The sequence below is a fragment of the Ipomoea nil genome, unplaced genomic scaffold (assembly GCF_001879475.1).
Source record: "Ipomoea nil cultivar Tokyo-kokei standard unplaced genomic scaffold, Asagao_1.1 scaffold1407, whole genome shotgun sequence".
In the NCBI taxonomy this organism is placed as follows: domain Eukaryota; kingdom Viridiplantae; phylum Streptophyta; class Magnoliopsida; order Solanales; family Convolvulaceae; genus Ipomoea; species Ipomoea nil.
Genome location: NW_017617835.1, coordinates 4,249,021 through 4,352,396, shown reverse-complemented (window position 1 = coordinate 4,352,396; position 103,376 = coordinate 4,249,021). Strand labels below are relative to the sequence as shown.

General features: G+C 35.8%; 13 protein-coding genes and 3 non-coding genes across 20 annotated transcripts; 6 read left to right on the top strand and 10 right to left on the bottom strand.

Moving 5' to 3' along the window:
* The first annotated feature begins 439 nt into the window (after positions 1-439).
* On the top strand, positions 440-4,315 carry LOC109186816 (ACT domain-containing protein ACR9). Its single transcript, XM_019336970.1, has 6 exons — positions 440-802; positions 1,679-1,897; positions 1,993-2,098; positions 2,732-3,065; positions 3,352-3,636; positions 3,758-4,315. Exons 1-6 carry the CDS (start codon positions 649-651, stop codon positions 3,902-3,904), a joined length of 1,245 nt encoding a protein of 414 aa, XP_019192515.1. The 5' UTR covers positions 440-648; the 3' UTR covers positions 3,905-4,315.
* A 3,059-nt stretch (positions 4,316-7,374) lies between these two features.
* Positions 7,375-21,262, top strand: LOC109186744. Of its 3 annotated transcripts, none has more exons than XR_002055169.1 (18): positions 7,375-7,808; positions 9,214-9,293; positions 9,629-9,679; positions 10,984-11,502; positions 11,595-11,852; positions 12,529-12,594; positions 13,356-13,517; positions 14,390-14,441; positions 14,537-14,803; positions 14,930-15,040; positions 15,314-15,505; positions 16,989-17,264; positions 17,851-18,507; positions 19,107-19,570; positions 19,662-19,722; positions 19,815-19,883; positions 20,094-20,475; positions 20,835-21,262. XR_002055169.1 is itself a non-coding variant. In XM_019336861.1 (17 exons), the coding sequence occupies exons 1-17, from the start codon at positions 7,593-7,595 to the stop codon at positions 20,163-20,165; spliced, it is 3,573 nt and encodes a 1,190-aa protein (XP_019192406.1). In that variant the 5' UTR covers positions 7,375-7,592; the 3' UTR covers positions 20,166-20,476. The 3 variants fall into 3 exon arrangements, 1 of the variants encoding a protein (XP_019192406.1); XR_002055170.1 differs by having other exon boundaries at positions 20,829-21,262; XM_019336861.1 differs by lacking the exon at positions 20,835-21,262 and having other exon boundaries at positions 20,094-20,476.
* Positions 21,263-22,096: 834 nt separating this feature from the next.
* Positions 22,097-22,967, bottom strand: LOC109186358 (THO complex subunit 4-B-like). 2 transcript variants are annotated; one of them, XM_019336304.1, is made up of 4 exons: positions 22,801-22,967; positions 22,633-22,725; positions 22,486-22,554; positions 22,097-22,414 (listed from the first exon to the last, which is right to left on the bottom strand). In XM_019336304.1, the coding sequence occupies exons 1-4, from the start codon at positions 22,924-22,926 to the stop codon at positions 22,232-22,234; spliced, it is 471 nt and encodes a 156-aa protein (XP_019191849.1). In that variant the 5' UTR covers positions 22,927-22,967; the 3' UTR covers positions 22,097-22,231. The 2 variants fall into 2 exon arrangements, with proteins under 2 accessions (XP_019191849.1, XP_019191850.1); XM_019336305.1 differs by lacking the exon at positions 22,486-22,554.
* A 1,284-nt stretch (positions 22,968-24,251) lies between these two features.
* Positions 24,252-24,323, bottom strand: TRNAC-GCA. The gene has a single exon. It is a non-coding gene; the product is annotated as a tRNA-Cys (tRNA).
* A 1,610-nt stretch (positions 24,324-25,933) lies between these two features.
* LOC109186354 (THO complex subunit 4A-like) lies at positions 25,934-27,868 on the bottom strand. Its single transcript, XM_019336302.1, has 5 exons — positions 27,570-27,868; positions 27,349-27,447; positions 26,997-27,065; positions 26,725-26,906; positions 25,934-26,384 (listed from the first exon to the last, which is right to left on the bottom strand). The coding sequence occupies exons 1-5, from the start codon at positions 27,786-27,788 to the stop codon at positions 26,165-26,167; spliced, it is 789 nt and encodes a 262-aa protein (XP_019191847.1). The 5' UTR covers positions 27,789-27,868; the 3' UTR covers positions 25,934-26,164.
* Positions 27,869-30,011: 2,143 nt separating this feature from the next.
* On the top strand, positions 30,012-31,428 carry LOC109186255 (THO complex subunit 4C-like). The gene is made up of 5 exons (XM_019336181.1): positions 30,012-30,128; positions 30,265-30,354; positions 30,447-30,515; positions 30,619-30,728; positions 31,110-31,428. Exons 1-5 carry the CDS (start codon positions 30,012-30,014, stop codon positions 31,297-31,299), a joined length of 576 nt encoding a protein of 191 aa, XP_019191726.1. The 3' UTR covers positions 31,300-31,428.
* A 689-nt stretch (positions 31,429-32,117) lies between these two features.
* On the bottom strand, positions 32,118-32,189 carry TRNAC-GCA. Its single transcript has one exon. It is a non-coding gene; the product is annotated as a tRNA-Cys (tRNA).
* A 1,002-nt stretch (positions 32,190-33,191) lies between these two features.
* Positions 33,192-35,195, bottom strand: LOC109186080 (actin-depolymerizing factor 2). Its single transcript, XM_019335977.1, has 3 exons — positions 35,061-35,195; positions 33,686-33,951; positions 33,192-33,583 (listed from the first exon to the last, which is right to left on the bottom strand). The coding sequence occupies exons 1-3, from the start codon at positions 35,061-35,063 to the stop codon at positions 33,427-33,429; spliced, it is 426 nt and encodes a 141-aa protein (XP_019191522.1). The 5' UTR covers positions 35,064-35,195; the 3' UTR covers positions 33,192-33,426.
* Positions 35,196-41,639: 6,444 nt separating this feature from the next.
* Positions 41,640-42,735, bottom strand: LOC109186730 (transcription factor bHLH112-like). The gene is made up of 5 exons (XM_019336843.1): positions 42,696-42,735; positions 42,365-42,509; positions 42,214-42,279; positions 42,079-42,114; positions 41,640-42,003 (listed from the first exon to the last, which is right to left on the bottom strand). Exons 2-5 carry the CDS (start codon positions 42,470-42,472, stop codon positions 41,869-41,871), a joined length of 345 nt encoding a protein of 114 aa, XP_019192388.1. The 5' UTR covers positions 42,473-42,509; positions 42,696-42,735; the 3' UTR covers positions 41,640-41,868.
* Positions 42,488-44,216, bottom strand: LOC109186254. Its single transcript, XM_019336180.1, has 6 exons — positions 43,986-44,216; positions 43,671-43,753; positions 43,529-43,583; positions 43,001-43,113; positions 42,702-42,886; positions 42,488-42,511 (listed from the first exon to the last, which is right to left on the bottom strand). The coding sequence occupies exons 2-6, from the start codon at positions 43,717-43,719 to the stop codon at positions 42,488-42,490; spliced, it is 426 nt and encodes a 141-aa protein (XP_019191725.1). The 5' UTR covers positions 43,720-43,753; positions 43,986-44,216.
* Positions 44,217-51,288: 7,072 nt separating this feature from the next.
* LOC109186729 (40S ribosomal protein S15a-1) lies at positions 51,289-53,910 on the top strand. Its single transcript, XM_019336842.1, has 4 exons — positions 51,289-51,416; positions 52,714-52,859; positions 52,940-53,100; positions 53,634-53,910. Exons 2-4 carry the CDS (start codon positions 52,727-52,729, stop codon positions 53,730-53,732), a joined length of 393 nt encoding a protein of 130 aa, XP_019192387.1. The 5' UTR covers positions 51,289-51,416; positions 52,714-52,726; the 3' UTR covers positions 53,733-53,910.
* Positions 53,911-54,582: 672 nt separating this feature from the next.
* Positions 54,583-57,680, top strand: LOC109186727 (ras-related protein RABE1c-like). Of its 2 annotated transcripts, none has more exons than XM_019336839.1 (9): positions 54,583-54,660; positions 54,832-54,958; positions 55,459-55,531; positions 55,904-56,004; positions 56,386-56,451; positions 56,577-56,674; positions 56,910-56,972; positions 57,057-57,149; positions 57,277-57,680. In XM_019336839.1, exons 2-9 carry the CDS (start codon positions 54,889-54,891, stop codon positions 57,352-57,354), a joined length of 642 nt encoding a protein of 213 aa, XP_019192384.1. In that variant the 5' UTR covers positions 54,583-54,660; positions 54,832-54,888; the 3' UTR covers positions 57,355-57,680. The 2 variants fall into 2 exon arrangements, with proteins under 2 accessions (XP_019192384.1, XP_019192385.1); XM_019336840.1 differs by having other exon boundaries at positions 54,608-54,662; positions 54,835-54,958.
* Positions 57,681-72,063: 14,383 nt separating this feature from the next.
* LOC109186726 (WAT1-related protein At2g39510-like) lies at positions 72,064-75,045 on the top strand. Its single transcript, XM_019336838.1, has 7 exons — positions 72,064-72,377; positions 72,522-72,584; positions 73,569-73,685; positions 73,917-74,157; positions 74,247-74,408; positions 74,490-74,641; positions 74,735-75,045. Exons 1-7 carry the CDS (start codon positions 72,187-72,189, stop codon positions 74,931-74,933), a joined length of 1,125 nt encoding a protein of 374 aa, XP_019192383.1. The 5' UTR covers positions 72,064-72,186; the 3' UTR covers positions 74,934-75,045.
* A 95-nt stretch (positions 75,046-75,140) lies between these two features.
* On the bottom strand, positions 75,141-78,332 carry LOC109186725. Its single transcript, XM_019336837.1, has 5 exons — positions 78,209-78,332; positions 75,945-76,928; positions 75,791-75,859; positions 75,528-75,726; positions 75,141-75,439 (listed from the first exon to the last, which is right to left on the bottom strand). The coding sequence occupies exons 2-5, from the start codon at positions 76,896-76,898 to the stop codon at positions 75,363-75,365; spliced, it is 1,299 nt and encodes a 432-aa protein (XP_019192382.1). The 5' UTR covers positions 76,899-76,928; positions 78,209-78,332; the 3' UTR covers positions 75,141-75,362.
* Positions 78,333-85,861: 7,529 nt separating this feature from the next.
* On the bottom strand, positions 85,862-90,984 carry LOC109186728 (zinc finger protein ZAT11-like). The gene is made up of 2 exons (XM_019336841.1): positions 90,974-90,984; positions 85,862-86,536 (listed from the first exon to the last, which is right to left on the bottom strand). Exon 2 carries the CDS (start codon positions 86,502-86,504, stop codon positions 85,935-85,937), a length of 570 nt encoding a protein of 189 aa, XP_019192386.1. The 5' UTR covers positions 86,505-86,536; positions 90,974-90,984; the 3' UTR covers positions 85,862-85,934.
* A 5,226-nt stretch (positions 90,985-96,210) lies between these two features.
* On the bottom strand, positions 96,211-96,283 carry TRNAE-UUC. The gene has a single exon. It is a non-coding gene; the product is annotated as a tRNA-Glu (tRNA).
* Positions 96,284-103,376: the final 7,093 nt, after the last annotated feature.

Below are 103,376 nucleotides of genomic sequence, written 5' to 3'. Positions count from 1 at the left end.
CAATCATTTAATGTACGATATTTAGCTATTGTACTCATCTTAATTATTTTACATGCCTTATACCCTTATTTATTAGATCAACATTTATTTATTTGTTTACTCCAGAGTATAATTTTATATTTAATACTCCGTAGTACTTTTGATATAACTTTTATATATTAACATTATACTAAATATTACGGAATATATAACATTAAATTATAAATACCTTTGAAATAGGGTCAATAAAGTACTATTTTTATATGAATTCATTCATTCATTATTTATTAAACTAAAATAAGAAGAAAGAAAGATTAGTGCCAAAATATAATTGGCAAACGTGCTTATTGTCTGGTAGCTGACAAAACTGACGTGGCCATTGCTTGGCGGTGGGCCCCACGTTTGTCCGCAGCCCTTACGACAGTGACAGCGACCACTCGCTGCATAAAAACCGTCTAAAATTAATCAACAGAGACTCGGACTAAAAGGAGGAGAGGGAACATGAAACGGTGAAATAAAGGGAAAAAAAAAGGGAGGGTTAGAGAGTTTACGAACTCGCCGGCGGCGGATTTCGGAGAGTTCTGGCATCCGGTGATGACTGTTCGGTAAAACCCTAAAAAGTTTTGACCTCGTAATTCGGGGGCATCTCGGGTTCGGGTCTCAGGTGAGATGGGGATTCATTGGGACGACGGAGTTATAATCGAGCATGGGAAGAAAACCGGCGACCCTACCGTCGTGACGGTGAATTGCCCTGACAAAGCTGGCCTCGGATGCGACCTCTGTCGAATCATTCTCGAATTCGGACTCTATGTTACTCGTGGAGGTTAGCAATCTTCACTTGCTATTTTTTTTTCTTTTCTTTTTTATTGCATCTGTGGTTTATTGGCAAAGGTTCAACTTTTATGCTCTCTTTTGGGGTTAACTTTGTTGAATTTTAAGAATTCTAATGGAAATTTATTCGTATAATTGAACAACTGGTTCACTAATGAACATAAATTGTTTGAAATCTGACTTGATTTTTCGGACTATTAAAGCCCAGCAGATATTTATTTATTTATTTTGGTTACACTCTTCTGATTTTGTTTATTTTATTATATTAACTGTAACGACTGGATTAAAACTGAGATGGGACATTGAAGAGATCTGAGTTCTTTGAGAAAAGGATTTGACTTAATGTCTTAATACTTGAATTGCCCAAATTTGATAAATATAATCTTGAGTCCACTCTCAACTGAAACAAGCTTTAGGAATCGGATGTATTATATCTAATGTAAAATATTTGTGTTTAGTTACCGCAGAAATTAGTCATTTATCTAGAAAAATAGAAAATTGGAGATATGAAACTTGTTTTCTAAAACCATTTTTCTATAACTTGGAGAATCCATTTAACTAATTCTCCAAATTTGGAGAGATGGAGAAAGCCACGGATGAACAGTAGATTTACACTTCAATCCCTTGCAGCAACATTTTTCTAACCTTTTATTTCCTAGAGAAATGGAAAATTGGAGAAACGGAAAAACTGAAAAATGGATAACAGAGATATGAAGTAAATGGCTTTGGGTCACGTCTTTCATTCCAAATTCCTATATGCATGACTGAAAGTGAATTTTATGGCTTTGTATTTGTAATTTCATCAGTTTATTATGTTCTGAAAGGTTTAGCATCTTGGTGATACACTGATACTATTTCTTGAATATAGATATCTCTACTGATGGAAAGTGGTGTTACATAGTACTGTGGGTTGTTCCACGGCCAAGCTCATTGAAAATTGATTGGGAAAGCTTGAAAAATCGGCTTGTATCTGCATGCCCTTCCTGTATGATTCCCTTTTTTGTAGAACAACAGTCCAGCAGTTGCTCACATTCTCCAATATATCTCCTAAAAGTATTTTGTGTGGACAGGAAAGGACTATTACATGGTAAGTACAAAGTCGTTTCTGCCTTTTTCGCATAATTATTTGCTTCATGACTTCATATACAGAGTAATTCTTATTTATGGCTATTGGATTTTTAGATGTTACCAAAGTCCTTTGTGAGCTTGAGCTATCAATACAAAGATTAAAAGTTATGACAACGCCAGATGGGAAAGTCTTGGATCTCTTCTTCATAACAGATGGCTTGTAAGTTGTTAGTTTGGAGTTTAGTATGTTTATGGATCCTTTTATTTGATTGGTTAATGATACTCTGCATTCCTTACCATTTCTTCCCATTGGATATTTATGTGAGAGCATGTTCTTCCTGCAATTGCTTGACATGAAATTTTGTATGAAGTGTTTGAAAACAAATTTAACTTGGGAATGGATCCCTAGAGCCAGTTATGTGGTGAAGTCTTAGCATTAATATTGGGGTGTACATAGTTTTGGCAAACAATTAATTAAGCAATCATGTTTTTTGTGTAGACTGATTGCATGCTTAGCTGCAGATTTTAAATGGAAGTTGAGAAGAAGAAACATAATGATTATTCATAGTATATTGAGTATTGTAAATCTTGTCGGCTTGTTAAAAAACCTCCTGTCTGCATTCTCAGTTTTGTCTTTTCTATGGAAAATAACCTTTCTGATTGATAAGAACTTGGACCTGGTTAATGCTATGGATCTCAATTTACATTTCTAACTTCTAGTAGTTTGATTTAGCTAATCAATTTTTTAGGGATCTGCACTTGTTTAACGAGATTCAAACTGTCTCTTATGCATCAGTAGAAGTTCTTTCTACAGAAAACTGTCTCTTATGCTGCTCTTTTTATACATTAATAGGGACTTATTACACACAAAGCAACGGCGTGATGACACATGTGAACATCTAAGCAAAATATTAGGAGAATATTGCATCAGTTGTGAGCTTCAGTTGGCAGGGCCTGAATATGAAGGTCAGCAGGCATTCACTTCTCTTCCTCAACCAGTTGCTGATGAATTGTTTAGATGTGAATTGCCTGAGAAGGAATCCTCAGATGCAACAAAAGATAAGAGGGCCGTTGTCACAGTGGATAATTTTCTGAGCCCAGCTCATACATTGCTTCAAATACAGTGCATTGATCAGAAGGGTCTCATCTATGACATTTTGAGGACTTCAAAGGACTGTGACATTCAGGTAACTTGTCTCTGTTTCTTTTGAAGCAATTTCAGTGTGAAGCCTGCTTGTTCTTGAAAGCTGAATTCTGTTTGAGGCTATAATGAAGGTCACTCGTAAAATTACCCAATGTATTTGTTGGAGCTATTTTGTTTAAATTTTTAAATGGACTGAGAAAAATTAGGTTTTGAGTCTCTTGAAGTATCCTTCCGGACCTTCTGGTTTCTCTGTCCTGCCTTCTATCTTATCATTGGCTTGACATTTTTTTACAAATCTAATGGATGTAGTCTTGATGTTTGCCATCTAGATTGCATTCGGAAGAATCTCTTCTACTGCCAAGGGCTACCGGACTATGGATTTATTCATACAAAAGACAGATGGGAAAAAGATTATAGATCCTGAGAGCCAGGAAGCATTGTGCTCTCGCTTGAAGGAAGAGATGCTCCATCCATTTCGAGTCATGATTGCCAGCCGTGGCCCTGATACAGAACTATTGGTTGCGAATCCTGTCGAATTATCTGGAAAGGGGAGACCTCGTGTGTTTCATGATGTCACAGTTGCCTTGAAAACTCTCGGGATTTGTGTATTCTCGGTAAGGAGCTCGAAAATTTGACTATTTTCCATTTACCTGTTACTGTTTTAGCTTCCTAGTGAAGTTATATTCACATCATTTGTGCACGTATCCATTATGTATACTTTTCACTGGTCTGTAGGCTGAAATCGGTAGGCATTCAACATCAGATCGGGAGTGGGAGGTGTATAGATTCCTTTTGGATGATACTCCGAAATTTCCATTAGCTAGCAAGCAAGCTCGAAGTGACATTGTAGATAGAGTAAAAAAGACGCTGATGGGCTGGTGAGAGTTCAGAATTTACTTCTTCATCATGAGCAAGTAACTATTCCTGAATATGATTTCTTTCCAAGCCTTCTGGTGAACTCTCTAAATTCAACTAGACAATGTTATCCAAGTGTACCTAGACAATAAATTTGTCTGTTGAAAGGGATATTAAACTTCAACGAGAACTCGAAGCCCGATGTGAACAGGAAGGCTTTATACTGAAAATGTTGGGGTTTGCAAAGCTGTATTGGTGATGTCTGATTTGGTTTCTATGCTATCTGTATAACTTGATGTAGGTTTCTGAAATTATTTCATTTCCAGTTATCATCTCCTTATGTGTTCTGTCAATTTGTGTTGTATATACTATTTCTTTGGTAGACAGCTAAAAGATTGTTCTTTCCATCTTTTAAAATGTGTGTTGACTTAATCCAAATTTAGATGCCTAACACCTACAATTTGCAGGATATGTAGTTAATTGCAATGTGTTAAGAAAATATGTATTTGCTTGGTTACCATAAAAGTTTAAGTTTGACTTTTTGTGGGAGCTATGTATTGACTTTTGCGATTTGAGCATGTTAGTTATGAGCAATAGCAAGTGTTTTGACAATATTATATTTGTTATGGAAATTCCAATATAACTACACATTATATAGTAATTATGGTAGAAAATTTATGTTTACAATTTGGTAGGTTCATAAGTCTAGACTCCGATTCGATACCTTACCCTATGGAAATTAAAAATCCTTTTAAGTGGAAGATATTTTTATGGAAAATTATAAGTGATATCTTTCTCACCACCAACAACTTGCTTATAAAGAGGGTGGAAATTAAAAATCCTCTTAAGTGGAAGATATTTTTATGGAAAACTATAAGTGATATCCTTCCCACCACCAACAACTTGCTTATAAAGAGGGTAGATGTGATCCGATTTGTGTATGTGTGGAATCAATCATGTGGATACTATGCACTCATTGGTATCGTGTGGCTATACAAATTCCATATGGGCTCAATCTAGCCTTCCACTTTCCAATATTATAACACATATTTTTTATGAATGGTTTAGTGCAATGTTAAATGTTCTAGACATAGATGGAATCATGTACACAGCTGCAATTCTATATCATATTTGGAGAGCACGGAACGGAGCGGTATGGGATGCCTATCTACCATTGCCCAGGAAGTTGATTGCCACAGCAACGGCCACGCTGCAGGCATGGCGGCGAGTACACCGCACCGCGGCCGATAGAGTAGCTGCTGCCACTACTGAGGGACCGCCTGCTGCCACCACTGCCAAAGGGCCAGCTACTGTCACCATCGCCGAGCCGTCAACGCTTCCTCCGCTGCCAAATACTGTTCCGGCACCTACCACTGCTGCACAACGGTGGAGATGCTACGTCGATGCCGGGTACCGTCACGCCACAAACACGGTCACCGATGGAGCGGTCATACTGGACGCCGATGGTGGCTATGTCTCGGCCTTCAGTGTCCCCCTACCGAGTTGCTTTTTCCCACTTATGGCCGAGGCATTCGCAGCCAAAGAGGTCCTATCATGGTTACAGGTTCGTGGAGAACAGTCTGTTCAACTGTATACGGATTGTCATATGCTTCAGTGCTACCTATCCTCGTCAGATGCTCCGCCCCGATCATATGCTGGTTATGCTATTGATGGTTGCAAAGTTTATATATCGGCGTTTAATGCCTGCTCAGTTGTTTTTATTCCTAGATCGCAAAACTACTTAGCTCACACTTTATCTTCTACTGCTTTTGATCATACTATGGCTATGTATTGGGACACTATTCTAACAGACTCTATTTCAACCTTTATCTAAATATAACCACATTGGTTGCTTTCAAAAAAAAAATAAAAAATTGAATTTTGGTGATGATAGTTGGTAAATTAACAATTCAATTGACATTTGCTAGTGATCACAAATGAGCCTTGCGACTTGTTTCCAGACTAGATCTGCTTAAGAAGACTGCGAGATTAATATGGGCAAATTATGCTGTGGAACTTTGTCGACCTTGTAAGAGGGACACGGTTTTTAAATTGTTCATAATTATGAATATATAATTCAAAAATTATGAACATATAGTTGTATAATTATGAACATAGAATTGTGAATATAATTATGAACTAGTCGTGGGCACGCGATTTGCGCGAAACGTCATGCCCAACAATCAATTAGTATGTTCTAATTTTTTATTTTTTATCTTTAATGTTCTAATTTTTAAATAATAATATATATAATTTTTAATAATTGTTATATGACAAAATAAATAAGAATACATAAATAAGTTATTTAGATACCAACATGATATACAAGAATTGAATTAGCTACATGTAGGAGGGGACATTAGATTTGGTTTTGAGGGAGAGAATGAAAATGTTAGCTAGAATATAGTGGTTTTTTAGAAAAAAAAATGTTAAAAAAAAAAAAGTGGGAGGGGACATTAGATTTGGTTTTGAGGGAGATAATGAAAATATTAGCTAGAATATAGTGATTTTTTAGAAAAAAAAATGTTAAAAAAAAATGGAGTGTTGGAATGATGGAGAAAAAAAGAAGACAAAGATCATATCAATGTAAAGAGGAATAAGTTAAAAAAATAATGATAAAGTTGTTATTTCTTTAAAAATTGAGGGCAATTAAAATGAAAAAATAAATTAAAAATTAAATAAAAAAAATTACATCCATTACATTTGAAATCAATGGTAAGTAAGGGTGCCATTTATACATTATTTTTTGAATTTGTAGGAGGCATGGTGTCCATGGGCCTATAACTTTTCTTATAAACCTTATATATTATTATTAAATATAATATTATAAAAATATGAATTTATAAATAATTTCAGTCAAATTATATTAATGGAACCAAAGTATAAAATGATACAAAGAGATTACCTTGAAATATTCAATAGCCAAGCATGGTTACAAATTATTTACTCATAAATATTTTATTTGTAACGTATTAAGTACTAAAAAAATATTAAAATTAGTGTCAAGTAGCTTGTAACTCAATATCGTAACACCTATGTGACTCTTCCAAATGAGAGGTCACATGTCCCAACTTTAATCGGGGTATCGACTTTTTGTGCTTCAATAAATTTAAAAAGTATGTATAGACAAATATTATATTGTAATAGAGTCAATAATGCTAAAAAAAAAACTAAAATTAGTATACCAATATTGATTAAACCCGTCGCCTATTAACAAAGAATTTTAAAAAACCATTTTAATAACAATTTAGAAACTAAAAAATAAAAATGTAAGGTGTATAAATGAAATCCACTATTTAGAGTACTATATATTTCAAAGGACCCAAGTGAAATTTGCCCAAAAAGAAAACTAAAAGGTAACCAAATTGGTACTTAGCGCATGCCAGCTAATAGAACCCCACCGATACGCACGAAAATAGTCAATCTCTCTACATACGAATATACGGATACGTATTGAGATTATAATACATACATACATCTTAAATACCATACGGTAATAACACATCTCACAGAGAAGAAGAAGAAGAAGAAGAAAAAGAAAGACAGTTGTTTGAGTTGTCTCCTTTTTTCCGTTATTCAAATGTAGTATTCGCAGAATCATCCACACTCTGTTTCAGTTAAATCTATGTCACATATAGATACGTATACGGTATATCTACGCATGTGTACCGGTGGATTGTAGACACAGACTGTGAGGTTAAACATCGGAGTTCCGATGACGACGAATTATAGCACGTCCCGGAGTCCGGGGAGCTCGAAGTTTCAGTTGGGCGGGAGTGCGAGTCTAGCATCCAGGCTGAGATCGTCGTCGTTGAAGAAGCCGCCGGAGCCGCTGCGCCGAGCTGTCGCGGATTCTCTCTCGGCTTCCACGCCGGCAAACCATGGGACCATCTCCTCGGCCGCTGCGACCGAAACGTCGCGGACTCTCCGGGTTAGAATTGGCACCGTTTCTGTTGCTTGATTTTTTTTTTTTTTTTTTTTTTTTGTCTGTGTTCGAATCTCGTTGATTGTTAGGGTATTTTAGTGTGAGATCTGGTCCTAATTTAGCTGTGAAGATTCAAATTTCTTGGCTTGTATAGCTCTAGTCCTAGATTGTTTAAGCTTTCGCCATTGGATTCGAAAAGATGGACGTAGAAATAAAAAGCTGAGCTTGGGGCAATTGTTTTAATTTTTTTTTAATAAAATGAAAACTTAAATAAATTAATGTCTTTAGGTGGAGGTTGCTCATTTTCTTATCTTGTTAGAATGTAGTGATTTTGTGTCTCTTCTGGGGGTGCAGAGATGTGTTCTGTTTCTATCTGGAGCAGGAAGAGAAGAGGGAAATAAATAAATAAAAACAAATGCTTTGTTGAACACTCCACCCTTTCTCCTCAATTTGTTAGGTTATTAGCTAATTGAAATCCTTGCTGTCTGCTTTCTCTTTAGTTATCTTATTTACATTATGGTTTGTTGAGCATTTTGTTGCTTTTATTTTTAAAGATTGTGTTTAGAAGTGCTAACTTAATAAATAGTCTCCATGTTAATGATTGAATTTTTATTGTCGCCGTAAACTCCACATTTTTACTTTTTTGCCCTAAGATCGTGACATTTGTTATCTAATGCCCAATACCTATTCATTATTTACGACGTTACAAGCAGAAGTGGTAGTTTGTGAGGTTGTCTCTTATGTGTCTATCCCGCAAAACTTATTAAGCTTAATGTGGTTGTCACATGCCATTTATGAGTTCTGATTGTTGTGTTTAATTGACCTTATAGGCTTATACTCCAATTGTTTTGCCTTGAGACCAAGGTTGAAAAAATCGCTAGGCACCTTGGGACCGCCTAGGGCGCCTAGAGCAATTAATCGGCGCCTAGGCGCCATTTTTGCAACACTGCTTGAGACTCAATGTAAGAGGTCTTAGGTTCAACCCCTCTCCCGACATGACGTAGAAAAAAAAAAGCAATCTGAATTAAAAAATAATTGAACCACAAATGGATTTTCGACTGTTCAGTAGGAAACATTCTGGAGTATATTTTAGAATGAAGTTCTGGAATGCAATTGAAACTTGGCCATACTAAAAAGATCATCTCATAGTTGGCTCCTTAATGTGAGCAATTTAAATGTTTTGGATTATTCTTGCCCTTGGATTGCACCATTTTGGCGTTTTCAATGAATTCTACATTTTTGCTTAAATAGTTATTTAAAGCAAATCTGAATGCTTTTTAAATATTAACTTCAGTTCTTAAAAAAATTTGATGGCTGATGGTCAGTAGACATGTTCTTTTAGCTTTAAGTCTGTAAAAAATGCAAACTAGCAAAATTACATTATTAATGATGTATATCTACTCTTCCACAGGATTACTTGGCAGCATATCAAACAACTGATTTGGCTTATGGTGTAATTTTAGATCATACCCTAGCCGAACGTGAACGCAGGTACATATCTTAATTAGTTAGTAACTTATTTTATATGCTTTAAATCACAATAAAAAACGAGGAAGGATTTAGTTTTATCTATAGCTTGGATTTAGTTGGTCAATTCACTTATTCTTGTCTCTTAGTTTTATTCCAGATCCCAGGTGGTTTTGTTATGAAGGTTTCTGTTTTCTTGTTCTATTAGTCTTATTTAGTACTCCATATGGGGGCTTATTGACAAAGTTCGTTAGCCAAGTAATTGAAATTCACAATATTTTTAATGCTTTTCTATTGACGAATTAATCATTTGGTTATTTTCTTTCTCCACTAATGCTTTTTTCCCCCCTTTAAACCAGCCCTGCGGTGGTAGCAAAATCTGTGGCACTTTTGAAACGATATCTTTTAAGGTACTTTCTTCCTATTACAGCATTTAAATGTGTAACATAAATAATTAATTATATGACACTACTAGCCTCTCGATTGATGTTGAACCTCCCTTTAGAACACATTGTATTTGTCCAGAGTATATTAATTTATCATTTTGCTATTCTGTAATTTTCTTTAAAGAATTAGAATTTTTTCATATTTGGTGAGTGCAATGTTTTTGGGTATCTTGAGGTGGCTTTAAAATTTAGGAGCTGTGGAGATAATGCAAAATGAGAGTTGTCATTGTAATGTACAAGGTGAAAATAATGGGCTCAAAGCATTGTTTAATTATATTATAATAATCAGAAATTGGAAACTGAATAATATTTCTGGTACTACGCAGTTCTGTGGTATCTGATGCCAGATCTTTTTTACTTTCAGCAAGAATTAGCTTGGGATTTGAAGTTAGTGTAAGAGTGGCATTGTAATGGTGAATTAGGCCGCAGATATGATAATAGAGTAGGAAATTGGGGCAACAAAGGGAAAGCTTAGATATATTCTCTAAAAACATTAGGTTTGTCTGTGGAAAATTAAAATAACAGCAATGATTGGAAACTTTTTCAGTTTTTCAAGGTTAAGTACATATTTGTATGTATGTGCATCTGTGTGTGTATACATATATTGTATATTTGTATATATGTCTATAGGTGTGTGTGTTTGTGTTTGTGTTTGTATATGTTTATATTAATTAATTAGTTAATTTTCTTTTGGGGGTGTGTTTACATTTGATGGGAGGGAGACTGAAGTGGTGAGGAGGCATACTCTTGGTCAGTTGAGCCAAGGGTCAATGATTTCTTTGAAGCTAAGAGCATCCATATCAGTTCAAACATTTTCACGGTTTTTAAAGCTCCATCTAGGAAAGAGAAAGAGGGCAAGAAAAAAGGAGAAGAAAAAAAAAGGAAATAAAGAAATAAATCTGACAGCCTCAGATGAAAAGTAAAAAAAAAAAAAAAAGCTTAAAACTGAAACAAAAACGCGCACAGTAGGCGCGTGCTGGCTGCGCTCCATGCGCAGCAACTCAATGCCTTTCCTCTTTTCTCTCAAATGGCGGGTCCCACAAAAATACTACATTTGCAGGGAAAAAAAAACCTTCTAAAAACCCATCTCCACATCAATAAAAAACCACCCTGATCAGTTAGTTTGGGTAAAATTGAAGATTGATCAAACAAGACTTTACTAGAATCATTCTTTTTCTATAGTCTTTATGAGAATCATTATCCTATTAAGTATTAACAATCTACACCTCTCACCATTATGACCATGTTATTTCTTCTGTTTACTGCAGGTATAAACCAAGTGAAGAGACACTGCTACAGATTGATCGGTTCTGTTTAAGCATAATTGCTGAATGTGATATGACTACAAATCGAAAACTGGCACCATTATCACGCCCATTAAGTCAACAAAGTGGTGCATCAGCAGCATCTACCACTGTATCTCCTTTACCAGTGTCAAGTTTTGCCTCAGCTGGACTTGTGAAGTCCTTAAGTTATGTCCGTTCTCTAGTGTCTCAAAATATCCCAAAGCGGTCATTTCAAACAGCAGCTTTTGCTGGAGCACCTTTGGCATCAAGGCAAGCACTTCCATCGCTGTCATCTTTATTGAGAAAATCCTTCAATTCCCAACTAAACCCTTCAAATGTTAAAGAATCTCCAAAGAATAAAGAAATTTCTACTGTATCTGCGTCTGATTCACCAATTCTCGAAGAAGTTGATACCCTGGAAGATCACGATTTCATGGCAGTTGATGTATTTAAGTGGCGCTGGTGCAGAGACCAACAACTGTCATCAACTTTGCCTAATAGGTAGTTAATTTGTTTGGTGGTGCTACTCTTGTTAAAGTTTTGATTACTCACTTTGTTTGGCATTTCATGATTTTGGAAACCTAAACTTTCAGTGACCAAATTTTGAATCCCAAAGATGTTGGTGCTCATAATTTCCTAGAAGTAGGCGCTGCAGCTCTGCTTGTAGGGGACATGGAAGCCAAAATGAAGGGTGAGCCTTGGAGAATCTTTGGCAGTGCTGAAATGCCTTACCTAGATCAACTATTGCAACCATCTTTGCTGACTACTGTCACAAATTCTGCCTCTGCTCGTGCACACTTAAGAGCAATTACAGCACTAAAGCGCTCTAAAGCAGGGCCTAATCAAATATGGTATATTCCTACTCAGTACCTCAAAAGACTATTGTATAAGTTTTTTTATTCTTGTTAGCTTGGCTTTATCATTGTTGTTGAAGTTGTCTTGCTTTATTTAATGTCACTACAAGAACAAGAAACTTCTATAATTTATATATTTTTGTCACTTATCTTCTGTCTCTTCTTTTAGTTTTTGAGGTTATTAATAAGATTGTAAATTCTACATCCAGGAGCCTTATGCACTGGGGCATTTCCAGCAATGGTTGTGAACTTTGTGACTACATGTCATTTATAGAATTAATTTTATACCACGTCCATCTATTTGTTCCAACCATGGTTAATGTTTAAGCCTGTGATCATTAGTTTTGGTTCTAGTTCGAGACACTGTTCTTAATTTAAATTGTTCATTGTATATCATGTAGTTGGTTATTATAGTTACGAATGGTTACTTTCTCACAAAGTATAGTTATTCTTATCTTCTTTTGTTATGCAATAGTTTTACTTAAAAATTTTTGGTTCCACACAAAATTTGTTTTTGATACATTTTACGACACCTCAAAAGAATATTCAGATTGAAGTGTTGGGACCAGCTTTATATGTCTTATTTCATCCTCTAACTTCTGCAAAATTAGTCTCAAACAAAAATCATGTGAAATCTAATTTTACCTGTTCTTTTCTTATTCTAAATAAATAGGGAGGATTCTCCAGTGAGCACCTTCCGTCCTCGTGCTAAGCCACTCTTCCAGTATCGACACTACAGGTATCAAAAAGAACATTTCCAGTATCGGCATATAATTACTTCCTGAAGTGTTTTTGCTTATACAGAAACAAGTGAGTGTTGTCCAAACAAGTATATTGGAGCTTTCTATATCTCAGTATATAATTCATAAATGCTTTCTATTATAGTAGCTTGCATCTGTAGTCTGTACTACCCAGGACAACATGCTATATTTTTCCTGCCTTCATTTGTTGCAAGGGGCATGTGTGCATTTTGGGTCAATACATTTGCAAGCATGTGTACCTCTTTCATACTTTCATAGTTGTATAATGAAAAAAAACCGAAACTTCTTATTTTTGAAGAGAACATAAAACCTCTCCTATTTCTTTATAATGTAGATCAAGAAAAAGCTTTTTGATAAAAAATAGTTTCAACTGAGAAATGCCTCTTTTGAGAGTGGAATGTACTTCCACAGTACCATCTATTCCACTACCATGTACCACTATTTTTGTTCCATAATATATATATGCCAATTTATTTCATGGTGCAAGATGTTTATTAACATTTTAGGGGATTACTGTATACATGCTAGATATGTGAAGTTTTGAATTTCTCTTCACTCGTGTTTGCAATTGAGTGTATATGTCATATATGATATACCATTGTATGGGGAATGCCCGGGAATGTGTGAAGCAATTGAGCTCCCTTTCAAATATGAAAATTTTCTGGCTTGATTTGTCATTTTCTGCCTATCTATCTCCTTCCCCCACTGTCTCTTACACTGAATGTTTGATCATTGCTAGTGAACAACAACCGTTGCGACTAAATCCTGCAGAGGTGTGTGAAGTTATAGCTGCTGTTTGCTCAGAGATTCCTGCTACCGGCTCATCTAAATTAAGTAACAACAGTGGGAAGCCATCAATAGATGTAGCTGCTAGTGTTCTTGTAAAACTTGTAATTGATATGTAAGTGTTGCTGTTTTATTTACACCTTGATTAGTACATATTTAAAGACATGCTATTTCTCAACTCTAGTTATGTTTCTCTCTCTCTTTTGTTCTCTCCCTGAATGGACTTTTCATACATATTGAAATTAATGATGGTTGTTTAATGAATTTGTCTATGTGCCACCAAAATGCCTTTTCCCCTCAAAGTGAATTTGTCAATGTGCAACCATATCAGGGACATGGCTTCTTAGAACATGTAACTCATTAGCTAGGGAAGGTATCATGTGCTTCTGGGATGGCATGTATGATTGTGTGAATGCTTCTGAATTTTGATGCTAAGTGTTGGCTTATTTTGTTTATTTCAAAATGTGAAAAGTGAATGAGTGGTCAGTGCCTTTCATTGATTCATATGCTTATATTATGCCAAGTTCGGTCTTTCTTCTGCTAAGGTCTTTTGGACTTAAGTCAGTCCTTTTACTCTTCTAAAAAATTATTGAAAGTTGAATGCTTTTTACTACCAATTCATACTCAGACACCATATGATGCGCTTGTTTGTGTTAGATGTAGCTGCCAATTGTCAAGCATCTTGAGAAAAAGAGCTTTTTGCTTCTTAATTGAGTTTAAAACCCTTTTTCTCTTTTTATTGTTTGGCCCAGCTTATGCTTTTTGGAGTATAATGCTCCCATAAGCTGTGGGCCAAAAAAACATATTATGTGATCATGTGAGACCTAAGATGCTGATAAGAAATGACTGTCAAAGTGAAATGTTTGTGTGCTTACTAAAATCTTGGGCTATGATTTTTACTGCATCCTCGAGTTGAAAATATCTAGTGCTGAAGTTAGTTCTGTTTTGTTTATAATATCTAAGGCAATCTTTTCTTACCTTTTGTAGGTATGTTTTAGATTCTGAGCTTGCTGCTCCTCTTACTCTATCAATGCTTGAGGTGCTGCTTTAGTTTTCCCTTTCTCTTCTTTTTTAACTACCCAACCCTCTTACAATCAACTATGATTTAAGATTTTTTGTTCTTTCAAAATGCAGGAAATGATCAATGCTCCTCGGTTGGCATCAAAAGCTAGGGCTTTTGATTTAATTCTTAATCTTGGAATTCATGCTCACTTATTGGAGCCTCCAGCAGCTGATGAGGCTTCCACAATTGCGGAAGAATATTCTGAAGAAGCATATTTTGACTGCGAAACTCAATTTTCTCCAGAAAGGAAAAAATCAACAGGAAATTCTTCGGCTATCGATAAATTTGAGTGTTGGATTTTAGGCATTCTTTATGAGGTTCTTCTTCATCTTGTTCAGGTAGATTTGATATCCATACATATAAAGGTGTTTTACCGTTGTTTTTAATGTTGAAGGAATTAATGCCCAATTTTAATTATTCATTGTCTTTCATGCGATAAAGCCTTTTTATATTACCATGTGCAGATGGAAGAGAGCGAAGAGTCTGTATGGGCTTCTGCCCTCAGTTGTTTACTTTATTTTGTGTGTGATAGAGGCAGAATACGGAGAAGTAGACTTAGAGGCCTTGACATAAGGGTGAGTCATTCCATCTGTAGCAAAAAAACAAATCTTGCATGAATTGCTTATAAAAAAAATAAAGAGGGAATTGCATGCAATTCCTTTTTCAGATCTGTATATTCACAAAATCTTCAGTGGTAAAGTAAAAGACACCTTGTTTTCATTGTATGACCTCAGCTTCCACATAATGTCTTTTTCCTAGTTGCAACATGCATCACTGCTTCATGACTGTTTACACTTTTGCAATTATATACTAGTCCATGTAGAAATTATTTCTACTTCTATTTGCAGGTTGTTAAGGTACTCATACAAGTTAGCACTAAAAACTCATGGGCAGAAGTAGTTCATTCCAAGCTTATTGGCATGTTAACAAATATGTTCTATGAAATTCACGAAGAGTCTGATAAAGCTCTTTCAGCTATACCTGTTTTTCTTGTTCAGCAAGTTGATCTGATTGGAGGAATGGAATTCATATTTGTGGAGGTAATTGCTCTAGCTATTCTTGCAACTACATACATATTTCCAATTAGAAAGCTTTCTTTCATTGTGCCTTGTAGGACTGTCTATAAAGTCTAATAGGTTATACTATATTTAAGAAGTTTTTTGTTGTTGGCAGAGGTGTATATATAAATTTGCAAAACTAGAGTAAGTTCATCTGAATATGCTGCTGAGTTTCATCAGAAAAAAAGTCCGCTTACCCTTTGGAGGAGTTATTTTTATTATTTATATACTGCTTTCTTTATCTGGTTAGTAGTCATCACGTATTAGTTCAATATATTTATCTTATGCAGTTCTGCCCTCTTCTTCTCTGTCAGTTCGAGGGAAGTCGCCGACGCAGTCATACCATTTTTTTTTTAAATAAAAAATAAAGTTAAAAATGGGTAGGTTTTATGGGTTTGGACGCCGAATCGGCGTCCTTGGCGTCGTCTGGGATGCCTAGGCAACGCCGGAACTCGCCTCACCAGTTTCAGGCGAGGCCTCCAGGCGTCGCCTAGGCGACGCCATGATAACTATTGTTAGGAACTTATACTGCAGTGACATAATCAGTGTTGCAAAAATCGCCCCTAGGCGGCGCCCGGCCGCATCAAGGAACGCCGGAATCGGCCTCCTCAGCGGCCGGGCGCCTAGACGGCCTAGTCGGCCGAATAACCCAAAAAAAAAAAACGCAAGTTGTGGTTCAGATCTGCTCACCAAGAAATTGTTGTCGTCGCCTGCCTTCGGTTCAGATCTGCTTGCGTCGCCGAAGGAATTGTTGCAGTAACCCTTTTCACCACGAGAAGCAGCAGATCGGCAGCAAGCTGTGGCGACGGCGGCGAAGCAGCAGTCTCCTCTTGGCCTTGAACCTTCGTCTCTCTCCTCGACCAGCAGCGATGGTGGTAGGCGACGGCGGTGGAGCCGTGGAGGGAGAGCAACGGCGACGGGATGAGCTCCGTCGAGGTTCTTCTCCTCTTCCCCTCCGTTCGGCGAAACAGCGTGGAGATCTACTCGCGTTGGATCAGATCTGGCGGTGTTTTGTATTTCCTTGATTAATAACTTAATACTTAGATATTATCTATAGCGGTGTTGTATTTCCTTAATTAATAATTTAATACTTAGATAGTATCTATCTACAGATTACGAACGAGTGAACTACAAGTCTACAACCTTGATTAATTATAGAGTAACACAACTCGGGCGCCTAGGCGGCTAGGCGCCCTAGGCGCTAGGCGCCCCAGGCGCTAGGCGCCCCAGGCGCTAGGCGCCCCAGGCGCTAGGCGCCCCCCAGGTGCCTAACGATTTTTGCAACCTTGGACATAATATATCTGGCATTAACCTTGACTATCTTCCTACTCCCTTAAGGTCAAGTTTGAACCTCTGGATGATGGGTATTGGTTTATGATTTTTCTTTTGACCATAATTTGCCTGAAATTCTTGTTGAACATATTTAAATGTCACACTTATATATCTTTCTGATTTATAACTGCAGTTAATGCTGTCAAACTCCAGGGAAGAGAGAAGGAACCTATACCTGGTTCTTTTTGATTACGTTGTGCATCAAATTAATGAGGCATGCATAGTGGCTGGAATTTCTGAATATAGTGATGATGAAGTTCAGCCTATTGCAACACTGCTTATGCTTGCAGATGCACCTGAAGCCTTACACATTTCAATCAAACTCGGGGTGGAAGGTATTTTGGAGCTTTTGCGAAGATCTATATATACTCCACTATCAAGATATCCTAGTAGTGATCGGCTTATTACGGTAATGCTCATATCATTTGTGTTTATCTACTTAGCCATTGACTTAGATGTGTTAATCTCATAGTGGAAGGATTTGGGGGCAAAGTTGTACTTCCTCAATGTTAAACCTGAATTACATATTTTACACTTCATTAACATGCTTTTGTTTTTGGGAGTAATTCATTTATGTTTTTTTTTTTTTTTTTTTTTTTAAATATTTAAATTAGATATCCATAAATTCTTTTTATGGGCATTGTAAAAGAGCTCTAGTGCTCCATTAATTGGCTTTTCCTATTGTGTCCACCCCCCCCCCCCCCCCCCCCCCCCATTTTGTAGTTTTGGGGAGAGGGTTAGAGTGCTAAAGGATGGGATTTTACAAATAAGGCCCTGAATTGTGTACATGATAATTGATCAGAAGCTAAGGCATAGATTGATCTATGTAATGACATTTAGCATTCCTCATTAATAATGAGTTATCTCCTACATACAAATCCCCTATAGAACCAAAGGTGCAAGTCAGGGAATTTTTGGAAATATGGTGATATTTGATTTATTTGCCTTCTTATATAATCTTGGGAGTTGTCATCTGACTGTGTTTTCATTGACAGTTCTTGGAAAAAATTGTTGAGAAACTTGAGGTGCTTATAAAGTCATTTACACATCTAGACAAAGAGTTTGCTCATTCAAGACAAATAACTAAATCTCTCAAAACTTTGAAAAGCATCGATGAAGTTTTACTTATCACAAAGGGCATTGATGGAGTTTCTGGAAACAGTATTCACATGAAGGCGAAGCTCTCTTGGGCTACTTTACATTCTCTTCTTCATTCAGAGAGACAAGCTTGTCGACATAATGGCTATCTATGGTTGGGTGATCTACTGATTGCAGAAATTACTGAGTCAAGGGATGCGAGCATATGGTCAAGCATCAGAAAGTTGCAGCAGAAAATTAATTCCCTTGCTAAAGTTAATGACTATTCACCAGATTTAGATATCCCCTTATCCATTTGGCTCATGTTTGGGATGCTAAAGTCAAAAAATAACCTTATTAGATTGGGATTCCTATTTGTTCTGGAGAGGCTTCTTATGCGATGTAAATTTTTGTTGGATGAGAGTGAAGTCCAACATGTGATTAGTGGTGAAGCTGTTGGAAATACACATGACAAGAGTCGCCTTGAGAAAGCAAATGCAGTTATAGATATTATGAGTAGTGCATTGTCCCTGATGGCCCAGTTAAATGAAACTGACTGCTTGAATATATTAAAGGTACTTTTCTCTGGAGCTATATTACTTTTGGAACACATTTCATTACCAGTGCTTTATGAGGACAGGAAAACTAATGCAATGGTATATAATGTTGTGCCAAGCATTATGCATGATTAAAATGTGTCATACTTTATCTACAGTCTGATAAAAAAAATATTGATTGTACAAAGTCATTTTCTGGTAAAATGTCTTTCTTTAGGTTAACTGTTGATGCAAAAATATCTTCAAGTATTGCGATTTTACCTGATTAAAAAAAATTCCTTGACATCTACTATGCTTACAAATGGTCTTTTTCCGTGAATTCTCTCGCTCTCTCTTTTGTTTTATTTATTTATTTATTTATTCCTATGTGTTTTGTGGTAAAATGTTTGCTTTCTTCTATCTGTCAGCAAATATAATTTGGTTATAAGAAATAATATTTGCTTCTATCTTTATTCTTTAAATTGATTGACAAGTTTTTCAATGCCATGTGAAGTCCACACAAATTGGAATTCCTGTTGCTGTAAATGATGCTCAACCTTTTGTACTTATGCTGTTGGTATTGTTGGTTAGTTTGTGATTTGATCATATTATTGCATTGGCGGGCTTTCATTGCACAGATGTGTGAAATCCTGCTGTCTCAATTGTGCCTTAAAGTTTCGTCAAATGCTACAACATCTGGTGCTAAAGACACTGGCTGGAACAAGAAGGGTGATACTGGGGAACTTCTGTCTCAGTATCTAGAGGAACCTTTCAGAGAAACAAGTACCAAACATGGCAAAAGTAAAGACCCTCCAATATGTGAAACTGCGTCCATGGCAGCACTGCTTCTTCATGGACAAGCAATTGCTCCTATGCAATTGGTTGCACGAGTTCCTACTGATTTGTTTTACTGGCCATTGATCCAACTAGCCGGTGCGGCAACAGACAATATTGCATTAGGGGTATCTGTTGGTAGCAAAGGAAGAGGAAATGTTCCTGGTGCCACTTCAGACATAAGAGCTACCCTGTTATTACTTTTAATCGGTAAATGCACTGATGATCCCGCAGCTTTTGAAGATGTTGGCGGGGAGCCATTCTTTAGGTAATTGTCTTGATGTATTCCTCTGATTAGATTCATCCTTGTTAAGTGATAGTAGCTTGTTTTAAACTTTTAATGCATGGGTACTTTTCAGGGCATTACTGGACGATATAGATTCAAGAGTTGCATATTACTCCTCTACTTTCCTTCTAAAGGCAAGTGCTTTTGTTGCTTTGCTGAAAATGAGCCTTTGCAATCAAATAACTATAACTGCAATGTTAATTGTCCTTTAAATGGCATTTTGCAGAGGAGGATGTCAGAAGAACCTGAAAGTTACCAGCGTTTGCTACATAATCTTGTTTCAAAGGCTCAGCAGGTAAGAACACATTCAATGATTCTGTTTAACCCGATATGTCTGAATTTGAAAACACAAGCTGTCATTCATCCTGTTCTTCCTTTTCCACTGATGTGATGCTTATTTATTCTTTTGTGACTATTGAAAAGATTATTTAAATTTATGTTGGAAAAAGAAGCAGTTTATGTGATTATTACTATGGTCAATCAATTTCTGCTGTTCCTTTTGCAGAGCAACAACGAAAAACTGTTAGAGAATCCTTACCTCCAGATGCGAGGCATACTGCAGCTATCAAGTGACTAATCCTATACTCTTTTCCCAACCTCAACAATCTGCCAACTGAAGAATCTCGATGTATTTCAGTCATAGTGATAGCAAAAGCATAACAGATCTCATGCTACACATGATTAAGCACAATGCAGCTTTTCTGGAAAAAATTTTAGAAATTCAACTTCTAACCCAATTGTGTGTACACCAAAGGACACAGTTAAGAAACTCCATATTCACCCCAAGTTCGAGGGCTTATGACATATTTCAAGAGTTTGTTGGCCAAAATTATGATAGAGATGTTGTTTGACCTTCCAATGGAAGCTTAACATCGAGGCATCTTCAGGTACTGATTATTTTCTCTAGTAGTTATAAAGTATAAACTTACGAATCTTCACTTTCATAATTTCTTTTCATCACTTCCTTCAATATCAACCTTAGAGAAATTCTACTGTACATATAGTATTGAAGAATATGTAGTATCAAGTACACCAACGAACATGCTTAGGTGGCTACATTTGATTAATCCGGGGAGCAATGTATATAAGTTATGAAACTATATTAGCGTGTTTAACTTTGTCTGCAAATGGCATTTTCATATCAAGACTGAAATGCCATGATAAGGAACAATTTTTCTACATTAGCGTCGTTTATGACCCTGCTCCTGATACCTATGGGTTTATTATGCTTTGAATGTAGGAGCAGGTAACTGTATACCAACTTTTAGGACGATAGTGAATCTTGTACAGGAAAAATCATCGGGCATCCATATTTTTCCCCGCAAAGGATGAAGGCGATGGTGTTTCTGGAACGTGCTTAGTAAGTCGCTTATGAAAGTTTTACTCATCAATCAATGCAACTAAAGTCTAAAGACAGCCATTAGAGTGTGTTTGTATGCTTTTGTATTTGTCGGTAGTTTTTTTTTTTTTTTTGTGGTGAAAATTTTGCAAGGGTCCATTACTAGTGTGGTAAATAGTCTTTTTTTCCCATATTTTTTAATGCGTGAAATTTTGTTTTCTGTGTTTGATGGGGATTCATCCCCCATAGGTATGTTGTAAATTTTTTGACATGTAAATTATTCAAGTAATTTATAAGTTACTAAATAGGCATCATGGGACTTGTGTTTTTATTAATCTATGTATGAGTATTTGGTTGATGTGCAAATTTGAATGGCAAATAATATCTTGCACATCAGGTTAACCTTGCAAAGCAGATCTGAATATCTGATACATAATATTTTTACTATATTGTAAATTTATTTTATTTTATTATATGTTTATATTTTTATAGGTTTATTATATTTTGATATAAATTTATTTTTAGTATATTGTAAATTTATTTTACTTTATTGTATATTTATATTTTAAAAGGTTTATTATAAGTTGATTGTTGATACCAGTTCATTTTTAGTGTATTGTATGTCAAAATAAACTTGTAATCTAAAAATGAGCTCACATTATTGTGATCAGATAGCATTTGAATATCTTATAGTTACATTAATTGAATTGAAATCAATATATACCTTTGATCTTCCACATTGGTCATAGTTAAAGCACTTGAAACCGATTATAGCCCGACCCAAAGCACTTGAAACCGAACCATAATGCTATTATTTCGGTTTGGACTTTGGATGGTAGAATACGGGACCCGAACATTTCGGGTACTCGAACTTTTAGTCGGTTCGAAACCAAACACAACCTGTGCCTACCCCTATCTATGATACTCGTTCCTAACATGAATATGTGAGACACGAGTTTTCGGTGATTTAAGTGTCACTTATCCATACTCGGTGCAATTAGACACGTTACCCATGCAAATCGATACAGTACCATTACAACTTAATGTTTTTCTATAAACCATGCATTTAATACAAGCCATTTATCTGTTAATATGTTATTTCTTTGTCCTCAATCAATCAAAAACAGAAATTAATGGACTAGCACAATAATAATATTGAGTAAGGCTGCAGCATGTGGAAGTATATTGGAAATGTAGACCAAAATTTGCAGTTTAGTAGTGCTACAACTAAAGATATGTCAAGAAACTAGCAAGGATGAACAAGGTCTTAATAATACCTATCTAAAAGATCTATTCAAATTGCACTAGTGTGTCCTTGGTGATTTTTCTTCCTCCTGCATTTCTGTTCTCTCCTCTTGGAGATCTGAATACTTCATCCCGATCTCCAGCTCCACTTTTTTCTCATACAAGTATATGTTGAATTTGTCCAATTCCTTCATAGCTGTCTTTGCGTCTGAGAGACTGGGGAAAACAACTTCTCCAGACCCCTGTGACAATTAGTGCAATTATTAGTCCAAAACAAATTAAAAATTAAGGAGTAATAAATATACTTATATACCAATGATCTGCCAATGCGATCATAGTGAATACTGCATTGTAAAACAGATTTAAACTTTGAAAAGAGTCCCTGCACACAACCACATAAACACGATTATTATATACTATAATTAGCACAATTTATATATTGCAAGAGTGAACTTTATACCATGATATCCTGCACGGATGTGGCATAGGCCAAATTAGATAAATAAATTTTCGTCCCTGTAACTCTTGACGGCATATATGATATTTCAAATCCCTGCAGACAATTTTGATTTCATGTATACATCTATAAACTAGCTTATAATAAACTTAAATTTAATAAAATTCAGACCTTATCAACTGAATACGGCCCATAAAAGTAAAGTTTACGTTTCTTGGAGAGTTCACTGGTATTTTGAATGGGATTTAGTCCCCCATCCTGAGGAGCACCAGTTTGATCGGGATTTGTTTCCGCCATTGGAGGGCGAGAGGGAGATTCTGAGAATTCACAAATCGCAAATTGGGACTTGGGAGGATTAGAAACAGGGTAACCATTTTTTATTTAGAATACTAATACTAATTACTACGGAGTATTAATTAGTATACCATTTTTTATTTAGAATACTAATTAGTATACCATTTTTATTTAGAAACAGAAAGGGCATTAGAGAGTTCTAGAGTTAGGGTTTACCATTTTTTATGGAAATTAAGATAAGATGCAAGATCTGGTTATATTCTTACAAATGCTTCCCACGGTTTTATTTCTTTCGGTTATTTTTTGTTTAGTTTAATGCCAATTAATTTTGGTTGAAATATAATTTAAATTCGATAAAGACGTATGGTTGAAATATAATATAATTTGACTGTAAAGAATTTAAAAAGTATTAAAATAAAAAATGTAAATTCAATCTTACCACCAAAAAAAAAAAAAAAAAAAAAAAACTTATTTTTTTTATTTGATGTGGAGACTGGAAGGGCACAACCGCATAAAGAAACACATAAAAAGGTAGTCTTTGCGGATATGAGGCAGCGTCATTTGGTTCCCAAAAATATGCTCAGCTATCTCTCCTGATGGGCAAGACGGAAACAAGGTTAAATCCCAACTAACGTCGCAATTCCTTGCAAGTTAATTAGTGACTTAGTTTTGTTCACGACGGATGTGGTAGCATTTGATAGTCTAGCTCTTTTTCATCTAGTACTTACATTCGATAATTAGATTAAACAAAGGACCGCCGCCCTCTGAAGAGAAACTCATATCATTTATACAGTGCACCAAGTTTGAGGAGTCCCTCTGTATAATCACTCTTTCAATGTTTTTGGTCCAAGCCCTCTTAAGACCGTATCTGATAGCCTTGACCTCAGCATTATTTTAGGGTTTTTTTTTTTTAAAAAAAATTTATTTTATTTAAAGTCTAGATAAGTGGAGGTCTAGTCTAGACTCAGTGACAAGGGTCGATTGCCTTGATCTCAGTGTCCAAAGGATAGCCATAGATGTTGTCTCATCATTTTTTTTTTTAAATAAAGAAACTATATATATTATTAAAGATTTTTCAATTGATCTACCAAATCAACGCCACATTTGAATAAAAGTATACATGAAGATAAGATTATGACTCAATTACACTTTTTACTAGTTTAAAGTGTCTGAATTTTTTCAGTTTTTTTTTTTTCTTTTCAGTTAAAGACTTAATTGTAATATTTACTTAACTTAGAAGACTTATTTAAATATTTTTCCAAAACAATTTATGATGTACTAGAAATTTGAAATTCTGGGACGGTGCACGGAACAAGTAATTTCTTCAAAGGGCCCAACCGGATTCGTAACGGTGACCTCTTGATCTGCAGTCAAATGCCCTACCACTGAGCTATGGACCCTTGTTGGTGACTGTTTTATTTAAAAGGCATTTATAAGATACGCTCTTCCATGGAGAATCCAGACTCCGATCCACGTAAACACTATTGTTTAACAATGTAGGCTACAAATGCATGGGAAAGAATAATGAGCAAAATGTATTCAGAAAAGTTTGTGTCTTCTACACTTTTAACATGAAAAGAATAAGACAATGTTGCAAAACACGTTTTGCGTTTTAAAATACGCGATTTGAAAAAAAAAATTGTCCAAAACAGACAATCGAGTCAAAAGTTATACATTCCCGAAGTTTTTGCAATTTTAAAATGCAAAAAATAATAATAATAATAATAATAATAATAATAAAGCGCCGGTTCAGCCGACTAGACCGCGGAAGAGGCCGATTCCGGCCTTCTTCGCAGCGGCGGCCGAGCGCCTAGCGCCTAGGCGCCGATTGCGCGATTTTTGCAACCTTGGAATAAGGTATGTAAACAAATAGATAAAAGTAATTCTTTTTTTTTTTTAAGGTAGATAAAAGTAATTCTTAATTATTAATTATAAAATTTTATCTAAATGACATCCTTTACCCTCTCAATTAAAAATCCTTTTGACATTTTTATTATTATTATTATTATTATTATTATTATTATTATTATTATTATTATTATTAATTCATCCTCATTTTGCGACTCCTTTACCACCAAACATATTCATTCATCTTCATTCGAACAACTCTTCAGCAACCTTGTAATCCCTGGTATGATTTTTCTTTATATTTTGTGTGTTGTTGATATATATGTTCTTTGGGTGTGTTTGTATGTGAGACACAAATTTGTCAGTGATTTTTTTTCTTTTTACATTGTATGTTAGTCGTAGGGAAGTGAAAATATTTATGTGTATTATGTTAGGCGACTTTGTTTTCAAATTCGGTGTCTTGCCCGCTTCTATTTTAGGCCGTTGTCGATTACTTGTTCGACTCTGAGTTTTTATTTAAAAATGTATTTTTTGCTTAAATTAATTCTAACACTATTGATGCATTTTTATATACCTAATGGTGCAGTCGCACCGACCGCATATTAAGGCAAGACTTCGATACATTAGTTTCTGAGTTCTGACCATGTTCCTGCTACCTTTTATGTGTATATGCTTTGGATGTAGAAACATGTTACTGTATACCAACTTTTAGGACAATAGTGACTCTTGTACAAGAAAAACCATCGGTCATTCATATTTTTTCCCGCGAAAGATGAAGATGATGGTTCGGGAGGAGTGGAAGCCAAAGAACATAAACCCAAGAAAAAATCAGGAATAAGAAGTGCAAGGAAGACAGCAAATTCACGTGTCAAATGTTTTTTAAAGAAAAAATTCATGTGGCAATTCTAGTAAGCATAAACTTGCAAGTTGCTAAAAATGTCAATTGCAACATTTTGCAGGTTTCGTGGATTTATTTGGAGTTTATTAGAGTTGAGTGGCTTAATTGCTATTTCTCAAATAATTGAATTGAATGGTTTATTTGTACCTTTTATATTAAGGCTGCAGCATGTATAAGTATATTGAAAATGTACACCAAAATTTGCAGTTTAGTAGTGCTACAAGTCTACAACTAAAGAAATGTCAAGAAACTATATCATGCCATTCTTGCATGAGAAATTGACAGTCATATAAACTATACTAATACAGTATCTGAGACCAACTTCCATACAATGCAAAATAGCCTATACCTGCAGTATATACCACACTATCCAAGTCATCTTAAACTCTGGTTTCTAACATAGCAGAAGAACTAGGAGCAGGGTCATGAACAAAACAACAGCAGTGCATCCATCATCATATCTGATAAGTGATAACACACACACACACATATATATCAGTCTTTTCTCTTAGCATCTGAACGATACCTATCCAAATCAGCATCTAGTTCTGCATTAGTGACATGTCTATGGTGGCTTCTATCCCTCCAGCCTTCATGTCCATGAGGCTTAAATTGTGGGTCTTGTGCTCTACTGCCAGAACCCCCAGCCCTTGGCAACCTACTAGACTCACCTTCTTCATATCCTGAAAGGTTTGGTGGTATACTTGGTGGTACACTGCTCAAGAATTCAAAATCTGACTGTTAAAACAATGATTTATTCAACAGTAATTAAGACCACATATGTCAACAGGCCCCTCTCTCCCAAAGCATATTAACAATATAATAGACAGGGGCAAGGTATGGAACTATGAATTTCAGTTTGTTGTCAAAGGGTAGAGGAGTAGAGAAATGCAACACTATCCCAACATTTTGCCATGCTTAGGGCAGGCATTTCAACAATGATATTCGCATCCAAGGTAGCACAGAAACATTACACAAAGAAACGGAACACTAGAAACATATAAAAGAAACACCAAATGTGGAAGATGAAAGATTAAAGATTAAACAAAGCTTACAACTGAAAAGGTGTGATTGGTAATGATCCCTGAAAAAGACCAGGCAAAGGCACAGGGGCAATTTCAACATGCACTCCAACCTCGGCAATCTTAATTGGTCTCCCATCAAGGGGTACATTGTTGTATGTCCTCATGGCTGCCATAGCATCTGAGTGGCGAAAGAAAACAACCTCTCCAGTTCCCTGTAACAATTATATTATATCAACCCCAGTATTCACAGAAATAGATTATTGAACAGCTTCAAAAAATCAGTTGATAAATCATCAATATACCATGGATCTGCCAGTCCTGTCATAGTGAACTCCAAAATTTTGCAAATGGCCAATTTCTGAAAACAGTGTCTGAACCACATAAACAATTGTTATATACTTCATCCATCCCATTTGATAGGTGGAAGCTTGATAGGTGGAAGCTTGACTAAAGTTATTTTTAATTCATTTTTTCATAATGTTAAGTTTAGTATTAGTATATAAAACTTATATAAGTATGAACATTTTAGGGGCAATGTACATATATAACAGTGATATAAGCCGTTTGAACAGTAGTGTGGAGTTTCACAAAGATTTTCACGGTGTGTATGAATAAATTGCAAAAGGAAATGAAAAAAATAGAGAGAGAATTTACTCTGATATCTTCGTCGGAAACGCTATATGCCAAGTTGGATATATACAGCTTCCTCCCACGTTCTCCACCTTGCCTAATTTCCAATGGATTTTGAAATCCCTGCAGTTTTAGTTTCACGTAAAGGTAATGTATAAGCTAGCTGATAAGCATACACGATACACGATATTCAAGGTGAGAAACTCGGATCGAAGTCGGAAAGAGAATGGAGAGAGAATACATACCACATGAACTGTGTAAGGCGACACTCTCGGAGAAGGATCATGGTGCCGTGACCGGCGAGTTGGATCCGGAGCATCTGACCTGGAACGATTGGGAATCTCTTGATCACCGGCGGCTGGGAGCTCCCTGGAACGGCGAGGGCCTCGGCGAACATGAACCTGCTCATCGGCGGCAGCTAGACTGGGATCAGGATCCTGCACGCCGGGGGAATAATACACCATTTTTGGAAAAATCTTAGAGAGAGAAAGGAAGAGAGAGAGATAGTTGCAGTTTTCCGAATTCTGAGGGAGTAGTGCTCCCAGTGCCAGTGTTGCAGTGCGCAGGAAGAAGGCAAGCCCGCGAGCTGAAGCTTTAAAGCATGGGAGTACTCAAATTACTAACTTGTCCTTCATGTGTATATTTAATTTCTTCAGTTATATTTTGTTTTGCATTCATTTATGAATTATGTTGTACTAGACTAGAAATTTAAAATATTAAAATCAAGTAAAAAAAATAAAGGGAAAATGGTCAAATAGGCCCTCGAATTTTAGCTTAAAAGTCAATTAGGCCCCTAAATTTTTTAAAGGTGCAATTACACCCATCAACAATTCATTTAGGTGCAATGAAGCCCAAAAATAAGTTAATGACCTGCGATCACAGGTCATTAGGGTTCAGGCCACCTTCCGGCGAATTTTCTGGCAAAAAAAAGTGACCAGCAACCGACCCAGACTTGTCGAAATTTTGCCGGTCATTTTTTTTGTCGGAAATTTCGTCGGCCACTTTTTTTTTTTTTTTGCTGGAAAATTCGCCGGAAGGTGGTCTGAACCCTAATGACCTGTGATAGCAGGTCATTAATTTATTTTTGGGCTTCATTGCACTTAAATGAATTGTTGATGGGTGTAATTGCACATTTAAAAAGTTTAGGGGCCTAATTGACTTTTAAGCTAAAGTTCGAGGGCCTATTTGACCCTTTTCCCAAAAATAAATCAATATAATGTTATTTGTTACGTAACTCATGTGTTTGCACGGGTGACGAGTTCTCCTTTTGTTTTTGGGGTGTGGGATTTATCCTTGCCTAATTGTATTTCGAATTTGTTTGGTGATTTAGTATAAGTTGATTGTTTGGTTAAAAAATAATAATAATTGCACCTTTTTTGTGGTTTAGTGTAGCACCACGGTCCATGGGGCACTTTGTTATACATTTCTAATGGTTGATACATCGTTTCTTACACTTTTACATAGTTTTTTATAGTTTGTATAGGATTTTATAGGGAGGGTTCTAGACAAAGACTAATAGGATAAGCAGTGTTACAAAAATCGCGCCTAGGAGCTCTAGGCGCCCACCTAGGTGGTCCCCAGACGCCTAGCAATTTTTTCAATCTTGAGGATAAGTAAATCTCCACCGGCCATTAAGTAGATGTAATTGCTATAAATGCCCCTTATGGAAGCTCATTTGTAACAACTCCAAGAATCCAAGTTATAGTAAAGTTTTGGAGTTGTTTCTTAAACTTTCTTGTAAGGTCTTGCTTTATTCAATTCCTTGAGTAATCCATCAATTAATTAGCATCGATCTTTAACTAAAAATGCAATTACTTCTAACTAAAAACATATGAAAGGTTCTAACATTTGTCAAACCATACACTTTAATTTGCATAGTATTTACTATAAAAATTTAGAAAAATTATAAGGTACCAATTTGCACGAAATACAATACAAAATATATTTTTCATTGTAAGACCAAATTTTACAATATAGTAAGAAATGTATGTTAAGAAACTATATCTGAACTATACTAATACAGTATCTGAGACCAACTTCTATACAATGCAAAATATCATATACCTTATATACCACATTAAAGTCTTATATTAAAACTAGGAGTACTCAAATTACAAACTTGCCCTTCATGTGTATATTTAATTACCACTAAAATTAAGAGAAACAGCTTGAAGTCTGAGTGGAATTTCCAACTTGCCCTTCATGTGTATATTTAATATTTATATTTTAAGAAATAATTAACATATAACCCCAATATATAATGTGTATATTATTATTATTATTATTATTATTATTATTATTGAAAATAAAAAATATATATGGTGAATGCATGTGCATGGTAGCAATAGTGGAAAAGATAACGGAAGTTATAACGGTAGGGGTATATTTGTCCTAAATATTGTATAGTACAACATCTATAGCATAATGTATCATAAAACTTAACGGAAAAAACGGACATAAATGAACGGTATAACCTTCATCCGCACTTATTATATTTATATATATATATATATATATATATATATATATATATATATATATATATATATATATAAATTTTTAAATTTGTATTCAATTAAAATAGATAATTAACCAAATATATGGAATTTCAAAAATAAATAGTGACATAAGTCATATATATATAACCACTTATTGTGTTTTGGGAAAAGATTATTGAGAACCCAAAAATGGTGGATATCAAAAAGGAACCCTATCGTGATTCCAGGGAACCCCGTGCCGCCGGCGAGCAGGATCATGGTACCATTAGAGATGGTAATCGACGTTTCTTGTTTGATTTTCCTGAGGTCTGTATTCTCTCTCCGTTTTCTTTCCGACTTAATTCTCAGTTTCTCACCCGGCCTGTATGTATGTATGTATATGCAATGCTTATCAGCTATATGCGTCTGATCGATCTTCTGTACCTATAAACCAAAACTGCAGGCATTTAGAGGCCGAGTGGGATATGCGGAAGCTGTGACGAAGGTGTATATATACAACTTGGCTGATAGCGTTTCCGAGGATGATCTCAAGGTAAATTTTCAATCTATTCATATCTACAAATAGAAGGGTTTTCTTTAACTATACATTCATACTTATATAACAATCAACAATGGTGCATGCAGACACTGTTTTTAGAAGTTGGCCTTTTGCAAAGTTGCTCCATCTACCGTGACATCAATGGCAGACCCATGGTATATTTATGATTATCTATTAACCGATCTGAAGCTTTTTTTTTTTTTGAAAACAAGTGATAATATAATATAATATTAAGAAATTGTATTGTAATAATCACAGGGATTGGGAGAAGTTGGTTTCTTTGAACACTCAGATGCTATGACAGCTATGAGAATATACAACGAGATAGTCCTTGATGGGAAACCATTGAAGATTGAGGTTGGAGAGAGGTTTGCAATTCCCCTACTGCTGTCTGCCTGTGCATTATATTAAATTTAACTTTCATTTTGCATATTTATAAAACTTAAAAATACCTTAATTTCCTAAAAAGAAAGTAATAAACTGTAAATGTTTTTGCTTATTTAAAGAAAAAAAATGTTCGCATACTTAAGTTTCTACCCACACAAATAACAAAATCTCCTTACTTCAAGCCCCCATAGATAATGGAAGGGTAAATTAAAGTAACTCAATAACCTAGGAGTAACAGTGCCCATAAGCAAGTTTTTTAAAAAATAAAAAAATTACATAATGTTTATAGCGTTTCATTTATAATATTTAGTTACAAATATAATTATATTGTTTTAACAAACAGATTTTGAATTCTTGAACAGGGTACAACCACCACGACGAGCAAACCTTTTTGGTTATTCAGGATATGAAGAAGAAAGTGAGCCTAGTTCTGGCAATAGACTACAAGACCCACAATTTAGGCCTCCTAGTCCTAGACATGAAGTCGGGAGGAATAAAAGAGTATCATATTCCGAAGGATCGAAGAAGAAGAGTAGAGGTGAATGGTTTTGAGCATGGTGTAGAGTATCATATATTCTTGGATAGCTAAGCTAGCTAGTTTTAAGTTTATGTTTTTGTTAAATAAGTTTTTGGTCGTTAGAGAAAAAATAGTTTCAGTTTTGCCACTTCTGTTTGACAAAATACGAAGGACGTTCCTCTTTTTCTTTTCTTTTAATTGCACTCTTTTCTAAATTTAATTTTGAGATTAAATATATCAATTTTTGCACGGAATAAATCTTGCTCATATAATCATATATATATATATATATATAAAAAGAAGTAAATCACACAAATAATAAAGAAACCAAACCATAGACGTTTATGACAAATTTTGTCATTTTCAGTTTGATTATAAAGTTATATATTCATAATTTTTGAATTTCATATTCATAATTATTGAACTTTATATTCACAATTACAGAATTCTATGTTCATAATTACTGAACTATATGTTCATAATTATAAAGCTATATTTTTATAATTTTTGAACTCCATACTCACAATAATTATATTCACAACTCTATGTTCATAATTTTTGAACTATATATTCATAATTATGAACAATTTTGAAACCGTGTCCACCTTACACGATTTCACAACATAATTTGGCATGCACTCATTATGCAATTAAGTCTAGCATACAATTATTCGAATTATTACTCTATGCAATCGTGGATAGTTTTTTTTTTTTTTTTTTTTTGCATGAGGCCTACAAAAGACATTAATGGGCATGTAGTCGGCCCAGAATGCCTCTGTTAAATCGGCCATGTTCTTATAAGAAGGCATAGATATATGAACCAGATAGAAACAAAATCTATCTAATAGTTCAAAGGGCCCAACCGGGTTCGAACCGGTGACCTCTTGATCTGCAATCAAATGCTCTACCACTGAGCTATGGACCCTTTTTATTTACAGTTCTATTTTAAAAGTTATGTATAGTTTAATTTTAACACTAAAGCAACATCCTACGGTCAAACACCTGGTGAACTTATATGTGTCTTCCACGGATTATTCAGAGTCCATATAAACACTGTTCATTTCCACAAGAGATGTTCATCTTCTTCTGAGCATCGTATCCCTTTGGAAAGTCAAACTGGAAATGACAAAATGATATGGATGGGGACCTGAAGTCTGAAGATGATGAAATATTTTCTGTTAAAACTTAAGCTGCTACAAAATTTTAAGTGGTGATCTTAGGGAAGAAGACAAGCAGCGGTAATCTGGCAAGTTTTTACTAATTAAAGTACCATGATACGCCCTTAATTGTAATTATATAACTTAATTAGAAAGAATTAACAGGGCGTTTGGTTGGAGGGGAGAAATTAAGTGGGAAAAGAATTGTAATTTCATGGGAGTTGAATTACTGGGAATAAAGTGGGAATTTAAATTCCAGTGTTTGGTTGACAGGAATAGAATTACTGGGAATTTCAATTCCAATGTTTGGTATACATGGAAATTGAAAGGGAATAAGTATTATAAAGCCAAAAAGTCCATTATTATTGTTAGACATTAATTTTAAGTTAAAAAGGAAAGGATAATTTTGACTCATCACTATCTTTTTTTCTCAAGAAATACCGGGGGGACATGGGATTTTAATTCCATGAAAATGGAGGAATTGCAATTCCATGGAATTGCAATTTCCTCCAACCAAACTACGGAATTTAATGGCCTTTAGAATTAGGTGGGAATTAAGTGAGAAGGGAATTTAAAATCCCTCTAACCAAACGCCCTGTAATTGTATTTATACTGTACCAAGTTAACATAAGGAAATTATGTATGTATATCATAATATATCATTACCTTGTATAGTTAGTATAGTTTTGGAGGGGAAGGAGTGGGATGGGTAATATAGAAGGGTATTGTCAGTCAGTTGTGCAAATTAAAGTAAAAACTAACATCAAAGTTGATGCACATAATCTCCTAAGAAGAAAACACATCACAAATGAAGAAATCTCAAGACCACATGAATAGCAATTAGTGTATGCTTAAAAATCATTTAAGTTTCTCATCGGAGATGAAGCTTTAAAAGGTTTGACCGAACAGCATATCTTAACCAATTCTACTTCCCAGCATAATATAAACATTAGACATAACCAAAGAAAACTTTATGGATAGCTCTCCATTCCAGTGCACAGCAATTCAACTGCAGCCGGCTCGGCTTCTGATGACATCAAGGCCCATTTCAGTAGGGTCAGTGGCTTGCAACTCTATCTGGATGCCATCAAGCTCTCTCTTGAACCTATCTTTGGAGCTTGCATAGATCATCTTGCTTCTCACCCTAGCTGTATCGGGTGACCTTCAATCATTGGAAGGGTAGAGGTCAAATCCCAAAGAACTGACAACGAGATAGTATGATAAAAATTTAAGCAATGTGGACCCTAAAGAATTTATATATTACCAAGCAATGAAGAAAATTCTGCTCTTCTGGCAATTTTCCTTGGTTACAAAATCAAAGTCGTAGACAGCATAGCGACACTCATCTGCAGGAAGGCTGGCAGCGAAGTCCTCATAGCTTTGTGCGGGCTCACCAAGTTTTTCTACAATCACCTGCTTCTGCTTCTCTTCAATCTTGAAAACTACGAAGCGGAAACTTCTTTTTGCCTTCAGTTCTAAAAACTTCAGCTTGCAGTCATCATGAACAGCCATCCCAGATGCTGCATTAGCCTACAGTTTTGTAGATTAAATCCATCATTAATGGTAAATCAACACAAAAAGATTGGGGAACACAAGGAAACTGGCGAATAAGAAGATGAGAAATAGCATCTAACAGTATTAACAGTTGCCTCTTGCCAGCTGGGGATCATCTCACAGATATAACTTTGTTTATACCATAAATCCATAACAAGATCATTCATGTTAAACAATGCTAGATTGTAAGCCTGAGGCGTTCCTACTTCATACTCATTCAACCAACAAAAACATTATCTGCTCTAGATGTGAACAAAAACTAATTAGTTAATACAAACATTTTATATAAGAAAGAGTTGTGATTGATCCAAATCACTTCATACATTCATAGGCACGCTGTTAATCATGAACTTATAATTGGAATTATGATATTATCTTTTGAAATGTAATGTTTGTAATTTGTTGTGTGAAGAATCTACACCTATTTTTAAACATTTTATGGAACTTAGTGAACTATCATCTATAACTGAGATCAGAAGAGAGCTTCTTGCTCTAATTCTCAACTGGCAGGCAAATCTGCTGGTTGCAATTTAAGGTCATAAGTAGTCATCAGAGTGGATACCAAGCATCTATGATTGAAGATCCAGTGAAGGGGGCTCAATATGTAAGAATTCTAGTTCAAAAGCATGCTTAGTTCAAGAGGGCAATATGAGAACCCAATTACTTTATATTCTGATTCAATTCCTTCACTTCAGCTCAACTTCTACCTGGAAACCTTAACACTATCCTTACATACACATATAACAAATTTCAAGAACCCTGTTAAAGTTTCCAAGGATAATTTTAGACTTTACGATCTAACTATAACATGTAATGCTTAGCCGCAAACAAGCTTAACCTTGAATAGTCCGCTGAGCACATCAACAACTACAAATCGAATCTAATCCAGGGAACACGAAATCAATCCAATCCACAATTAATAAACTTGACAAAATTTCCACTCCAAAACTAATTCGATCGTGCATATTATTAGCAGATTCAATAAAATAGAATGAAAAACTCGCCAAATTAATCTATCAAATATTGAATTAAAATAAATGAATAAATTTCATAGGGTGTAATGTGTGTATGTAACGATTACTCACCATGACTTCAGAAGGAGCAGAGAGATCGATCGATCGATTGAGGAAATCTAGGGTTGAGATAAAGGCGTGGAGAAGATTGCAATTCCGATGACGAGACCAGAGATATAGAGATAAATGACTAAATGAGGACTCTCGCTTTTCTTTATTTATTTAATAATTGTTACTCCGTATTTCTGATCTATATTCCTTTCAATTTTTTTTTTTTTTTTTTTTTGCCGTTTACTGTTTTGCCCCCCACCCCACCCCCCCCCCTCCTTTTTTTTTTCCTTCTTTCTTTTCATATATGAGAGAAATGAAAACAAGAGAGATAGGATGCTTGGTTGGAATGAGGAAATTGTGGACGAAACTAATTGTAATTTGATTTAAAAAAAAAAAGAATAATGTGAAAATAAAATATGAACTTAAATTACATTATTTTATATGGAGAAATAAAATTATTTTAAATGAGAAGGGAATAAGTGGTATATCATTATGTAATAATAATAATTATAATTGATACTGCTAACTCTGTGTAAGCAATATAAAATAACACGAGACCAATTAAAGCAAGTAAAATCTTTATTGATCCCGGTAAAGGCCCTAAGTACAATCTACTTGGCTGTTCTGATTACCGACTGACTGCGGTCGGGATTCTCTAACAACAACCTATCGATCGTCCAAAAGTCCCTTACACTGTAGCTACTGTGGGTATTTATAGCCGCTATGCCGGGGACAGGATTCCAGCCGTTCGGCATGTCCTCCACGTAGCCACCACGTGTCATCCTCCCGGGTGCCCTGCCTGTCGATGTAAAGAGCCGCCACGTGTCCGTCGTCAGCTCGTTCGCCAAAGGGCTACCGCTCGGTGGTCGACACCGCCGCTCGGGCAACTCCCGGTCGGTCTACGACCGAGTTCTTCTCGTGGAGCCCGACCTGTTACCTGCAAAGACAAGGAGAAAAGGACAAAGGCTTCTCGGTCGTGGTGAAGCTATGTCGGTCGGGATATTCCCTACCAAGAGCCCCCCAGCCCGGGCCTTTTTGATCAGTCGGGAAAAAACGGGACGGGATGAAGAAGCCCAACCGTCGGCCATCAAGCCGACCCGCCAGCTGTCATTCCCTCCTACGCCACGTGTCGGCCTCTACCAGCCTCGGCGATCCCATCCGTCGCCTCGGAGGGTCGAGTATCCCGGGCGGTGCACTCGACTAAGAAGTCAGCAAGGGCCTGACCTTTGATAGCAGGTCTTGGTCGGTATTCGATCGCGTACTGGGTCAGCATTAACGCCCATTTGACTAGGCGACCGGATGAAGAGGCGGTGCGGAGGACTGGTCCGATCGGCTGATCGGTCAACACGCGAATCGCTCGACCCTGGAAGTAGGGAGCCAACTTCTTCGCGGCAATGTAAAGGGCGTAGACGACCTTCTCGAGCCGGGAGTACCGGAGCTCGGGACCATGTAGCGCGTGGCTTACATAGTACACCGGTCGCTGGACCCCTTCCGGATCGGTTCGGCACAGAACTGCGCTTACTGCACGATCGGAGACGGCGAGGTACACGTCTAGCTCTTCTCCGAGCTCGGGCTTTGAGAGCACAATTGGTGACATGAGATACTCCTTCAGCTCGTCAAAAGCCGCTCGGCATTCCTCGTCCCAGACGAATCCATTAACTTTTCGCAATACCTTGAAGAAAGGTAAAGCGCGCTCGGCTAGCTTGGAGAGGAACCGGTTGAGGGCTGCCAACCGACCGGTCAATTGCTGGACTTCCCGAACGGTGGAAGGTGGCTGCATGTCCAGAATCGCTTTTACTTTGGCCGGGTTAGGTTCGATTCCTCTCTTAGTCATCATATAGCCGAGGAATTTGCCGGTCTGAACCGCGAATGTACACTTGGTCGGGTTCAGCCGTAACTGGTACTTCCTCATGATCTGGAAGCACTCCCGAAGGTCCCGAGTGTGGTCGGATCGGTCCCGACTCTTGACCAACATATCGTCGATGTAAGCTTCCATCGTTCGGCCCAGCAGATCAGCAAAGAGCATGTTGACCATCCTCTGGTAGGTGGCTCCTGCGTTCCGCAGACCGAACGGCATCACTCGGTAGCAATACAGCCCGTCCGGGGTCACGAAGGCTGTCTTGCTCTCGTCTTCATGGTGCATCATGATCTGATGGTACCCCTTGAAGGCATCCATGAAGCTCATTAACTCGGCCCCGGCCGTCTCGTCGACCATCTGGTGAATGCTCGGTAAAGGATACGGGTCGAGCGGACAGGCTTTGTTGAGGTCCGTGAAATCGATGCACATCCTCCATGCTGGGGGCTTCGGGACAAGAACGATATTTGCCACCCACTCAGGATAGACCACCGGACGGATGTGCTCGATCGCCGCCATCTTTTTGACTTCTTCTCTTACAAACTCGCGGCGATCGGAGGAGAGGTGTCGTGTTTTCTGCACGACCGGCTTAGCTGCGGGATCGACGGTCAATTTGTGACAAATGAACGACCGATCGATCCCGGGCATATCTTCGGGCCCCATGCAAAAATATCGGCATACTCCCGGAGCACGGCCAGAACTTCCGCTCGGAGCTCGGGAGTGAGGGCTCGGCCAATCTTAATCTTCCTGTCAGGGCGGCCCTCGGACAGGGGAACTTCCTCTATCTCTTCGGAAGGCTCAGGCTGCTCCTTCCGTTCCTTAGCCTCCTCCTTGGCTATGGTGTTCACCCGGGAAGATGGACCGGAATCACGTCGATTAACCGCTCGGGTGTAACACTTCCGGGCGGATTGGACATCGCCACGGACCACGCCGACCCCGTTGGGGGTGGGGAATTTCATGCATAGGTGAGGCATAGAAATTATCCCACCGATCTTCATAATGGCGGGTCGGCCCAAGATAATGTTGTGGACGCAATGAAGGTTGACCACAACAAATTCCAGCTCCGTTTGGATCGACTTTGGAGGCGTGCTGATCTCGACCGGGAGCGTTATTTTTCCCTCAGGGTAGATAAGAGCCCCGGTAAATCCTGACAGTGGTACACCGACCGGAGTCAGCTCCTTCCTGTCAAGGCCAAGCTTCTCAAACACGTCCAAGTATAGGACGTTCACGCTACTGCCCGTGTCAACCATAACCCTTTGGACATCCGTCCCCTTAACGTCAATCGTGACCACGAGCGCCTCCATGCCGTGATCACTGCTGGTAGGTTGGTCCTCGAGGGTGAAGGTTATGGGCTCCATCTTCTGCCTCTTCCCGGTCTCCCGGGAATCCACTACTGCGACCGGGCAATTTGTCCGCGGTCGGGAAGCATCTTCCAGCCCACCAAAAATGACGTGGATGGTAGGTTTTCCGGACGGGCGGCTACCGGACGGAGGGTCAGGGTCCCGTTGGTCATCATGACGATCGTCCCTTCGATCGTCTCTTCGGTCCTGGCCCGACCGATCAGAGCGGTGATGAGATCGTCTGTGATCCCTCCGATCGGTATTTCTCTTGCTGTCTTCTCTCTTTCCCACACACTTGTCCAATTTTCCCAAATTGAGCAAATCTTCCAATAATTGGCGCAAGTGGGTACACTCCTCGGTGTCATGCCCGGCGCATCGATGGTAAGCACAATGCTTACTCTTGTCAGGGCCGTCTCGATCGGGATGGGGAAGTTTGATGAGATTGCAGGACTGGGCGTATTGCATGGCCTCCGCTGCGGATCGGTTCAAGGCCGTAAACTCGCCATGCCTGGTGCGGGGTCGGGGATTGTCATCTCCCGATCGATGTTCTGCCCGGCTGGCCGGTTTACGAGACGAAGAGCCGACCTCCTGCGAGCGCTTGACGGCATTCGCCTCACCTGCGTTGGCGTAATCAGTGACCCTTCGGAGGGCCTCCTCATATGTGGTCGGGGGGTGGAGGATAAAATCCTGGTATAGATACCCCGCCCGGAGGGAGATGTGAAGTATGTGCGTGGCGGTCGCATCATCCATGGGCTCGACCTCCCCGACCGCCGCCTTCCACTTGATGAGGAAGTCGGTCAAGCTTTCCCCTTCGAGCTGCTTGGCCTTTTCGAGGTACATATAGGACTTCCTCACCACTTTGGAAGTAATGAACTTCTGTACAAACTTGATCGCCAGGGTCTCAAATTTGTCGATTGACCCCGGCTGCAGGGTTCGGAACCATTCTGCCGCCCGACCGGTCAGCGTTGAGTAGAAGGCCCTGCACATCACGGCGTCTGAAACGCCCTTCAACATCATATTGCTGAAGAAATCATTCACGTGAGCCTCAGGGTCTGTCCGACCGTCGTAACTCTTCTCTCCCGAGACCTTTAAGTCGAGCGGGTAAGGCTGAGCCATTACCGCTGCTGTGAAAGGCGTCTGGTGTAGGGTCGATCGGTCGGCCGGGGTGCTGTAGGATACGCACTCCTGAGCTGCGCAACTTCCGCCTGGAGGTTGTAGAGCAATCCTCGGGTTTCGTTGAGCTCGGCGGCTTGAGCGGCTTGGGCTGTATCCCGAGCGCGTCGCCGTCGGTGAGATCTCGACCCGCTATATCCGGATGAAGCCTCGTGGCTAGCTTCCTGCATTTGTACGTCTTCTTGCCCGCGATTCGGGTCTTGGGGTCCCAAACGCTGGCGCATCTCCGGTCGAAGACGATCAAAAGCTACCGCTCGGGCAACTTCTTCAGGGTCCTCTGCTTGAACGGCCTGAGCTGGTGCGTCCATCGCATCAGCACCCCCCGACCCCAACCGCGAATGAGCCGAGCGTCGAGCCCGGGATGTGGACTGACGCTGCGGCTCTACTTGTGCGGTCGGTTGTACTGGAGGGGCGGCGGCTGGAGCTGTATAGGCAGGCGTATATGGTGGATAACCAACCGGGGAAGTGTAGCACATCGGTTGGCCTGGCCAATACCCGTACGGTGGAGGTGGGACCGGGTACGGATACTGGGCGGGATACATCATCGGCTGCTGCTGGTATGGCAGACCGGGTGGTGGGTATCCCGGTTGTATGTAATTCACCGGCTGCTGGGCGGCCGGGTATGTATTCGACGGATGTGGTGGTGAGAGATTGAGGTTGAGGTCCATTGTCTGACCCTGCTGTTGGGTAGCGTAGTGGTCGGAGGAGCTCGCCGCATCCGCCTGGTCGTCGGCGAAGTTGTTGTGTGCCCACGGATACATGTCGATATGGTGATCGGGTGCTCGTCAAGACGTTGGTTTCTTGCACGGGTCCCCACGGACGGCGCCAAAATGATACTGCTAACTCTGTGTAAGCAATATAAAATAACACGAGACCAATTAAAGCAAGTAAAATCTTTATTGATCCCGGTAAAGGCCCTAAGTACAATCTACTTGGCTGTTCTGAGTACCGACTGACTGCGGTCGGGATTCTCTAACAACAACCTATCGATCGTCCAAAAGTCCCTTACACTGTAGCTACTGTGGGTATTTATAGCCGCTATGCCGGGGACAGGATTCCAGCCGTTCGGCATGTCCTCCACGTAGCCACCACGTGTCATCCTCCCGGGTGCCCTGCCTGTCGATGTAAAGAGCCGCCACGTGTCCGTCGTCAGCTCGTTCGCCAAAGGGCTACCGCTCGGTGGTCGACACCGCCGCTCGGGCAACTCCCGGTCGGTCTACGACCGAGTTCTTCTCGTGGAGCCCGACCTGTTACCTGCAAAGACAAGGAGAAAAGGACAAAGGCTTCTCGGTCGTGGTGAAGCTATGTCGGTCGGGATATTGCCTACCAATAATAATAATAATAATAATAATAATAATAATAATAAGGGCAATATAGTAATTTTTTATTTTTTTCTTTTCTAGTAGCCACCGAATTGGAAATCCTATGGAGATGTATGAATTTTGATTTCACAAAAGCAGAGAATTACAATTTCATCTAACCAAACAATGTAATTTTGATGAATGTTTAATTACATGGAAAAAGAATTTTAATTACACCCAATCAAACATCCCATTAGTGATGGCTATGCGCTGAGAGTATATTCCCTGTCCCCACGTTCCTACCTTGACTGCCCTATATCCATGTCCTTATTTCCATACCCTTCCATGTTGAAGAATATATATTTGAATTCATATTTTAAGAATAAGGTGAGAATGTTAAGCCAATTTATTTATCTCTATATAACTCTTTATCAGCTACGAAAAAGCACATTCAGATAACAGTTACAATTGAACAGATACTACAATGTAATAGAGTCAGTAACATTAAAAAAAAAAAAAAAGATAACAGTTGCAAATTTTATCATAAATTAAAATATATTTCTTTTTTTTTTGAAAATTACTGACTCTATTACATTGTAGTATCTGTTCATATACTTTCTCAACCTACTGAAACACAAAGAACCAATAACGCCTTCATTAAGGCTCAAACTCATAATCTTCCAAATAGAAATCCAACCCGGGTACCATTAAACCACATAGTCTTGGTAAATTAAAATATATTTGTTACTTGTGAATAATTTACATACTAAATCAATAAAATAGTGCAAGTTATATCATATACCTATTATGTTAAAGAAAAAGAAAAAGAAAAAAAAAAAAAAGATGCCGAACTCATAAAGTATAACTCTCACTACACGCTCTATTTAAACCGAATGCAAAAAAAAAAAAAAAAAAAAAACTTTGTTAAATGTGGTACCTCAAAAATAACTAATAAAATGGCATAAACTTTTAATCCAATGGATAAAGTTCCTTAGGGGAAATTGGTTTTTGTCATTTGTCTCTGCACATAAAACTCAATTTCCATATGATATCAGATGGCAACATTTCACTCCCATTTGGAGATCATGAAAAAAACAACAAAAAGGCCCTTAACAGCCTTCTACCATATTCTATTTACTGCTACAAACAAGCAAGCATTCCTATGCTGAGAAACAACTCATGCTGGCCAACATTTGACTGAACAAATCCTGGTCTGCAACTGTCTGGGACAATGAAACTGGAACCAGGCAGAGCCCTTTATTCCGCAGCCCGGCTTCATTTTCGTCCCTCGTTTTCTGCAGACACAACACAAGCAATTTCGTTAAGAAATCGGGCATTCAATGTCTGAAATGATGAACCATAATACTGACCTGATCTGAGTGGCCATGGGAGGCAATGCACAAGTTCTGCAGACAAAAACCAGGCAGGAAACTGGAAAAGTTAGCTTTGTTATGAGAGATTTAAACGAAACTATGATCGGTTTAAGTACTGTGAGTAATCTGAACCTGAATCTGATCTTGCAGAGCTTTAATGGAAATGCAAGCCTCTTGAAGAACAGAAGCTGTGTCAGTCTGCAATATAAGATTAAAACATTCGGTTTAATTATGTGCATAAATTAGTATATATGACTCGCGAAAATCATACAAAATTGGCAACCTTTCCATAAGGGGAAACCAGCTTTTGAAGAGCTGTGATCTTGTCAGTCAGCTTCTGGCTTCTCCTTGCAGGCACCTGCCATTTACAGAAGCCTTTCAGTTTATCCATTTTCAAGAATGAATGTCAGTTAGTAAACTTCTGAACATTCTGTGTTGAGCATATAACCATTAATGTGCAATCCAACTATTAGCTTAAGCTTTTAGTTGAGATAGAGTACATGCTTCAATTTGGTATCAGAGCATATAACCATTAATGTGCAATCCAACTATCAGCTTAGTCTTTTAGTTGAGATGGAGCACATGCTTCAATTTTCTGAACAACACAAATGCATACATACTCTTCCCCTTCGAATCCGAGGAGTGGTTTCCTCAGCCCTTTCTGCTACAGACTCAGCACTGTCGGGCGAAGAACGCTTTCTTGTCTTCTTGCCATGAAACAGCCCCTCTCGAGAAACATTTCCATAAGCGGGATCAAAACCGAGAGGGCATCCTAGTCTTTTCGCACCCATTGACGAGGGAGGTTCTGAAATTCAGACACATAAAATATAGTTAGGCAGCAGTAGGTAAGGTCTGATGATCTGCTGAGGATAAAATCATGGTCCAAATGGATTAATAAAACTCGAAAACGACAGGCTACCAGACTGATAGATGATTTGTGATTCAGAACAGAAAGCCAGCACCCCTCCAAGGTTGTCTTGATTAGTATACAAGTTTGAATCGATACAGAAGCCGTCGCCACTGAAGACGTTTCTGTTGACAAAAATTGCAGACTACTTATTAAACAATTGCCTCATCTCCATCATCAATCTTTATCTTAATACTTCTGTTCCTGTCTCAATTATTTGAAATTTTGACCAGTTTTTTTATTCGGTTTAGCAGAAAATGACAACAATAATCTAATCTTAAAACAAACACAAGTCAAGCATGGGCCATTTGTGTTTTTGTAATCATTAAGCCTTGCTGATTACCAGAAGTTAAGCCAAAGTACAAGACAGCTTGTACTACTGTAAAATGCTCTCAGGAATTAGTTTATATTCCCTTGCAGAATCAAACCCAGATTCCATTTCCACTCATTAAACTCCGAAAAAAAACAAAAAACAACATTAAACCATTATTTTAGGCAAACCGAAGAGTTGCAGGAAAGAAAACATCAAAACAGACTCACAATTCGCTTTCTATCTGTGAAGGGATATCGGAGAAACCTGCAGCCTCACTGCAGCCTGGAATGTTAAGAACATATACATAGCAGAATGTAAGAATGAGATTTTCCCACTTCAATAGTGGCTAACTTTTCAAGAACACATTACCAAAACTGTAAATCTGGGATGAAACTTGTGGCAGAATAGCATTCTTCATCTTTTTCAGATTCTAAATATGCCCGCAGAGAAATCTGTTTCACAAAATGATTCAAAAAAAAAATGCAGACATCATCATCTTGAAGAAATCAGAGAACACCCATGAATGCAAACAAGTCCTAAACAATTCCTAGGACACAAACAGCATATGATACGACAGCCAAAATGCAGAAAAAATTAAAAATCAAGATGGCAGTGATAGTTGCAGGAACAGATTAGTAGTGGCACAGTAACAGTCCTTAGTTTTTACAGGCAAGAAAGAGATACCTTGATGGTCCTATGATCCTATGGCTTCTGGAGATTCAAGATTTTGCTGATGATGATATATGAAGCACAAGTGTAACGACTGCAGGGAGATGCAAGGTTTCCAACTGCTCTCTTTGTTTGTTAAAGAAGTTGTGAAGTCACAGGTTTATTTAATGCAGGGAAGAAAACCAGACAGACAGACAGACAGACAGACATCCAGCCAAAAGAGAGCAAGGAAGAAAAGCCAAAAAAAAAAAAAAAGTTTTTTTTTTTTTTCTTTTTTGACAAAAAAAAGATTGTACTTCTACTATGTTCTTACTTCTCCCTATTCTTTTAATTTACAAAAAAGACTTGCAGTTACTATATGTGAACTCTAAATGAAGCTTACCTTGTAACTCTATTTGACAAAAGATCATAAAAAGATAAACTAGACTATCCAAAATTGACGGTTTGAAATCGAACAGCTCCGGAAGGGAGTCCAACTTCCTGACAAATTATACCATAGACCAGTGTCCACCTTACCTTATGGACCTTGGTTGGTCTATAGTATAATTTGTAACTATGGGCATGGTGGATTTTGTCCGGATTATGTATCAACTGTTAGTATTTTTTGTTAATAAATTATATATTTATTACAATTAACATGTACTTCTAGTTAACAAATTATGTATATATAATTAAACTGAATGACATAATATGTTAACTGCATGTACATAATACAGTAATTGTAATAAATATATTGTTTATTAACTAAAGACATAATATGTTAATTGTGTTAGGTACATAATTTATTAACGAATATGCTAACTGATGGTACATAATATGGACAATATCTACCATGCGCGTAGTTGCAAATTATACTGGGGACCATGGTCTATTAAGTATTTATTGAGTCTACATTATTTGTGTATTGAAAGTTCATTATTTCATAATATACCAAATAATGAACATTTAGTACTTCAATAATTACTCTTCAAAGGTAAACTTTTAGTGTATTCAAAATATATCTTTAGTATATTAAAAACGTACTTTATGTCAGTGGTTCATCTTATAAGATGAATCATGATCCATTATATAATGATTGACGCACAGTGGAACTTAATCTAAAATATAACAATTGGAACTTATTCCTCCCTATTCCAATTTATTACAACCTTAATTTGCTTATATATACGAGAGTATTAAACAAAATATCCTCAAACACGTTGACCCATTAGACTCCATTTTAAGGGACATGCACCTATGAACTAAATGTTTATACCAATTGTAAGGCAATGGGATTCTCTTTTGAGGGTGGGGACATAAACGTGACTTCTTTGTCTAAATTGGACAAATTATTTCATCCATTATAACGAGGATGACTATGTTATAACTTATAACCTCGAATCTAAATATGAACATACTTGACAATATAAAACCAATCGGGCACAAATATGTGCCGGTGACAATTAATTACAATTGCACTAATAATTTAAATATTGGCATGAATGTACTAAATATAAAATCAAACGTGTTAATTAATTTTTTAGGTAATTTAATTGTTATGTTTTCAGAGTAACACCAAACAAGCTAATTAATTTTTACAGTAAAGTTATACTTATCAAATATATTTCTTGAAAATATTTTTTTGAAAATTTAATTGATGTGAAATTAAAGTACCAAAAATTCTCTAACTGTTCTATTTTGTACTCGATGAATAAATTGAACTTTGACCCTCAACGGCCTCTTCAAAATTACCATATTTTTTTTTTCTTATTGAATAATCTTTAGAGGGGGAAAAAAAAAAAAGAACAAATGGTAATTGTTTGACTTGGTTGTGAATATATAATTATTAAAATTGAAGTCAATAAAAAAGTTAATGTTTGTTCTGTATCAATTGCCAGCATCTTGAGCTAGGCGATTCCCTAAAATACAATAGTAAGAAAACATGTATGTTTAACACATGTAATAACATGGGATTTGCTTCTAATTGTGTAATCATCAACCTACCTAACCATGATTTCTAACTAATGTCGTTTTTCATATATGTTCTCCCACATAAATTTTCAGCACCATAATTTAACCTCTTGATTAAGTAGTAATAAATATTTGGAGAGTTCATATAAATGTCGAGAGTAATAGAGATATATTTGTAATTTAATAAGGTTGTATAGCTTTTTTTTATTGGATGTAGAAGAAAGGGAGACACTGGCATAAACACTTAGTTATCAACAACTACAATGACTTGCTTGTCTCGAATGTTTGATCACGAGTTAGTCTTCCTCAAGAAAACGATAGAGATAGGTGGAGAAGATGGCATCTTAATGTGAAAAGTGTAAACCGTACCCCTTCTTTAATTTGATGGATGGGGAGGTTTGCTAGCGCGTCTGCCTTTAGTTCTCTTAAAACATGAACTATATATTTGGGACTCTAAGAGCATATCCATCTCACAATTACAAACTTATAGAATATTACTCACAATATCGGTATACATTTGTTGATCCCTCAAACACTTGATAGTTACCTCGAAATTGCATCTAATACTATTATTACATACTACCTGCAATCATTATCTAAGAGTGTGCGTTGGGTAAATGATGTTCACAACCACACAAAGAAGTAAACGTACCGCACAAAAAAAAAAAAAAAAAAAAAAGATCATATGCATGCAATGTAACGGACTTAACTAAGATAATGTTAGGAATAATCAAACTCGTGACATTCTAGTACGAAAATCATGCTACATTCGCATAACCACTCCTTAATAGGGTAAAGTTGTTGTTATTATTATGTTGAATTATATAGACTTTAATTTCAAAGACGTTTGTACTTTAGGTATTGTACGTATTATTTCATTGACTTTTAAGATTTTCTTTTTGCTGTTTTTGGGCTATGAATAATTAATTAAACCTAATGGCAATATAATAATATGAATTGAGAAATATATTTTATATATTTACATGAATATGTCAACTGATATTGTAAATGTTTATATTATATTCCTCTGACTTGGCAGCCTAGTCAACCAATTAGATCATTATCCAAATATTGTTTCAAAAAAAAAAGAAGAAAATTTTGTTTAAAAAAAATCATCCATAAGTACCGTGCAGGCCACCCTATATAATATTTACCATATGATCCTAAATATTTAGTTTTTTTTTTTTCTCTCACACTAAAATAAAAAATAAAAAATTATTTATCTTAATTACAATTCACGGTATCGTTTAAACTATGAGAAATTATAATATTTATGAGTCGAATATACTAAATAAAAAAAATAAAAATAATATAATACAAATGGCATACAAACACAGTCAAAAACTCAATAAAATGAAATTGACCTAACTAAAAATAAATGTCTAATAATATAAATTTTTGTTGTCACAATTGCACGTGAGTTTAGTGTGTATGAACTACAAATTTAACTTTAAAAAATGTTACATAAAAAGGGAGAACGATTATGAAGAGATTTTAAATTTGCAATGATAGAGTATTGTTAGGATATGTTTTATAGAGGGGTACAATGTATGCCTTCAAACAATTTGAGATCTTTAATTTATAAAATTTAACAAAAAATATTTCATTCAAATGTCAAAATAAAAACTTACAAAGCTTTTCATCTCCAACCAGTTAGACCAATGCCCTAATCCAACGTTAGTTTTTTCTTTTTTTTTTTTCTTTTTTTTTCTTTTTTTTTTTTTTTTTAAAAAAAGTTTAACTATTGTACAACAAGAAAACAAAGAGCAACTAACCAATCCTATTTTGGCTACACTTAGTATTGAATTTAACTATAAAGCTATGCGTATTGCGTATCAACTTAAGATTGGTATAACATTAAATATTATTTTTCAAATTTTTATATTTTATTCTAATATATTTATTACATCTCACATAAATTTATAGTAATTGAAGTATAATTCTCATACATGATAGTCATATGTTCAATTATTGTTAACACTTTCTATGCTGAACTCAGCTCCTTGCATAGAGTACTCTTACGTGGTTTTATTTGCAGATTATTATACAAACGAAGTTTACCTATCTAATGCGGTCATCAATTAATAAATGTGATTTTTCATGATAAAAAAGCAGTGATTCAACCCGAAAGTTATATATGATTGTTGTTGTTGTTTTTTTGTTTGTTTGTTTGTTTGTTTTTTTTTTTTAATTTGGTTTTCGTCTGTTGAATATGAAATAACTTTCTGAAATGACTTAAAGTATACAATTAAGTATATTTAATTAAAATCATACCGTCTATAATCTACTAATTATTGCACGAAAACTTTTTGAAATGACTTAAAATATACAATTAAGTATATTTAATTAAAATCATACCGTCTATAATCTACTAATTATTGCATGAGAAAACATTATGAAGTCATTTCCAATGTTGACCCATGAACCACTCGTTGCCAGCTTTCTCAAATAATAATAATAATAATAATAATAATAATAATAATAATAATAATAATAATAATAATAATAATAATAATAATAATAATAATAATAATAATAATAATATACTTTTTTAGTTTTGTTTCATTCAAATTAAAATGAAGCATTTTTTTTTAAGAGAGATGAACAGAGAATGTTGAACGAGGGTGTTATAGGAACATGGCGTGTTTTATTAATGACCATAATGATCAAATTAAAAGTAGACTATTACCATTAGAGAAAAACGACTTAAAATTTCACTATTCTAATTTTATTATAGCTAAACTCCACCATTAACTTTTCCATCCTTTTGTCATATGGGGTTTACGATAGAAAATGCAGAAACTTTGACCGGAAAACAACAATGTCATAAAGGGAGTGGCTACTGTTTTGATATGGCTGGATTGTGAGTAGCAGGATTAGAAGATTATATCAGTGTCGTGTTCGTGAACACTACCTTAAAAGCATTTGCGACTAGGGTATCGCATGCTCCCGACAGGACTCACAGATTCGCAGGACAAAACATGTTCAGATTAACTCAAGCAAAAAGATGGATTATGCGTGTGTTTGAGTGAAGTGGGAATGACGGGTTATATAGTACAAGCTATAACTGTCCATTCCTTACCAGTCACGGAGAAGTGCGACAAAGATGGAGAGAAAAAAGGGAGCAATACACACGTTCATATGTTATGATTGTAGCACGGACAAGGTGGTCAAATGATCCACAAAAAACAGGGGGTAAAAGAATAACGGGAGTGCAAATTCTAACCACACGCGTCAGGATCTCCCCTTATTCCCTCTATATAACACTTCAAGTCTTGTAAAAAGGGTTGAAGTATAAAAGGTAAGAAAAGATGAGTTAATACGTCAAGCGACAAGTAAATAGAGACAAACTCAATAAATGCCTCTTAAATGTTCCCAACATGAATTGCCATCATTTGTACTCTGTAGAGCCTTAGATGAAATGTTCACATTTCAATCAACCACTATTAACTAGAAAGACAATCAAATCATCCAATAGTGGAATGAAACCCAATGTCTATATGCATGACTTGTGTGAGTACCTTGCGGTGTGTTTGGTTCAAATATTGAAATGATAATCAAATACTTAAAGGGTTGTGAGTGGATTGAGTTCGAAAGGCCTCCTAACGACATTTTTGAGAATCTTATAAAAGTCCGGAGTACTTTAAAAGCTGGAAATTAATTCGGTCTTCAGGGTAGACCCTCATGAAAGCCCGGAGCACTACAATTGGATTGGACTAAGGTGACTGGATTGGATTATGAAGATCTATTTGGGCTAGTTCGAGCCATTATTTCATCACCGATCCCTCATTTAGTTATTAATGAAAAAGTTAATTTGTCATTTACAAATATTTGTCTATAAATTTAGTGTGAGAAATAGTTTCATATCCTTAAAAAAAATACTCTCTTTCTGTCAATGCGAGTTGTACTTTGTGCTTCAATTGTTGTGCACATCATTGAATCGGACTAAATTGCCCCGCCGCTATTGAAGAATTGATGGAAATCCCGATAGCTAACAGCATTCAGTTACTAAAAACGACGTGGTTTTTAGAGAAAGCGCGGCATTCTAGTTAAAACAAAAATTTACTTTTACCTCGCACTTAACGGCGTTATTCATTTATGGAGTTATGAATGTACAGTTATAGAATTATGAATGTACAATTATGAAATTATGAATGTAAGTTATGGAATTATGAATACAGAGCTCTGACATTATGAACATATAGTGATAAAATTATGAACATAGAGCTTCAAAAATTATGAATGTACAGTTAGGGAATTATGAATGTACAGTTATAGAATTATGAACACAGAGCTCTGACATTATGAACTTACAATATGAACATATAGTGATGAAATTATGAACATAGAGCTCTAAAATTGTGAACATAGAGCTTCGAAAATTATGAATTTACAGTTATTGAATTATGAATGTACAGTTACAGAATTATGAATGTACAGTTATTGAAGTATGAATGTACAGTTATGAAATTATGAACACAGAGCTCTGACATTATGAACTTACAATTATGAACATATAGTGATAAAATTATGAACATATACTCCTATAACGAAGCAGTCTGAAATTTTTTTTAAAAAGTGGAAGATAATGGTGCCACTAACAGCATCGTTACCGTGTCTATAATACATGTTGGACACGGATCCATAGCATAACGATTGCTCAACACTTCAACGACAATTTATATCCTACACCACGGCGCGCGTTGCACTATGCGCCCAGATGCAAAACGACGTCGTTTTAATTTTTTTTTTTTTTGAAATTTCCCGCCCCAGTGAATGGCAGTAGTTTTTTCTTAAAAAAAAAAAACCCGCTGTTCAAGGATGTACATAATATTATACTAGAATACACATAATGTTATACATGAATGTACATAATTATATAACAAAATATACATACTCTTTTTAAAAGATAATACACATAATCTAACATAATACATAATAAACATAAACTTTTAACATAATACACATCAACTCTTAACATAATACACACAAATTTTCTGATTCGGATGTACATAATTGTATAAAAAGAATGTACATAATTGTATAAAAAATATACATAACTGTATGAACCAATACACATAACGTTGTGAACAAATACACATAATCTCAGTAACTTCCTACCGCGCCTCCCAACACTACTCCAAAACGACGTCGTTTTGGGAGGCGCGCGGCGCACAGTGCTATGTGCGCCGTGGTGTAGGATATAACGATTGCACTTCAACAGGCTAGTAGAAAACAGATCCATTATACAAACTCTTAATAGATCCAATACAAATATTGTTGCAGCCCCTTCGTTAATCGACCCAAACGGCCCATACGCACACAAAACCCTAACCCCCGCATACTTCCATGTCTCCTTTATATTTCTTCCGCAATAGCAGAAGCACACTCTTCATCAGCTGCGCATCTCATCGTCTCCGGAGCAATCGCGGATCGCCGTCGCCGTCGCAGCAGAGCGTCGTTGCCATCCGTGACTGCCTCCTCCGTCTGTGACTGGTAATTCATTTCTGTTATTTATTTTTTATTTTTTTTTTGAAGTAAATTTTTTGTTTTTCTATAAACTAGATTGAAGTTTGGACATAGTATACAACTCCTAAAAACAAGTCTATAAAACTTTCATTAGTGTTCAGTAATAAGAAGACAATAGAATGGTGGACTAGGGAAGGGAGAGAGAGGAGAAAGAGGAGAAAGGCGAAAAGGAAAAGAATTAATAAAGTAAAAGCTTTTTACTAAATAGAGAAGCTAACTTAAGAATGAGTTTCCTTCCCCATTATAATGAAGCTAACTTATCCCATTTTCTATCAAGATTCTAATAGAGAAGCTTATGATGGAAAACTGGAAATCATCAGCATATAAAATAAATAAGTAAGACAGTATATCAAAGTTCAGTAACAGTAAAATGAAATTATAGAATCCTAAATTTATCTTAGGTGAAACTATCCTATTCTAAACTTTATTACATTTGATTCTGTTGTTTGTTTCTTTTGACTTAAGTAGTGATGAGTATTCTGATTAGTTGTTACGGTACATGCAAATTACAGAGTTGTTTATGCAAATTACAACTCTGCCCATTTTCACCCAAGTTAGAGTCGAGGAGTGGCACGAAATTCAGTATTTACTAGTGTTTATTTATTTAAATGTGTTGTCTTTGCTTATATAGGGAACTTTTTTGATTTCATTTTCCTTTTATTATACATTACTTTGAAAATCATGATAATATATGTGAATGTAAATATATAGGCATCTATAAATGAGTAATATGGATAGAAGTTGGATGTATCAAAGACGAACTCAACGCGGTGATCCTATAAGCTTCCGGTTATCCTATTTTTCATGTTGCAAAATGAAAACTCATTTTGATTGATACGAATACATGTTGAAACCTTTCTAGGCTTTAAATAGTATACCATATTCATTTATAATTTTGAATTGCTTTTTCTGCTATGATGTGTTGAGTGTATTTGTATCTATGGTCGGTTTCTGCATCTATAGTGTTTATGCGTGCATGTTTGCACCTTTTACCTAGGAATGCGTTTTATAGCTTTATTTAGATTGTTTATGAATATGGCGTTTTCGAGTAGCATAAAGGTTTTTTCTGCCCTAATATATTTATTGCCTATTTTCCTCTATGCTGAATTCCTTTAATGGATCATTCTGAGAGCTAAAATGACTTGTGTAATGGTTTGAGGTGTGTTTGTTCGTGGAGTTATTCTTGCTAGTTGCTACATGCCTTGACATACGTCTATAATGATTAATTCCTAATTCCTAACTGCTTGATTATACTTTAATACAGATTATTGCTAAAAATGGTTAGAGTTAGTGTGTTGAATGATGCTCTCAAGAGCATGTACAATGCTGAGAAGAGGGGAAAGCGCCAGGTCATGATTAGGCCTTCTTCAAAAGTGATCATCAAGTTTCTCATTGTGATGCAAAAGCATGGTATGTCTAATGCTTGTGTGGGTTATTATTATTTTCATTTTTTTTGACATTTTATGTGCTTAGTCTATAATGCCTTGCAGGATATATTGGGGAATTCGAATTTGTTGATGATCATAGGTCTGGCAAAATCGTAGTTGAGCTCAATGGAAGGCTGAACAAGTGTGGTGTGATTAGTCCTCGGTTTGATATTGGTGTCAAGGATATCGAAGGATGGACTGCAAGGTTGCTTCCGTCAAGACAGGTATACTTCCGCAGCTGTCATATATTTATATTTCATTGAAATGTACCTATTGGTCACCAGTTTTTCCTCACGGAAAACACTTGAGGGACAGTAAAAAATAATTTCCATCCAATCACATGTATTTAGGTTATCCTGTCCATGAAGTTCATTTTCTTTTCTACTTTATCACTCGTATTCTATAACTTGTAACATTATAGCCTAGTGTGACAAGTCAACAATGATTTGAGGCAAGCCTTTTAATGCTCGCAAGACTCAAGTTTAGCACTTGTCACATAATAAAGCTCTTTTTGTTGATGTCAGCAGTTGAGGCACTCATGTAAATGAGAGACTCCTGCTTGTCCAAAGGGGGCAATCTCATATCCTGTCGCCTTGGGGAGCTGTCTCAGCTATTACCTCTTGGGACTGGCCATGAGAAGTACATATCTAATGAAATTTATTCCTTCTAAATTCCTCTGCCCATGAGTTATCATCACCTGTATGTTTTCTTACATTTTGTTTTCTCCCTTTAAAATTTCATCTGTTTTAACTTGCAGTTCGGCTATATTGTGCTTACTACTTCTGCCGGAATCATGGACCATGAGGAAGCAAGGCGCAAGAATGTTGGAGGAAAAGTCCTTGGTTTCTTTTATTAGACTTGTTTTGTTGTGTTCGATTTGGATTTTATATTACTCAAAAGTGTACCCAGATTTTGTTGCCCTTACTGTTTTTTTGGAACAATGTTGTTCTTGCTGACTAATATGTTTAGCAGATAGTACTAGACAAGTACATCGGTTTGTGTTGATTGTTGAATCACATTTTACTTTTTACCCCTTCTTAGTTCTTACTCATTGCAGACCTTTTATTTGGTCTATTTCACCAAATTTGACCCGATATTAATATTAAAAATAATGAAAATGATGTTTTCTACTAAAATTACTACACATACAATGAAAAGGCAGTACAAATGTCGTGTTAATATATATATATATATATATATATATGTGAGATGTGTGCCAAACATCTTGTGCTCAGATGGTACCCGGGGTTGGACTCCTATATGAGAGATTGTGAGTTTGAGCCTCCGTGAATAGATACTACATTGTAATAGAAAAAAAAAATCGGTCTGTATCAATTTTAAAAAATACAGAGTTATTATAGAACTATTCATTTCTCTTAGTGAAGCAGAAGGTAGAAATAATGAAAAAAATTATTTTTAATAGTCATTGTCCCTTAACTCCTTAAGCTCAGTGAGTTATTGTTATTCTGAATATTTTCTTATTTTATTATTAATTAATTAATTAATAATAGTATTCACTAATTAATTAATTAATAAAATATAAAATTTAAAACATAGATACTTAACAAAATTATTTTTCCAATAGTCCACCTTTTTAATATAATCAATAATAAAAGTAGAAAAAAAAGGTTGTATCAATAAATGGAGTGGAAGAATAAAAATATACGTTTAAATACATTAATTAAAAAAATTATATGAAATTAAGATGCGCATTGACACGTATTGAAGACAGAGCGTTAATCCTTGATTCCTTGGTAGCCTGCGCAGTGCGGACCACCACACCCAGGTAAACCACCTCTCTAACCGGCAATATCTTTTATGGACGCCTTCATTTCTATGCATTTGTTGAATCTGTTGTTCAAATCGAACTCATTTTATGGCTTTTTACCTCTGATTCCGTAACACGGAGCCTCTCATTGTGATAATCATTGCTGATGCTATGCGCTGCGGTGTTGCAGACACGAATTGCTAGGGTTTTGCATTGTTGATTATATATATCGTAGAAAGAGAGGATGGCGGCTCCAGCTAGGGCTAGGGCGGATTATGATTTTCTTATAAAACTGCTTCTCATTGGCGATAGCGGTTTGTTTTCTTCTTCCGTTCACATTTCTTATATATATTTCATAATGTGAAATGAAATTGCAGTTACGTCTTTGAATCTGATGATAATCGCTGGTTGTTTTATGGCATTCGTCCTGTGCCGTCAATAGCGAATCGATTATTTGATATGTCTGAGCTAATTTATTGTCGGCAATGGTGTTTTTTCGGATTATGTATTACAATGACGCGCCTAATTCTGATAGGATAAGTCTGTGTGCCTGTATTTAAAATGTAGGTTATGTATTTTGTAAAACTTCTATTTTCCTAGAATCTTATGTGTTTTTTTCCCCCTTTTGTGCTAGCTCCCATTAGTGACCCAATGCTATTGAGTTTTGTGTCAGAAATAGTGTAAATATGTAAATGCCCAAGATGATCATGTTTAGCTAGTTGCTCCTGATTTGAGTGGTTGATTAGATAAGGAAGGAGTTCATCTGATATGCTAAATTGCTAATGTGTGGCATATTATCTGGATGTGTTTGAAGGTGTGGGGAAGAGTTGTTTGCTTCTGCGGTTCTCAGATGGTTCCTTCACAACAAGTTTCATTACCACAATTGGGTATGTCTTTACCATTTTCCTTTGGAATGGTCATTAGAATATGAGAGGTTTAGTACTTGAACATGTGAAACTTTTGGTAGCTATAATATGATGCTTGCGCATTTTTTAAGTGATTCACATTTCGTATTGGGGTAAAGGATACTTCTTATTGTTTGTGGAGTTGAGTTGATTTGGAATTAACTCATGCACCACTATTGGCAACATAGAGGAACTTAATTTAAAAATAACTTTGAATGAATGTTTTTATATGTGATTAGAATTAGGTCTTCTATTCCTAATTTCAGAATTAAATTCTCTTTGATGATTTGCTCTCCTTTTTTATTTTTATTTTATTGGTTTATCCTTACATGTCTTTCCCTTCTCTCTTTATAGTATTGACTTTAAGATAAGAACAATTGAACTTGATGGAAAGCGCATCAAGTTGCAAATTTGGGATACTGCTGGTCAAGAGCGGTTCAGGACTATCACTACAGGTACATGGATTGGCTTCATTCTATAAAATTAACCAAGTTTAATTTAACATTCTTCTTCTTATGTAGTTTTCAGCATATGGGTGGAAGGGATTAAATATGCAATTTCCATTAATTGTTTTTCATTGAAATTGGACTCTTTAACTGCTGCTCCAAGGGGCCAAGGGATGTAGCTATTTTAGCATGAATCTTGTAGATCTTGATGTTGAACTTGTGACTCTTATCTTTGTCTATTCCATAAGGAGCCACTGTCTTCACAGGCATGCTCTTCCGTCCAGCCTATCCACCTCGGCAAGTTTGTATCTCATAAACTCAGTGAACGAACATGATTTTTTTAAGTCTAATTTATGATGTTTAGCTTAAATTTGCTTTGTTTTATGGCAGCATATTATCGAGGAGCCATGGGTATTCTGCTAGTGTATGATGTCACAGATGAATCATCTTTCAACAGTATTTTCTATCACTACCATCTTCTATTCTCTTATTTTCATTTCAAACTTGTAACCTGGATTTACTGCTTCACCATCTTCATGCCAACACTGTTTTTTAAAAAAATCTTTAATTGGTATTTTCAGACATCAGGAACTGGATCCGCAACATAGAGCAACATGCTTCTGATAATGTCAACAAGGTTTTGGTTGGGAACAAGGCTGATATGGATGAAAGCAAAAGGGTAGGTGATTGTAATAACAGATATAAGGCCTCATGAAAACCTTTATTCAGAATCTGGTTAAATTGTAGATTTGTCACTACTGCTTTAAAATACACTAATTCCAATTAAACATGTGCATTTCCTTGTATAAACTGTGTTGGAAACAAACCATTGCTCAAGTTTTGCTACTTGATTAGCATTTTCGTATTAATGCATAAGTGAATGAAAACACTGATACACTCTTTCATCATATTAGGCTGTGCCAACCTCTAAGGGTCAAGCTCTTGCTGATGAGTATGGGATCAAGTTCTTTGAAACTGTAAGTTCAATCCATCTAATCTACTGAACATAAGTTCAATTTGAGTTAGTTCTTTTTGTAGCCTTTAGATGTAAATTGCTGCAGAGTGCAAAAACAAACATGAATGTGGAGGAGGTTTTCTTTTCAATTGCAAGAGATATTAAGCACAGGCTCTCTGAATCTGATAACAAGGCTGAGGTACATTATCTTTTCCACTATTTTCTACTTTCTCATTGAAATGAGAGAGAGAACTCTTAAGCATTCTACAATGTTCGGTTATTACTTCTATAATCTAAAAGTGACGCCATAAACTTGGTGGTTGCAGCCGCAGGCAATCAAGATTAACCAAGGAGACCAGGGAGCTGCCGGCCAGCCAGCAGCAAAGTCAGCTTGCTGTGCCTAATCATATGAGGCCATTCAGATGGGTAGTTCTAGCGCTTGGCTTATAAATTGATTGCGATGAAATCTGGCTGTCCATGCTTAAGCGCCCTTCCATTCTTTTACCATTTTATGTGTGGAGATTGTTGTGTCAATTATGTTGTCTGACTGTTTTGCTCATTTCCTAGCTGCCCTTGCTTTTATCATTGGCATTATCCATTGTTTTTATGTAGAAAGAACAAAGAACATGTAATTCCAACAATACAATATTTACTTCTTGTGTGTAAGATAACATGTTTACGAATTTGGTGCTCTTATATCTGTAAATAAATTTTCCAGTGTTTTGAGTTACGTTCAAACACTTTTTTTCTTGTTCCTAAGATAGGCTCAAATTTTCATTGGCTAGCTGCCTGAGCCTTAATTTGCCTCATGCAGTGGTTGACGAGTCTAGAATTTTTTTTTTTTTTTTTTTGAATTAATATTAATGAAAATAAATATATCTCAATTCTCACATGGACGGGATACTTTTTCTAGTTAAACAGCATTGTCAAATAATCAAATACTCCCCCTGTCCCATTTTAATTGACTTACTTTCCTTTTTATTTTGTGTTGTCCTCTTTTTAAAATTGAAGATCATCATCATTCTATGTTTTCTAAATTACCCTTATGACTTTTGTTTTTTTTTTTATTGCTTTTATTTCCAGAAGTGAGAAAAGTGATGGGCATAATTGGAAAACACATAGTATTTACTTTAATTCTTTAAAAAGTGTGCAAAAACCAAACGAGACAACCAATTCGAGATGGATGGAGTATTCATCAAACCGAGAAGTTATTATAATATATTGTAAAACTCTCCATTAGTTTAAATATTTGTCTCAAAACTAAGAAAAGATTTGGTGTACCAAATACATGCTTCTAGAAAGTATAGCCGTGTTTCATTGGACGTTATTCTACTTATTCCCTTTCAATTTCTATGTATACCAAACATTGCAATTGAAATTCGCAGTAATTTTATTCCTGTAAATTTTCATTTTATTCTCAGTAATTCATTTCCCATGTAATTCTCTCCTCCAACCAAATACTATACCCGTGAGGAGCTTCAACGAGCTTGGGAGCAAGATCCAAATAGTGTTGATGAGTCATAGGACAACTTCTTCAGAAACTTTGTTGGTCAGGCTTCTGCATCCGCGGGGGTTTCTGGGCAAACGATTCAAGAAAGGTATGCGGTTGCTGTTGCTTGCAAGAGCTTACCAGGTTAATGGTCACATGAAAGCTAAATTGGACCCATTGAATTTGGAGGAGCGGCAAATACCAGATGATTTAGACCTTGCTTCTTATGGATTCACCGAAGCTGATCTTGATCGAGAATTCTTCCTTGGTGTTTGGATGATATGATGTCTGGTTTCTTGTCTGAGAACCGCCCGGTGCAAAATTCAACTATCCATTCTGAAGGAAGTTGGATCAAAATTCATCACAGATTCTGCTCAAATATTTTATTCAGAATCAACCCTTCAATCATTCATCTAGTGACTAGTGATGCTTGCTTGCATCTGCAAAATTTTGTCCTCCTTCTTGACATCATTGATGCTGATTTTTTTGTTTTTAAATTTTTGGGATAATAATTAGGTTTTGTTGTTGCGTTCGTACTGCTAATGATTGATGCATGCAAGTTGACAAATAAAGTTTTGTAGTTTTAGTTTGCGCCAACAGAATCAACTTTACTGCTCATAAGCTGTGATACACACAAACTTTAACACCACATTTTGAGATTGTTTCCTTAATATTTATGTATATTAAAAGAAAATATATATTTACAAATACACATAATTGTATATTTCTCTTGCGTTTTCTTCTTCTTATAAGTAGGGCGATGATTTTGATCGAGATACGAGTATTCGGGCTCTATGAGTTAGCCTTTCCCTCCTATACATTATTCTAAAAGGCTGAACCCAACCCTAAGGGCCCCCACACCCCGGCCCGACAGAGCATTTGGGAAGATGTAAATCATGGTGACTCAACTAATCATGAATTATAGAGACTAGACCGGTGCTCACTGCGCACAAGAAGCCCCCTCACTTTGAGAGATTGCTCCCACACTGCGGCTGGTAAGACTCGATCCCTGGTCATTCTTCCAAAGTTTCCCTCCTATACATATATACATGTTTGTATGTCTTTTTTGTTTTGTTTTTTTTGTTTTGCTTTTGTTTTTTTAAAGTTTTAGGTATTTTTCTGTTTTGTTTTCGTGTTAAGTGCTAACTTGCTCATAACTGCAACGATAATTTTGATATGATCTCATCCTCGTTTGAGCTTTATGAGTCAATCTTGGAGGGTGAAGTTTCATAGTGAAATTTAAAGGCATTATTCATTAAGTAATTTAACTTAGGGAAATTGTATTTTTAGTCCCTAAGTTATAACCAAGTTCCGACTCATTCCTTAAGTTATGGTCGTTTTCGAGTTTAGTCCCTCAGTTATGAATAAAGTGGCGAGTTTGGTCCCTAGCGTTAATATTCTATCTATAGCTAATGGAAAACTTAAAAATAATTTAATAATAGAGGGGTAAAATAGAAATTTCAAATTATAATCATCTTTTTATGTTGAAACTCGTTGTGCAACAGTCATTTTTTTCTTCTTATTATACCTATAATTGAAGGTTTTTTTCTTCCCCAAGCTCTGAAATCTCCCACTTCCGTTAGATATAAGAAGAAAATAATGACGGTTGCGCAATGAGTTTTAACATAAGAAGAGGATTATAATTTGAAATTCCTTTTTTAACCCTCTATTATTAAGTTATTTTTAAGTTTTCTGTTAGCTACAGACAGAATATTAATGCTAGGGACCAAACTCACCACTTTGCTCATAACTGAGGGATTAAACTCGAATACTGCCATAACTTAGGGACTGAGTCGAAACTTAGTTATAACTCAGGGACTAAAGATGCAATTTTCCCTTTAACTTATTATGTGTCTCATATTTTAACTTGGCATGTAACACAAATTAGATTAACAATTAGAACTCAAGGAAACAAGGCAAAATCCAATGTAACAAGGTTATCCATTCTTGGACCATGAACAAAGGACAATCGGTACGAGTAGGGTTCTTGTTGACATAAAACTACATAGAAATACAAATATGATTTCAGAATGCGAAAATAACTCATGACAACCTGTTTCAGACTCAATTATCAACCATTTGAATCTATCCTATCAGACTTTAGAGAATTTGGTACTAATATTATCTGACTCATTGCCATCTCGGATATGAATAGGCTTACCTTTATTCCATGGCCACCTCCTATAAGTTGAAACGTCACGTATAGTGGAGGAGTGGGAATGCGCAGTGGAGTCCATTTTTAGTACTCCTTTTTCTGTAGTTGTAAGTGCCTGATGGTTTGTTATCATTCTCTTTCCTTTTGGTATCACCCTATCCAATTATGTTGAGAGGCTTAGTTATACGCAACTACAAACTAAGATTCTAAAGTAGTACCGAGTATATTCTAAGACTCAATTTTCACATCTGGGTGAAAGTCAAAGACTATCAGGTCGATGGTAAAACAGTTTAGGTTGTCTATAACTGTCTGACTTAAATTAAGAAGATCAATAAACAGCTGTCACGGGAACCAAATTAAATATCTGATCTAACCAACTTGACTGGGATTACTCCTACCATTTTCATATCATTGTTATCATATATAGTTAAATTGCTTAAGCAAGACATAGTGGGTCTAAAGTCCAACAATTAAGCTAGCTATTTATTGGTACCGATTATAACTTGAAAAAATGACGTAAAAACTTAAGACCCTTATAAATAATCATTATATTATCATAAATCATCTTCAATCGTAACATCAATATTCATCTTATGATTCAAATTTATCAAAAAAAAAAAAAAAGTTGCACACTTATTTTTTCTTCATTTGTATTGTTTTCAATTCTGCTTTAATTTCAATGAGGTTTTTGTTCAACAAGGTCCGACATTCTGAAATCAGCAATGAATTATTGGATTGTGCTTCTTATCCTTTGTGCTGGTCTGGATCATATATGTAGGTGGCTCTACCAAAATTAACTCGATCCCACAAACTACTTTTGCTTAGCATCTTTGCTTTCTATCTATTATTTGGCATATATGATATATACAACTTTTGGGTGGATTATCCTAGGAGTTTAGAAGGAAATAATTTTAGACTAAACTAAGGGTGTCTTTGGAAATTCAGAGGAAATAATTTTTTGAGTTTTCAATGATTTGATGTGTCTGAAAAATTAAGTCAACGAAAATCATTTGTTGTTGACTTGGAAAAATATGATTGTTTTGGAGGAAAATGACTTCTGCCAAAATTTGAATTGATGGAAGTTATTTTCCACAGACCAAAAAATGATTTTCGACCACAATCGTTTCGACAACAATCACAACCTTGATTTCCGGCATAGGTCTGGTTTACGCACGGAAACCATATGTTTTTTTTAAATAAAATAAATAACATTATTTTTAATATTATTACACATTTTTTAATATTCTAAATAAAACAATAGGGTTGTGTGCTTAATGTGAGTAGTTGTCAAAACTTAAGGTGCGTGAGTTTTGTGCTTAATGTGAGTAGTTGTTGAAACTTAAGGTGCGTGGTTTTCCTTCTTAAAGTGCGTAATTTGTATGCTTCAGGTGCGTCAGTTGTGTGAAACTTGTGAGCCATTTTAAAACCTTAGGCGCATGTTTTGTGTTCTTAAGGTGCTTTGTTGTATGTGTGTATACGGTGCGTGGTTTGTGTCGTATTTAAGGTGAATGGTTTGTGTCGTTTTGTTTGTGTGCTGCGTGATTTGTATACTTAAGGTGCGTCATTTTAATGCTTTAAGGTACGCCAATCGCACGAGAAACCTATACCCGCACCTGAACCTTTCCCTATATATATATATACACACACAACACACAATTCATTATTGAAAAGAAAAAATAGAAGGAGGTAGAATATGTAGGGTTGATTGGATTAATGGCCTGATGAGAGAGTCCACTTAATTCGTGGCTGGCCTCTTAGCTTTCCATTTTTATTAAACTAAACAAAAAATCTAATAAGTGCATGGTTTAGTGATTTACCATTTGCATCTATAGAGTATCCGATCCATCGATGATATCCATTACTTCAAATAATAATTTATGATGCATGCATGCTATATTATTAGATGTCAACAATGGGATCGACCACATCCTTCTCCCTATCCACAAATCTTTTCCTAACAAGTATCAAAAAACTCTCCATCTATCCGTACAAAGATTTCCGAACGCACAAACACTTTTAACATTTTCCAATGTTTTATTTTGTTTTTTTTTTCCCTTGAAAAACAATCATGAATTTCTCATAACCCCATGCATGTCTTCTTTGTCTTCAACCACTTGTTGCAATTGATGTAGGAATAATTACGAAAATTAATACCTTAGGTTTCGCAGGAGCACGAATTTTTGAGGAAGAAGAGTAAGGTTTTTAATTTGTTTTGGTATTTGATTTCCAACCGCACCACTATTTTGGTGGACAATTTAAAAGGGTATTGTATATATATAGTTATATACTCGTGCGTGCAAATTCACTTTCCTTTTCGATGTGTAACAAAACTTTCATTTTCTAACTCAAATGAGTTTATTTTGATACTCAATTTTTTATTCACCACATTATTCGTTTTGAATGTACAATATTATATCAATTTCTTTGTCTTACTTTGAAGAACACATATTTACTTTAACCCGATCCCAAATTATAAATAAATTCAACTGATATTTGTATTACAAAATAGATACTGTATTTAAAATGTCATTTTATACTTTTTTTTTTTTTCAACAGTTGATACTTCACTCTCATCATTTACAACAACAACAATAATGATAATAATAATAATAATAATGTTCTCACATGTCTTGGACCATCCCACTTGCACATTTGAACATTTTGTTATAATAATTAGTTTGAGATGAAAAGCACTATATATTCAACAATAGACAAATTAAACCATATCATCTAAGCTTTATATATATATATATATATATATAGGGTCAGATTCTTGTGTAAACCATGCTTCCTGTGCGAACGTGCAGTCATGCACCATTAGGTTGGTATAAATGCACTATAAAATGTCTGAAAGTACATCATTATGTGTGGTGCATTTTCTGGGTGTGTTGCATTTTGTGACATTTCATTCTGGTGCATTTTCGAACACTATGTGGTGCATTTCTGCATACCTAATGGTGGAATCCGTACCGACCGCACGATATATATATATATATATATATATATATATATATATATATATATATAATAAACATAATAAGTGTGAATGAAAGTTATACCCCTGATTTATGTCCGTTTTTTCCGTTAATTTTTTTTGTACATTATGTTATAAAGGTTGTACATTAAAATATTTTGGACAAACATACCTCTACCGTTATAACTTCCGTTATCTTTTCCACTGTTATTACCATGCACATGCATCCACCATATATTTTCTTATCTTCTTCATTAATAATAATATATACACATTAAATATTTGAGTTATATGTTAATTATTACATAAATATAAATATCAAATTTATAAAAATGATTTACATTATTATTATTATTATTATTATTATTATTATTATTATTATTATTATTATCATTATTTAGAATAATTTAAATATCTAAAATCTAAATAAATTTAAAATTTTAATATAATAGATTAATATTGGGAACTCATTTTTTGCGCATCGCGCATAAAAAATACTAGTGTATATATATATATATATATATATATATATATATATATATATATATATATATATATATATATATACATATATACTAGTATTTTATATGCGCGATGCGTAAAAAAATATATGCCCAATATTAAAATCTTAGTTATATTAATTTTTTTTTAAATAATAGTGTGTGTGTGTGTGTGTGTATATATATATATATATATATATATATATATATATATATATATATGTGTGTGTGTGTGTGTGTGTGTGTGTGTGTGTGTGTGTGTGTGTGTGTATATATATATATAATTGTATAATTCATATTAATATTATTGAGGTAAGAATTATAGAAATGATAAATTATTAAATATAATTATGGTAACATTTTAATTAAAACCTAAATGAATTCAAACTTACCATTGAAGGATGTAAGAAAAAATATGTGTATGCATGTACATGGTAATAATAATATGGAAAGATAACAGAAGTTATAACGGGAGGGATATTTTTGTCCAAAAAATTATGTAGTACCACTTTTATAGCATAAGGTACAAAAAAAGATTAACAGGAAAAACGGACATAAACCAGGGGTATAACCTGGATTGAAACTTATTATGTTTATATATATATGAAAATTTCCCCAACCCCCCACCGCACCCCACCCCCATTCCCTGAAATTTCTCCCTATCATGGTTATCACTTGTTTGGTTCAATTAAGCTCTAGATAACCCATGACATTAAGAATGAGAATATAATTAATCTTTCAAAGGCTGAACCCCAACTCTAAGATGAGAATATAATTAATGTTTACATGTTTGGTTGTTGACTTGAGGAGTTAAAGGTTATCGGTAGGTAATGCAGTAACAAACATGATTAACACAAATTATTAGCTATAAAACAAGTATCACGTGGTACTGCCATTCATTTTTTAAATTAATGGGTGGATTTATACATAAAGATAAACAGCAACATAGTTAACACGTTTATGAAATAGATTAAGAATGAAATATATAATAACGCGTCTAAAAAATATACTCCCTATCTTTTATCATTTGATTCAATTCAATTTTCTATTCTTAAGAATATATATTGACTTATTCGCCTACATATATACATACACATTATACACATACATACACGTACGTATGTACATACATGTGAGTCATTTTAATTTGAAGCATTATTTTGACTAGGATGCACCACCAGTTTGAATCAAGTCAAAGTGCAATTGGATTCTCTAATGTGTGGGGAAGAATTTTGTATATTTATACGTCCAAATTAGATAATGCATGAGTGAATTGACATAAAATAGACAATTGATTGAATGATCATTTTGAGGCATTATATTATTTTGAATGGAGTCCATTATCGATTTGAGTTGAGTTAAAGTGGATTTAGATTCACCAATTTGATGACGAGAAGAATTTTGTATATGTAGATACTCAAAATGGATAATGGTTATATGTAAAATTAAATTTTAAAAGGAAAAGGGTCAAATAAGCCCTTGAACATTTCTTAAGAAAATTAAATCCCTAAATTTTTTAAAGTAGTAATTAAACCCTTTAACATTGTATTTTGGTGCAATAAAGTTAAAAAACTAGCCAGGTCACCCTAGGGTTCCAGCAACCTCAACCGACGCTTGGAAACCGAGAAAGAAGGCGACCAGTGGTCGCCTTCTTAGCTTCCTCGGTATCCACGACGATCGGCGCTGGTTCGCCGATCGCTGGTCGTTTTTGCTAGAATCCCAGTGACCTGTGATAGCATGTCGATCACTAATCGGTTTTTGGACTTCATTGCACCAAAATACAATGTTGATGAGTTTAATTGCTACTTTAAAAAAGTTTAGAGACCTAATTAACTTTTTAGGTAATGTTCGAGGGTCTATTTGACCATTTTCCCTTAAAAGTATACCAATAAAGTTTTTTTTTTTTTTCCCGCTACCCGAGGGTTTACACCAAGTAAATTCTGCCTTGTGATTCTAGTTGGCAAATGACCGCAATGAGGTAAACTAGTCTAGCTAGATTGCCCGTAGCTGATTCGCTCAAACCAAAAAGACCAATATGCCGCTCCTACCGGGAGTTAAACTTGAAACCTTGTAGTTACCAAATCAACAGTTCGATCAACTATAGATATCAAATTTATCCAACACCTAATTAACATAACGTGTACAATATAATTAACTTGCTTAATTGTTTTCTATTGGTTTGTGCAAGCTAAGCTATATGCATAATAGTCATTTGTGCACTAGTGTATAAGCATTTGAAGCATATAGATTATTTGAGGCACATTCTGCGACATATTTCTTTTACCAATCTCTAAAGTAGAAGTGATAAATATATCCTTAAATTTAGGATTTAAACTTACAAATAATCATGTATGCATCTAGTTAATTATTATATAGGGTATTGATATGATCAAATGTATCATGCATAATGCATGCAAATCCAATTATTTTATTTGTGTAATGCACTCGTGAGTAACGCATACGCACTACATAAAATATGAATATCTTTACTTTAATATTCTTCATGTTAACGTATCATTTTTTTTTTTGTTCTCATAAAGAAAACTTGCAATTACTATCAAAGACTGTACACGGGATAAATCTTACTAGTTTGTAATAGTCCACAAACAATATCATTTTTTTCTATACATCATATTCTTCTCTATTTTTTTTTTTTTCCTTCAAACACTTTGTGATATCTACAAAATTAAAAATATCATATTTTAGAAAACATGAAAAATTATGATATCAATTTCATCAAACTAGTTTTAGACTTTTATGGTTGAGATATATATTGGCCGGTTTCTTCAATATCATCATCAATTTACAAAATTTATTCATCAAAGGAACTAGTTTAACCATACCGGTTTATATATATCTTTACACAAAACTTTATATATATATATATATATATATATATATATATATATATATATATATATATATATATATATATATATATATATACAAAATATATAAAAATTTTATACACTAATAAAAGATCGAGTAAAACGCTAGCTAATATGATATTCATCATATCTAATAATGATTAGCGATTAAAAAAGAGAAAATATTAATTTGAATAAATTACATATTGTGTAAACCTCTCCACTAGTTAGGATAGGCTATTAGAGTATTTAGGGTAAGAGACCAATGTTCGAACTTTGACGGCGGCAGTGTGAGAATTATATCGTCTAAAGTGGACAGATTCCTTGTGGGCACCAGCATTTGTCTATGTCTACTAATTCATTGAGTCACCGTAATTTACATCCTCCCACATGCTCTGTCGGGTCGGAGTGTGGAGGCCCTTAGGGTTGGGGATTCAGCCTTTAGGGTAAGGATAGGCTATTAGAAAAGTTCAGATTACTAACTTCATACATATCATACTTACCAATATAATTTAATTTTATTAATTCTTAGAGCTTAAATTAAAAAAAAAAAAAAAAAAAAAAAAAAAAAAAAAAAACTTAACTTTAGTAAGTTAAAAAATTAGTGTTTGAACCTATTTAAAAGTGAACATGATATAAAAGTTCAAATAGGCCTATTCAAGTTTGAACCTATTTAAAAGTGAACCCATTCAAGTTCTTAGATCGTCATCCATTCACTCACCAAGTCAAATAGGCCTCGTATTTATTCTATATTAATGCATGGACAATATCTTTATTTATTTTTCTTACTTTTTTCAATGACCCATATTTTTCGATTTGTCGCAAGAACAGAATTGAACCCTCAATCTGGCACAAGTATTAAGCGAAACTTCTCATTTACTAGACCAATGATATGTGATTATAAATTAAAGACCCAAAATACGTTAATGCATTTATTAAATAACAGAAATTTTTATTTTTATTTTGTTGTGAAATGGGAAACACAGCAAATGAAACTAAAAAAATGTGTTTATTTATACTTTTTTTTTTTCAATGTAAAAAGTGTATGAAAAACGAGAAAAAAAAAAAAAAAAAAAAGAGCCTTTGACTTGTGAATTACAAATTCTTATAAAATTTTAGTCCCGAATCAAGCAAATTAAACCTAAGTTGATATTTCAGTTAATATATTATGTAACTATTATATGACATTATATTAACTAACAGGAACATAATCTAGATTAGGATGATCCACAATGCGCATGTAGCCCATGTATACTTTACAAACATTTTCCCTCTTTTCATACAGAATATCATATATCAATAGTATCAAGTATGAAAATATGAGGCCAAGGTTCAAACCTCGGCGGCGACAGTGTGGGAATTATGTTCAAAGTGGACAGATTTTTTGTGCGCACTGGCATTTGGCCATATCTACTATTGACTACTAAACCATTGAGTCACCCTGATTTACATCCTCTCACATGCTCTGTCGGGTCGGAGTGTGGGGGGCCTTGGGGTTAGGAATTCAACCTTTTGGGAGAATTATGAAAATATGAGGCCCACACGTGCTTAGTTTAATGGTTCATACAGTTTTTGGGACAATGGAGCAAGGTTTGAACCTAGGCAACCACAGTGTAGGAATTATACTTAAAGTGGGCAGATTTCTTGTGCGCACCGACATTTGGCCCTGTCGGAATGTGGGAGGCCCTTGGAGTTGGGAATACAACCTTTTTGGGAGAAGTATGAAAATATGAGGTTAAGCTGCTTTCAAATGTGTACAAATAACAACGTTTAGAAGTATGCCAACCAATAAAAACATGAAAAACCTAGTAATTAAAAGGGATTAATTAAGTTATGATCAGGTAGCCATATTTGCAAGTGAGCACTACAAATATGTGTATATATGTATTGCCCATTATATGTTTATAATTAGGTAGACATCATATCGTTGTTACATATAATCCTCGAAATACGATAAAGTGTGTTTAAATGTTGGAAGGGATTCTAAGCACATTCAATTAATTACCTTAAACATCAAAAAAAGTTTCATGACTGCTTCATACACGGTTACACTCTAAACCTAATTAAACATACATCACACCAAACTTTATCATGTGCATGCTTCCTTACGATTATGAATTACATGCATCCTTCAATTCAGATCCCCAGCCATACTCCAAAAAAGCATATAACGACAACCCGCTTTAATCATACTTGAGTAAAGCAATATAATGTCGAATAGATATCATGAACCTACGGATCGAGTAACCAAACCATACGTTATGCTCAGATGCATGAATACCGTAAACTGAAAGTGCTATATAATGTATATTCTATTCCTATCAATAAACTTCTAGTTATTCAATCAACCAACCTAATATATAATATATAATTATATTATACTGGAAAATCTTACACGCCCTTCTGGAAAGGGCTGGAAAAACACCTCTATATCAATCATTGTTGTGTGGATTATGGTCCACACAAGTTGTGTGAACCATATTTTGTATACTGTAAAATAATGTACATTGTATTCGGGGGATGTACATTATTTTTGTACTGAGTGTACATTATATTATATAATGTATTTCAGTACAAAAATAATGTACATTTAATATATTAAAAATGTACTTTTTGTTATGGTCCACATAACACTGTGTGGACCATAATTTGTCCTTCTATATTGACAATGACTATAGACATTACATACATAGCTCATGTCTGATAGGCCTTGAAGTAAATTTTGCTCCCTGTACACATATGCAATTAGAACATTCCACCGGCGCCCACTTAATAGTTACGTACTCCATATCTTTAAATATTAAATAAATTATGTATAACGTGAGAAAGAAAATAGCTAATTAATTAAAGCTAGCTGAATAATCTCCCACTTCGTTCTATTTATTTAATTTAATTTTTGTGATTTTTGTTGTTTAAATTAAAGAAAGCCAAAGTGGGGAACACTTCATCAATAATTTCATTGGGTCTGTTAGACTAGCATTAACGTGTCATGAGGAAGGTGACAAGCATCCAACTTGTATATATAAATATAAATACAATTAGAAATAGAAATAATATATATTATTGAAATATTATTGTATTATTGTATCACTAAATGGGGTGTGATTCGATTAAGTTTTTGTAATTTTATTTCTATTTCTTGCATGAAACTGATTGAGGAGTGGTGGTCCGATTAATCATCGTAAGCAATTTCTTCCACGCAATAAATGAGGGTACGTGGGTTCAACATTCAAATAAAATCTTCTAACTCCAAGCCTCCCAATATCTACACTTTGCTCACAAAACGTGAAATTTCTTCACTCCCACGACCTCCATATCCCAACCCGACAAAATAGTAAAGGAGTAAATCACAGTAAATCAATGACCCATTAAGTGAGAGGACCAGTGCCTACCCAACTCATTAGTTGTAACTCTCATAGTGTAACTGTTAGGCTAGATCCCAATACACTTTCTCACCGGCCTCATGATGCTCAAAAGTTTCATGACTCATTGCCTACAATGATGCCACCCACCACCATGTAATTGGATAATATAAATTTGAAAATAATAATAATAATAAGTTTTCAAATAATAATAATAATAATAATAATAATAATAATAATAATAATAATAATGATATTTTTCTTATCATTTTTATGCACCAAAATAACAATAATGGAAAGAAATGACACTTTTAGTTTCTAAGTTTTGTGTGTGATTATGACTAACCTATTTTCTGCCACAGATGCGAGAATGGGGGTAGGGGATAAGGACACTTGGGGAGCAAGGAACACCCTCCCTGCCATATATACATTTAACACTTTAGTTGTTTTGAATGATGTTTTAAATTTTTAAAGATGTATAATTTTATAGGAAATTTTACTAGATAGTACCTTTTGTATCAAGTATATTTGAATATGTTACCGAGTTTTATCAATATTTATTTTCACAATATTTGTACCTTTTATACAAAATATAATCAAACATGGTATTTGGGCTATACCAAATTTTATCAACACTTATTCTCAGAATACTTGATGCAACAAGTTGTACCTAATGCAAATGGCATCAGTACCCAAGGCATGGGGGTGGGGATATGAGTGAAAATCAGGGCGATTAATATGTCATTCCTAAATGTGGTGTAAATTCAATGTCTCAACATGTAAATGTAGTAATTTAACAAAATGCTAACATGCATTAAGTACTGAACTTGTCATTTCACTAAAAACTTACAAACCAAATCTATAAATAATTACAGAGTATAAATCAAACCTATACTACTAATACTATAATCAGTTACAACTTACAAGTAACAAGTTACAAGTAAGGGGCTAAAACTATTAACTTTTCCTAATAATATAGTACCTACCCAATTAATTATTTGCTAATTGGGTGACGCAGGAAGCAATAATTACATAACTAAAGCTTGTTGAGACCATTAAATGTATGTGTGTATATATATATATATATAAAAGTTTGTTCAAATGCGGTCGTTGGGCAAAATATACCAACAGTGTTAACAAAAGACACAAATAGTGTTAAGAAAAAACACAATAATGAAATGCACAAATACACCAAAAGAACAATAACACACCCAAAAAAAATGCACCATATAACTCCACACCCTAATGGTGTATTTCTGAACACTGTATGGTGCTTTTATTCATACTTAATGGTGCGTTTTGAGTTATGCGTACCTAATTTGTGCATGTTTTTTGTTGTGCATTTCCTAACATAGATGGTGTATATTTTGTATAGGCATAGCAGCACCTGAACTCGACTATATATATATATATATATATATATATATATATATATATACCACTATTCAAGTAAGTCCACCCCGTCACCTGAGTCCATGTGAACAGATTTGTTCCATTAATGAAGTGCACAGTGACATAGTTGATAATAGACCAGATCTGATCATTTGATCTCTAGCTTTTAATGGACCACATCATGGAAAAGGGTGAATTCATTTCATCACGAGTCATACTGTATAGTAGGTGTACACTCTTTACTGTTCCTTTTAAAAGTCTAATTAAGTGGTAAATTAAAGATGCAAGAAAACTATCTTAATAAAAGTGAAGCACTCATCATCACATGGAAACGTACAGAAACACCTATATATAAAGGCTAGCATGATAGAGAGCTAAACACACACTCATCACAACATCCATTTCCAGCAACCTTAGCTTCGATATATATATATACACACACGTACGAGTACTAAACTACATAAGCATAGAAAGAAGATTATTACCAGCTAGCGAGCATGTCGACGGGGAAAATCTTGGCACAATCAAAGCCGTATTTTGCAGTCATCTTCTTGCAGTTTGGCTATGCTGGCATGGCCGTCATTGCCAAAGCTGCTCTCAACAATGGCATGAACCATTACACTTTCGCCGTTTACCGGAATCTCACTGCCACCGTCATCTTTGCTCCTTTTGCCTTTTTCTTCGAGAGGTATATATATAAATATATATATTTGTCTGCATGTATATATTCACGTATGTATATATGCACATATACATACATGCAACAATGCACAAACGTAGTAGAATTTACAGAAAATAAGGTGGAAGCTAATGATGAGGCTTTATCATGCAGGAAAATAAGGCCGAAGATGACATTTTCTGTGTTCTGGAAGATAATGCTTCTTGGACTGTTGGAGTATGTTTTTATCTTTAATTATTTATTTATTACTCCATTTTTTGAACTCTAACATACTAGGAAATTTCTACTGCTTAAAAATGTTATACTTTTAAAAATAGAAAGTAGGGGTGAAAACTTAAAAAATTTCAAAGCCTCATAAAAATATTTATGATAAAATGCAAAATGGTTGAAATAAATTACATATAATAATCTAAATTTATATAATATAATATTCATAAATATTTTTATTTTGATTAGATTAACTCTTTTTACTTCTAGATTAATTTGAATATAATGATGCACAATTAAAATTTCTAAATTACATTGACTAGATATAGTTCATAAAAAAGTATATTTTCTTAAAAAACGTTTTTCATAATTGAATTACAAAACATATTTCGTATCAATTAATTCATCAATTTAAATAATTGTTATCACATATAACACATTATAAATTTAACAATTAATATAAAAAATGAAAAAAAAAATAACAATCAAAGCGTAGTAACAAGTTTTGATCCCTTGACTTCTTAAAATAACAAAATATTTACACCAACCAAGCTACTTAACAATTGACAATTTCTCTATATAAAAATATATTATTGACTTCTATTATAACATCTATACTATTAAAACATCTATATATATATATATATATATATATATATATATATATACACACAGACACACACACATATAAGGAGCTGAGGTGGGGTGGGGGAAGGGGGCCCACTGCCCCTTTACCCCGCTCTGAATCCGCCCCTGAATACAATGGTACATCTTCAATCGCTTACATATAACCTCAACATGTTGAAAATATAGCGTTTAAAAATTTAGAAGCCCATGAGTATAACATAATACATGCTTGATGCAACGGGTAGTTAGATACTTTATAATTTTCCTGAAATATTTCTTTTTTAATATAATAATAATAATAATAATTTGTTTATTTAATTATATATCTCTAAATCTCTAATGGACAAATTAAATTATTGTGAACAGGCCAGTCATCGACCAAAACCTGTACTATACGGGAATGAAGTACACAACCGCCACTTTTACAACAGCACTGGGCAACGTTCTACCTGCCATCACTTTCATATTAGCTTGGATCCTCAGGTCTCATTATTTACAACTTTTTAATTTGAGAAAAATTCCGCTTAAGATTTAAAAAAATAAAAATTGTCAAACCAGGGTTATCCCTCCTTACTAAGAAAAGATGAAGATTCAATTGGACTATAATACACATGGGTCAAACCATACTAAAAAATCTAACTCATAACCTTATAAACTCATATATTCTCTCTTATTTTTTCAATGTGGGACTCTTAACGGTTATATTTGGTGCAGGCTTGAGCAAGTGAATGTTAGGAAACTACATAGCCAGGCAAAGATTTTGGGAACATCAGTGACAATTGGAGGTGCAATGATTATGACTCTTGTGAGAGGAGGTGTTATAGGATTACCTTGGACCAAAGAGGCAAGCCATGACCAATCTGCAAGTGCTGGTAATAGTCAGCAGGATCCCGTTAAGGGGGCCGCCATGATCGCTGCAGGTTGCTGCTGCTGGGCTAGCTTCTACATCCTTCAGGTAAATAATATCACAAACAGTAAATTAAATCACGATTACAAAACATACAAAAATTAATGTACGATGTGATCTGATGATTGGTTTTACAGGCGATTACGTTGAAATCATATCCTGCTGGGCTCTCCCTTACTTCCCTGTTATGCGGGATGGGGGCATTGCAAGGTTCTGTATTGACCTTGGTGGTCGAGAGGGGAAACGCTGCAATCTGGGCTGTGCACTGGGATACCACACTCTTGGCCTATATTTACAGTGTAAGAAACGCTACTTCAAAGATAAACAAGAAGTATATATAAACAACTCTAATATTAACAAATTTTGAATTAATAATGCAGGGTGTCATCTGTTCGGGAGTGGCTTACTACATATCGGGAGTAGTCATGAAGGACAAGGGACCAGTATTTGTTACCGCATTTAATCCTCTAAGCATGATTATTGTGGCAATTATGGGGTCGTTCATCTTGGCTGAGCAACTGGACTTTGGAAAGTATGATATTTCAGCATCATTATGACCACAACTTTCTATCATGCACATAATATTATGAAGTTAGTAATATAAAGTTTCTCGATCATAATGCAGGGTTTTGGGAGCATGTGTCATTGTAGTCGGGCTGTACCTGGTCATTTGGGGTTCGAGCAAGGATGATTCATCCAAATCAAGTGGCGATGATCTCGATGCTCCGGTTGATCAGCAACTCCCCGTGATTAGGCCTGCAACAACTCATCAAGAACAGCACTCTGCAACTCCGATAGAAGTTCCCGGAGAAGAATCAGTTTAGTTTACTGCAGATTAGAGCAAGAAATATGTGTGTGGTGTGGAAAGTAGAACAAAATATCCAAATAAGTTCTACTTCATTTTTGAGGTCTAATGCAATGCACCATTTCTATCTTAGCATTTTTGCCCCCAAAAAAATCAATTAAGAGCGAATAAACTGAACTGAAGGTGTAATAAATGCCACAAAATGAGTAATCCACCCAGAAATCACAAATCATAAATCTAGAATAACTCAATTGTTTGTTTAAAATCAAAATATATACAATGATTCAACAACACCAGAAAATCATAAATCTCAAACACAAGCTATGAACTGAAAGGCTGCTCCAACATAGCAATTGGCGAGACATCAAATCAGCTCATAATAACTCCCTAAATTCCTCCAAATATGCAACATAGAATGCTCGGTTCAAGTATGAATGGAACCCAGGTATCAATGAGTTGAGAAGTCAGCATATCTTTCCTCTCCATAAATTCGCTGAAGCTCACGTGTAGCAGCTTGGTATGATGCTGACATTGAAACCAGAAAAAAGAATACTTCAGCCAGGAACAAAGATGTATAGAATGAATTCGATACTTTACAGTGAAGGCAACTTACCTTTCCAAACACGGTAGTTCTTTACATTGATGGGTGATCCGGTGACATTTTTAATTGCTTCAAACAGCGCTTCTTGTTGGGTTCCCTTCAGTTCTTGCACCACTGAATAAATCGTCTTCCCACTCACAAAGTAAATATGATTATTAGGGTGCTTTGTCTTGCAACCAGCATGGCGCTCAAATTCGAAAGCATTCACATTCTGCACAAAAAGCATAATAAGTACTCTGTAGCATAAATCTACAGAATTAAATAGAATCAGTCACCTTGTTCATTTTGCAATCATCACAACCACAGAGGTAACCGGTCCCTTTAATGATTCCTCGGAGATTTTTCTGTGTGCACAAATATAAGTATATAATCGTGTTAAAGAATTGAAAATTCGGGTAATCATTGTTGAGCAGTAAGATCCAAACTCACCTCCCTTGACCATGAAACATACTTCACAGGCACACCGTCTAAGATACTTGTGGACATCAGGCTTTTGACATTGGAAGGGAAGTTATTTGAAGAATTCTTCTTGGCTTCTTTTTCCACCTGCTTAGGCACATTATCCACTGTAATGGTATTTGTTTGATAAGCAGAACGTTCTTTGGTACTTTTCTCTGTCAGTACCTCTGAACCATCTGGTAAAGATGGACTTAATAACAAATCACGGTTGGGTATGAGATAGCGAGAACGATTAGTACCCTCTGGCCTGTTCTGAAAGCCCATACCAGATGTTGCTGCTCCCTCGCCATTTTCAGAACCCCGACCCAATTGTTGGAGGTTATTCTCTTCGTGGTTGGTGATTCCTCTTGATGCAACAGAAACATCCAACTTTCGAGGAATGTGATCACCGGAAGTAAAACAGAATGCCCTGATATCATAATTGGTACGTACTGGACTAATTAAGTTATGATACCATGACTGTGCCCTAGAAATGGGAAAACTGCTCTCAACTCCATGGATTAGACCTTCTCGAACTCCACTACCTCCAGCATTCCAATAATTGGGATCTTTAGACATAGGCAAACTAACTATTGAATCATTTCGAAAATGATTATCGAACTCCCTTTTTCTCTTATTCAAGTTTCCATCACCTAAAGATGAGATATTTTTCTCAACAAGACTAAAAATCTCAGGGCCACATATACGGTCAGTAAACTGTCCAGAGGCAGATTCATAACCAGAACCATTATCCCAGCGGGTTAAGTTCATGTGAGCAGCTACCGGAATGGGTCTGCTGTAAGCAGAATGTATTGCTTGATTCTTGTTCGATAATAGTTCTGGTCTAGAAGCATCCATAAACCATTGATGAGCAAGCTTCTGTTCCACACTTGACAAAGTCTGACAATGTATTCCTTTATCAGTAAGATTCCCACCGCTATCCATTGACACCCAAATGCCCCCGTTCTGAAAGGACTACAAAATACCCATTAAAACTTGTAACAGAAAAAGCATGAGTGATTTGAGTCAATTTTCCAACGGATTTCAATACGTTATAATCTACTGTACTCATTAGTAAGAAGGGAAACAAATCTAACATTTTATGAGGTAAAACAGAATATCATTGCTATAGAGAACTGCTGGCAATAAAACGTCTAAATTAACAACTTGGTAACATTATGGACACTGTGGTTTTGCCGCTGGCGAGTAGCATTAAATTCTAAAATATCTAAAGTATTATAACAAGCATAAATACGTATATAGCATGGATAGCATGTTAGGGTTCTGTTTTGTAGCTTCCTATCAACATTTGTGCACATGCACATTTACTCATTGAAGGGATTTATTTTTCAACTTTGGTACCTTCAAACCTCACAAGTGGAAGAAGCCTTTAATGATGTGTGGGCCTGTGCAACACTACCAGATGAATGAAAATTCAGAAAAAAGAAGATTGTTGAACAATAAAGAAAGAAGCCCAAAAGTCACTGAGTGGCCCCTGCCAATGATCGAAGTATCCCAATCAAATAAAAGTGTAATAGTGTATGTACAATTTAGTGATTTACTTAAAACTAAAGGTATAAAAAGAGAAACACTAAAAAGTAATTGAAAAGACAGCAATGCATTAACAACCTGCACTCCTGCAGTGTGTTTGTAGACAGAAAACCCCTTTCGAAACCAAGTTAAAAGCATTGCACAACCAATATTTAATTTTATGATAGGAACTCCAAAAAAATCAACCCACAGCTAGTACATTGGATGTGAGTAGGATCCAGGAGTAGATCATCATTAAATGAATAAAAATCTTCCCAAAACTAAATTTAAAACTAGATTTATAAAAATTAAAAAAATAAAAACGATTTGAACAAATCAGTTGTGTATAATGCAAAGGAATTCGCCTGAGTTTAACTAGATTAAGTATGAAAATTCATACCATCTCCACTACAGTTTTCACCCCAATTCACAAAGCATGAGCTACTCAGCTGCCCCGGTTTGCTATAGACACAAACCTAGTCTCTCAACGGATAATTACTTTTCACAAGCAGTCAAAGCATGATTCAAACAAAAATTGACTGTAAGAGAATCGGAACTTGAAAACTCAATTTTCCATAAACAATCAGGAGATCAACAAAAAGCTGCAAAGACTAGTATATAGATACAGAAATGGCATGCATTGAATCATCGAAGTGTGGATAACAGTAAAGCAGAGCTCATAGCTAGTGAATCGACAACAACGAGAGCTTCACAAGAGCTTATACCTTCGACGACGACTCGCCGGAAAGCAAACGCCGGGGAGAATTTCCGTTCGAAGCCTCGAGTAAGAATGATGTTTCCGTTAACAAATTAACAGACGTGAAGATGCCACACAGCGGGCTCTCTGACATGAACACTCTGTGCTTGTGCTCTGAAAGTGAGAAAGCTCAGGGGGTTTTAACCATGATGGCGGATCCTCTACGCTGCGGTGTAGGAGTTTCAGTGTGCTCCCTTTGATTGTTGACCCACAGGATTTTGAGATGATCTAGACCGTTTATTCCGTAACGGCTTTTAGCTTTTGATACATTCTATGTACCCAATATCCGACAGGTGTCGCATTGGAAGTAAAGTGTCTCTTTAGCTTCTTAGATGGAAATGATGTAGTACTCTCAAGTTCACAGCAATTTTTTTTGTTTTTCTTATAATTAAGAATGAGGGGTCCGCTCTAATAGACGGGGATTCTTCTTGAAAATTTTGTGTCGCATTAATCTTTTCATATCGTATTTTAGATATTTGTGGGTCATCTATCAAGATCCTAAGCCCGGTGCCATGTGAAAATTAGTGAGTAGCGAAAACATCAATCTCCTTGTTTAATTTTCATAGCAAATTGTTATTGTATCACTTGTATCACACTCGGATTAATTTACGATTATCTTCTGTAAAATACGTTTTGATTTACAAAAAAACTCGTAGTCACTATTCAAATGTGTGTTATGGATGAAGCACACAGTATAACCTTGCAGGTAAATGACCACAATAAGATAAATCAACATAGATTGGCATAGTTAATCAGTCCAAAAAAAAAAAATCAATTATTCCATTCAATGATTCAATTTTATGATATATTTTTGGAAAAATTAAACTCCTAACTTTCTCTTGATTCAAAACTCGATAGTGTAAAGAAGTTTTGGATAAATATTGTGCCTACGCGATCATATAACCTTGATTTTAGTGTGAATTTATGAAGAAAATTCTCAAGTAGAGATTACACAGATTACAATGCTTCATATAATAATATATGAAGTAATAATACATATTATTTTAATTACAAAGGGATTTTTTTCTTCTCCCAAAAGGTTGAATCCCCTTTGGGGTATGGGAGGGGGTGTTTAAAATTAAAATAACAATTATAATAATTATCCTGTTATGTCTTCAGAACATAATTTTCCTGTAATTTATTTAAAGTATTTTCAAAACTAAACAATGCCCTTCTTAAAAAATCAACACAGCTAAACTCAAGATTTTCGATTATCAAAAAGTGATTGAAAATCTGGTGGGATATGACATTTTCAATCACTTCAAAAATTTAGAAGATCTTTTGTCGCTATTATAGATCATTGTCACTTTATTATAATTAATTCTAATATTTTTAAGCATCTCTAAAATCTAAATTTCTAATCACTATTTGCTTCAATTATATATATATATATATATATATATATATATATATATATTACGTTTAGAAACGCTTGATAATGCATACACATATAAGTAATAGTGCACTATTATAGATCTTGAGTATACTGTCAATTGTTTAAAGATGCATTATCAAGTATTTTCAAATGTAATATAATATTACACAACTGTCATAACATCATTTTTTTAATTTTTAGCCACGGATGAAATTAGTCAGTATGTTCTTTATAGGACTAAGCTACTAGGTAGTTCTAAACCAATCTTAACTATAATTTATTAATAATTTTATATAAGTTGTACAAATAACTAAATATATATATCATTTTTTATCTTTAAAATATAATATTTTATGTACAATATTATAATATTTTTCTAATTCAATGTATATAGTTCCAAAATCTATCGATACATCCACACAAAGAGTAAATTCATTATTCAATTCCCAAATCCTAAGATTACTCAACATCTTCTAGCTAGGCATGGACTTGCTGAATTACATCCAAAGAGTAAATTCACTATTCCCAAATCCTAAGATTACTCAACAACCTTCCAGCTAGGCATGGACTTGCTGAATTCCATGGGATAAGGTGGATGTGTGTGTGTGTATATATATATATATATATATATATATATATATATATATATATATCGAGAGCGCTTACAACACTAGAAAAATATTGTAAATGTCTCTTATAAGGTTACATATAAATATTGATATTGTAACTCTAGAGACATATTGTCATTACAATAATCGAACTGTTTCGCTTAATTAGACGTAGACACACGGCTAAATCACATAAATTTGTGTGTTATTCTTGATCTTTATGTCTTTGATCTTTAATACATGTATTTTTTATTTTTTATTCCATTTTTCGAGTGATGATGAAAATGCGCAATCATTAGCTAAGGATGTGCACTACTAAACTTTGCTTATGTGTAATAGTCTGCAAATCACACAAGATAGGTAAACTGCACTAGGAAAATCCTATATGACGTACTTGAATGACAAAAAAATGATTAAGGCGCTCATATGTAATAGTCAGCAAACAACACAAAAGAAGTAAATGACAATAGGAAAATCTTGTCCAACAAATCCTACCAAAAAGATGTTAGCAATAATCAAACTCAGTCATGTTATTTAGTATTCCTTACTAATGCATAGGTCTTTTTTATTTGTAACCCACACAAAATATAAAATAAAATTGTGAGTTATAATTTTTATTATTTTCCCCTTCTTCCTCCAATTCCAATAAATTAAAAGCAAGACATGGTTAAACAAACCACTGCAATCTTATCCATATCCTATCAGTATAGAAAAATGTTACTTGGGGAGAAGAAAATTGTTATTTTCCTTTAGGCTGTGTTTGGAAACCTGGAAAATGACTTCTGAAAGTCATTTTTCAAATTTTTGGTGTTTGGCTACACCTGGAAAATCCAGTCAACGGAATCCATTTTCCGTTGACTAGGGAAAATAAGCCCAATTTGACGGAAAATGACTTCCGCCAAATTTGGGCGGAAGTCGTTTTCCGCCTTTCTCTTTCAATTTTTTTTTTTTTTTAAATCGGGAAACCAGAGCTATGGTTTCCGGCGGAAACCATAGCCATGGTTTCCGGCGGAACCCAGTTCCGCCGGAAATCAAAATTTTTTTATTTTTTTTATTTTTTTTTTAAGATTTAAAATGAATTTTTAATTTAAAATAAAATAATTAAAATATTTAATAATACCATTTTATTCATTTTCCAGAAAATGTACCAAACACACCAAAACAGTTTTCCAAATGTAACCAAACACTGGAAACGGAAAATGTTTTCCAGAAAATGACTCATTTTCCAGAAATCATTTTCCAGAAGTCATTTTCCTGCTTTCCAAACGGACCCTAATTCCCTTTGATTTTTTTTTTTAATTTTTTTTTTTGGTAGAGAATTCCCTTTGATTTACCTTCCCAATAATAAATAAAGTTCGTTATATTCATTCGGACTGAATTCATTAAAAATTATTTATTAATTAAATAGTCAAAATAATCAATTAAATATCATCACATATAAAAATCTATACTAAAAGAAAAATATAGCATCATGTACTCTTTTTCTGTACATATGATATAATGCTCGGATGAGCAGCTTAGTTGGTCACAGAGGTAAATTTGAAAACGAGATCGAGTCTCACAAGCCACAGTGTGGGAGAAACTTCTTATCAACCTCTCAAAGTGCCACGTGAAGGGGCTCCAACGCCAGTGCGGGAGCAATCTCTCAAAGTGCCAAGTGAGAGGGACTCCTTGTGCGCAGTAAGCAAAGACAAATGAGACGACACTGTGGGAGCAACCTCTCAAAAGTTTTACATCCTTCCAAATGTTCTATTAAAACGGGGCGGAGCATAGAGAACCTTTAAGATGAGAGATTCAATCTTTTGGGAACAATGATATAATGAGCTGCTTCATTTAATTTTATTTCCACACATGGCTTAATAAGTACTCTAAAACTATGTATCAATGCCACCTTATATATGGGGCGCAATCAAGGGGGGCATGATAACCAATGAACTTTGCACGCCGCACCTACCAATTAATAACTTGCGAATGCACCAAAATACAAATAAATCATTAATACAATCAAAATTGTGTCACGCCTCAAAAAGGAATATAATATATGTATTCTTATTTTCTATTCTCAATTTATAATTATTAGATGGATAAAGCATAATTTTAAAACTTGAAGATCAGATTACGTGTTTGATTTTTAACAATATTCTTTCTCTCCTAGGCTGGACCTTAAAAAAGAACATATTGACTATTGAGCCCCTGCACAGGGCACATGTTTGAGGGGCTATTATATTATTTGTGTATACAATTATATATAATATTATATTATAAAAAAAAGTTAAAAATTCTCAAGAATGCTATAAGTCTTTACAATTTGAGAGAATATTACAATTTCTTCAATTCTTTATTCTTTAGAGTGAAACTGAAGTTTGATTCTATAGTCCAATAAAATTTTATTTGTTATTAATAAACATGTGACAATTTTATTAATTATTATTCTATAGCTTAATAAAGCTTAAATGATTTGGTGATGATCTTGTGTGTTAAGAAGGATATGCTATACAATATTAATCTTGATGCGGTTAGTGATGAGTTCGTCTCTAGGAAAGCATGTAGAAGTTTTCTTACATAATTAATTTTGTATTTGTAAATTGTTGAAAATGTTTGAATTTTATTTAAAGTTATTTGAAATTGGTATTTTTGTACTCATGTATTGTATTTAAAATTTGGTTATGAAAAATTACATTAATATTATATACGGTATATGCAGGGGCGGAGCTAAAAATTCCAGTCAGTGAAGGTGAAAAAAAAAAAACCGTCGAAATGCGATAAAAATATTTATAGGTAAATTTTCTTATTAATATAAGAGGTTACAAATGTAGCTAGCAGGGTTTGATCCCTAGACCTTTTACAAAAAAATCACAAAGAACCAATAACGCCTCCACTGAGGCTTGAACTCGTAACCTTCCAAATGGAAGTCCAACCTGGGTACCATTAAACCACATAGTCTTGGTGGACTTAACCTATTTAAACACAAAAAGTTGTTTAAGATTAAATCAAGAAAAATTACTATAATCAATGACTAAATTGGATATTAACTCTTTTTCAATTATGAACCTTGATGATGTTTTTTTTTTTTTTTTTTTTTTTTTTGATTGAAAGCACCTTGATGATGTAATACGTGTGGAATAATAGTATAATACAATGGGGGTATGTAGTGCATGTAATTTGGATTATATTTATGACTTTAATTACTTACTAGTAATTCACTCGCGCGATGCACGGAAAAAAATTATGTTATTATAAATATAAATAAAAAATAGAAAAATTAAAATATTTTAAATTATTTAATGTAATAATATTTTTTAGCTTCCATTGGTCAAATATTTATTATTTTTATAGAATACAAAATTACAATTAAAATTAAAATTATAATTTTGTATGGTTAATATAATCTCTAATTATGTGCATATTCAAATAAACTTATAGAGATAAGTTACATAATTACATTGATTTATTCTTAATTGTATTTCATCTATATTATAATTTTTACAATACAAATAATAACTAAGATAATTACATTTGGAAAGCAAATTTCAAATTTTGTATGTGTAAATTTAAACTCTAATTGGACATATTTTTTATATGATTATATAATATATAGCTATTTTATTTTTCAAATGTTGTGTTTTTTTTTTTATATAATAAAGGATGTTGTGACATTAATTGTAACATTAATTATTTCCCAAACCATATAGCTTTATTATATAAAGCATTCTATAATGGTTTAGTTGGTTTGACTAACATATTTTCTATTCCAAAATTATTTAGATCATATTAACTTTATGAATTGGATTGTTTACCCATCTTTTAATTTGGTCGAGTTAATATCCAATTAAGTTAATTCTTAAAATGTCCTCCAACTATGGTCTTTTCTCAAATTGGTTTCTTGACTTTTAATTATACCTAAAGTGATCCTCTGACTATTGGATTTTAAGCTAAAATGATCCTCCGTTAGTTTTGGTGTTAAAATGAGGGGTAAAACTGGTAATTTAGGATTTTCACTATAGTCAAACACTACTTTTGGTGCAATTAAAAGTCAAATAACCAATTCGAACTATCTAGTTAATATTTTAAAAGAAAAATTCATGTTTATGAAGTATCTAGTAATATAATCTAAAAGTTTCAATTGTGTATTATCGTATTTAAATTAATATAAAATACTTAGAGTTGATCTAATTAAATTAAAAAATATTTATGAATATAATATTAATAGTGATGATATACAATTTATTCCAACAATTTCATATTTTATTATAAATATTCTTTTATCACGTTTTGAAGTTTTTATTTTTTATTTTTTATTTTTTGCCTCCACTGACCAACATTTTTTGTTATGCCCCTATAAACCAATATTGTATTTTTGTAATAGACAATGATTTTTTTTTTTTGTTATCTTTCTTATTCGTTTGTATTTAACTACTATTGTCTTTAAAAAAAAAAAAAAAATAAGCAATGATTTATGTCTGTTGTCCATTTGGTTGTAATTTTTCACAATAGTACAAGTTTTGTCATTATATGTATGCGTATTTATGATTATAGAAAATCAAAATCCAAATACATATATATAATGTCAAGCATTTTTGAATAATAAAGAGTTAATCTAAAGTTAATATTAGTTTGTACAACTATATATAAATACTCACTAATAATAAAAATAATTATTCTAAATTATTTAAAAAATAATAATTTTCTAGCTAACAATTAAAGTAAAAAGATTGTTTATTTAGAAAATGAAAATAAGTACGAGATCAACCCTTTTTAATCAAAATGAGTACAAATTATGTTTGAACTATAAAAAGAAAATTCCTAAAATGGTCTACCGACTATAGCCTTTTATCAAATTGGTCCTTTGACTTTTAATAGCACCAAAGTATTCCTTTGACTATAGTAAAAATTTTAAATTACCAATTTTACCCCTTATTTTAACAACCACTGAACACCAAAATTAACGGCCGACCATTTTGACTTAAAATTCAATAGTCGGATGACCACTACTTTGGGTGTAATTAAAAGTCAATGAACCAATTTGAGAAAAGACCATATAATCGGAGGACCATTTTGGGAATTAACTCTATCCAATTTGGTTTCTTGACTATTAGGCCAGATTTCACCACTTTAGTTATCCACTTCCAAACTTGCTCAATTTCATCCTCAACTATGAAATTTTTACATAAATTAGTTCTTTGTCTGTTTTGATTAACAGTTGCATAATTGAGAATAAAATTGAGTAAATTTAAAAATCGATGATCAAAGTGATGAAATCCTAATAGTTGATGGACCAAATCAGGTATTTACCCAATTTGGTCTAATGAAATATTATTATCATATCATTTACTTGTTATTTTTAAATTACAGCATTACATAACCTCTATCATAACAATATTCCGAGTAATAATTGTTATATGTATATATAATTACACTAATACAATATATCCATTATATTCATCATTCAACTAATAGCTTCAGTAGCTTGTAAAATTTACATCCATAATTAACCCAAAAAATATAAAAATAGAAGAACACTTATGGACTTACAATCACACATATATATATATATATATATATATATATATATATATATATATATATATATATATATATATATATATATATATATATATCCATTCCTATATATCTATCCCCCATAAACAAATTAAATATAAAAAAAAATATCAAAAAAAGCCAAGAAATCTAGAATTGCAATTGATGAATCACTACAAGAAGCAGTCAAGCACATGATGATGAGCGGCCACCTTCCCAAACTTGAACTCTAAGTCATTTTCCAACGGCGTCAAGTTCAAATCCAACGACAGAGCCCTCCGGCCGCCGCTCTCCGCCGACTTCTCCGCCGCCGAAGCGTCACCGTGGCCGGAAGAATGGCTGTCATTATTATTCATAACAGATCTGTGCCGTCTCATGTGGCCGCCAAGAGCCTGTCCTAGGGCAAACTCCACACCACAAATGGAGCACTCGTGGGTTTTGGGTTTGGGCGGGGACGCCGGCGGCAGCTGCAAGCTCAAGTCCCCCATCAGCCGCGGCCGTTTGTGGCTGGCACGGTGGCCGCCGAGCGCCTGGAACGACGGGAACTGCCGGTTACACGTCTTGCACTCGAAAACACGACCTCCGGCGGAAGCAGCTGGCGCCGCCGCCGCCGCCATCATTGCAGACGAGAAATCCCCCGCCGTCGCGTGCTGCCGGGAGAGCAACATCAAGCAATCCGCCATGGCCGCCGTGATGCTATCCAACTCTCTTCCTCTCTTCATAGGCAGATTCAGATTCACCATGGTTTCCGGTTTAGAGTACTTTGCGATCGGAAATGAGAAGCTAATTAGGGAATAATGAAAGAATGGAGTAATAATGGAATGGTGGGAGTTGAGGGAGTTGAATATTTATAGATGGAGTGAGTTTATTATTATTGTGACTATTAGTTGGTCCATGCAATTTATTTGACTTTGTATAGTATATATAGCCATTTATTTCCATGACGAAACTGGGCACGTTTCTTGACAAACAAGTAAGATACATACATGGTGCAGTTGGTGAAGAAATGACATCATTATGTGTTATTGTGTTAAGTAGTATTATTGTTGTGATTTACTACTAAGTCATGATTAACATTTAATTATTGGAGAATGGATTTTTGGAGTGGATGTATGTATATATATATATAATTTTAATTTTATTAGGGATGATAATGTGCTCCGTCTCGGTCGGGGATGGAGACGGAGACGAGAAAAAATTCAGGGATCGGGGACGGGGACGAGATACTCTTCCTCGCCCCCGCCCCGTCCCCGAATAATTATTATAATTAAAATAAATAAATAAATAAGTTATATATATTAATGTTTTAAATTAATATCTAAGTTTTTAGTTTTTAAAATTAAAAAATTACACTAATTTAAAATTTTTGACTAAAAATTAATCGGGGACGGGAAATCTCTGTCCCTGCCAAATTCTCCGCGGGGACGGGGATGGAGACTGTTTCAATTCGCCGTCGGGGTTTCGGGGACGGGGACGTGGAGTATAGTCCCCGCCCTCACCCCGCTCTGTTACCATCTCTAAATTCTACGAGTGATCATGCCACCAACATCTTGAGCAAGAAAAACTGCCAAACCGTCGTAGTTAATCTGGTTTCTATCAAAAATCAGTTTTTTATGATTTCCAACAGAAACCATTAATGCAAATTCGTCCGGGGATGAAGAAAAATGTGATAAAAAATGACTTTTCCTCAAAAAAAAAAAAAAAAATAACCTGATTTTCTTTTAATCGAAAATTAATTTCTATTGACTTTAATATTTTCTTTTTTCTAAACCCTAAAAATTTTAAAAATGATTTCCAAATTTCCAAACAAACTTAAATTAATTTATCTAATTCCAGATGCTAGTACGAAAAGTAAAGAAAGAGAAGATGTGGGGTCAGGCGTCATGTACACGTAAGCGTGAGCATACTTAGCCAGGCGAATATTCAGCTCCATCGGATCATGATTTCGAGTCGCGAGTGGCGAGCCCGCTTTAGACACTTCCGCAGAAATTACCTGGAACTATCTGGCTTCTAGAAGATTCTTACTTTCTGGTTTTACTAGGTGGTTGGTTGCTGAGTGTGAACAATTAACAACAACCTAGTCCTAGTCAGAATAATATTTAAGATTATTATAAGCTCAGTAACACACTACTAAATTAAGGATTTTTTTAATAACAATCCAGCTGTACTTTCTGCCGTTGCAAACTTGCAAATTGATTTTTTTTTAAAAAAAAATTAGTCTTTAAATATAAAAGAGCATCATTACATGGCTGCTCGATTAATGACATTATTTTATATGATTGAAGAATGTGTTATTGATGGTTCTGTTAGCACCCCAACAAGAGATTTTTCTTGAATTGTTCCAGTGATAATATAAACTTATAAGGGGTATGCATTAGATAATTTCACTTTGTAAACCTAACAGATAAACACAACTCAAAGATATGCATTAGATAATAGGCATGTCACAAGTAGGTAGATCAACCTAGTTTATTTATAGTTGACAGGCTTAAATTAAAAAAGTTAATAAGCGGCTCCTATTGAGAGTCAAACTTGCAACCTCAAGGTTAGCAAGCCAACAACTTACTGATGCCCCATATTTTTCTTGAGTTTTTGCTTCAATAAATGGGAAAGGAAAAAGAGTAAAAATTAGTTCTTCAACTAATCAGAGTTTTCCACGGTTTTTAAGGTTCAAAAAAATTGCCCGTAAAAGAACCTCGCACGGCTAGCGAGCGCGTCAAAGTGCTTGCCAGTTGGTGACCCATGAGTTTTTTTTTTTTTTTTTTTTTAACATTTTCTTATTCACTTTTATCTATTTGACACCCACACACCCAACTGACAATGTTGCTGTAAGGAACATGTGAACATAGTTTTTTTGTAATCATTATACCATGAACTATATGGTCAACATTGCAAGGTGAACCAGTGGTATACATGTTCATCGTTAATATATTGAATGTTCATTTTAGTGAACTACATGTTTATTTTTTGAAAGTTCATTTGTAGTATACTGAAAGTTAATTTTTAATAAAGTTCATTGTAGTATATTACCTAAAAATAAACTTTCAGTATATTAAAAATCAACATTTATCAATGGTCCAACTTGCTATGTAGATCATGGTCCACGGTATAATTTGCCGTCTTTTTTATACAAAATTGAAACATATATTCGTTTCAATTAAAAGACTAATTAAATTGACAGTTGGATTATTTATATATATTATATTCAACTTATATTTAAAAAAAAAAAAAAAACTCTTTTTTTTATAAAAATTAAATTTTATGTTGAATAATACATGAATAGAATGATTTTTTTTTAAATTTTTGTGACAGGAGAAACCTACAACTACTATTCAAGGGTGTGCAATAGGCAAACCCTATCATGTGACCCCAGCCGACAAAGGACCACAAGGAATTAAACTAACCTAGGTTGTCTATAATGACCGGCTCAAATCAAGAAGGCTAATATGTGCATTGTAACATTATAATTACCAAGTCAATAGCATGACTAACTCATTTTTTTGACAAAAAATAAATTTTGTGTTGAATAACGCATTAATATAGAATGAGTTTTTGCTGATATAAGTGCTTACATTATTCCAATTCAAACTCGACAGATCAGATAAATTTGAGACTTTTTTCTATTTCGTTAGTTGGCATGTATGCCTTCTTATCTTCTTGGCCGGAAATCTATTTTCGTGTAATAAAATTTGACAAACAATAGTCTTTAATTTCTAGAATCCTTAATTTCAAGCCTAATAAGATATTATGTTTCACATCGCTCATTGAATATGTTTTTCTACAAATAATCTTTGATTTACTAGAAAAGTCCGCAATTATTATCCGAATGTGCCTCGGTAATACTCAAATTGTGATTATCAAACTAACTGTCCGACCAACTTAATTGACTTTGTCCCCTACGAACAACCTTATATAATCGAGTGACAAATACAAGATTCTTAATAAGATCAAGTTTTAAAATTATTATTTTTGTATCTATTTTTTTCGCTCAATAACTTAAGGCGGTTGATAAGGCCTAAGGGCCCTGTTTAGTAAATGGTTGTTAGCTGTTTGGATTAGAAGGTATAACTAGTTGATAACATTAGTTGATTGTAAAAAAGTGTTTGATAAATTAACTGTTAGCTGATAGTTGTTTGGTATAATTTCTTTTCTAAAAAAGCTAAATGAAAAAGTTGTTTTTAGCACCTTTTTTAATTTTAGAATTTTAAAATTACAAAAAACTGATTAACCATAGACTTATATTGATTTTTTAACCAAGTCAAACAACTAATTGTGGTCAAATAAACTAAAATTGACTGATAAGCTAATTATTTTACCAAACAGGACGAAGGAGTTGCTAATACAACTATAAACTTAAAAGATTGACCCCCAAAAAAAAAAAAAAAAAGAGATTAATATATGCAATAAGAACACTTAAAAAAACTGATGAAACCTACCACATTAATTAATTAAATAAAAAAGAGTTGGTCAACGGTACTACGTTAGTATGAGAGAAGACTTAGATTAGTCAGAATAGGTTAGGTGTCTTTAGTAGAACAAAGTTAGACTTTGTTGTGTACGGTAATCGTACACTTACGATACTTAAAAAGTCAATCATCAAATTTATCTTTAATTTCTCTCCTCTTTTTTATTTTTCAAGTTTATATTATTATACTCCGTATATACTTTTGATCACTTATAGGCACGTAGATATACTTTTGTTTTAAATCTTATTATTTTTTTCTTTACATACATATTACACTTTTATTTGCATCTAATGAGATGAGACTAACTCAATCGAATCTCATTCTTAAAATATAAATCACGCCAGATCAATATCTCAAATAATTTATTGACTATGTAATAACTAATAATTACCAACTTTACAAACTTAATTTAATTAATCATCTATTACATACACCCATCACTTTGGGTGAATATATATAACCCATGATTAATTTTAAAATTATGATATAATAATTTAATAATTGATGAGTTATTTGGATATTATCTTTTAAACGTATTTTAATATTTCAGGCTAAAAGTGAAACAATTTTTAGAGTTTTAATTTGAAGAACAAAAGTAGAACTATTCTATGTTGTTGGAAGAATTGTTGATCATATCATATATTTTTGCCCCTCTAGAAGGACTAACAAAGGGGATAAGTGTCTCTTGTACGTGTTGAATTATATTGGCTGAATTATGTATGTGTGTTGGACCGACGACAAATAATATAATTTAATTAACAAGAATATTCTCACAAGTACATATATTATATTAACAAGTAAACCATCATATGATGCATGCACTTGCGTGTGGTATGATCAGGTCATCAGCTTTGATATATATATGGAAATTTTTTAAATTTGTATGGTACAAATATTATCTTCTTATCTCGTACGGACTAATCTAATTAAAGAATTCACTGCATACTTGTGTCATATCCTTTTCATAAATCAAAGAACATTTTTAATGCTCCCATTATGGCATCATGCACACCTCTGCTGACTTTTGTTGTCATGGATGAAAAACCCTACCTTTTCAGCATCTTGGAAATTAACGTTGTTTCATATGTCGGAAGGGATCCAATAATTAACTTTTTTTTTTTTTTTCCTGCGAGCTGAACTCACTGATAAAATAGACAATATTTGGAAGAAGAGACCAATGTTCGAACCTCGGCAGCAGTAGTGTGGGAATTATGCCCAAATTCAAGTGGACAGATCTCTTGTGCGTACCAGTAAATCACCGTAATTTACATCCTCTCAAATATAATGCTCTGTCGAGCCGGAGTGTGGGCCATTGGGGTTGGGGTTCAACCTTTTGGGAGAAGAAGGGATCCAATTAAAGCTATGATTAAGGATGTTAATCGAGTTAGTCTAGTGGATCGGTTGTTGAATTTATTAGTTCGGACTTATCGATTTTTGTATTCGGTTTAAAATTTGTTTACATACCATAATCTTAAAGTTTTGGTGCACAAAAAGTGTACAATTTAGTATTGTATCTCGAAATTAAATTGATTCATGACTCATTAACCTGGGGTCTAGAAACAGACCTCCGATCCTTGCCTAGCACAGAAGTTGCTAGACCAAAAATTACTCCATATCATGAAATATAAAAAATCATGCAATCGACAAAAATAGTAGAGGTACAAAACTTCATCAAAACCCTAATAGTGTCGAAGCCAACTTCTATCTGCAATTCTGCATATATAGCGCGAACCGGCTCCATATTCGTCGGGCTCAAATTCAATATCTCTAGTTAACCTAGAAGAGACTCGCATACAGTACTTCATCTACATCTCATGTGTATAATGAACCTTCATTAATAAAATATAAATACATACATTAAATTAAAAATTAGAGTTTGGCGTCAAAATTTACTCGAAATTTTTTCAACACATATTGATGCTTAACGTATAGATTTTTTTTTTTTTTTTTAAATTATTTTTACTTTTGTCGTTGATAAGTCAAGAAAACACATCATATATTAAAATGCAATTTTCAACCTTGGTCCATCTCTATGGTGGAAAAATGAATTTCGAATCTTGTACGTGTCCAGATAGATGTTGGCTTTAATTTAGATTTACATTCTTCCAAAAAGGCTGAACCTTAACCCCTAAGGGCTCCCACACTCCGACCCGACAGAGCATTTGAGATGATGTAAATCATGGTAACTTTAATTTAGATTTACATGTTAATATAGATTAATGAGATATACCACTAGAACGTGATGAATGAGCACTTGATTATTGAGCAAAAAGTAAATAATATGGAACTTTTGTGCGACCGTTTCATGAATTTTTATCCATTAAAAGAGTCGAGTTGCAGATAATTGAGTGTGTAATAAATATTACAATTTCAGTTATAAGTAGTAACCATTAATTTTATTCTAAATAGTATATACCAATTTCACATATAAGTATTACAATGTTTATCATTAGTAACCAATTATTATTATTTATTTTTTTTGAAAACAGTAACCAATTATTTTGAATTCAAATTGATATTAAATTTTTTACAATAAATATTATAATTTCTTTCATATAACTATTACGAAATACAATATTTACATTAGAATTACACTTTGTAAGTATCATAATTTCAATAATAAGTACTACGTACAACATTTATCATTAGTAACAATCATTTTATCATAAATAGTATCACAATTTCACATATAAATTAATATTACAATATATATCTATCTATATTATGAGTAAGACTTTATTTATTTCAAATTAGTATTAAATTTTATACAATAGGTATTATAATTTATATCATAACTAACATACAATTATTTCACTGCTGGAAATTATGGAATTTCTGACCACCTTAAAATAATTTTTAGGTGGTCGGAAATTTCATAATTCCCAGAAGTGTTTTAAAGTTGACTTATCTCACTGATGTGTGCTCAAATTATAGCTAACAAAGATGCATGAAGGAAAATTTTATTATCGAATAAAAATAGATTGTACGACATAATAAAATGTATATCTTTATTAACACAAAAAAAAAAAATAATAATAACAACATAACATAGATAGACACATATAGGGCGTGTTTGGTAAATAGATGTTAGCCTGTTAGTTGATAACTGTTAACTGATTGAGTTAATGGGTTTAACTAGTTGATAACATTAGCTGATTGTAGAAAAGTGTTTGATAAATTAGCTGTTAACTATAGCTGATTACATACAAAATAACTGTCTAAAAAAACTAATCGAAAAACCTGTTTTGAGCAACTTTTTAAATTTTTAGCATTTTAAAGCAATAAGTTGTTACAAAAAGCTAATTAATCAAACACTCATATTGATTGTTTAACCAAGTCAAACAGCTAATAATAGTCAAATAAATCAAAATGGACTAATAAGCTAATTATGTTCCCAAATTATAAACATGGCATAATATTTTTAGATTCAATTAATTATAACGCTTCATATCATAAAATATTTGTATCACTAAAATAGTGTTTTAATCACCCACAAAACATGTCAACTCATCCTCGCAATCACGAGGACTAACGTTAATCTAAAAGTCGCGAGAGTTTAGGACTTGGGAGAAATTAGAAGACACACGGCACTTCATTTTCATTTGCTGAAGCCTGAAGCTACTTAACTGTATAGGGATTGACTATGATAGTATAAACAAAATTGGAGTTTAAAAATTTTAATTTAAGCAAAGAAGTGAAAGTGTTTGCTCTTCTTTTGGGACAAGTGAAGTGCTAGCCGGTGGCAAATTATGGTCCACGCAGTGTTATATGGACCATAATAAAAAATACATTTTTAATATATTAAATGTACATATTTTTGTATTGAATGTACATTATACAATATAATGTACACTCAATACAAAAATAATGTACATCCTTGAATACAATCGTACATCTTTAATATATTAAAAATAGATTATTTTTATACTGAATATACATTATTTTACCGTATACAAAATATAATCCACATAACTTGTGTGGACTATGAGCTACACAATAATGATTGCTAATCGGGAATATTTCGGGATTACATGTTACACATATTGTTGCTCTTTCATTCCCAGTATGGCTAATGGGTGCTATGGCAAATTTAACAGAGGAGCAATTTGGCATGACGGTTGCGGTCCTTTATTACCTATGGAGCACCCGAAACGATGCCGTTTGAAAAGGATCTTTGGCACGACCCGCTGGGGTGTGTAGGAGATCGGCTGCTGCGATGGCAGCTTATGCCGCGGCACACTGCCGAGGCCACAGCTACAACCCGCCTTTGAGTGCTGCTACGGTATCGCCGGCACCACAAGGGCGTCCACTTTGTTATTTCGATGGAGGTTACCGGGCACACTCGGGAGACGCAACGTACGGTGTAGTTCTTTTACACTCGGATGACTCTTTCAAAGCAGCAACAAATGGCAAGCTCGAGGGTTGTTTTTCACCCCTTATGGAAGAGGCACTTGCTTGCAAGAAAAATCTTATCTTGGCTCAGGGAGCGTAATGAATTGGATGTTGATCTTTTGACTGACTGCTCAGAACTCCGAAGCCACTTACTTTCCGGTCCTACGGCTATCCTATCCTATGTAGGGGTGGTGGAAGACCAATGCCGGGCAACTATTGCCATTTTTTTCTTTTTGCTCGTTGAATGTTATTTCTAGATTGCTTAATTTACATGCTCATACTTTAACTACGATAGCTTTTGATCAGGAACACTCTATATATTGGAACTATGTCCCTCTTGACTGTTTAGCTTCTCTCATTCATTAATATATGTCTTCGGGCTTTCAAAAAAAAAAAGTGCGAATTGGGCTCACAATTGATAAACTTTCTTTTATCATTATTTGGGCCTTACATGTCAACTCTTTTCTCAAAAATTATGCCCTCTCTCTCTTAGCTTCCTTTTCAAATGTTAAAAGAATAATAGATCAGAGGTAATCGAAAGAATTCTCTCTTTTTTTTTTCTTTTTTTTTTAATGATTTTTAAAAATAAAGAATATGTTTACCTTATATATTTGAAAAAAGAAAAGAAAAGAAAACAAAGAATGAAAAACGAAACTATACGCTAAGGATCTTGTGGTCTAATGACACCGAATTGCTTCTTTATAGGGGAGGTTGTGGGTCGAGCCTCAATGCAGGCGATATTGGTTATACAGAAAATAAAATTGAGAATATTGAGAATTGAAATAAATGTAGTCCTCCATTCTTATCAGGATAAAGAACTTGTAATTGTCTTAGTAAATTGAGAATTGAACTTGTAATTGGCTTACATTGCCCTTTAAAGGGCTGTTAATAACTCAATCTAAGGTCTACCTTATACGTGGAGCCTACTCCATAGACAGTGAGGGCTTGCATTTGCGTGACACCCATCCTTAAATATATATAAGGAACTAACAACCTACCTAGCTAGGGGAAGATCATTTTAGGATTTGATTTGCATATGTGCGCAAGAAAGAACCTCTATGTTATACAATTTAAAAATCCCATTAAAGAGTCTTGTATATATAGTGGTGCAAATCTCCTATTTTTTTAAATGTGGACAAATGCTTTTTTTAAGTCTTTCCACCTTCATTTTCCAACTCAAATGTGTCTACTTTAATAATCAATTTTTCAATTCAACCATTATCCGTTTTGAACCTACAATATATTGACCTCTTCGTCTCACTAAAAAAATCCGAATACATTTTGACCTGACCCAAATGAGTAGAGGACCCACATATATTTGTACCACAAGCCACTTACAATACCATTTTTACTATTTTTCCCAACATTGAGTCTAGCCTACAGACTCGAAAACCTCATTACCCATTTGGAATATATGGCAAACAATAATCTCAGATTCAAAGGAAAATAATAACATTGGATACTGTTGACAAGTAACTTTCACGTTGAATCGTAGACGGACCGGACAGAATAAAAAAACGGACCACCGTACTTCCAATTCTAAAAACCACTCTTAAGTCTTAACACACGTTTAAGGAAAAACAAAAATTCTTTCCGTTGCCGGGAATCGAACCCGGGTCTTTCGAGTGAAAGCCGAATATCCTAACCAACTAGACTACAACGAAATTGTTGTTTGGGTTTGTTTCATATCAATATGAAGATAATTACTTTTTCTTCTATCAGACTTGGCCATTTAGCCACTTCTTGCCACTTTTGATTAGTCCACATATGTGAGGTATCAACTATCATGATACTCTCATATTTAGTCATACTTTTTAAATATTTATTTTTAGTTGTTTGTCACAATTAATTTATTTTTCTTATGGGTCAATATATCATCATTAATAAATTGAGCTTAATGTAATTTCATCATTCAATTATAATAGTTTACAAGAGATGAAAAAATTACATGTTAGCCATTCTTATTAAATGGTTAAATGATAAAAAAAATTAATGAATAACTAATTGTGGAAAGTAAATGAAATGAAAAGGAAGGTATATTGGGCCCATAAAGAATTTAATAATACGAAAATAATATTCTCAATAAATCAAGTCACGATATACAACAAAATTATTCAAGGCATGCATGTGTAATATACATTTTTCTTAAAACTGATTCGTTTTTCTCCGAATAAAGCTGGGAGTGTTGAAGTATTAAACTATTAATGTTCCAAAATACAATAATGAATTACAACGATTTATTCGAGCACTTAAATAAACATTATGACAAACTTGAATAAAGATGAACACTTCAAATTTTGATGAAGCACGGGTAGACTTTTAGAAGAAGAGAGAGTTCATAAGAATGAAAATTAAACTTTTCAAGTGTGTTGAAAATTAAACATTGTGCTTGAACTTAACCTTTACCAAGATTAAGTTGTCTACATATTTTATCGAAATTCTAATTAAAATAAAAGCTTACATAATTGGAAGCACCTTGTATTTAGATGGCATGTAATGACTCTCCCATATGGAAGGTTATGAGATCAAGTCTTAGTAGAGGCGCTTTTTGTATAGATGAACAAATATTCCATTATAATAGAGTCATCAATAGTGTTAAAAAAAAAAAAAAAAAAAAAAAAAAAAAAAAAAAACTCACATAATTAAACAAAATAATAATATTCAAAGTTTTATAAAAAAAATTCAATTTGAAACTAGAACCATCCTTCGAAACTAGAATTCATTGTTCTCGTTCTATAATTTGCAAACCAAAACAAGAACCTCTCATATAGTTGTAGTTCCTATTAGGTTTACACAATACATTTATTTGATTTTAACCGATGAATATGAATTGAATTATGATCATCTCTACTTGTAAGATGTCCTGATGACTAGTTAAACAAACCATTAGAGCATGCTCGTGATTTGTGATGGTATGTTGGTAGGGAATATCCCGACCGACATAAGCTCCACCACGACCGACTTACCTTTGTCTTTCTCTTCTGATCTTTGCAGGTGGCAGGTCGGGCTTTTTTCATAGAGATCCCGGTCGGGAACGGCCGGAAGTTGCCCGAACGCTGGTGTCGACCACCGAGCGGTAGCCCTTCGACGAAAGAGCTGGCACAAGGACGCGAAAGGACGCGTGGCGGCTCTTCATGGCGACAGACAGGGCACCCGGGGAGATGACACGTGGTGGTTACGTGGAAGACATGCCGAGCAGCCGGAATCTTGTCCCCGGCACAGCGGCTATAAATGCCCACAGTAGCTACAGTGTAAGGGACTTTTGGACGATCGATAGGTTGTTGTTAGAGAATCCCGACCGCACTCAGTCGGTACTCAGAGCAACCAAGTAGATTGTACTTAGGGCCTTTACCGTGATCAATAAAGATTTTACTTGCTTTAATTGCTCTCGTGTTATTTTATATTGCTTACATATAATTAGCAGTATCATTTTGGCGCCGTCTATGGGGACCCGTACGAGAAACCAACGTCCTGACGAGCACCCGGTCTCTATACCAACATGTATCCGTGGGCACACAACAACTTTGCCGACGACCAGGCGGACGCGGCGAGCTCCTCCGACCACTATGCTACCCAACAGCAGGGTCAGACGATGGACCTCAACCTCAACCTCTCACCACCACATCCGTCAAATACATACCCGGCCGCCCAGCAGCCGGTGAATTACATACAACCAGGATACCCAACACCCGGTCTGCCATACCAGCAGCAGCCCATGATGTATCCCGCCCAGTATCCGTACCCGGTCCCACCTCCACCATACGGGTATTGGCCAGAACAACCGATGTGCTACACTTCCCCGGTTGGTTATCCACCATATACACCTGCCTGTACAGCTCCAGCCGCCGCCCCTCCAGTACAACCGACCGCACAAGTAGAGCCGCAGCGTCAGTCCACATCCCGGGCTCGACGCTCGGCTCATTCGCGGTTGGGGTCGGGGGGTGCTGATGCGATGGAGGCACCAGCTCAGGCCGTTCAAGCGGAGGACCCTGAAGAAGTTGCCCGAGCGGTAGCTTTTGATCGTCTCCGACCAGAGATGCGCCAGCGTTTGGGACCCCAAGACCCGAATCGCGGGCAAGAGGACGTACAAATGCAGGAAGCTAGCCACGAGGCTTCATCCGGGTATAGCGGGTCGAGATCTCACCGACGGCGACGCGCTCGGGATACAGCCCAAGCCGCTCAAGCCGCCGAGCTCAACGAAACCCGAGGATTGCTCTACAACCTCCAGGCTGAAGTTGCGCAGCTCAGGAGTGCGTATCCTACAGCACCCCCGGCCGACCGATCGACCCTACACCAGACGCCTTTCACAGCAGCGGTAATGGCTCAGCCTTACCCGCTCGACTTAAAGGTCTCGGGAGAGAAGAGTTACGACGGTCGGACAGATCCTGAGGCTCACGTGAATGATTTTTTCAGCAATATGATGCTGAAGGGCGTTTCAGACGCCGTGATGTGCAGGGCCTTCTACTCAACCCTCACCGGTCGGGCGGCAAAATGGTTCCGAACCCTGCAGCCGGGGTCAATCGACAAATTTGAGACCCTGGCGATCAAGTTTGTACGGAAGTTCATTACTTCCAAAGTGGTGAGGAAGTCCTATATGTACCTCGAAAAGGCCAAGCAGCTCGAAGGGGAAAGCTTGACCGACTTCCTCATCAAGTGGAAGGCAGCGGTCGGGGAGGTCGAGCCCATGGATGATGCGACCGCCACTCACATGCTTCACATCTCCCTCCGTGCGGGGTATCTATACCAGGATTTTATCCTCCACCCCCGACCACCTATGAGGAGGCCCTCCGAAGGGTCACTGATTACGCCAACGCAGGTGAGGCGAATGCCGTCAAGCGCTCGCAGGAGGTCGGCTCTTCGTCTCGTAAACCGGCCGGCCGGGCGGAACATCGATCGGGAGATGACAATCCCGACCCCGCACCAGGCATGGCGAGTTTACGGCCTTGAACCGATCCGCAGCGGAGGCCATGCAATATGCCCAGTCCTGTAATCTCATCAAACTTCCCCATCCCGATCGAGACGGCCCTGACAAGAGTAAGCATTGTGCTTACCATCGATGTGCCGGGCATGACACCGAGGAGTGTACCCACTTGCGCCAATTGTTGGAAGATCTGCTGAACAGAGGAAAATTGGACAAGTGTGTGGGGAAGAGAGAGGAAAACAAAAGGAACACCGATCGAAGGGATCATAGACGTTCTCAACACCGCTCTGATCGATCTGGGCGAGACAGAAGGGATGATCGTCATGATGACCGACGGGACCCCGACCCTCCGTCCGGTAGCCGCCCGTCCGGAAAACCTACCATCCACGTCATTTTTGGTGGGCTGGAAGATGCTTCCCGACCGCGGACTAATTGCCCGGTCGCAATAGTGGATTCCCGGGGAACCGGGAAGAGGCAGAAGATGGAACCCATAACCTTCACCCTTGAGGACCAACCTACCAGCAGTGATCACGGCATGGAGGCACTCGTGGTCACGATTGACGTTAAGGGGACGGACGTCCAAAGGGTTATGGTCGACACGGGCAGCAGTGTGAACGTCTTATACTTGGACGTGTTTGAAAAGCTTGGCCTTGACAGGAAGGAGCTGACTCCGGTTGGTGTACCACTGTCAGGATTTACCGGGGCTCTTATCTACCCCGAGGGAAAAATAACGCTCCCGGTCGAGATCGGCACGCCTCCAAAGTCGATCCAAACGGAGCTAGAGTTTGTTGTGGTCAACCTCCATTGCGTCCACAACATTATCTTGGGCCGACCCGCCATTATGAAGATCGGTGGGATAATTTCTATGCCCCACCTGTGCATGAAATTCCCCACCCCCAACGGGGTCGGCGTGGTCCGTGGCGATGTCCAGTCCGCCCGGAAGTGTTACACCCGAGCGGTCAATAGACGTGACTCCGGTCCATCTTCCCGGGTGAACACCATAGCCAAAGAGGAGGCTAAGGAACGGAAGGAGCAGCCTGAACAGGAGGATAAAGATTGGCCGAGCCCTCACCCCCGAGCTCCGAGCGGAAGTTCTGGCCGTACTTCGGGAGTATGCTGATATCTTTGCATGGGGGCCTGAAAATATGCCCGGGATCGATCGGTCGGTCATTTGTCACAAATTGGCCGTCGATCCCGCAGCTAAGCCGGTCGTGCAGAAAACACGACACCTTTCCTCCGATCGCCGCGAATTTGTCAGAGAAGAGGTCAAAAAGATGGCGGCGATCGAGCACATCCGTCCGGTGATCTATCCCGAATGGGTGGCGAATATTGTCCTTGTTCCGAAGCCCCCAGCTTGGAGGATGTGCATTGATTTCACCGACCTCAACAAGGCCTGTCCGCTCGACCCTTATCCTCTACCGAGCATTCACCAAATGGTCGACGAGACGGCCGGGGCCGAGCTGATGAGCTTCATGGATGCCTTCAAGGGGTACCATCAGATCATGATGCACCATGAGGACGAGAGCAAGACAGCCTTCGTGACCCCGGATGGGCTGTATTGTTACCGAGTGATGCCGTTCGGTCTGCGGAACGCAGGAGCCACCTACCAGAGGATGGTCAACATGCTCTTTGCTGATCTGCTGGGCCGAACGATGGAAGCTTACATCGACGATATGTTGGTCAAGAGTCGGGACCGATCCGACCACACTCGGGACCTTCGGGAGTGCTTCCAGATCATGAGGAAGTACCAGTTGCGGCTGAACCCGACCAAGTGTACATTCGCGGTTCAGACCGGCAAGTTCCTCGGCTATATGATGACTAAGAGAGGAATCGAGCCTAACCCGACCAAAGTAAAAGCGATTCTGGACATGCAGCCACCTTCCACCGTTCGGGAAGTCCAGCAATTGACCGGTCGGTTGGCAGCCCTCAGCCGGTTCCTCTCCAAGCTAGCCGAGCGCGCTTTACCTTTCTTTAAGGTATTGCGGAAGGTTAATGGATTCGTCTGGGACGAAGAATGCCGAGCGGCTTTTGACGAGCTGAAGGAGTATCTCATGTCACCAATCGTGCTCTCAAAGCCCGAGCTCGGAGAAGAGCTAGACGTGTACCTCGCCGTGTCCGATCGTGCAGTAAGCGCAGTGTTGTGCCGAACCGATCCGGAAGGGGTCCAGCGACCGGTGTATTATGTAAGCCACGCGCTACATGGTCCCGAGCTCCGGTACTCCCGGCTAGAGAAGGTCGTCTATGCCCTATACATTGCCGTGAAGAAGTTGGCTCCCTACTTCCAAGGTCGAGCAATCGCGTGTTGACCGATCAGCCGATCGGACCAGTCCTCCGCACCGCCTCTTCATCCGGTCGCCTAGTCAAATGGGCGTTAATGCTGACCCAGTACGCGATCGAATACCGACCAAGACCTGCTATCAAAGGTCAAGCCCTTGCTGACTTCTTGGTCGAGTGCACCGCCCGGGATACTCGACCCCCCGAGGTTGCGGATCCCGAGGCTGAGTGGTGGTCGTTGGCTACTGACGGGTCAAGTAGCAAAAAAGGAGCAGGGGGAGGAGTAGTGGTCACGAGCCCAGAAGGATTCAAAGTTTATTTCGCTCTCATGTATCAGTTCCACCCGACCAACAACGAAGCCGAGTATGAAGCATTTGTAAATGGCTTGCAATGCGCTCGGGACTTGGGGGCTGAATACATCCGAGCTCAGACAGATTCCGCGCTCGTGGTCGGGCAAGTTCTTGGGGACTATGAAATCAATGGAGAACGTCTGCAGCTCTACCGAGATCTTGCCATGGAGAAGCTTGCTCAGTTCCGGGGATATACCCTCCGGCACATACCCCGATTGGATAACGCCGATGCAGATATCTTGTCCAAATTAGCTCAAGACGCCCCGGAACACATGTCGAAGATAGCTCGGATCTTGGTGATCCCGAGGCATAGTATTCACCGGCTACCGGTCAATCCCATCCAACCGGCCGATGACAGTTGGATCACCGATCTGAAGGAGTACCTCGAGCACGGTCGCCTCCCAGACGACCCACAGCGTGCTCGGAAGGCCAAGCTTCGAGCCCCAAGGTTCCAAGTCTTGGACGGTCGTCTGTATCGACGATCGTATGGAGGCCCCCTCATGCGTTGCTTGACCGCCTTTGAGGCCGATTTAGTTATGAAGGAACTACACTCGGGAATTTGCTCTTCGCATCAAGGAGGCCGGTCCCTGGCCCGTCGTATCATGCTGATCGGGTACTATTGGCCGTCCCTCCAGCTAGACTGTGAAAAGTTAGCTTGGGAATGTGAGACGTGCCAACTGCACGCCCGGATGCCTGGACGACCGGCAACCTTCTACCAACCGGTCACGACCGCAATTCCCTTCGCTAGGTGGGGGGTAGACATCTTGGGCCCTTTCCCTCAACTCTCTGGTCGAAGAAAGTTCGTGATCGTCGCCATTGATTACTTCTCCAAGTGGATAGAAGCCGAGCCCTTAGCCACGATTACCTCTCAGCAATGTGCTCGCTTCCTTTGGCGCAATGTGGTTTCCCGCTTTGGTGTGCCCGTGCATCTCATCAGCGACAACGGCCGCCAATTCGTAAGCCAATATTTCCAGAACTTCCTGGCCACGATCGGGACGACTCACGTCCGGTCGTCGGTGGCTTACCCTCAGGGAAACGGTCAAGTGGAGAACGCGAACCGGACGATTTTGGAAGGTCTGAAAAAGAAGTTACACTCGGCTGGTCGTAGTTGGGCCGATGAGTTGCCATATGTCTTATGGACTTATCGGACGACCCCGAGGGAAGCTACTTTGGAGACCCCTTTCGCCTTGGTTTATGGAGCAGAAGCCCGAC

Bases quoted from the DNA above. Each gene is read 5' to 3' on its own strand.
- LOC109186816 (XM_019336970.1), top strand. From the start codon at position 649: ATGGGGATTCATTGGGACGACGGAGTTATAATCGAGCATGGGAAGAAA. The intron at 803-1,678 runs GTTAGCAATCTT...TCTTGAATATAG, and splicing joins ACTCTATGTTACTCGTGGAG to ATATCTCTACTGATGGAAAG. The intron at 3,066-3,351 runs GTAACTTGTCTC...TTTGCCATCTAG, and splicing joins CAAAGGACTGTGACATTCAG to ATTGCATTCGGAAGAATCTC.
- LOC109186744 (XM_019336861.1), top strand. From the start codon at position 7,593: ATGACGACGAATTATAGCACGTCCCGGAGTCCGGGGAGCTCGAAGTTT. The intron at 9,294-9,628 runs GTACATATCTTA...CCTTTAAACCAG, and splicing joins CTAGCCGAACGTGAACGCAG to CCCTGCGGTGGTAGCAAAAT. The intron at 18,508-19,106 runs GTACTTTTCTCT...TTCATTGCACAG, and splicing joins ACTGCTTGAATATATTAAAG to ATGTGTGAAATCCTGCTGTC.
- LOC109186358 (XM_019336304.1), bottom strand. From the start codon at position 22,926: ATGGCGGAAACAAATCCCGATCAAACTGGTGCTCCTCAGGATGGGGGA. The intron at 22,555-22,632 runs GTATAAAGTTCA...GGTTGTGTGCAG, and splicing joins CATCCGTGCAGGATATCATG to GGACTCTTTTCAAAGTTTAA. The intron at 22,415-22,485 runs GTATATAAGTAT...TAATTGTCACAG, and splicing joins ATCGCATTGGCAGATCATTG to GGGTCTGGAGAAGTTGTTTT.
- LOC109186354 (XM_019336302.1), bottom strand. From the start codon at position 27,788: ATGGTGTATTATTCCCCCGGCGTGCAGGATCCTGATCCCAGTCTAGCT. The intron at 27,448-27,569 runs GTATGTATTCTC...CTAAAACTGCAG, and splicing joins CGCCTTACACAGTTCATGTG to GGATTTCAAAATCCATTGGA. The intron at 26,385-26,724 runs GTAAGCTTTGTT...ATTCTTGAGCAG, and splicing joins CCAATCACACCTTTTCAGTT to TGTACCACCAAGTATACCAC.
- LOC109186255 (XM_019336181.1), top strand. From the start codon at position 30,012: ATGGTGGATATCAAAAAGGAACCCTATCGTGATTCCAGGGAACCCCGT. The intron at 30,355-30,446 runs GTAAATTTTCAA...TGGTGCATGCAG, and splicing joins TTTCCGAGGATGATCTCAAG to ACACTGTTTTTAGAAGTTGG. The intron at 30,729-31,109 runs GTTTGCAATTCC...ATTCTTGAACAG, and splicing joins AAGATTGAGGTTGGAGAGAG to GGTACAACCACCACGACGAG.
- LOC109186080 (XM_019335977.1), bottom strand. The intron at 33,584-33,685 runs GTAATATATAAA...CAATGATTGAAG, and splicing joins AGAATTTTCTTCATTGCTTG to GTCACCCGATACAGCTAGGG.
- LOC109186730 (XM_019336843.1), bottom strand. From the start codon at position 42,472: ATGGATAAACTGAAAGGCTTCTGTAAATGGCAGGTGCCTGCAAGGAGA. The intron at 42,280-42,364 runs GTTGCCAATTTT...CTTATATTGCAG, and splicing joins TGGTTTCCCCTTATGGAAAG to ACTGACACAGCTTCTGTTCT. The intron at 42,004-42,078 runs GTCAGTATTATG...TTGTGTCTGCAG, and splicing joins CCCATGGCCACTCAGATCAG to AAAACGAGGGACGAAAATGA.
- LOC109186254 (XM_019336180.1), bottom strand. From the start codon at position 43,719: ATGAAGAATGCTATTCTGCCACAAGTTTCATCCCAGATTTACAGTTTT. The intron at 43,584-43,670 runs GTAATGTGTTCT...TTAACATTCCAG, and splicing joins ATCCCAGATTTACAGTTTTG to GCTGCAGTGAGGCTGCAGGT. The intron at 42,512-42,701 runs GTATGTATGCAT...TGCTCAACACAG, and splicing joins CTCGGATTCGAAGGGGAAGA to AATGTTCAGAAGTTTACTAA.
- LOC109186729 (XM_019336842.1), top strand. From the start codon at position 52,727: ATGGTTAGAGTTAGTGTGTTGAATGATGCTCTCAAGAGCATGTACAAT. The intron at 52,860-52,939 runs GTATGTCTAATG...AATGCCTTGCAG, and splicing joins CATTGTGATGCAAAAGCATG to GATATATTGGGGAATTCGAA. The intron at 53,101-53,633 runs GTATACTTCCGC...TTTAACTTGCAG, and splicing joins GGTTGCTTCCGTCAAGACAG to TTCGGCTATATTGTGCTTAC.
- LOC109186727 (XM_019336839.1), top strand. From the start codon at position 54,889: ATGGCGGCTCCAGCTAGGGCTAGGGCGGATTATGATTTTCTTATAAAA. The intron at 56,452-56,576 runs GTATTTTCTATC...TGGTATTTTCAG, and splicing joins AGATGAATCATCTTTCAACA to ACATCAGGAACTGGATCCGC. The intron at 57,150-57,276 runs GTACATTATCTT...TGGTGGTTGCAG, and splicing joins AATCTGATAACAAGGCTGAG to CCGCAGGCAATCAAGATTAA.
- LOC109186726 (XM_019336838.1), top strand. From the start codon at position 72,187: ATGTCGACGGGGAAAATCTTGGCACAATCAAAGCCGTATTTTGCAGTC. The intron at 74,158-74,246 runs GTAAATAATATC...TTGGTTTTACAG, and splicing joins CTAGCTTCTACATCCTTCAG to GCGATTACGTTGAAATCATA. The intron at 74,642-74,734 runs GTATGATATTTC...ATCATAATGCAG, and splicing joins GAGCAACTGGACTTTGGAAA to GGTTTTGGGAGCATGTGTCA.
- LOC109186725 (XM_019336837.1), bottom strand. From the start codon at position 76,898: ATGGATAGCGGTGGGAATCTTACTGATAAAGGAATACATTGTCAGACT. The intron at 75,860-75,944 runs GTGAGTTTGGAT...TTGTGCACACAG, and splicing joins ATGTTTCATGGTCAAGGGAG to AAAAATCTCCGAGGAATCAT. The intron at 75,727-75,790 runs GTGACTGATTCT...CTTTTTGTGCAG, and splicing joins ATGATTGCAAAATGAACAAG to AATGTGAATGCTTTCGAATT.
- LOC109186728 (XM_019336841.1), bottom strand. From the start codon at position 86,504: ATGGTGAATCTGAATCTGCCTATGAAGAGAGGAAGAGAGTTGGATAGC.